The sequence below is a fragment of the Canis lupus genome, chromosome 12, assembly GCF_003254725.2.
Source record: "Canis lupus dingo isolate Sandy chromosome 12, ASM325472v2, whole genome shotgun sequence".
In the NCBI taxonomy this organism is placed as follows: Eukaryota; Metazoa; Chordata; class Mammalia; order Carnivora; family Canidae; genus Canis; species Canis lupus.
The window spans coordinates 3245319-3387413 of record NC_064254.1 but is presented as its reverse complement, the minus strand read 5'-3'; the positions used below and the strand labels follow the sequence as shown (position 1 = coordinate 3387413).

The 142095-nt window shown below is 52.8% G+C and overlaps 2 long non-coding RNA genes across 11 annotated transcripts; one reads left to right on the top strand and one right to left on the bottom strand.

The window, feature by feature from the left end:
* Positions 1-32788: 32788 nt before the first annotated feature.
* Positions 32789-66506, bottom strand: LOC112641435 (uncharacterized). Of its 9 annotated transcripts, none has more exons than XR_007401096.1 (6): positions 60240-66506; positions 56324-58333; positions 46682-50495; positions 35909-45981; positions 35367-35493; positions 32789-34807 (listed from the first exon to the last, which is right to left on the bottom strand). It is a non-coding gene; the product is annotated as an uncharacterized LOC112641435 (long non-coding RNA). The 9 variants fall into 9 exon arrangements; XR_007401097.1 differs by having other exon boundaries at positions 35909-45954; XR_007401094.1 differs by having other exon boundaries at positions 32793-34807; positions 35909-46895; positions 49860-50495; positions 60240-66501.
* Positions 66507-71776: 5270 nt separating this feature from the next.
* On the top strand, positions 71777-97594 carry LOC112641434 (uncharacterized). Of its 2 annotated transcripts, XR_003124636.3 has the most exons (3): positions 77975-86432; positions 88476-88587; positions 89973-97594. It is a non-coding gene; the product is annotated as an uncharacterized LOC112641434 (long non-coding RNA). The 2 variants fall into 2 exon arrangements; XR_007401091.1 differs by having other exon boundaries at positions 71777-86432; positions 88476-97594.
* Positions 97595-142095: the final 44501 nt, after the last annotated feature.

The following is a 142095-nucleotide window of genomic DNA, read 5'->3' as shown; positions in this document are numbered from 1 at the left end:
TAGGAGTGGAGGGGAGGGAGTACCTCCTCAGTCTCCCCCTCCTCCTGGTCTCTAGTTCTTCTCTCATCCTCCTCCCCACCAGGAGAAAGCGGTGCCTGGCTTTTGGCCCTGCCTCCCGTTCCTACTCTCTCCCCTTCCCCATACCCTGCACACTTGGGGAAAGAGCAGCTTTCTCTCCAATCCAGGACTCCCACCCGCTCCTCCGTCCCTCACAATGGCCTCTGCTCTCTATCTTATATTGACAATTTTCTCAAGAAGCCCACCGAAGAGCCAAATTTGTAAGTAAACCCTTGAGGAAACTGAGATAATGGTAACATTTCGCTTCCCCTGAAGCCTTGTATGCAGGAGGCTGCTGGCTACAAGTAGCCTCTTAATAGGATGGGAAGGTTTGTCCCGGTGCCTGTGACTTCCTTGACTTCCTAGAGGCGTCTAACACCATCTGACCCAGTCTAACACTGCTGGTGGCTTTCCATGACCCTGCTGCTATCACTGTGAGGTGACATCCCATTCCCTTCCTGTCTTCTCAGACCTCTCCTTGAGTTGCTTTCCCACCATCTGCCCCTTAAATGTCAGGGTTTGTCAGAGTTTATCCTGGGACCTCCTTCTTCCCTCAGCCTACAGCCTCCCATCCATCTCCCACTCCCCACCCCAAGGCTGGAATCCCCACCTCTGGGCCAGCACCTCCCAGTCTTCCCCCCTACACTCCAGACTCCAGTCTGCACCTGCCTACTGGTGACACCTCCATCTGAATGCCCCCCCAGGTCCTCAAGCCAGTGGGCCAACTCAAAATCTTTACCTTCCTCCCTATTCCTGCTCTTCCTTCCTTCTTCCCTATCTTGACCAGTGGCTTGCTCCGTCTTCTCCCAGCCATGCAGACTAGGATATTTAGGGTCATTTTTAATCGCCTCATCTACCACCAGGAGATCAGTGAGCCAAGTGGACTCTTCAGAATTGTCTTCCAAATCTATTGTCAAATCTGCAGCCTGTGCCACAGCCCTGGTTCAAGCTGTTAGCTATCTCTTGCCTAGACCACTCCCGAAGCCCCCCTGCTGGCTCCCCTATCTCGGGCCTTCAGGTGCTGACCCTGTCTTTGGAAGAGCTGGTGGGAATGACACCCACACTCACCGCAGAACTGGCCCAGGAGAGCGGCGCCTCTGCATGACGGGGCAGGTGGGGGATCCCAAGGCCAACATGAGAGCTGTTAGTTTAAGAACACATCCCGCATGCTGGAGCAGCTGTGGAGTTTGACCCATTACATTTTGGGTCGATTATGGCAGTTTAGTCCCACCCCCGACTAATGCAGTGGAGGCTATGGTCATTCCCACGTGAGTATCTGCTTTCTGGAAGTAGGGAAACTGAGGCACGGAGGCTTGGGGTCACACAGCTAGTAAGTGGAGTGCCAGGATGAATTCAGGCAGCTCGGTCTGCACACTCTGTGCCCTCAGTAGACTCTGAGGAAGGTGGGGCCAGAGAGGAGGCAGTAGGGACCTGGAGACGGCTAGCGGAGGGGCTGGACCAGGAGGCTGGGAGAAACCAGAGGACAGAAACAGAAGCAGAAGGGGGACATAGCTCTGGGGAACACGCACGGAGGGAGCATGGGCAGGGGATGGGTGGAGGGGAAAGAGGTGCAAGGGGTGTGGTTAGCAGCCCCCCCCCCCCCCCCCCCCGGCCTCTGAGGTGGGGCCGAGTGGACTGAGGCGGTCCTTGTGTGTGGAGATGGAGATATGCGGATCAATGCAGATCTGAGCAGCACAGACGGGACCCATGCGTTCAGGACTCCAGGGAGCCTTGGTGACCCCCTGGCCCACCTGCTACTGAAGAGACAGGCTGGGTGGGAAGGGCTTAAGTGGCTTGCTGCACATCCCAGTGTGTGTGTGTGTATGTGTGTGTGTGTGTGTGTGTGTTAACACCAGAAGATGGCTTGTGTGACACATGCTCAACTCCAGATTCACATCTGGGGCCCGGGGAACCCAGGGCGCCCCCCGCCAGCCCCCCAGGTCCTCCTGGCGTCACTGCGCTATTAACTGTTGCACTCACAGAGAAATACTGCCAGCACGTTAAAGACGCCGTTAATTAATTAACCAGGCACTTCATTGAGAGTCAGTGGCATAATTGTTGTTCGTGGTGGATAAATACTAATTGAATATTAAGAACATATTTGTGCAGAAGCAGTCGCTTTGGGAGCCAGCCGTGCCCTTTGTCAGCCAGATGTTTGGACTCGTTACGGAGGCTGAGTCATTAGCCAGGAGCACCCTGGCATTCAGGCTCTGCTACTCCGTGTCGGAGAAGGCAGCCGTGGAACGACGGGCTCTCAGGCAGTGCGTGCAGGGACTGGGGGGGTCCCCACAGACAGACCCGGGAAAAATGGTTGTATTAAGCAGATGGCAAATATGTATTGAGCTTTAACTTAGGCAATTCTCGGTGTGATTTTAGGCATGGAGGATACCTCCTTCCCTCTGAAATCCTTCAAACATCTGGCTTAATCCTAGCCAGCAAGACAGGCAGGATGGAACATCTAGACTCCATTTTACAGTGAGAAAATTGAGGCTGTGTGAGGTGAGGTGACTTGCTCAGGATCACAAAGCCACAGAAGTCCAGTCTCCTTGCTTTTCGCTATGGCCTCATCCCTCGTGGCAGGGAGCTCAGGCTCGGCCCCCAGAGCCCTGGTCAGCTGAGGGGAGAGGACTGTCTTTCCTTGGTTCTTTGGAGACCCCATGTCTCAGGACTGACTTGGCCCCCAAGAGTCAAACCCCTCCCCCCAACTTTCCAGCTGTCCTACTGGCTCAGCCTGCCAAGGCTGTGTGAAGTAGTATAGTAAGGAGTGAAGGCTCTGAAGTCAGAATTCCTGGAATTAGAGTTTTAGTTAACTAGGCCTCTTACATGCTGAGAATCTTGGGCAAATTACTTAAGGGCTCTGTGCCTCAGTTTCCAAATTATGAAAAGCTTTCCTCTTCTTCCCCTCACCACCCGAAGGGTCACAGATATGGGCCAGGTATGCTGCTTGATAGGAAGAGCATCTGCTCTCCTCTTGGCCAGATGCTCTTGTGCAGTGAACAACCTGCCCAACTGTATGTGGCAGCCTTGCTTCCGGGGTTGTCATGAGAGTAATAAGACATCACACCTAATGTATGTTAGTAATCCTCCAGTTTTCTGACTCTACCTCCTCAAGAACTGAGCATGACTTCGCTGCTACCGCATGCTGCTGGCAGCCTCCTTTACAAGGGCTGATAAAAGAATGTTGACATGTGAAGCGAGAACATGAGAGAAGATAGCTCTTGACGCAGCACCAAAGGCAGCAGGAATCTGCAGAGCCTGGTCACAAAGCATCTCCTTAAAGCCCCCCCCCCTCGGGCCCCTCAGAGCCCCTGAAGGAGGAGCTCTCTGTCCCAGTTCCAGCCTCTGAGTCACTTGGTTGTAGGGAGAGCTGGCTCACAACCATGTGAAACTCTTAGTTTGGGCTCCCCCAGAGGCAGACCCTGAGATAAGAATTCAAATCCAATTACGCTCAATTTTAGTTGAGAGGGGATCCCAGGAGAGGCTGGGAGGCTGGGAGGCTGGCAGGTGGTGCCGTGGGCCGTCAGGGCTTGAGCCCTCTAGGGGCCTCTGGGAGAGGTGCTGAGCAAGCCCGCAGTTGCCCCACCGGGGGCTTCTAGTCCTGGCTGGCCGGGCTGAGCAGGGCGGCCAAGTAGGAGGATGGCGCTGCCCTGTCAATAGTGCTCAGAGGTCCCTGGCTTGACACGGAGTGGGCAGGTGCAGAGTGGAAAGGGCCTGGGGGGTACGGTCAACCCATAGCAAAGCACCTTCTCGCTGCTTAGCAGGAGCACCCTACGAGGCCAGCGGGGCCTCTTCCAGCCCAAGAATCATCCAAAGAGGAGCCCCAGGGGCTTCTGCCTAGGGACAGTCCTTGCTGTATGATGTCATCCGCATGATGCAGGTCCTCTTATGAGTCCCCTCAGAGGAAGAGAGGCTCAGAGGGGTTAAGTGCCTTTTCCATCATCACAGAGCTAGTGAGTGCAAAGTCCAGTGGCTCCAGAGCCCAAGCTCTCTGTCCTACATGATCCACACTGTTCCACACCCACCGGGCACAGAGGGATCCTCAGCCTCTTGTCAGCTTGTCCCAAGACTTCCCGCCTCCTCCTCTGTGGATGTTTGAACCTATTTCCCCAGGGTGAGGGAGGGCCCCCGGTCACTGCCTGGCTGGTCTTCCCTTCACACCCGACTGACGCCAGTGGCTGGAAGTGGGGGTGGGGAACAGGCTCTGGCCTCCCAGTGCCTCTCTCCTAAGCAAAACCCTCCTAAGAACATTCTAGGCCTGAGGTCTCAGGGTCTGGGTGAACACCACCAGCCCCCAGAGCCCTCAAGGGCCCCCCAGAGCCTTTCTCTTCTTTTTCTTTTTTTCTTTCTTTCTTTCTTTCTTTCTTTCTTTCTTTCTTTCTTTCTTTCTTTCTCTCTTTCTTTCTTCTTCTTTTCTCTTCTTCTTCTTTCTTTCTTCTTTTTCTCTTCTTTTTTCTCTTCTTCTTCTTTTCTTTCTTTCTTTTTTCTTTCTTTCTTCTTTCTTTCTTCTTCTTTCTTTCTTTCTTTCTTCTTTCTTTCTTTCTTTCTTTCTTTCTTTCTTCTTTCTTTCTTTCTTTCTTTCTTTCTTTCTTTCTTTCTTTCTTTCTTTCTTTCTTTCTTTTTTATTTATTTATTCACGAGAGGCACCGAGAGAGAACGAGAGAGAGGCAGAGACACAGGCAGAGGGAGAAGCAGGCTCTCTGCTGGGAGCCCGATGTGAACTCGATCCCAGGACCCCAGGATCACTCCCTGAGCTGAAGGCAGACACTCAACCACTGAGCCATCCAGGCGTCCTGTCCCCTCCAAGCCCCGGACTCTCAAGGACAGATCAGGCTCTTGAGACAGAATCCCAAGGGACACCATCAGCGGGCCAGCAGGACCACCTTCTATGAAGGCAACTCCACTCTCAGGACAGAGGCAGGGAACCTCCACGAGCTTGATGGGAGGAGCAGTCCCTGTTCTCTGGGAGCTCCCAGGTGGTCTCCTTCCTCTGCCGTGTTGACAGGGTAGCAGGGTCTGACGAAGCCCGCACTGACACTCAGAAATAGTAGACAGGAAAAAAAAAAAAAAGAAATAGTAGACAGCAGCTTGGCAAAAGGGGGGTGGCGTGGCGTGGTATGCATGAGGGTCTTCCCCCCGCCCCCCGAGTGGACAGAGCCGGGTCCAGGCAGAGCCATGCCGAGGAGGGTGAGGCCAGCATGGCAAGAGCCAGGAGCCATCTGTGTCTCTCGCTAAAATTTTTTGTCATTTCTTGTGCCTGGCCCCAGCTCACAGAGAGGTGGGGATCTCCATGAGGCAGCAAGTGTCCTCAAAGTCCCCCAAGAGCAGCCTTCCTGAGCCCTGGGCTTGGTGAGATCAGGGGGGAGTAATTTGGGGGTGACATCAAGGAAGAGGGGCTCACGCCGTGACCCACGGGGCCTGTGGTGCTGGGTCTCTGACAACCAAGGGGATGCTTGAAAGAGGCCAGGACTGCCCAAGGCATTGGCCCCGAGGCACGTGGCCTGGGGTGGGGTGGGGTGGGGTGGGGGTGGGGGGTTGGGGTGGAGGGTTTCATCACAGGCCCCCTGCTCCACCGGTGGAGCTCTCCTGGGAAGCCCAGGACATCAGAAGTGTCCCAGAAAGTCGCCCGCCCCCAGGGAGACAGACGGGCCTATTTATGTGGATGAAATGCAGCCCTCTCCCCCTGCAGCTCCAAGATGTCTTCTGCTTCCCCCGCAGCGCCCCGGCTGCCACTGCCTAAATGCGGAGCTTGGCAGATGGAAGCAGCCGGGACCCTCCCCCACGCCCTGGGCTCCCTGCACGTGCCAGGAGGGCCCTGAGCCAGCCAGGGCCTGGCCCGCCCTCCCTCGGCTGCCTGCACCTGCCCAGGCCCCAGCAGGTAAGGACTCCAGGTCACGCTGATTCCCGGGGAGGGGGGCGGGGATGAGGGAGGGCAGGGGACAAACAAAAGAGACCCACGGAGAGAGGGTATGGAGAGAGGGTACGAGAGGTGGTGGGTAATGTCTGGAAGACGCAGAGCAAGGAGGGGGTGCAGGGAACCGAGTGGAGACATGGGGGTGGTGGGAAACCAAGGAGCAGGGAGGGAAGGGAAGACCAGAGAGGCAGGTGTAGAAGGGCTGGAGAGAAGGCCGAGGTCTCGGGGCACCCCCCAACCCACACCTGTACCGCGACTGTGTGCAAATTAGGAAAAGGCGCCCTCTGTGGGAGGATTGGATTAGGAGAGGGTGTAAGTCCAGCGCGTCTGCGTGTGAAGAGGAAGACGCCCTTCTTCCCAGAGGATCTGGTGCCAGGTGACCCAGCTCGGGGAGCGGGCCCTATCGCAGCCCCCCTGGTGACCCGGACAGCTGTGCCGGCAGCCTGCTCCAGGGCCAAAGAGAGAGTCAAGCCCGCCTTGGGGCCTGAGCTCAGGGCTGGAGGCGGCTCTGGGTGGGCCGCGACGCTCTGCTCCCTGCAGCCGGATTCAACCATCCAAGACATGATCTGTTGAACCGGGTTGGCAAGTAGACAAACGATTCTTACCATCTCCCAAAGGAGGGCTCCAGGCTCACCGGAGCCCGGCTCATTAGGAAACCACAAAGCATGTTGCCCCAGCCAGGCAGAGAGCCAGTGGACGACCCACAGCAAGCTCCAGCCTGGTCTACTATGGGGGCAGCAATCCAGACCTCCGGCCCCCCACTTCTGGCCTCGCCCTGAAGCCCTGGAGGCAGGATGAACATCTGGCTCAGCATCTCAAGCCCACCCAGGGCCCATCTTCTGTCCCCTGTTTCTTCCTAGATCCACCAAGTGGGGCCTCTCACCATCCCAGGTGATTGGGGGTCCTGCAGCTTTGATTCCTGAAAGTGTTCCGTGGCTTTGGCACTGGGAGGTGTGAGACTGAAGTGCAATTTGCATGTTAATACAGAAAGTTGTATTTCAGTCATTTGCATTTAAATAAGGTGCTGCTTCCTCCCTCTCTCCCTCCCTCCCCTGCTGATGGTGGCACCTTTGGGAGATGGCTTCCCAGGCCTCCCTTCCCCGCTCAGCCTCCTCAGCCAGCTTCAGTGGGGGATGATGGGAAAGCGGGGATCCTCTCCCCATTCCGTGAGTACTCTCTGCGGAGCTCTTTAGCACGGGCACACATGCGTGCGTACGCGTGCATTGACACAGCACACACGCCCACACCCCTCCTGCCACCGCGTGTACATGCACACTTGCACGACTGTCCACACTCAATACTTGCTCATGCGCATAGCACATGCACATGTACATGCAAACACAGGAGGGGGCCCGTGCACGAAGACATGCACAGAACCACACACTTGGTGCACACATACACACGCACACCCAGCCACCAAAAGTGACAAGGCACCCTCTTGCCTTGTGCTCTCCAGCTACCCAACATCAGGGAACCAACCCTCAGAGACTTACACCTACCTGTCTACCCTCACACCTACTCTAATGCATCCGATTATCCCTGGGTCTTAACTCTGGACTCAGGGGAGAATGGTGTGAGTCAGGATGGGCTGAGATCCCTGGCGGAGCAAGGATGGTGAGTAGTGGGGTTCATGACTCTGCATCTCCCCGGTGTCCCTAGGAGCCTCCTCCTCACTCCGGCTTTGAGTGCCTCTTGGGCTCTCCAGAGTGCAGATGTGCATGTGCTGGCAGTTACCTTCTTCCTCGGCCCAGCTGAGGCTTCCTGGGTTGCTCCGGAGTGGCTGCCAGCTTGCTTTTCCTGGCTAGAGCTCTGTCTCCCGAATCGGCACCCCAGTCTGCCTCCCCTCCGGTGTGCCCGACTCTCCAGACTTCAAGTTTCTTCAAGACGGCACTCTCTTTCCTCTTCACGCCCTCCTCTCTGTCCTCGCCTCCCCTTCTCTGCCAGGCGTGCTTCGTGCTTCGGGAGGGAGCACAGACTTCCACATCACGAACACCAGCCTTCACTCCTCCCGGCGCTGGCTTCCTCCTCTCTGCATGGGACAGCTGCGCCTATTCCTAGATGTGTGAGGATTAACAAGTCCAGAGTCAAACATGTGGCTCCACGTTGGAGCCTCTGCCCATGGTCATCGTTTCCTGTGTGTGTTATAATGGGCAGAAGGTCAGGAAGCAGGGCCTCGGGCAAGGGAGCTGAGAGACCAATCCAGGCTTCCCTGAGCAGGAAGGGCAAGGATTTTGTCCTCTCAGACAGCAGTTGTAGTGTAAAATGGAAACCCAGGCTGCAGGGCAGCAAGGAGGGAGCTCAGGAGCCCCTGTCCTACTGGTTTGCCCCAGATGCCTTCCTGGCTTGGCTGCTCTCATAATTGCCTCCAGACTCACCAGTTGGGGTTTTGGAGGATTTCCCCTTCTAGGGGCATGATTAGAATTCCACCCCACTCCCCCAGACAAGAGTACCCGTGTAGGCACGACCCCCAGCCCACCCTCAATGGACACCCTGCCCATGGCCCAGCCCTGGCCCGCTCTCAGACATCTGCAGGGTGGAGGGGAGAGCTCTGTGGAATGCCTTTGCCTTCCTGGCTGAGGAGCCAGACCCTCAGGCAAAAGCCTAGAACTAGGGAAGCCACAACATTGACTAAAATATGTTATAATTTACTGAGCATTTACCATGTGCCAGGCCATGTACCAAGCACACTATTTTATCTCCACAATGACCCTATGAAGCAGGTATGACTGTGCATCTTACAGATGAAGAAATCGAGGCTCTGGCCGGTTCATGACAAACCAAGTCTCTGTGCTGAGCATGCTAGTGAGCAGGGCTCACCCAGGGCACTTTGACTCAGGCCCTGCTCCTGCCCCTAAGCTATATTCACTTTCGTGCTGTATTCACTCCCTCCTTCCCTCTCACCCTTCCTCCTTCCCTCCCTTCTTCCTCCGCACTTTCTTCCTTCCATCCATATATCTTGCTTTGCGTTGGGCCCTCTCTGCACAGAGTTTACCTTCTAGAACGGTGGCCCTTCACTGTCACTACGCTGTGGACTCTCTGGCATCTGAAGAAGCCTAAGGACCTCTTTTCAGAATAACATTTATACGTCCACACAATAAAAGTTATAGGATTCAGAGGACACTGATTATATAAAATGCAGTTATCAAAATATTAAGAAATTGGGATGGAGTAATACATGAGCTTCTTTATTAATGCACTAAATAATACAATTGAGCAGTGGGCCTAATAAAACTACCATCACTTTGAAGTAGGGTTGAGCATAAATGGTATTTCAAAACTGGTTCTGCAATTATAATACGATTTGAAATTATCTGTGCTTTCTATGTGTGACAGAGCCACAGGGTTTCGTGACAACTGCTATGGTCTGTTGCTAACAGACACAATGGAAGCAAGTGTTAAATTTCAGCCCAAAATGAGTAAAATAAAGACGTGATTTTTTTTTCCCATTCACCTTCACTGACCCCCTGAATCCTCAGGGAGCCATGTTAATCCCTAGACCTGAGGCCCTCTCGAGTTGCTGGGGGCAAAGGGAGACTAGCCAGGGGGTGAAAAGCAGGGAAAATCAGTGAGGAAGAGGTCAGGGAGGGAGCCAGGGGGACCCCTGCTGGAAGTGAGGGGGGGTGCCTGGGGGCATCTGGGGGAAGAGGGATCAGAGGGAACAGGGAGGAGGCCAGTGAGGTTGGGGGTGCCTGAGTGTGTAGAGAGCAGCGGACATGAGGTTGTGGTATTTTGAGCCATGCTAAAAATGTGGATTCACCCTAGGAATGGCAGGGCTGTGAGACCATGGAGGCAGGCAGTCTGACCAATGCTCTCACAGGGGCGCTCTGGCTGCATGCAACCTATTGCATTCCTCCAGCCTCCAGTCCTGTGTGGCAGCCATAGGGTGGGAGGAGTGGTTGGATTTGGGGGCACACTTTTCAGGCAGAGCTGGCAGTTCTGAGGATTGCAGATCAGAGTGAGAGGAGAGGCACTTGGGTCTTACTCCCTGACCCCACCCGGAGGGCTGGCGGGACAGCCGAGGCTTGGGTTGTTTCACCCAGCTGCAAAGATGCGGTGTTGGAGCTCCGGTCCCACCACCTGTCCCCCTGCCCCTCAAAGCCTCCTGTGGAAGCTGAGGCAGGAGGCAGGGACAAGGGGGGAGCCCCTGCCAGGGGCCAGATTGCAAACTCACTTCGCTGTTCCAAAGCTAATGTTCTCCCTCTCCCATCAATCAGTATTGCCTTTTACAGAAGTCTTTGAGGACACCTTCCTGCTTCCTCTACCTAGTACTGGCTTTGCTAAATTACTTGCTTTGCCAACACCCAGGGATTTCTTCAAGAGATTACTTATCTGCTCTGTTGACACGGATGTCCTCTATTTACTCTTATTTTCCAGGCAGCTCAGAAACGTCCTCAAACACACACACACACACACACACACACACACACACACACACACACCCGCCAGGGTCATTTCCAAAGACAGCTGCAAGGCTTTGTCCCAAACTGAAAAACAAGGCACTCTTAGTAGATGCTCAGAACATGCTTGTTGATGGAATGAATGAGGTGAATGATGAGGAGAGAAAGCCACCTTCTCAGCCCCTTCTGAGTCTGTTCTCTCTCGTTTACCTTGAAGTCCCAGAACATCAGTGCTGAAGCTTGACCACCATTGTGGATTGTCCATGCCTTGCCCTGAAGTCAGCTGGATGGCAGAAGAACTGGTGGTACCACTCCTTGTCTGTCTCTCTACACTTACACCCCTTCCTCTGTCTGCCTCTGCATCACATCCTGCCTATCAGCCCGTCTCTGTCCCTCATTGTGGCCATGCTTGTGACCATGCATGTGGTTCTCTGGTGAAACAGGGTCTGGCACCTCATTTTTTGCCCTCCCAGCTCTCCGCCAATAAGACCGTATCGTGGGACTTCAAACTCCCTGCCCCAGGAGGGATCATATCCCAGGAACATGCCCTTTGGGATACTCAGGGAATCTGGAAGGTTCCTAAAGCCTAGATCAGGGGTTGGCCAACATGGCCTGTAGGCCCAGTCTGGCTCACCACCTGTTTTTGGACGGTCTGTGAGCTAAGAATGGTTTTTACATATTTAAATATGTGAAAAAGAATCAAAATAAAGAAAATATATTGTGGTGTGAAAATTACATGGAATTAAAATTTCACTGTCCATAAATAAAGTTTTGTTGGCACACAGCCATGTTCCTTTGTTTACATATTGTTTATGGCAGCTTTTGTACCACGTCTGCAGAGCTGGGTGGCTGTGACAGACGGTATGTGGTCTGTGAACCTGAAATATTTATATCTGGCCCTCTACAGAGCAAGTCTGCAGACCCCTGGCCTAGAGCCTGTGGCCTGTGGAGCCTGAACCTGGGGTCACGTCCAGGCCCCTGCCCCTGCCCCCCACCTGCTGGCTGACAGAGTGCTTGGGTCACGTAACCAAGCTCCCTCACCCTTGGAGGCATGTGTTTTCCCATGTAATCCATACCTCCAGCTAAGGTCTGTTTGAGGATTTCATGAGATGGGTTTGGGTGTCATCTGGCACTAAGGGGGCACAGAGCAGAAGCTCACAAAGCAACCCCTGAAAGTTGTCCTGAAGAGGCTAAGTGTGCAGGACGCCCAGGTGGCTCAGTGGATTAGGTGTCTGCCTACGGCTCAGGTCATGATCCTAGGGTTCTGGGATGGAGCCCCACATCAGGTTCCCTGGGGAGTCTTGCTTCTCCTTCTACCCCTCCCCTCCTTCTCTCCTTCAAATAAATAAATAAAATCTTTAAAAAAATAGAGCTAGGGGGGGCCCATTTTATACTAGAGAGTGGCTACCAGAGGCCATGGTGGGACCATGGCGGTGCCAGCCTGATAAGCAGGGGCAGTCAACTGGCTTCTCCTCAGAGGTTCAATAACTGGCCTTGGATAGGAAAGGAGACCCATCAGGGTGGGCCACCACCTGGCCAAGGGGGCAGGCAGGGGAAGAAGGGTGTGGTTTAAAGAGCACTGAGGGGTGGCTGGGATTTTGGGTGAGCCCCTGTCCTTTCTGGGACTGGGGTCTATTGGTATCACTGGGGTGAACTTGCAGCCTCCCCCCCTCCAGTTTTGAGACTGGGGAGACCCTGCCAGCAGCACCCGCCCTCGCATCCCCCTACCCTTCCCAGGTGTTTACCCCTAACCACCTACTCCCAGGGCAGAGCCCTCTGAGTGGTAGAGCCTGCGGGGAGAGAGGGTATTCGGGAATAGGTGGAGCTTGCCCAGGCTGGGGCATTGAATCCCTTCCTCTCGCCTCCCATGGTGGCTTTATTAATTGTTTATATTGAAGTCTGTTAATTGGCAATAAGCAGTGCGCTGAAGTGTCTTTTAATCACCCCCTCTCAGGGCCCTGAGGCTGTGAAGGATTGGTGGATTCAATAAAGTGAGAAGGAATTAGCACCCCCCCCATCCTCTTTATTATCACAGTTAGATAAACTGCCAACACCTGTCACACAAATGGAGTGGGAAAGAAAACCAGCCCCTCCTCCTGGCCCTGCCAGAAAGTTCTGTGGGTGAGGTGAGATGCAGACCTGGCCACATTGGGCACTGCACACCCGCGTGCACACCCACGTGCCCCCCCACGTGCCCCCCCACAGGTGTACACAGACCCACAGACACCTCCTGTGCTGTCCCAGAGCACATGCATTCAGTCACTGGGCATTTCTTGAGCACCTACTATATGCCAGGTGCTGCACTCCCTGAGATACCATAGTATTCTGTCATTGCCCTGGTGGAAATTGCAGACCAGATGAGATCAGACCAAAAAGTAACGTTAGGACAAGGACAGAGGTCGCTGTGGGGTGCTGTGGGAGGCCAGAGGGCCAGGGACTCTGTTCTTGGGGCACAAGGGCCGATAGTTCATATGGCCTCACACCCTCCTGCAGGCGCATACACAAGTGCACATGTGTGCTCTGCTCCACCTGCTAGAGCCTCTGGAGCTCCTATCTTTGTCCTTAGGGGAAGCTCTGTTACACCCACACTCCTGTGGTTACCAGGTCTCTACCACTGGGCTAGGGCAGCAAGGACAGCTTTGTAACAGGTGGGGGCTGGAGCAGGGGGTGCTGCCTGGGTGGGAGGGGCTGCAGTGGGAGGCTCTGGGCCAGTGTGAGGCCCACACACACTGTTCTGAATAGCAGGCAGTGGTTCCGCATTACCAGGGTCTTGGGCTCACATTTAAGCCCTGGCGATATCTGAGCAGGGTCTGCTCTCTGCCTGCCACCCCGCCCCCCCAGGGCCCGGCTCCTCCCGCAGCCTCCTCTAACGTACCCTGTGCTCCAGGCACAGGACCCTCAGTACCCCGGGGCCTTGCTTACAGATCAACTGCTCTGTGCTGCTCCCCTCTGCCCAAACGCCTCCCATACACCCCTCGAGGCTCTGTTTAGTCTCTTTTCATGGGGGAGGGAGGCAAGGGGGCAGTAGGGACCACAGTGGAAACAGGACAGGGCCTGCCCTTGTTCAGCCGTCGTGCCAGATAGTGAAGGAGCTGCTTCAGTGAGGGACATGAGAGTATCTGCATGTGGAAGAAGCCAGGTCAGAGAGGGACCGTTCTGCACCTTTACCCAGGGGACACGTGTGTCTTGTTGATGCCACTACAGTGTGCACATAGAAAACACGGTCCCAAGTTGCCAGGACTTGAGAAGATGCTGCCTGCAGCCTATATGGGCCAGCCCTGGGGTCTCCCTGGGGATGGGGCCTCCGTGAGACGCTGAGAGACTCACTGAGCTGATGGGGGGCCGGCAACAAGCAGAGGCCTAACAGTCGATGTGACCATTCTTGTACTAGGAAGTGCCTCCATCTGCAGTTGTCTACAGGTCCAGTTTCTCCTCTGGGCTGTGAGCTCCTGAGGACAGGGACAGGGCTTTACTTATCCCCATGTCCCTGGCCAGGATCTGGCACCACGGAGGAGCTGACAGGGACAGTTCTACAGCTCATGCCTGATACTCTGGTACCTGATCAGAGCAGGAGTCAACCCTGACCCTTGGGCCTAGGGGCCTGGACAGGCCCTTCTCCCGAATGGCACGGCTTCCACGAGGCCCAGTGGTCTTCCTCGCTGGCTCCAGCTCCTCAGGTAACCTGCTGTGGCCCAGCAAGGCAGGGGCAGCACTGTGTACCTGTCCCTGGGCCGGGCCGGGCAGGCAACTGGGAGTAAGGACAAAGGATGAAGCGAGCTGTATTCCTCCGATGCGCCTCTCTGCCTGAAAGCAGGGTGGGCTGGCCGATGGTGGGGGGCAGCTCTGCACATCTAGGGCTCATGTGTCCTGGGAACCTCTGATAAACACGTGACCGAACTTCAGGGCTGTCCATAGTTAGACAGCCCTCTCTTTAGAAACCTCTCTTTAGAAACCGTGCATCCGCCCCATCTTGGCACTCTGTGCCTGCCATCACCCCCCCGATACAGAACTTCCAGAGGAGCCATGCCATGTTGGCTATCTACCCCCAAGACCTACATGGAGTCGTGCACAGTACCTATTTGCCAAGGGGGTGAGGTGGCACAAGGTGCTCCCTGAGGTCTGCTCTGGCTATGGGATCCTGATGTGGGCATGTATATGTGGGAGGAGGTGAGAATCAGTAGTTAGGGGATGGTGAGGTGGGGAAGCTGTGTCTTTGAGGAATGACCTCAGGTCCTGGAGCTCAGTGTAGCCCCAGCACCCACTGCCCCCCAGGCTTTCATACTGGGCCCACTAGGAGAGTCATAGGACTGAAGCATGAATTCAATAGGATTAGGTTTGACAGGGAGTAATAGGGACAGAATATCAATAAATTATATAATATAAATGTGCATTTCTCTCTCATGGAAAAGTCTAAGGATGACATGGCAGTTCTGCTCTACAGTCCTTGGAGACCTGAGCTCTTTCTTATTGCTTTGCTATCTATGGTCTCCGCTCTAGGGTCACCTCATGACCCAACATAGTTGCCACAGCTCTAGCCATCTCATCTTCATTCCATCATCAGAAAAGAAGGGATGAAGAAGAAGAGGCAAAGTGTGTATATGCCAACTGTCTTTAAGCAAAATTCCTGGAAGCTCCACATATGTCCCATTGGCCAGAACTTAGTCAGATGACCCCTCCTAGCTGCAAGGAAAACATCCTGACACTCCATATGGCCAACTAGAAGACGGGGTAAAGAGATATTGGGGCATCAGTAGCAGATTTTTCCCCAGGGGTCAGCTCCTGCATTCAGTGCATTCTCTCTTTCCACTGTTCCTGAGTCCCCAGGGGGACACAGGCTGGGAGTGTGTCCTTGTCTAGCCTCTCTGTGGACATAACCCGAGAGAGAGGCAGTGCTAGTCTGTCTGCCATGGCATCCCCTGGTCCAGGGCAGCGGGGAGTGGGGATGGGACAGCCTGAGCCAGGAAGGCCTGCTGAGCCCAAGAGCCAACCGGCCAGAGGGAAGCCTCCAGGCTTCATGGGCTCTGTCTCCATATCTCTGTGTTCAGCTCCAGGGGGGCAACTTCTGGTGAGGACAGGGCCACCACCTGTCTTTCTTTTGAGTGGTCAGTATTTCCAAAGTACTCGGCACCCGGCAGGTGCTGGGGGTGCAAAGGAGCTTAAGGAGCCTCTTGGCGAGTTAGAGAAGGAGTCTACATGTCACTGCAGGGAACATAGAGGACTCAATGGGACTCTGATCCTGGGCCTGAAGGCCCTGGGCTAGTCACCCCCCTCCTACCTTGCCCACAGAGGCCCCACATCCCACCTTCTCCTCTCACGACCTGGCTGACCTCAAAGCTAAGCTTATCTTCAGTGGCTCCTCAACCCCCCAACAGGCCACATCTTTGCCTTCTTTATTCTTCACACTAAGTGCCCCACAGAGGCTGGCCTCAAGGAAAATCTGTTTTTTCCCAGGTTTCCAGACCAGGTTTCCAGACCTTGTCTGATAGCTTAGCTTGGTTGATTGATTGACTGACTGATTGATTGATTGATTGATTCATTCATTCATTCATTCATCCATCCAACAATGTGTTCTAGGCCAGGAAGACACAGCAGACACAAAGTTCCTGCCCTCTGAGAACTTATGTGCTAGGGTAAGGGCCTTGCTTCCAGCCTCAGCTCCAGCTGCCAATTTCTACCTTTTACTTGGGGATCTCCCTCCTTTTAGTCTGTGTGGATTGAATGGACCCCACTCCTGGCTCAGGCGGCCACATGACCCCAGCCTCACCAAACCCATCGATACCAGGGCTTTGAAGACATTTTCCCTTCCCGTGGGGGTTTTCCCTCTAGTAGAAGGAAAAGCTGGGCTGCCAGCCTTCCCTGCCTGCCCGCGAGTGAAGCCAGCTCACAGGAGTCAAGACAATCCTGATGACATTGCTTGAGCATCTGGATCCAGCTGTACCTGAAATTCCAGACTTTATATTGGTTTAAGGAAATAAATCCACCTCCTCCCTTTTTATTTTGCTTGAGCTAAAAGTTTTTGGGACACACCTGGGTGGTTCGGTGGTTTAGCGTCTGCCTTCGGCTCAGGTCGTGATCCCAGAGTCCTGGAATCCAGTCCTGCATCGGGCTCCCGGTCTCCCTCTGTCTGTGTCTCTGCCTCTCTATTTCTGTGTCTCTCATGAATAAATAAATAAAATAAAATCTTTTAAACAAAATGAATACAGTTTCTATGACTTACAGCTTGATTACTACAAGGGTTTAGGATGTCACCTCTCCATGGGTCTTTGGATTTAAATAGAAAGAGCTCTGGAGGTGGAGATGTATTTAAGCCCTAAAGGAATAAGCTAAGGAAAGGAATATATTAGAGTATTTAGAATGGGCCTGGCCTCTCCAGTGAGCCTGGGCAGCTGGCTCCATCCTCCATCCGATTCACTGCTGAACCCCAGATCCACTCTACCTCTGCCTGGACCTCCCTCGGGGCTCCAGAGCTGCACGCTCCCCCTAGCTTCCCGCCGGACGAGCCTGCTTAAACAGCCTCATACCCACCCCACCTGCTACACATCCCAAATTCAGTACATCCGCGCCTGCCTCCCCTGTAGCCCTCTGTCTCCTTGGCCACTCTGGGCACCCCCCAGCCCCTCCCAGCCCAGCACCCCCGCCCAGGAAGGCCCGCCCTTGTGCTCTGGCTTCCTCCACTTCCCGCTGCCACCTGCTCCCGAGCTAGCACCCGCTTGTTCTCTCTCCCAACCTAGGTCTGCCCTCTTCCCACCCATTCCTGGTACCTGCCAGCGCCTCGTTCTGAGCACAGGTGTGTTTGGGACAGACTCTTTGGTCTCTAATGTCCAGGTGGGGTGCTGGGGCTGGGCAGGACTGCTCCAAATGGCCCTGATGGGGGAGATGGGGAAACTCTGGGAAGATCCTGGTTCCCGGTGCCTGGGAGACAGGAAAGGCCGTGGGTAGAGCCTCTGGTGGAGGGAGATGGAAGGATCCCCTGAAAGGTGGAACTGTCCAGAACATCCCACTCTGCCCAGTGCTGGCTAGATTTGGCTGAACCTTGTTGGCCCACACCTACCTCCCTACTCCTGAGGCCGGGGAGTGCGGGGTCTGGGGTGGCGGTGGAGGGGTGAGGGGGAGACGAAGGTGGGGGACGACCAACACTCTGGTGACAGGAGGAGAAAATGTGGGGCCTGGAGGCCCACTGGGGACAGCCCCTGCCTCTCCAAGAGGCCTCGTAAGCATCAGTGGAGGTTTTTCTTTTTGGTCAGGAGAGAGGTGCAGGGAGGAGGCAAAGCTCCAGGGCAAACACACCTATCTCTCACTCGGTGACTTTAATTAATTTCTAAAAGCCCTGCCCCCGGCTGCAAAGCCATAAAGATGAAAAAATGTTTTCATTAATTTTAATGAAAAAATTACCTGTGTTCCATCCCATACCAAGACACTCAATTTCTCACAGACAGAAAAACACAGCGATTGTACATGGGGAGACATGTTTATGGAAGGAATAAACAGCGACCTGAAATTAAACACTGGTCTGTAACTAAAATGTACTGGGACGAAGGCTTCTCTTTCCCGCTGGGAGGGAAGGAAGGCAGCAGGGGCGGGACCCACCTCCAGGCAGTGCCTTTTGGGGCTCGTGGTTATCTTGCACTGAGAAGTAGTTAGAGGAAGTGAACTTCAGGCCAAAGTCAAGGCTTGCCCCAGAGCACCTGCAAACAAGTGGACAGGGCAGCGCGGGCAGCAGCCAGAGAAGCGGAGGAAGGCACCTCCCACCTCTGCTCTGCTCAGTGCACGCTCACAAAACGAACGGGTCCGGTCTGTGTAGACATGGCCGGTGACTCTGATGTATTATTCCATAGGATGACCTCTGCCTCGGGACTGCAGGGATGACTAAACAGATGGTGACAGTGTCTTTGTCTGAAAACAGCATGCAGAACTATCACTTTTTTTTTTTCTAACTATCACTTTCTTAGAGTTGATTTGATTATTGGGTTTGGGGGTGAAATGCTTTTATCACGACAAAAGGGAGGAGTTGTCTGAAAAGCTGTGTACCCTGTTTAAGAGCCATTAGGGCACAGTCTCCAAGTGTAGAACCTGAGGCAAAGGGCTATATCTTCCCAGGACTCGGCTCCCAGAGACCCCGCCTTATTGGTAGGTGGCTCCTACGCCCCCCAGGCACCCACCAGACTGGGGGGATTTGAGAGGAGAAGCCAGCCCTCGGGGTAGTGGAGGGGGTCCGTCTGGGAATTCAGGAGAAACAGAGCTAGGTCTGAAGCACGTGGGTTTTCCCTTCCGCCCTCCCCGGCCCGGGTGGGGGTGGGGGGAACCACAGCTCCATCCCCTCCAAGCAGCTAGCTGAGGACACATGAACACGGGTCCCCCCTCATGAACATGGCTGGAGTCTGAGCTTCTAAGATTCCAGCCAAAACACCGGGCTGTGATTCTATAATCATGTGGAGAGGGGCAAACCTGATTCCTCTCTTCACCCCACCCCCATGTTGAGGCCCAGCAACCATTCCCCCCACTTGATGGCAATAAGGGCCTCTTACTTCCTTTAGAGGACCACCCCCTCCTACCTTTGGTCATGCTGCTTGGATAGGATTGGCTCCCCTCAGACCACCTCCCCCTGGGTGGGCGGTGCAGTGGGGGTGGGCCTAGGTGTCTGCAACAAATCAGTGAAGCTCCCCAGCCACAGCAATTGGTCTACAAGGGATACATGACCCAATTTAAGCCAAGGTGACACAAGGATGCTGGGGGATTCCAGGAAAGGAGACTCTCTGCTTTCCTAAGAGTGGCCAGCAGGGCTGTGCTCTCTGCCAGCAGACTTGAAGGGAGTGTGCAAAATGCTGACAGCCATTCTGTGGGGGCCCGAGAGGGTAATGTTAGCATGAGGTCAATACCACAGGAGGCAGAAGAGGCATGGCAGAAATAAGGTCTTTAGTGATATCACTGGGCTGCTGGATCCAGCCTCACCTGAAGCAGCTAAGTACTTTGTATTTTTAAAAATTGTGTGAGTCCTACTTTTTAAGAGAGCATAGAGGGTCACTCCCATGTGGGACAAAAAGGAGAGGCCCTGACACAGGGTTACTCATGGGGTTACTGGAGATGGAGCTCTGCTGGGCACACCCCACATAGGGCTGGAGGCATCAATGCTATCTGCTTCAAGATGGAGAGTTCAGGCTGTCAACTGCTTAGTGACTCGGGGTTAGGTATTCTCATCTCTCTGGAGCCCGAGGCAAGAACCCATTTCCTCAAAGAAGAATAGTTTCTTATTCAGAAGCTCTACGGACTCCACTGGAGAAGTTTTGCCTGCCACAGGCTCCACGAGGCACCGTGCCCTGCCCCGGATACTCTGAGCGCTGCTGGGCAAGCTCCGAGGTCAGAGGCTTGTGCCACAGCCCAGGCCACCTGCAGAGGACCCCACTTGCTTGGGACCCCACTCAAAGCTGCTCGAGACCCCACTTGCTCCACTTGCTCGGGACCCCACTCAAAGCTGGATGCTTTCCAGCCTGCTTACAAGTTGTGTCAGCAGATTTGGCCTCAGGGCTGCTTCCAAGATCCAAAGAAGTCCACCAAGCATTGTGTCTCCTTTTCAGAGGTAGCGGGGTTCAAGTTGCAGCAAATTCTCCTTCACTTTGAAGAGAGTATTCCAGCATATTCCAGCATATCCCAGACCATGGACCTGCAGGATCCTCACTGTGGTGGCGTGCCCTGAATTATGCCCCCGTCTCTGTCACATGCATCTTACCGAGAGGTCTAGGGCACCTGTGACTTCCTTCGTGTTGGATGCCATCAGTGTGTTGCTCTCCATTCAGAGCACAAGGCCTTGGGCAGAGGGTGCCCCGCGGAAGGGGGAGGGCATCCAGGGAGGAGCTGGAAGGCCAGCATCCCTGGGGCAGGCCAGTGACATTCTCCTACTGCCCCGCTCAGGGGCAAGCAGACTGCTCTTGGGGGGGTCTCTGTTTCCGAGACAGAGTGTGTTCCATTTTCCAAATCAGCAGCTGAATACCAAGTGCTGGGGCCACATTAATTTGCTCTACCAAGGAGACCACATCTGGAACCAGCAGCTGCAAATGGAGTCACCACCCGAATAACTACCGTGAGCCGTTGCGGTTTGCCGTGATCTAGCTGTTTCCGCACTGGCTGGTGGTGGGTGGCCTCACTCTAGTGAGGGCGTGATCAGGATCATCACAGCTCTGTCTTTCCAGTGTTTGAGGGTGGCACTTAGCTCTGCTGTCTCCTCAGGGTCGTGGTGTTGCTTGGGTTCACTGTGTCTGTAGGTAATGGGAGTGCAGTGGCTTCCTCCTGGGCCCTCTTCCTATGAGATCCCAGTCTTCTGTGCAGGACACTGGTGTGGGTTTACTGTCACCCACAGGACCTTTATTTCCTCTCGGGAACTGGAGACATAACCCGTGAAGGGGGTTGAGGCCCCAATGACCTAGCATAGGGTGAATTCAGCAGGGAACACAGTGCCCCCTGAACTCCAAAAGGGCAGCTCTGATCTCCAGACCATGTGGTATTCCTGTCCCCAGAGGTGAGACTTAGCCAGATGTTCATCTTACTGCCCCTCATTCTGGGCTCAGCAGTGCAGGTAAAGGGCAGTAATTTCCTTTGGGGGGAAGCTGGATGCAAGATTCATCATGTTTTCTGCGTGCTCTCATAAGGTCCTTGCTCAGAGGCACTGCCCACCCCTACATTTGAGAGGTCCTGGGTCTGGCCCACTCCTGGATTGGGAACCCTACCCCCAAGGGAGCCCATTACTTGGCAAACCCAGAGGTGAAGAAGGCCCCAGTGGTCTCCTTGCTCATCCCTTCCCAAGGGACCCTCGAGCAAGTACCTCTGCCTCCCAGAGGCCCTCTGCCTCTTCGGGATGACCATGCCTACCACCTTCCCATGATTTGACTGGACTGGGCCACCAGAGCTCCTTCCTTCCACCCACTCTAAGATTAGAAACCCCCTTGCAAAAGCAGCCCCTCTGCCAGAATTCCTCAACTACAGAGAGGAGGTAGCTGAGCCCATTTTAGACTTGGAAGGTTAACAGTTGATAAGGAGTTTGATTGGTATCGGCCACGTTTCATGTGTGGCCATGAAAACGCCGCACAGGGCCTACTGCATGATTCATAATGACCCGTGGCCCTTGCTACTGCGCTGAGTCCTCCACTGGATTTGTGTTAAGGCCGCACATCCCCAGGCTGTACCCAGCCCAACTATGCCTGGCAGGGACACCCTGTCCTGTGCCACATGCAGGGCTCGCGCCTCTTGTGAGTGACTTTGGCTCCAGGACCTCCCACTGGCCTTGATGAACTATATCAGAACTGCGCTGCTGTCTGGGATTCTTCCCAGTGAGCCTCCCTCCCTCTGCACTGCCCTTCCCAGGCGTCCAGCTGTGCTGTGACCTGCTGGCCCTGCCGGCCCTGCCCACCCCTCCGTTGCCCTCCCCATTCTCCTTCACAGATGTTTCCAGGTCCCGTCCTCATGTCTACTTTCCTGGAGGACTCAAATTCACATGTTTCATGTGTTAGGTTGGATAAAGAGGTTTATGGATGTTTGTTACATTATTCTTTATACCTTTTGTCTGAAATATGTTACTGATTTTGATTAAAAAAGAAAGGTTATGATCCCCTCTCACTGGCAGTATCCTCCTGGGAAGCAGGAAGGGAGCATCCCGGCAGTGATGGGGATTGATAGATCTAGACAGCATTCTTGTCTTGTTTTGCCTCCATCCCTCTAATTATGCCGGGGATTTTTCAGATCTTTTTACCCAATTCATGAGGATCACCGTTTGGCCCAGGTTTGCACTAGTGACTTCTGCAAAATGTCAGAACTTGTGCCAATTGCCCGAGCGTCGTGAATGCGGAATTTCTGGTGACTACACCCATCTCCATAAATGTAGTCAAATCCACGCTTCCATCCTGCTCCGCTTGATGGAGGCACCCTCAAAGTTCATTCCCACATGTATCCCTCATACCTTAGAAACACAAACTAGTGACTTCCTGCAGATCATTTTGGATATAACTTTTCCAGCCCCCTGATTCTACTTTGTTTCATCTGGACCACAGGGAGCCCAGATCCCCAGTATTCTGGGAAAAACTGAAGGATGTCACGAGGGAAGTCACAGGTTGGACAGTGAGCCACCTGGGGGCTTAGGGTCCTCCAAGTCCTCATAATCCTTCCAGATATCACCATTCCAATAGGATTTGAGTGCTTCCTGACCGATGCCCGCCCTCCTGCAGAGGGGGACTGGTAAGGTTGGGAATTCAACTGTCACTCAGTGACTTCAGAATCAATCGGTAAGTTAGTCTTCTGCAATTTCAACTCCATGGCTATCCTCAATAAAAGATTCCTTCAGCACAGTTATCTTAATGGCCCTAAATTTTATTCTGTGCCTTGGGGCAAATGTTTTGATTTGAACCTGTCATTTTCTTGCTTTAAATTATCCAGTGTTAGGGACAAGCACCCAGCGTATGAGTTCAGCATTCCTCATCCTTTATGCACTGGCCATGGCAGCTGCCAGTTCTCTCACGTTCAGTTGGTACATGGTCCCGGGTGACTGGAGGGTAGAACATGATTAGCTGTTCACCACTGTGTCCCCTGGGTTAACCTCTTTTCTGTCCAATAATTTGAACCCGAGGCTTCCTGATTTGGGCCTTGGTGAGTTATGAAAACCAATTCTAAGTAGCTCATACATCCTCCAGGGGTTTTCATGAATCTCACTCCTGGTACTAATTTCTGAATCAGGATTATTTGGTTGCAAGCATCAAAAGTTGATTCTGAAAATGAGAAACAAGAGCAGGTGATTTATTGAAGAGGCAGCAAAGCAGGTCACAGAGCAGAAGGAAAAGCTAGACCACGGGTCTTGGGATGGATGGAAGCTGGGGCAGCTCTGGGGGTCTGAGGAGCATAGGTATTCTCTCTGGCGTACCGCCACGAGGTACCTCAGCTCATACCACCTTCCAACCTTGTGTCTCCATTAGAGATGCAGATTCTTGAGAGAGGTGCTGATTGGACTAGACTGGGTCATGGACCTAGCCCTATGGTGAGGGACACAGAGATGTGATTGGGCATCTCCCAGAAGCGACGCAGAGCCAGAGAAGCTGTGCCTCCACCTCCCCTGACCACCCAGAAGATGCTGAGCAGATAAAACCAGACTGATTCCAAAACTCCCTTTCAGTTCCGAGCCTTTGGCATTCTATCCCATCTTCTTATAGGGCTCCGCTCTTCTGCAGGCCTAGGCATAAATGTCACTACCCCCAGGAAGTTTCTGTGAGGTTCCACACCCAGGGTAAGTGACCCCCTAAGTGGTTCCATAGCATTTGTCATCCTGCATTGTCATTGTTTCTTTACTTGTCTTTTTCTCTCACGGGATTGTGAGTCAACAATAAAGGGGATTATGTTTGCCTTGCTTACAAATTATAACCGGAGAGGTGCCTGGGTGGCTCAGTTGGTTAAGCGTCTGCCTTTGGATTAAGTCATGATCCCAGGGTCCTGGGATGGAACTCCTAGTCAGGCTTCCAGCTCAGCGGTGTGTGTGTGTGTGTGTGTGTGTGTGTGTGTGTGTGTGTGTCTCCCTCTGCTTCCCCCCCCCCAGCTCTTGCTCCTCTCTCTCTCAAATAAATAAATAAAATCTTTAAAAAAACCCCAACAAGTTATAACCCTCAAATCGACAAAATTCATGGCACACAGTAGGACCTCAATAGCTATTCATTACATAAATAAATGGTGAAGAGCCAGCTCTTTCACTAACCAGCTGTGACCTCAGGGAAGGCCCCTTTGCTCTGGACTTGGGTTTCTTATTCATAAAACACGGAATAACAGCATGTCTTATTCCGGGACACTCTGATGGCAAGAAGTAGAAATCCACTCAAGCTAGCTCAACAAAGGGAGGGTGTATTATGCAGAACCGGGGGTGTCTCACAGAACCCGAGGGCTTCCTCAGGGGTTGGGCAATGTCAGGAATCAGCACAGACACAGACTTCATCTTACTGCTCATGGGCTGTGTGGTCTCACATCTGCCTCTCACTGTTCCAAGTTCTTGCTCCTCATCTCTGTTCATGGATGATGGGGCCTCTCCGGCCCACACGTCTCAGATCTTTCCAGCTCTCATGTCATGGGCTGGGTTCCCATGAGGCAGACTCTGAAATGGAGAAAGTGAGCTTGATGATAGCTTTTGGATGGCTCATTCACTATGTGGGCCGCAACCACTTGCTGCTGGTGAAACCTTGGGCAGGTCACTTAACTGTCCCAGCCTCAATGTCTCCATCAGTGAAATGGGGATAACTGTAATGCCCAAACCATTAGGTGAGTTCATAGCACCTGGTAGGTGGGAACCTCTCAACAAATGTCAGCCAGTATTATTACCCTGATGATCAATAGCTCTGATGGTGGCATCTGAAGCACTGTGGCACCATGTTGGGGGTGAGGCATCTATTACACTCTGTGCTCCCACATCCTGTGGGGTTCTGCCCCAGAAAGCACGGCTCACTGAGCTACAAGGGGTGTGACATGCTCCGCAGAGGCAGGTGGGGTCAGGATTTGGTTTCAATTTGAGATGTCTGAGGCCGGAGAGCCGAGCACCTGGGTGTGGGTGTGCCCCATCTTGGGAGCAGGGTGGCCAAAGTGGCCTCCAGCTTGGGAGATGGGGCAGCTCAGTGGGTGGGGTGGGAATGGCATGTGACAGGCTGGCTGCGCCCCCTAGGGCCAGCCGGAGTTCACTTCAATGAGTGAAATTTGGCCCTGGGGCCCCAACGCCTCATTTCTCTTCTTTACTGTTGGGGAATCAGCATAAGTTGATTGTGAGCAACTTCAATAAATTGATTCAATTTGGTGAACAAAAAAGGCAAAAGAGAGGGAAATATGTATTGCTTCTAGTCACAGGGCCAGTGGTTAATCTCAGCTTCCTAACCCCGTCCCGGTGGTGGCTTAAATAACCAAGCGGAGTGCCGGCGGGCTAAATGACCCCTCCTCTGAGCGATGGCTTTCCTGGGGAGCCAATGGCCAGTGTACCCTGATGCCCTTGGGGACCTGGGATGGTGTGTGGGCCAGGCCCCGAGATGGGCTCAGGGCATGCGCGCATCCCTCATGCCTGCAGACCCGTGCGCACACCCCTGCACACACACACACATACACACACAGAGGCATGTGTACCCTGCACACACACCCGCGCAGGTGCATACATTCTCACACACCTGTGAGCACACACACTGGATGATTCGGGAAGGAATACCTCCTACCCCAGCACTCTGCACATTCTCACATGCAGCTCCAGCCCAACGTGCCTAGGCCTGAGAGGTTGGCCTGGCCCCTCACCACTCCTAGCCTCAGTTTCCCCATCGGTAATGTGGGCACTGGAAGAGGTAACTGGTAACTTGGTCACTGCCCGGGCCTTTGATCAAGGCTTGCCTGGGATTTCTTTTGCACCCCTTGCCGTCTCCTGGTGACTTCTCTGGCCCCTGCCCTGAGTTGCATCTGGTCTCAGACAAGGACCTGGTCGCTGATGGCCTGGCTGCACATGGCCTTGTCTTGTCCCAAGAGACTCGCAGCTTGAGCCTCTCTCCTCACCTATGAGAGTGGCAAAGAGCTCAGCTCTGGAGCCCCACTGCCTGCATCTATGTGAACCCCTGTGTGCCTCAGTTTCTCCATCTATTAACTAGAGCATCGCAGTTGGGTCTTGGGGTTGTCATGAGGGTCCAATGAGTGTATAAAGCACAGAGAACCGTGCCTGGCCTCGGTGAGCCCACACATGGTTAGCATTCTTGATGGCAGCAGCTGGGTACTGGGGAGAGGTGGCAAGGACATATTGATATTGGTGACAAGGCCCTCTCCCAACCCCTTGCGTCAGGATTTCTGGGTAGGACATTAGGATCGCTAAAAACTGTCCAGGGGACTCTCCGGGTGATGGTACTGTGCAGCAGGGCTGAGAGCCACCGTGTCAGACAATTACTGGGAGGGCAGCAGGTGTGGGTGGCACGCATAGCATAGCCCAATGGGGCTTCCTGGGAGTCCCCACAGAGCAGGGAAGCTTTCTGGAGGGAGGGGCAGGAAAGCTGAGGGATGAGGTTAGGGAACCTCATCGGTGGTGGTGGTGGTGGTGGTGGTGGTGGTGGTGGTGGTGGTATGGCTGAGGTGGGAGGCCCCCCCCCCCCACCTACCTGCTGCCCCACGGGCTAGGATGCTGGCTCCTCCCAGCCGCCTCCACTCTTCCCCTCCTCTGTCTCCTGGGGCGCCTGCCCTCCAGCTGGCGCCCGCCTCGTTAATAAAGGCAGATTGCTGCTCAGCTCGTCCCCAGCACTCCTGACGGGGCCATTAATATTCCAGGGAAGATTAACTCCCCCTCTGTTCCCTCCTCTGCAGCCACTGGGCCCTGCCTGACAGATGAGGGCCTCTGGCTCAGGCAGAGATGACACCTGGAACCCAGCAGGGGGCTGCCTGAGATGACCTCTGGAGCCTGGGTGTTTTCCTGCCTCTCCCGGCCCTTCCAGGTTTCACCTGTGAAAGTGGGAGAGCATGAATGGGAGAGCCTGGAGAGGCTGCGTGGGGCTGTGTTCAGTCCTGGGACTCCGGATGGAATCTAAAGGGATCTTAATTCAGTCTTTTTTATTTGGCTCAAAGGATGCAAATGACCTACCTGCAGTCACATGGTAGGGGTGGAGTCCAGGACTCCTGATTTCAGTTCCGTTACCTTCATGTATCAGACCTTAGGGCCTGGGCAGGTGGGTGGCACCCCACACCTCCCTGGAGGCCTCCTGGCATGGGGCAGAGGTATGATAACGGTGCCCTCTGGGAGCTGCTGGCAAGGTAGGGACATCAGTAAGTCCTGCCCACCTCACCACGGGGCCTTCACCTGTACCTGCTGTACTCAGGGAGTGGGGGGTGGGTGGGAGCGTGGGCACGATGGGACCAGATGTGCTGCCCCAGGGGCCCTGGACCAGGCTCCTCCCTCAAAGTGATCTCTGGAAACTTCTTCCCTGCCTGGCAGTGGCCGGGGTGGGTCCGAAGGAGGCAGGAGCTTTGAAGGAGGAGAGTGGGAGGCAGCAGAAAAGGGAATCCAGTCCATAAAGACTCTAATTTAAGGACACACCCCTCCCCTGACTTCCATCTTTTCTCTGCCAGCCTCCAACTCCCAACCATGTGCAGGCACATACACCACCTCCTCACTACACCTACCACACAGCACATGCCACATTAACCCCCCCCACATATATACACACAACACACAACACACACACCCACACAGGCCACAGGCACACTCAAGTGCACACAGCACCCATCCATTCCTGGGCTTTGAATTAGCATGTAAATGCTGCTGATGCCGAAGTCTTGTGTCTGGTCTGGTGTCTCTCCAAGCTCCAGACCCTTAGCTGTGTGATAGAGTGGACTCCAGTGCACCACCTCCTGGTATTCACATCCTGTCTAGTCCCCTATTCTTGAACCTCGGTTGGTGGCAGAAGTGACTCTGCATGGCTTAGAAGGCTGGGGCATTGGAAGCCTCAGTGCCAGGACACTCCTTGGAATCCAGCCTCCACGCCACGAGGAACCCACAGCCCTTGCTGAGCTCCCAGCCCGCGCCACCTGCCAGCGTTCCAGCCTAGTCGAGCCTACAGATGACTCTTGCCCTAACCATCCCCTGATTGTAACCTCATGTGGGACCCTAAGCTAGAAATGCCTGGTGAGCCCAGAAAACCCATGAGACAGAAATCATGTAGGAAGCTACTGTTTGGAATAATTGGCAATCGATAATCAAACCCAAGATGAATTTGGATGAGACCTAAGGTAGAATAGCCTGGACTTTGAGGAATCCTGGCTGTTGGCATTTCTGTGGGTCATGTTGTAGGGCCACTGTTAGGGTAGGGCGAGCTCTCCTCCGAGGGGAGCCGACAGTCACTTGTCCTAGGCACAGTGGATCTGGGCAGAGGAAAGGAGGACATGGGATTAGGAGTAGATCCAACTGCAGATAACAGAAAATTCTCAAATGGCAGGTGGTCATGACGGAAGTATGTTTCTCTCTTACGTGATGTCCGGAGGTAGGTAGTTGTAATTTAGAATAAGAAATATATATTGTCTTTGTCCACTGTTCCTGGCATGAAGCTCCAAACAGTGTCTTTTGTTAGGTAATTGAGGTGACTTTTGGATCCCCCCAGCTTGGGCGCTGGTTGCCTGGAGAACCTACCATGTGATGGAACGGTTGAACTTTCTGTCCCATCCCCCACCCCCGAACCCTGGGGAGGAGGGAGCTGGATTTCAGTCACCAAATGGCCAAGGATTTAATCAACCCCAGCTAGGTCATGAAGCCTCTGTATAAAAACCCCAAAAGGGGGCAACCCCCGTGGCGCAGCGGTTTAGCGCCGCCTGCAGCCCAGGGCGTGATTCTGGAGTCCCAGGATCCAGTCCCGCATAGGGCTCCCTGCATGGGGCCTGCTTCTCCCTCTGCCTGTGTCTCTGCCTGCCTCTCTCTCTCTCTCTGAATGAATAAATAAATAAATCTTAAAACAAACAAACAAACAAACAAACAAAAGGATGGGGTCCAGAGAGCTTCCAGATTGCTGGCTATGCGGAGCTTCTGGGAGAACGGCGCACTTGGAGGGTATGGCAGCTTGAAGCCCCCTTCCCATACTTCGACATGTGTATCTCTTCCATCTGCCAGTTCCTGAGTTGTATCCTTTTAGAGTAAACTGGTGATCTAGTAAGTAAATGTTTCTCCGAGTTTCACGAGTTGCCGAAGCAACTTAATACAACCCAAGGAGGGGGTCATGTGAAGCTCTGATTTAATTGGTTGGAAGAACAGGTAATAGCCTGGACTTGTGATTGGCATCTGAAGTGGGAGAAATTTTGTGGGACTGAGCCCCTCACCTGTGGAATCTGATGATCTCTCCAGGTAGGCAGTTCTAGAATTAAGCTGGGTAGGCCACCCCGCTGGTGTTGGAGAATTGCTTGGCAATGTTGGGGAAAACACACACCCCATGTTGAAATTGGGTGCAGAATCCTTTAGCGGTTGAGGCTGATGTGGTGCTCCGGTATCAAGGGCCCAGGCTCCAAACTCCAGGGACGCCCTTCACATTATATTCTGTAATCTATTTGCCATAGAACACAATGTAAAGGGTGCCGCCACCTGGAGTTAAGCCATGCAGAGTATGCCAGACTGTTCCATTGCGTGCGGCTTCCATTCCCAGGGTCACCCCGCCTCGTGATCCAAGGTCACGGCTGGAGCCCCAGATATTACATCTGTATTCCAGCTGTTGAGAAGAATGATGAAGGCCACGTCTCCTCCCTGCTTGAAAATGACACTTTTCCTTATACCCCATTAGCCAGGCTTAATCACATGACCATATGCAACAGGAAGTAAGGCTATGCTGGATGGCAATGTGCCTAGCTCAATCAGGAGCTCAGGGAGGAGGAACGGTCGGCTCAGTCGGTTAAGTGTCTGCCTTCAGCTCAGGTCACGATCCGGGATCCTGGGACCCAGCCCTGCATCATCTGGGCTTCCTCTCACCAGGGGGTCTGCTTGTCTCTTTCCCTCTCCCTGGCTCTTGCTATCTCAAATAAAATCTTAAAAAAAAAAAAAAAAAAAGCTCATAGAGGAGAGTGGATATTGGAGACACTAGCAGACTCTGTGGTAAGAGGAATCCTTGCTTTCTGGGTACAAGAATCACTTTGTCCCAGACCCCAGGTTTGGAGAGGTAGGGGTGAGAGGCCTGTGGCCACTTGGAGGGAAACAGAGGGCAAGGCCAGGAGTACCGTGGGGAGCTGGCCTCGGAAGAGATCTTTTGCTGTGATCATGCGATAGAATTATTCCCCAAATCTTCAGGGACTTGTTGAAAGCCACACCTGGGACCCTCCAGAGAGGTGGGGAATCAGGGAAAACTTTTTCCCATGCTTGGAACAAGATGGATGAGGAAGGAGAGCAGCCCCTTCTTGGTCTGTGGCAGCAGGCATGTTGGTGCCAAGGCACCTGAGGGAGCACTCCCGAGGACACCCGAGTCCACGTCTCCCAGAAGCAGGATCCTCTCTTCTGGAAATCTGCCAGGAGGCCAGTTGGTGCTCTCCACAGGCCCCTCACACCCAAGTGTCCAGTAAAGCTCACTCCCCCTTGCTGTCTCCAGTCTTTGGTCTTCTGCTGTGTGTTCAGCCAGTCAGATGCCTGGAGACATGCTGGACTCCATCACACCCCTCCCAGTCCAGTTACCGGGCGGCCCCTCCACCCTCCTAACCTCTCCTCCCTCTGCCGCCACTGGGCTCTTGTCACCTTGCCAGGATCACTGCAGCCACCTCAGGATTTGTCCCTCCTCAGTCAGCCTGCTCTTACCTCGTTCTCTCCGACAGACTCCTTTCTGTACTTTTGCAGGTGAGTCAGTATACAAAATCTTCCCCAACGCCCCCAAGGGATCCAGCTCCTCTCTCCAGGTGGGCTTTCTCTTTCTCAGGCCCCAGGGCCTTCACAGGGGACACCAGTCCCATCTGCCATGCCAGGACGCTCCTCTACTCACTGCATGGCTGGCTCCTTGTCATCTGCTAGGTCTCAGCTTAAATGTCACTTTCCCACAGAATATAAGGTGGTGAGGCATTGGAAAACAGTGTGGCAGTTTTTTAAAAAGTGAAATTTACCACAGGACCCAGCAATTCCACTCCTAGGAATCTACCCAAGAGACACGAAGACATCCATCCACACAAGGCTTGCTGTGAAATGTTCGGAGCAGCTTTGTTCATAAAAGCCAAAAAATTGGAAGCAAATTACTTGTCCATCACCTGGTGAATGGAGGAACAAAATGTGATCTACTCATACAGTCCAGTACCGTTCAGTAGTAAAAAGTTTTGTGAATGTGGATCTTCAAGACATGCTTAGTTGAAAGAAGCCAGACGAGGGACATCACATACCGTATGATTCCACTTATATGAAATTTCCATGAAAGGCAAATCTACAGAAACAGAGAGTAGATTAGTGGTTGCCAGGGATTGGATTAACTGTATATGCATTTAAAGAATCTTACTGGGTGATGAAAATGATCTAAAACTGGATTATGGTGATGGATGCACAACACAATTTACTAAATATTGAATTGTCCCTTTCAAATGAATGAATTTTGGATATATAAAATGTAACTCATTAGAGTGGTACTGGCACAAAAACAGACACATAGATCAGTGGAACAGAATAGAGAATCCAGAAGTGGACCCTGAACTTTATGGGCAACTAATATTCGATAAAGGAGGAAAGACTATCCATTGGAAGAAAGACAGTCTCTTCAATAAATGGTGCTGGGAAAATTGGACATCCACATGCAGAAGAATGAAACTAGACCACTCTCTTGCACCAGACACAAAGATAAACTCAAAATGGATGAAAGATCTAAATGTGAGACAAGAGTCCATCAAAATCCTAGAGAAGAACACAGGCAACACCCTTTTTGAACTCGGCCATAGTAACTTCTTGCAAGATACATCCACGAAGGCAAAAGAAACAAAAGCAAAAATGAACTATTGGGACTTCATCAAGATAAGAAGCTTTTGCACAGCAAAGGATACAGTCAACAAAACTCAAAGACAAGCTACAGAATGGGAGAAGGTATTTGCAAATGACATATCAGATAAAGGGCTAGTTTCCAAGATCTATAAAGAACTTATCAAACTCAACACCAAAGAAACAAACAATCCAATCATGAAATGGGCAAAAGACATGCACAGAAAAAGATATTTTAAAGAGTTACTTTCTGGGACACCTGGGTGGCTCAGCGGTTGGGCGCCTGCCTTCAGCTCAGGTCTTGATCCTGGGATTCAGGATCGAGTCCTACGTCGGGCTCCCTGTGAGGAGCCTGCTTCTCCCTCTGCCTATGTCCCTGCCTCTCTCTCTGTCTGTGTCTCTCATGAATAAATAAATAAATTAAAAAAAAAAAAAGAGTTACTTTCCCAGAGTAGCTTTCCCGGATACCTGTTCCCTGCTAAATGCAGTGGTCCTCGCCATGTCTCATAGTCCTTTGTTTTGCCATGACAGCCCTTGTGTTGGGAGAAACTATACCTTTGTGAGGTGATTAGTTTCATGCCGACTTTCTCCTCTAGAATGGAGCCTCCATGGGGAAGGGCCTGGGTCTATTTTCTCTTAAGCAGCTAGAATTTACATACCAAATGTTCACCCAGTTAAAGTATACAATTCAGTAGTATAATTAATATATTCAGGGATAAGTACAATCATCATTGACTCAGGCAGCCCGGGTGGTTCAACGGTTTAGCGCAGCCTGCAGCCCAGGGCGTGATCCTGGAGACCTGGGATCGAGTCCCACGTTAGGCTCCCTGCGTGGAGCCTGCTTCTCCCTCTGCCTGTGTCTCTGCCTCTCTCTCTCCATGTTTCTCATTAGTAAATAAATAAAATCTTAAAAAAAAAAAAGACAATTATCATTGACTCCATTGACTGTGGAGTCAATCAATATTATTATTTTTAAGATTTTATTTATTTATTCATGAGAGACACAAAGAGGCAGAGACATAGAGGGAGAAGCAAGCCCCTCGCAGGGAGCCCAAGGAGGGGCTTGATCCTGGGACTGCGGGATCACGCCCTGAGCCAAAGGCAGACACTCAACCACTGAGCCACCCAGGCATCCCAACTGTAGAGTCAATTTTAGAACATTTTCATCATTTTGAAAAGAACCATACCCATTAGCTATCACTCACTCTTTCCACCCCACCATCCCTCTACCTAAGCAACCACTAATCTTCTTTGTCTTTACAGATTTGCCAATTCTGGACATAATATGCAGTCTTTAGTGGTTGAATTCCTTTGCTTATTAGCATAACATTTTCAAGGTTCATCCATGTTGTAACAGTATATAATAGCATTTCATTCCTTTTTATGGCTGAATAATATTCCATTGTATGGCTATATCACATTTTGCTTATCCGTTCATTCATCAGTTAAGACAGTTGGGTTGTTTCCACCTTTGGCCATTATGAATAATGCGGCTATAAATATTTATGCACACATTTTTGTGTGGATATAGGTTTTCATTTCTCTTAGGTATATACCTAGGAGTAGAACAGCTAGGTCATATGGCAACTCTATGTTTAACTTTTTATGCCAGACTACTTTCAATGTGGATGTACCATTTTACATGGCCACCAGAAGAGTTTGAGGGGTCAGTTATCCCCATGCCCTCCCCAAAGTTTTTATCTGATTCTTTGATCATGGCTGTCCTACTGTCAAGTGCTGTCTCACAGTTTTTGTTTTTGTTTTTTTTAAGATTTATTTGAGAGAAAGAGCACATACAGGTGTGTGTGGCACACCAAGGCGGGGAGGGGCGGAGGGAGAGAGAGAAACTCAAGCAGACTCTGAGCTGAGTGCAGAGCCTGACATGAGTCTCCATCTCATGACTGTGAAATCATGACCTGATGTCGCAACCGAAAGTCAGGTGCTTAACCAACTGTGCCACCCAGGCGCCCCCATCTCATGGTTTTTATTTCCATTCCCGTATGACTAAGGCTGTCAAGCATCTTCTCCTGTGCTTATTGACCATTTGTATATCTCCCTCAGGGAAATATCTATTCAGATCTTTTGCCCATTTAAAAATCAGGTTGTCTTTTTACTATTGAGTGGTAAGGGTTCTTCTAGGGACAAGTCCCTTATCAGATATCCGATTTGCAAATATTTTCCATTCTTTAGGTTGTCTTTTTGCTTCCTTGATAGTGTTCTCTGAAACACACAAGTTTTTCACTTTCAAGAAGTCCAATTTACTTTTTCCTTTTGTTGCTTATGCTTTTGGTGTCATATCTAAGAATGCATTGCCAAATCTGAGGGTATAAAGATTTATCCCTATGTTTTCTTTCAAGAATTTTATAATTTTTGTTCTTTTTTTAAAGATTTTATTTGAGATTGAGAGACAGCACAAACAGAGGGAGCAGCAGAGGGAGAGGGAGCAGACTCCTCGCTGAGCAGGGAGCTCAATGTGGGGCTCCATCCCAAGACCCTGAGATCAGGACCTGAGCCAAAGGTAGACGGCCAACCACTGAGCCACCCAGGCGTCCTGAATTCTTTTTTTTAATTGAAGAATAACTGGCATACAATATCCTCCTAGCTTTAGGTATAAGTCATAGTGATTCAATATTGTTATATATTATAAAATGATCTCCATGGTAAGTCTAGTTACCGGTAAGTCTATCACCACACACTGTTTTTTTGTTTGTTTGTTTGTTTGTTTTTTTAGACTTTATTTATTCATGAGAGACACACAGAGAGAGGCAGAGACATAGGCAGAGGGAGAAGTAGGCTCCATGCAGGGAGCCTGATACAGGACTCGATCCCGGGACTCCAGGATCACACCCTGGGCCAAAGGCACACGCTCAACCACTGAGCCACCCAGGCGTCCCCACCATACACTGTTGTGAATTCTGTTGCTTTTTGTCACCACCGCATTGCCTGAAACACTGCCTGTTGACATTATCTGTTGGATGTTCAGAGCCCAACCACCAAATGCCACCAGGAACACATCTGTAATCAAAAAAGTTAAGTTTAGTTGGCTTGCTGCAGGTAAAGGAGAACACACCCTACGGGATCTCCAGAGGATCTCAGAAGGAAGATTCTGAGAGTAAGTCCTCGTAAAGGGTTGAGGTTTGTGCTGAGTGATTTGAGGAGAGATTGGCAAAGCACAGGCAGGCTGGGATTGGGTGCCACAAGAAGTGGGGGCAACTCAGTGATGGGGATCTCTGTTTATATCTTAGAGGCATGAAGATTAAAGTAGGGCCAGAGCTGTCACTGGTGGAGAAGCACCTTCACTCAGAGTGGCTGGGGTGGAGTGGCCTTATCTGTGTGCTCTTCTGAGCATGGTCTTTATTCCTCGCGGAACTTCTTGGTCTGTCAGCAGGGCTGTTTTCTATTTTCTGGGAGTCAACAAGCAGTCCCCATGCAGAACTAGAGGGTCAACAGCCAACCAAGGCAGAGCCCATGTATCCTATGACATCAACTCTCAGGCTTGCTTTTGGGGCCAACACAAGGACAAGGGGCAGGCACGGAAGGTGTGTACTAGCCAGGGTCTGAACCACTGACTCACCGTGTGGCTTGGCCCAGTCACTCCTTCCCTGAGGCTTGATTTCCTCATCTGTCATGCAGGGAGATGGGATGGACAGTGCCTGGCTCTCCTTCCAGTTCCTTATCTAGGATATAGCAGTCTTCTTATGCTATTTCAGAGAGAGGGAAATCTTTGCTGATACACGTGCCTATTTCATCCCCCCCACCCCGAGACACACACACACACACACACACACACACACATTCCCCTTCCTTCACTCTCTCCCTGCCCCCAAAACAGCTGACTCATCTGGCCTCAAGTCTCAACTTCTTTGTGACCAGACATTTGGATTTTATACCTGGAAAAATTTTCTAAAACATTTCTTGGGATCCACATAGGATTGCCAACAATTTATTTTGTCAAATAGGACATTAAAAATCACAAGTACTACCACCTGTTGCAAGCACTGTGTAATAAAAGAAAGGATGATAGATCAAATAAAGGATAATGCTCTCAAACTGCCTTCACTCCCCTGGTTTCTTGGACAATGATGGGAAAGTCCTCTTGGAATGGACTGTTCTTACCTGGGCTTGGGCCTGGCTGCCTCATCTCACAGCTTTGACTCATTAAAATGCAGATTCGGTGAAAAAGTCAGGCTTGATTGTCCAAAAGGGAGTGATGGACTCCCAGAGGGGATGGTGGGAGGCAGATGTGGGGGTGGGAAGAACTCCGATCTGGGCTCTGAACATCAGGTTTCTGGCAACTGCACTGACCAAGAGGGAAGGACCCACGTGCCCAGACACTTCTCACCACCTCCCTAGTTGTGAGATTGGGAAACACAGGCCTGGGAGAAGGTTTTGAGAAGGCTGAACTAGATGATCAAACGTCCCTCTGGCCTTAACACGTCCCTAACTGGCCTCTTCTTCATCCAGTCATTTCTACCTCCAATGTTCCCCCAAAGCCTGTGAGAAATACTGCGGGTGTGTGTGTGTGTGTGTGCGCATGCGCGCGTGCACGTGCGCGACTCCAATAACCTCCATAGGTTTTGTGGAAGGGAGTAGGAAATGGAGAGTAAGTTGTCTACCCCAGGACCAATGTTGTGGGTCTATTTGTTTTTTAACTCTTTAGGGTCACAGAACAATATATGGCATCTGTGGGTTCCCTCAGGAAGGTGAAGAGCTACATTTAAAGATGGGACTCCTCCCACACCCCAGCCCATTCCCCAGGACCCAGAGGCACGCTCTGCTACTGTGCCTTTAAAAAGTGCTCCGAAAAAAAACAAACAAAAACAAAAACAAAAAAAACAAACAAACAAAAAAAGTGCTCCGGTGTCCCCAAAGGAAACCAATCAAGCAGATGGGGGAGGAGCCTGGCCAAGAGTCCTGCCTACAAAGAGCCTGGTCAAAGCCCCTGGAGTGACAGCCTCCTGAGGGACCCTGAACAGACTTGTTTAAAGAACAGTGTCCCAAGTGGGCCACTCACGTGGTGTAATAACCCAGAGCCCCGGAACTGACCAATCATCCTCAAAGTGGCTGCTGCCCCCATCTTCCCCCAAGATGATAATTTGCTGGGAAAGACGAATGATTTATCTGTCTAATTGGGCTTTTATTTGCATTTTAAATCACGCTCTTTTGCTAAACTAATAGACCCCCTATTTATAGATGACTCCAACACAAAGTGACTACTAATTACTACAATTAATATCACGTTAAGGGCTTGGCAGCCAACTTCACAGCAACTTGTATCGCCTACTCATTTTCAATTAAGGCACATTGACAGGGAGAATACGTGGTTATTAAGAGCGGGTCCTGGGGTGTAATTACTGCTCACAAGGTCATTAAGCAGCTCCCCTGCAGGGGCCTGGGGGCTGGGGGCCCGGATCTCTGTCCTACCCTGGGGTCCTAAAGCCCCAGTGCCCCAGGCTGCCAGGGCAGATGGGGGCCTGGCTCCGAGCTGCCTGGAGGTGGAGCAGATGATGCCGGGAGGCTTGGGGCTGGGATGGGGGTGCAGGCGGGGAGGCTGAGGGGGATGAGCCACCCTTTCTCCAAGACAGCAGTTTGTGGCAGCCACTGGAGAGCTGATAGAACCGCAGGCTTCCGGGCGCAGCAAGTGTCTGTGGAGGCCTCTCTGGGACAGGCAGGGGGTTGGCAGCGGGGCCTCAGACTGAGGGGATGGGCCGGGAGGGAGACAGCTGCGTGAGCACTGTGTGGGGGCGGGGCAAGCCTGGGTTAGGGAGCCGGCTTGGTGGGGGCGCTGGGGGAGACGCGGTCTCCAAATGCTGGGGAATAGTCCCTTCTGAGGAGGAGGAGGAGAGCTTGGAGGTGAGGCAAAGCCAGGAAAGAGAAAGAAAAGGCCTGGTGGGGGCGGGGGCAGATGTCAAGGAAGGTTGAGCACCTCAAGAGGGTGCTCCAGGGGCTGTCTCCTTGTTCTTCTCTACCCATTGACAGAGGCCCCCCCTGCAGCCCCCTGTCCCCCGGGGACAAGGTACAGACCGGTGGGGAGGCTCAGGGGCCCAGACACAGGAGTAGGGGATGGACGAGAAGCCCCTGGCTGTGGCATGTGAGCTCCACTCCTGAGGGCTGGTCCCCCGTTACCCCGCTCAGCCCTTTGGTGCTTCACGCTGAGAGCTCAGAAGTTGCCAGGCTGGAGGAGTCAGGCCACAGAGGTCTACAAAGGCTACAGAACAGGACGTGATTTCGTCAGAGGAGCGGCTGTTAATCGTGTAGCAGCACGCTTCCATCCTGGGCCGGCCTGTCAGGGCAGCGTGTGCTGGAGGCTGCGGGGCAGGGACCTCTGCGAGGGGATGTCCTCAGCACTTGGCCCCATGTACATGTAGTACACACGGTAGGACTCCTATATGTTTACTGAGCGGAGCTCCGCAGGGACCCAGAGGAAGCCCGCTCTGAGAGGCAAGCCACACGGACAGCATGGGGGGCTCAGGCATGAGGTGGGATCTCCGTGGTCAACTCTACACCTATTGTCTTGATTTGGGAAGAATGTGTAGGTCTGGGGATACCCTTCTCCTCTATTGCCGGCCCCAGGCCCTCACTAAACACCCTCTCACCCAACTGGCACCCCCACCTCCCCACCTACTGCCTCATCAGGAAGGGGCACTGGGTCTTCATGGGCCAGTGGGGAGGTGAGGCAGTGCACCGGCCCCCCCAGGGGAGAACTGGGGTAGGCATGGATGGGTAGGAAGTCCCTGTTGCCTTCCCCTGCTCTTCTGGAAGGTTTGTCTCACCACCCCTGCGGTGACGAATCCTCCCCAGGCTCTGTCCTCCTCTTCTGGCGCTACGTCCGTTGCCTTGTTTCTTGGAATCCGACCCTTTCTAAATCACCTCTAGCTGCTTCCATATTCCTCCTCTGCTCTCCCCGCAGTAGATGCTTCATCAGCGCCCATGGAGAGAAAGGGCAAGGCAGGGAGAAAAGGTGGGAGGAGCTACACTTTTGTCTATGGGGATCAGGCTTGCCTGCACAAAACAGGGGTGTCAAATAGGACAGATGTCTCTCCCTCACTTTAGCAGAGGCCATCCAGGGCTGGTTCTCAGGGGCGCCAGGGTTAGCCATTCCTCTTCCATCCTCACAACATGGCCTCTGTCTCCTGGTCCGTATGGCAGTCGTTGCTTGTATGCCTTCCAGCCAGGGGCAGCAGGCAAGTCCCCTTGAGGGGCTTCCCAAAACCCACATGTGGCGATTGTTGGTGTGTCTGTTCACAGGGCCACACCGGGCTGCCAAGGAGGGCCACGGGGTCATGCAACCACCTCACTTCCACGTCACAGGCAGGGCTCTATCAGAAAGGCAGGGCTGGATGTGGAGGGACAGTCCTCCGTCGCATGGGGACAGTCAGCACGGTCAGGTCTGTGAGGGTGGGGGGATCCCTGATCCTGGATGGACCGGAGCTGCCAGCTGCCACACCCCACAGCCCTCTGGAAAGGATCAGAGGGGTGTCACAACACACGAACCTGAACAAAAAGCAGGGGCCACAAAGGGGCCAGAGGCCATTTGGAGAGAGGTTGGCGGTTTGGTGGGGCCAGAAGCTGGGGCTGAGCACGGGGCTGGGCTGGAGAGCGCTTAGGGTCACGCATCCGTGTCACAGGTCTCCTGAATCCTACCGTGAGTGCTCAGTTTTTTCCCAAGCACTTGCTGTGGGTCAGACATCCTTTTGAGAATCAGAAATGCTCTATCATGTTTTTCTTTTCCTCCCAGAGATCCTATGAGAGACATGCTGCCCCATTTTACCTGGGGAGATTACCAAGGCTCAGCGAGGTTAGGTATTTGGGGAGGCCGTGAGCTATTCATTCAAGAGGCTGCTATTCATTCACTGCCGAGTCACCTGCTGGCATGTCCAGCTCAGGGGCTAAGGGACCTTGCCGTGAAACCCAAGGGGAAGTGCCATGGAGGGTAACCCCAGAAAGTAGGGTGTCATACAGCCCTGCAGAACCTGGGACCGTCTCCCCAAGGGCTATTTCTTATCTCCCCCTGCCCTACCCCCCACTCAGCCTCAATTCTCCTGGCTGTGCTCACCCTTCTGTCTTCTAGCATCGCTTCACCCAGGCTCCCTCCGGCTCCCGCTGACCTCCCCCCGCCGCCATCCTACCTCCTTGGCAAATGAAACTTTACCTTCTCCCACTACTCAGGGCTCAGAAGGTGGTCAGAAGGGGGAGGCTAGGCTGTCAGAAGGGGGGAGGTCCCCAGGGCTGTGCCTCCATTCCTGGCCCTAGCACAGGCAGGATATTCCTTTGGGCAAAGAGCATGTTCAGAGGCTCTCCCCTGAGCCCACTAAGCTGTCTCACTCGGGGTGGCAGGGAACTTGGTGGGCCGGGGGGGTGGGGGGCGGGGGTGGAAAGGGGCTGTTGCTGCCAACCAGGGAAGAGAGGGCATATAGTAGGCACTAAAGAAATGCTAAGCATCCTTCTTGTCTTCGCCATCATAACACCTAAGGCCTTCAGTGCAGGTGCTCTGCCGAGGCCCGTCATCTCACCCAGCCTCTCGAGGACCCCCGGCACCAAGAGACTGCTCCTCATGTGGCTCCCAGGCTGGGTCAGGGGGGTTGTACCACCCTTGGGTTTGTTTCCTGCCCCACCACCACAGCCCTCAGACTTCATTTGTTTGGCATTCTTTTTGTTCCTCCCACCCTTTCAGCTGGAACATTAGCTCCAGAAAGGTGGGGTACTTGTCTGTCTTGTTCATAGATGGATTCCTGAGGCCTTGGCCATGTGATTGTGGCCTGAAAATATTTGTTCAATGAATGAATGAATGAGTGACTGTTCTCATCCCAATTCTACAAATGGGGAACTTAAATCAGCTACTCCCCTCCTGGGGCCTCCCAAGTCTTCCAGCTTTGGCCCAGCACCCCATTTTCCATCCTGGGATCCTTTCCTACCTCTGTCTCTGCCTGGCTCATCTCAAGCCCCTTCTCTGTGGGGCCAGCTGGGGTTCTTCCTCCCCCCACTCCCGTTCTTGTGCGAGGTTCTTCACCAAAGCCCCTTGGGTTGGTTCAAGAGATGAGGGGATTTACTATGGATGCCCAGTAGCTCACATGCTCTCAGGCCAGGCCAGCAGAGTGTCTCAGGACAGGCCATGAGGTACTACTGAGCCAGAAGCAGCGCTCAGCCATACCTACGTCTGAGCTGGCTAACCACACCCTTCTCCCCACTTGGCAGCTGGGACACTAGAGCTGGATGCCAGAAGCCCTACTCAGTCTCCCAAAAGCTCAAAGGCTCCTCATTTTCTGGAAGATGGAACTTCCCAAGCAGCCTCACAGCAGCACATCTGGTGACAAAAGCCTATGTCACTGCCTCCACCACCTCTCCAGGAGCCCATGATGAGAAGTCTCTGGATTCATGATAGGGATCACTGAACTCCTAACAAGGGAAATAACCCCATTCTCATCCTAGAGGGGAAGGCGTCTGTGATAGGTCCCCGCATGGGAAAGTGTGGTGTGCACCAAAGTCCACTCTGATGGAGGCAGGGCTGTGCCCCTTTGGCATCCCTTGGGAACAGTCCAGAAAGCCCAAAGGTATGCCCCACTGCTACCCTCAAAACCTTGCAATATGAGTCTCCCTACATGGGGAGCTGGAGCCCTTGGGGTGCCAGGAGACAGGAGAGAGGCTGGGGTCTAGGGGATGCAATGAGATGGCATGGGATGGGGTGGGATGAGTGGGAGCAGGGGAGGGAGATCCCTGGGAACTCTCCCAGGTGCCCACCCAAGGCCAGCTGCCTATGTTGGATGGTGGCCCAAAGGAAAGCAAAGACCCATTTGTACATCCCTTGCCTTTGTTTCCCTGGTTGCCAGTAGCAGGAAAGTTTCATCCCTGGTGTTGGCCCCCGGCAGGTAGTATAACTGGATCCCAGGCCAGAACTCTGCTGAGCACCTAGACTAGATACCCACATCTTCCATCTCCTCCCCCATGTGCTTGAACCCAGCCTCTCCAACCGGACATGGTCCCTTCTGTCTACAGTGGCCCCTCCCTTGTGTCCCCTCCCCCTCACTGAAGGCCGCCTCCACACACCTGGTTTCTCACTCTCTCTCCAAACAGCCACGTCTACCCCTTTGTCGGTCTGTAAGCCTTGTATGGTCTGTCTCCGCACTCTTTCTCCATACCTCTGTCCCTCCCTGAGCATTGGCCCTGCCTGCCTAACTGCCATGGTCTCCTAACTGGCCCCCACCCCCCAGCCTGGCCTGTGCTGCTGGCTGGCTAAGACCTCTCTCCAGCCTGCACTGGGTGCCATCTCTGCTCACTCCTCTCGATGTGGCCCCATGTGCTCTGGCCTGGGCCTGCTGCTTCTCCTGCCGCAGCTCTTCCCGGGCCTCCAGCGGAATTCCTCCCTGTTCCTTAGCTGTGTCATCTTGCCACCCTCTCGCCTTCCTTCCCCTGGCTTGCTCCTTTCCATCCTTTAGGCTTTAGCCAGGACAACTCTACCTCCTGGACGCTCTCCGTGCCCGTTGTTCCCTCTAGACTGAGAGTCACACTTCTTCTGTATGCCTTCCAACCTGTTGTGCTGTCTCCAACCTACACTTCTCGCACCACTGCCCATTCTGTGGTGGCAGAGGCCATATCCATTCTTGTTTTTTGCCGAATTGCCATAAAATCCTAATCTATTCTTTAGGGGCCAGCAGGAAGGCTGGTGAAGCCAGGACTCTGCCCTCAATGTGAGGGACCTTGGCAGGATGGAGGAGGAGATAGGGAGGGAGCTATGCCAGAACACAGTTGACTGGGGTGCTGGTGTGCACCCCAAGGTCCTTCCTCCTCCGTGGCCATCATCAGTGACTGCACCTAGGGATGATGCGTGAGGTGGTTCCGGCTGATGAGATGTAAGTGAAGGTGATAGGCCCAAAAGGGCCCCATCTGCCCCATCAGGCCTCTGTCCCTTCCCTCTAGGCATGGTATCCGGAGAAGCTCTAGCATCTTGTGAGCACGAGGGTAGAGGGGACATGCTGCGGATGGCAAAAAGATGGACAAGGTCCTGATGGCCTGGGTCCCAGCCCCAGCTGGACAACTTCCACATTTCGTCTCATAGCATAGTGGGTGCTATGTGGGTGCTATGCCTGGGCCACTGACCAAGACCTGGGGAGACTCCTCCCGCCCTCCTCAGTTGTACTGGCTGCCCACTGGGGACTGAAGGCACCTTCTTTTCCTGCCACCATACCATCACCCATGGTCAAGAGACCCTGCTCCAGGCATATTCCTGGCCCATGAGCCCAGTGAGGATGTTCCCAGGCTTACAAGCTTTTATGATACTATGTTTTAATCCTCCATCTGAGCTGAGGTCTTAGTCCTCCTTGCCCCTGGAGGAAGGGCTAACATACAGCCTGGTCTCTAACTCTGGCCTCTCTGGCTCCCCCATCTACCGTAATTGTGGCTGCCAGAAACCCCTGGCCCTGCAGGCCTGTCCCCTTTTCCTGGAGGGTCTATTAGGGGACACTCAGGAGGCACTCCCCTGACCCAGCCTCCACGGATCATCAGGCAAAGCAGCCAGGCCCATGTCTCTGGGATCCAAGCACAGACTCTGGACACAGAATAATCTGTGGGACACAGGATGTTTAGCCCAAGGCCACACATGGGATCAGTCAGTATGAGCGCTTTGTTCTCTGGCTCTCCACACTAATGACCCAGTAAACACCTTGGGAAAGACCAGAGAATGCTGACAGCCAAGGAGTCCTCTTGAAGGCAGGAGGGCCACATCCCCTGACAAAAATGGGCTGATGGGGCAGCTGTGACATTTTTTTAAATTTATATTTTTATTGGAGTTCAGTTTGCCAACATATAGCATAACACCCAATGCTCATCCTGCCAAGTGCCTCCCTCAGTGCCCATCATCCAGTCACCCCAACTCCCCCCCCACCTCCCCGCAGCTGTGACATTTAACCAACATGACAATTGGGCAGAGAAAATGAAATCTCTTTATTTGGTCTATAGCTTAAGAAAAACAAAAAAATTAAAATACAAAAACAAAACAAAACAAAACAAAAAACCCTGCCCATATGTTCAATCTGGTTTAAAGTTCAGTCCCATTCAATAATGGAGAGTCTCTCTGAGGCCCCATGTGTGGCCTGCTCTGGTTTTCAGGGTGAGGCTCTCTGCCCACCCCTCTCCCCCAACCCCACCCCACCCCAGGAGCAGCGTCGTGGCTCCTTCTGTGGTCTGAGCAGTGCTCCTGCTGGCCCTCTGCACCGGCTGCAGCCTCCATGTGGTCTAGTGTGGTGTCAGCACTAGAGGTGCCACTATACCAGGCACCTCTGACTGAATAGCCAGCCTCTTCTGGGTCTTTCCTAAAGCACATGGGAACCAGGACAGCTCAAGAAAGCTCAGACTCTGTGACCCCTCAGTCTGCCCAGGGCCAGGTCCGTGGGACACTCGCCCTTTGTTTTGGCAGTACTCAGCTAAGAATGCTCTCTTCCAGATGCTCTGGGGCTGAACCCCAGAGAAGGCTTTCTCTTCTCTCTTCTCCTTCCCAGAATCTCCTGGGTAGGCAGGGTTGGCTTTGTCCCTTCCTTTTCTAGCTGAACCTCACTTAAGTAAAAATTCCATAGTCTGGCTCACTCACTCAGCCTGGCCCTCAACATACTACTGAAGGGGACTGGAGAGTTAGACACTCTTCTTTCAGAACTAAACCCTAGTTTGCTAACTCCCAGTATTGTAGCTAATGTATTGCTATAGAACCAGACACTGGTGGTTATTTCCACAGCCTCTTTTGTTCTTCCTAGAACCTATTGGAATGCTCCCATATGCCAGCTTTCACTGTAATGCTGGCCGCTTCTCTATCTGGGCTTTATTCCTGGCTCCCTTGCTCCTGGATGTTTTTTTGGGGCATGGAAACTGGCCAGTCCATCATGAGACTTGGTGTCACCCTAGTCCATCACGAGCCCAAAGCTTCATCCCCATCTCCAAACCACCCCCATCCCTGTTCTTGTATATATTCTCTTCCTGAAAAGTTGAGGCTGGTAGAATGCAAGTCCCCTGTAGAGGAAGAGTCTCTGGCTATCCAGACCAAGTTCAAGGCCAGGCCACCAGCCAGAGAGGCCTGGCCCCAAGGATAGTACTGACACAGGGCCCTGCCACCAGCACCTCTGCACTTCCAAGCCCTTCAACCAGGGACCTTGCTTAAGCACTAAAGCACTTCCTGGTCCCCACCCAGGCCCTTAGGAAGCAATCCTCCCACTCTCTCGGCTGCCCCTTCCTGCTAGTAACGGCACCTCAGAGCTTCCACAGCCACTCCTGCACCTTCTCTACTGGCAGGATCCCCAGTGCTACACACAGGTTTCTGCTTTGGTGGCTATTTGGGGCTAACCCTTAGCCCTTTGTCCCCTTAACTTTATTTATTCTAACCTCCTAAATCTGTGTTTCCCCTGAAATCAGAACAGCAGTGAGATCAAACCCCAGAAACTCTAATACCTGATCCTTACAAAAGTGACATTCCCAAAAACCTTTGCAACAAGCTGTCCCAACTTGGATTCCATTACCTTGGCTTATGAACCAGACTATCAGGCAGGGTCAGTCCCAAAGAGGACTACTTTCTTTGAAGTTCTTTAGTGTGGGTGTCCTGCCTAGAAATTCCTTCTTTCTGTGGCATAAGACCCTTTGCTTGGTCTTCTCTGACCAGCGGGAGTCCAGGTGCTGCCAGGAAGGCCTAGCGACCGGTGCAGGGATCTGTCATGGTCCCCATCGATCTCAGCCTGTCTCAGCTTACACCATCTGGCATGGTGGCCCTGCTTTCAATGGGATCTTCCTGTGCTGCTCCAGCTGGCTGTTTCTGGCCTCCCATCATTGCCCCTGACTTCCTATAGCCTGTGAATGCACATACAATATCCAGAACAAGCCCGGGTCACAGCTGACCTTTGGGAGACTCAAGAAAATCCAAAGAGGTATGAAAGTGAAGTGGGGACCACAAAGAACCAACCAGAGGATGAGCACCCGCTCCGCCAGCCACCAGCACTTCTGTTTGGTTAGGGACAAATGCTTCGTGTCATTTCTGAGATTTCTTGGACATCTTTATTTAAGCTGTTAACCTCACTATTCCTGGCAGAGAAGCATATAAAATGGACAGGACTCCGTGCCTGACCAGGAGGTGACTGGCCAGGCAGCTGGAGCACCGCTCCAAGGCCACTGCCGAGACCAGGAAGAAGAGCCTGCAAAGATAGGGCAGGTGGTTGCAGCTGTGAAGGAAAGAGGATACTGCCCTGAGACCCTGTGGCTCAAGCAACAGAGGGACCCACAGGGACGGACCCAAGACCAGGGAGCAGGACAGGGCTTTCACAGCAAGAGCCCTACTACAAACAGAGGATTGGGATAAGGAGTGGGAAGTGAGCAGGGTTGGGAGGTGAGGGTGACATGGGGGGAGCAGATGTGTGAGATGGTGGGTCCCTGCAGAGGAAATGCCAATGGGGCATGTTGCTCTGTGGGATCGGCAGCATGGGGAGGCTGCAGAGGCTCATCAGATTGGTCCCCAATGGGCAAGTGTGGAGAGTTCAAGGCCATGCCTCACTCGACGGCTCCTTGGCCCAGACACCGAGCCCTAGAGGGTCTCCAAGGCTCAGGCTTGAACACTCTTTGGGGAGGCTATAGGATGCTTCCAGACTTTCCATAGGGGTGAGGGACCTGGCCAAAGCCAAACAGGCCAAGAGGACATGGATGGGGTTAAGGGCAATATTCCCCCTGATTCTTGCTCTTTGAATAGTTTTGTCCAGCCCCAAATATACCCAACCCAAACTGGTGTCAGTTTGGGGTTCCTCTTTCCAAACCCAGATATTTTATCTCTTAAAAATAAAAGATTTGAATTCCCTCACAAGTATACAAAGAGGGAAGGAGCCCCTGAGAAGAGAGAAAAAGGCATCATCAACCTATTCTAGAACCCACCTTCAGTGAAGTTCAAAGTTTCTCTCTGAGCTTCCCTATCCCACTGTCAGACAGTCCCTGAACTCTGAGGTGGTCAGAACCTGCAGAGCAAGGGGAAATCTCAAGGTGCCTTCTGTTCCTTCTCCTTGCATTGTCCACGCTGGGGTCTCAGAGGCAGTGGTGACAGTGCAATTGGCTAGGAAGGAGAACAGGACTGGAACTGCCTATGTTAAAGCTGAGAAGAAGCCCAGTTTACAGTGTCCATCTAGAACTCCTGCATCTGGGGGTGGGGGGTGTTTCCCTGCCTCCACGGGATGAGCATCAAGGAGATTTGATAGGACTCCCACCCCAGAGACCTGGTGTTCGTCCATGTGTTGTCATCCACCCATTCATCCATTCAACAAATACTCATTGAGTGCCCATCTGTGGCAGGCCCCATTCTAGAAGCTGAAGGTATAGCTGCAGCCAAGAATGACCAGAACCCCACCTTCATGGAATTTACCCTCTAGGGAGGAACCAACAAGGAAACAGAGATGGACAAGATCAATCCAGAGAATGTCAAGAAAACAGGACCAACAGGGTGACAGGACAGTCTTAGGGGTGGGGTGGGCACTGGAGCTGAGAGGTATCAGAGAAGGCTTTTCTGAGAGGACATTAGCTGAGCTAGAGGGAGGAAGATGAGCCAGCTATGCACAGAAGAATAGAAAGTGTTTCAGGAGAAGTCAGGAGGTTTCAATTCCAGGAACCAGTCAGGGGATGGAGGAAAGCAAGATCTGCTCCCTGGAGAAAAGCCACTGGCTGTCCAGGCCTCCCCTGGGGGCCCCTCTGCTTAGCGTCTACTGTGCTTGTCTGGGATGTAAACCCTTTTCCCGGCACCCCACCAGGAGCCTCCCCTGCCCCCTCACTTCTAACCAGCTGTTACTGAAGAGAAAGGGCAACCACAGCCAAGAATGAAACCATATCAGAGTCCCTCTCTCCCACTCCCCACTCTGTTGGGCCCTCCCAAAAATGCAAGGACATCTGAAGCGTGGTTTATCGTTTCCACTGTTCAGTTCAGGTTGGCCTGCATTCGTGGCCCACCTGGGCTGTGCCCTGCTGCAGCCATCCTGGACCCTGGCTGGGGACCCCAGCTCTGCCCTGGGAAGGAACTCCTACTTTCCCTCCCCTGTGCCCCAAACCCTGCAGGTCCCCTCCACTACCCTCCCTCTGAGCTGCCCTGCCTGGGCCATGACTGATTATGGAGCCCTCTGGTCCCAGGGCCCAGCCTGTCCACTAGACAAAGGGCTGGCTCCTAAGGTCTGTCCCCTCAGCCCAGCGTCTGAGTCCACATCCTTCCTGAGCAGATCTTTCCTGCTCCCTCTCCTTACCCCCATGACCTCCCTTCTACTGCACCCACCTGAGCTTTTCCTACATTCCTTTGCTCCTGAGCATGTCCCCAGCACCAGGTTTAATTCTTCATTGTCCTTGAACTCCTCTCTTCCACCCTCACTGAAATGTCATCAGTTGTCAGAGCCAATGTCATTGCTGTCTATGGCCAGTGCCCAGGCGTACTCAATACCTTTTCATACTAGACCATCAGCCACCATTACTCGGGGCCACCCAGCTTCCCTGAAGCTCCTCATTTATTCCCAGGGAGTGGTGGTGGGTGGGGGAAGCTTTACAAAAAGTGCAGGGTCAGGCCTGTCTTCAATATTATCTAGCTAGACCTTGCTATAGTCTTAGAGATTAAAAGCAAGTTAAGCCATACATGGAGTATCATAAAATGCTAAATAAAATATGGGATGCAGACAATAAAATCTCTCTGTTATCAGAGGCCTGGGGCGATGGTGGTTGTCTAGAGTGGAGGGAAAGGGCCCCGGGCAGGCCTTGGAAAGCAGGCTGAGAGTGCTAGAAGCGAGGAGGGGGGTGGGAAGCTGCAGGTATTTAGATACGCTCCCCTCCAGCCCCCCTCCAAAAAGTCAGATACTCTTTAGTGACATTATAGAATGAATCCCCAGAATAGGAAGGAGGAGAAGCCCTTGGAGGCCTGCTTCCTGCTGCTTCCCTGTTGTTTCGATGAAGGCATGTGGGGCCCAGCGGGGAGGCCTGAGCGGCTGGTCTTGTCTTTCTTTGATGGGTCCCAGAGGACACATTGGCTGAGGGCTGGGTAGTTCTGGAGAGTTTGCTGGGGATGAAGAAGCAAAGAGGGAAAGGCCTTGGGGTGGGGGTGGGGGGTGCTTCAGTACTTTAGATTTGGGGGCATGCAGGAGGAGGAGACAGGCAGGATGCGGCCACCTCCATGCCCAGGAAAAAGGCCCTTTCAACCTGGCTGAAAGTGGACTGACAGCAGGCTCTGTTGTTGGTACAGGTGGAGGGTCCGAGGGGTTTGGGGGTAGGGGGCAGGCGCTGCGGCAACTGCCAGAGACAAGCCCTTCAAAGGAGGCGTGAGGCGGCCCACCAAGCAGCGCAAGTCTGGCTGCAGAAGAGAGGTTCCCATCACATTGCCAATCATTTGCTTAGATGTGGTCCAAAAGGGCCATCATTTATTTCCCCTCCTCCCTTCCCTGCTCCCAAGGCCCAGAATGCCTGTCCTCCCAGCCACTCAATTTCCACAGAGCATCCTGCCCCAGCATGAATCCTCGCACCTCTCCCTTTCACCTTATACCTTGGGGGTCTTCTTCACCCACCCTCTCTGCCTTATCCTCTTCATCTCCCCGGGCCTCATACTCCATGTATGGCTTAACTGGCCCTGGATTCTGGAACCTCTGATCTCCAGGTCAGTCTGCACATAGCGATTCCTTGCCGCCACCCTCTGTGGCCCGGCCTATTGCAGGCTGGTTCACCATTTCGTGCCAGCACTCCCACTCTGTCTGCTGGATTCATCTTCCGCTAATTCTCCTCTGAGGGTTTTGTTCCAATGCAGGAAACAAGTCAGGCAGGGCCTCTGAGACCAAAAGCATGGGCTGGATGGAGGGCTCTAAGTTGCTGGGAGTGGGGTTCAAATGGAATCAGGGTGGTTTCCCAACTAAGAAAAAGGACAACTGGCATCAGACTCTACTGGGATTCCAGTTGGTACCTACCCAGGGCCAGTCAGTAGGCACGAAGAAATGCTCAAGGGTTGGAAGAAAATAGTAAGGACATTTACCCACAGAATCCGACCACTGGTGGGCCCAGGGAGTGGCGGAAAAGCAAAGACAAACGTGTAACTGTATCTACATACGTATCACAAGTGGAGGAATCAGATGGGGTGCTTGGTGCAGGAGCCAGCGAAAGAGAATTAATTGGTGGAAGGCAGCTGGATGGATGGCAGCGGCTCTGACTGACGAGAAATTCTACAGGGAGGAAGAAGGTGGCAGGAGCTGCTCACTCGACTCCACTGTACATAGATAAGCAAACGATCGTCACGTTGCTGTATCGCACTGGGTTTCATAGCTAAACCTCATTTTGCTAATTGCCCTGAGATGTCCCCAAAGCTTTCTAGAACTTTCATCTTTTCCAGTTGCACCACTTTTCTGGATGATGAGTTCCATATGTGATTCCCATCAGTCAGTTGTCATTTCACTCCTCAGAATGAAACTCCCTTCTCCTGGCTCCAGCTGCTGACTGCCTCATCAGGACGAGGCGTGGAGGTGAGGCTCTTAGTGAAGATAAATGGCTGCTTCCTCAAATACAGAGTTTTCTCATCCATAAAGATAGGAAAAGGGCTGGGTTCATTCTCCAAATGGACACAGCCGGAGTGGGAGGCGTCCTCAGGGTGGCAGCGAGGCTCTTAATGCCCGTGTGATATTTCACGCTCTGGTGGCAGAGGGCCGGCCCTAGCTGTGCCCCCACAGGTACTCGATTTCCGGGAAAGGACCTAGGATGAAATGTGGCCATCAATAAGGGGGGAAAAAACATCAAAAAAACTATCTAAAGCGCAAAAACCCCCGTAGAAAGCCTTGGAGAATGCTTGAAAACAGGAGAAGAAAAAAAAAGGTGTCTCGCAGAGCAAAAATGTCTTGGGCTGTGACCAGATGCCACTGAATGCCTACTACAAAGCTGCCACGAGCAGAAGGCCCCCTGGGGGAGGGCGCTGGGAAGGGCAGCCCTGGGCTCTTCATGTACCCCCGACCCCAGCACACATCAAAAGTAAGAACTAGAGAACCATCGATCAGGTTGCAGGAGGATTCCATCAGCGATAGAATGACAGCAGGACACGGGGAACCCCAGACACATGTCTTACAAATGAAGGCCAGGCGTCCTCCCTGTCTGCACACAACACACAGAGGTTTAAGAAAGCCTGCCGTGCCCACTGTCCATGGCCACCCAGCCAGCTCCCAGGGAGCCAGAGCAACTGTGGCCGGGAGAGAAGCTCCAACCTTTCTTGCCAGGACTTGGGCAAACAAAGCCCTGGCCACAGGTAACGCCCCTTTGAGCGCTCTGAATAAAAGGTTCTATACTCCACCACTACTGTTGGTGTAATGCCACGGTTCAACCCTCACACTCCCTCCTTTCTGGCCCTGCCATTGTAAGACCTCGACAATGTTGGCCCAACAACTTCTAGCAGGGATACTGAGGATCTCTTGGGCACCTTTTGGACAAATTAGAAAAAGGCATCCCCTCTTCCCACCTCCCATCTCAGGTGAATCCAGGGCAGCTGGACCCTGTCCAGCCTGTTGGGGGAAGCTGGCACATGCCAGCAGGGGGAGAGGCCCCCCACCACAGCCCTCACAGCTCCTCAATTTCAGGCAAAGGAACTGTGATACGATGGTTGTAGGTCTTGCTGCAGGAGACACTGGACGCAAGGCAGGGAGGATTCCAGAGGGAAAATGGCCTTTAGTATTTATGATGTGTTTGGACGTCTGGAATGTGTCTCACCATAACTGACGAGGTCAGGGGGAGAAGACGAACAGGGTGGGCTCTTCACCCAGAGCACTGGAGAGGAAGAATCACTGCTACTTTAATAACTTTTGTTTCAGCTGGCCAGGAAGATGTCCAGCTTCTACAGGAGACCATCTCAGAAGCAGCCAGGCCTTGGAGCCCAAGGGAAATACTTCACATTAGATAGTCTCTTTTTAAAGTGAACTTTTTATTGAAGTAGAATAAACACACAGAAAAATGCCCAGGTCATCAATGTACAGGCAACGCATTTCACTGACTGAATGGACCCGTGGAGCTGGCCTTGAGATTGGTGAGTAGAACAGTAGCAGCCCCCAGGGAGCGACTGGTACCCCTTCCTAGGGACCTCTTTCCCCAAGAGTGATCACTATCCTGAAACCTAACATCACAGCTTACTTTTGCTGTTTGTCGAACTTTACAGAAAGGATTGCAAATAGCACCTGTCTTTTATGTCTCACCTCTTTTGCTCAACAGTTATATGTTTTTGGGGTGTATCTATGCTATCGCATGGAATTGTAATGTATTCCCCTGCAGAAATACACCACAATTTATTTATCCATTATACAGTTAATGGGCATTCAGGCAACATGGCTTTTTAAATTGACTTCTCTTTTTTTTTTTTTTTTTTGTTTTTTTGCTGATTACAAAGATAAACAAGGATTCATCTTAAAACATGTTTCTATTTTTCAATCTCATGGAGAACTCCAGGTCCCGGAGTCCCATTGTTGGGGGGGGGGTTCTCAGCATCCAGGATTCACTTTCTTCCTTCTGCTTAGACACTGCTTAGACCCTGTCTCACCAATACTCAGCCCCATGGGCTCTTGCCCGTTTGCCTCAGCCTCCTTGGAGACCTTGAACCCTGACCATCTCCCACTTGGCAGGCTTTCAACTTCCGGTGTGATCACTGGCAGCTCTGGCCTGGCTCCCAGGGTCTCTCAGATCCGGGCACCCTCCTCCGGGTCCGAGCCCCTCCCCAACCCACCAGGACTTGGCCCTCAGTCTTCTCCCTCCCCCACTCAGAGGGCATTGCCCCTTCAAGCTGCTAACAGGGCAGTCCCTTCTTCCTCTGCGGGGGACACATAGCCCCTCCACTCCACCACAGGAGCCAAGCTCACTACCAGCCTTACTAAGTCCACAGGATACAGCTGGCACCTTCAAAATGGAACCTCTAGGCCACGTTTGACATAGGTCACAGGCGGAGCTCTCTCTGTTGAAACGCTTCTCTTAAGTTCTGGGACAGCAATTTTTCCTAATCTCTTTCTCTCCACCTCCCCACCCCTTCAGAGTCCTCCTTGCCTGGGTCTCTTCCTGCAACTCCCCCTGAAGTGTCAACTTGACCCAGAGATCTGGGACAATCTCAGTTTTCAGCCTCCTCCTCTCAGCAACACCAACTATGGGGACCCCTCCACACTCTCCCCCCATCACCCCTGCTCCCACCCTCCCCACTACCCACCCAGAGTTCAGGCTTCCTACCCAGCCATTCCATCTGAAGGTCCCAGAAGCCTCAGAAAGATACCTTTCAAATAAAAGCACGTTCAGATTGGAAAACAAACCATCTAGTGTTTTTGCAGCACAAACCACACCACGTGAAGCCCAGCAAAATCTTGGCATGTGAGGTGCCGAGCAAACAGTCTGTCCCTCTTGAACATCCATGGTGCCTAATCGTGTGGGGTGGGGGCTTCCCACCCAAGAGGTGCATCAGAATGCCTGGTGGAGAGCCGGATGCGTGCTGCCGAAAGGAAACAGAAGCTGAGAAACCACTGGAGAGAAGGGCTGTCTCAGCCAGGGAGCCAGCAGGGACGAAGGCCCCGCCACCCCGGGTAGCTTAAGTAAAGCTCAGTGATCCAACTCTCTACAATGACAGGATTTAGAACATGCTTCGGTAAGACATAGAGGACCCTAGAGCAGGGGAATCACACCATTAGGAGACCCAGAGAGGGCAGCTGTGTGCAGAGGGCAGCCTGCTGGAGCTGTGGCCTCCCGCCAGGGACATCGCCAGTCTTCTCTCCAGCCTCATTCTCCTCCTCTCAGCTCTCCCTGGGAGACATCGCTGCAGTCCATTCAGGGAGCCTCGTGTGGTCCAGAGTAGAACAGAGGGGCCTCAGCAGGGGTTGGGGGGTTGGAGCGTGCGCTAGAGAAGAATGTGAGTGGGAGTAAAACTGGGAGGGGGCAGGCATTGACATCACCAGAGCCTCGCCCCCCCACCTTGTAGTCCTCCTTTTGTATTGCCTGGAACAGTTACCAACCAAACCCTTCACCAGCGTGGGAGGATGGGGAGGAAGGCAGGATCCTGCCTCTAGGATTTGGGTCTTTGGAAAGTGCTACCCAAGTTAGAAAGCTGGTGGAGGCAGGCAGTTGGTTAAAGATGAAACAGGCATGCCCCTAGGGACTGGATTTTAAGGACGAAGAAATCTGAGACACAGGATGTATCATCAAACATGTGTATAGAGAAGAGAAACGGATCACCAAAAGCAAAGCTCAAAAGCAGAACTGAACATATAGGTTTCTGAATTGAGAACCGTCAGCACCAGGGTGGTCTGAGGAGCCGAGCTGGGATCGATCGCTGGGACAGTTTGTTTCCTGGGGAAACAGGGCACTCCAAAGAGAATTTGGGCCACAGCGTGGAGGAGGGCAGAAGCCTCCATTGGGGGGGGGGGTGGCGGAGAATGGCAGACTTGAACTTCAGGGGAGACCATGACAGTGCCTGTGGGGGAAGTGTGGCTTCCAAGACTGCCTTGCAATAAGGACGAGGCTCATGTGAAGCCAGTGGAAGGGTGAGACCACCAGCAGAAAGCACAGTAGAAGCTCATCTGACCCTAACACAAGGGGCTTCCACACCTGGGACCCACTCGAAGTCCTGTTCACTCTACCTCAAGCAAGACAATACGAGGCTTCTTCTAGTCCCAAGGAGGGAGCCAGGAAGCTCCAGGGGTTCTATAAAGAAGAGGGCTGTCTACAAATCCTTAGGGTCTGTGCATAAGGATTTTGTCGGCAGAGATCATGAATCAGTTCATGAGACCATGCCTTACGCGGAGCAGGACCCGCCTTGGAGCTGTAAGGACCCATTTAACAAAGCAGGTAGCTTCGTGGTGCTCCCAGGAGAGTTTGTTAAGCTGAAAATACATTTAAAGTAGAGTCTAACACATGGAGAGCATGAGGGAGCCCCACAAAAGTTATGGGGGGAGCGCTCTGGGAGCCCTAACAGTGGTCCCAGCCCCCAGGTCCCAGGGGGCCCATGTTCTGCTCCTTGCCACAAGTCAGCCTGAAGCGCCTCTGCTCTGGACAGGGAGCCCAGGGCGGCATCTCTTAACATTCCCTGCCATTGTGGCAGTTGCATGCATTGGCATCTGTGAGCTCTTCCTGTGTATGGTGAAAGAAAGGCGGGGGGAAAAAGTTTGGTCTATAAGGACCAGAGTGGTTTCCAAGCAGTCATCAGCCTGACAGTCTCCACAGAGATGGGGGTGGGGTGGGGGGTGGCGAGGTAGGGACCCCAGGGCAGAAGCAGAGGAAATGTTGGCACTGGCTGGCAGGCCATTCTGGGAAGTGAAAGGGCAAAGGGACCCTGGTATGCTCCTGGGAGCCTCTGTGGGAAGGAGCCTGCCTTACATGCCCCGTCCTCCCCCACCCCTAGGAACAGGGCTTCACTGTGGGTGGAAGTGAGTGTGTACCCTCTTCCCCTCCCACCCCATCAGCCCCAGAAGGGGCTCTGTTTGTGGCACTTTGTTCGCCACACTTCTGCCTCGGCCCATCTTCTAAGCAGTTTCAAGTTGTTGTTGTTGTTTTTTAACCTCTCCTATTATTCTTCCCTAGAATTATCTGCTGCTACTCTCAGGTGGCCCCTGCGGATTGCAAGGGTGGATTCCCCACCACACTTCCTGCTGTCCCTTCCCCGAAATGCTTTTTTGTTTTCTTTCTCTAGAAGTAGCAGTTGCTGAGATGGGAGCCAGGAGCCCAAAGAGCAGCCTGACCCCCTGTGGGTGAGACTTCAGATTTCAATGGCAAAAGGAGGAAAAAGACCTCAGGAATTCAGCTCTCCCCCTCCCCTTTTTCCCCCTCCCCTCCCCTTTCCTCCCTCCCTCCCTCTAATGGCTTCTGCCTCCATCTCTTCCAGACAGACCCTTCCGGGCTCAGAATGGCCCTCCTCCTCCACAAAGCCTCCTTGGCCTTTAGGGGAAGCCGAAAGCCCTAAATCACCGTACCTCACAGCTTTATCTGGAATCTGAGAGAGCCCAACTCGATTGTCCATGCCCTGCCAATGGGCAGGCCCCGTTTCCCAAGAGGTGGGAATAAAGACCAGGATGCTCAAGTCAAATGACAAGGTCAGTAGTGTAGAGAATGGGACAGAATAAAAGCAGGCAACCCTAGGAAGTGGGGCTCCATCTGGAAGGTGGCGTAATGGCAGAGGGCCAGGTAGAAGGTAGAAGGGTGCAGATAGAAGGAAGGGCATCCTCCCTGAGGATGGGAGCGAACCCAGGCCTTTGGGGCATCCCCGTCCCCCTCTCTCCAGGCCTTTTCCTGCGCTCCTGGCCCTCACCACTGCCCCCCAGCCCTCTCCTTCTCCTGACTTCAAGGTGGCCTGAAGGACAGAAAAAAGCCACTGAAGGACGTTTGCTGGCTCCCGAGAACGCGGTAGAACCACATGTGCCTGGTGGTCATCCCATAACACCCTCTCTTCCTTTTGGTCCCATTTGGCTCTGTGCTTGACCGCCTCCCTCCAGGCCATTCCTACCACCTCTGTGTGGGAGGATCATCTGGCTCCTCCTCCATTTTCACCCTTGTCTCTCCTACCACTGCATCTGGCCTTACCATGCCTCACCCACCCTTCTTGTTTCTCTCCACCATTGCACAGTGGCTGAGGGCCGGAATCCAGAGCTGAAGTCACAGAAAAGTGTGTCACAGTCCCTGGGTGGAGCTTCGTGGTGCCTGAGGACTTGCCTCTCTCCTCTGCCACCAGCCCTGTGCCATTCTGAGACCCGGGGTGTGAGGTGCAAGGAAAGCAGGGCAGGCTGCCAGGAGGAAGCTGTAAAATGTGCTAGCTTCCTGCCTGCAGCCCATCTGAAGCCTGCCTTTCCCGGATGGCTCCTCTCCCGGCTCTTCTAGAGAAGCAGCTTCTCTTCCTATCCATCCCAGGCCAGCAGCGCCCTCCTGACTTCCTGCCTCATCTTTCTGACCATTCTATTCTAGCTCCTTCCTTAGTGACGCTTTCTCCTCTTGGAGCCCCCACAGCCCCACGCCATGTGAGCCTCTTCTTCCCATCTTCATCTATCAGCAGCCCAGGGGATCCACCCTCCCTGCCAGGGCTGGGAAGAGTGCCTGGCACATAGTAGGTGCTCAATAAATATTTGTCGAATGAATGAATTGAGAGCTCTGGCCTCAGGCTCCCAGGTTTCATCTTTTCCTCAATCCTGCTGCCACCTAGACGATTTTAACAACTCCCACGTGGAGACAACCTTGTCTACCTCTGCAACCCATGAGGACCATCCCCACAGCCAAACCTTGAACCTGGACATCACCTAAGAGGCTCCCACCTGGCTCTCCTCAAGCCCCTTCTCTCAAAATGCTTCTGTGGCGCTTGACCCAGCTTGCAGGTCCCCAGTTCCACATCATGTTCCTCTACCTCATGTTGCTTCTTTACATCTGCCTTTATGCTGGGCTGGCCCTGCCTGTCCCCAGCCTTGGAACAATATGACCTTTTTCTCTAGTCTTACGCTTGAGCCCTGCTAACAGAGAAATGCAGAACTGCCGACTTGTTCTATTACAAAGGTATGGCTAAGTTCAGCTGGCCCTCCTCTGCCGCCAACGAGCAGTCAGTTTACTAATAGCCCCTTTTTCCCTTTCCCAGAGTTTCCGGTTACTGACAGATGTCCTTCAGCCATCTCCATCCCTAGCCCTCTCCCTTCGGTGACTTATCCACTCTCAGTTCATAGGCCAAAACCAGGTCATCGACCTGAACTCTCTTCCTGGCCCTCTCACCCCCTGTTATCTTCCCATACCCTCCCCCAAACATGCTCCCCACTCTTTAAGGATAATTCCTCCACTCGGACTTTGGATCCCACTGACCGTTCTGCACACGCCAGGCTGGCTCTCCAGCCAAGTATCCCTCTCTCCTTAGCATCCTGTGAAATTACTTCCACTCTTGGCTTTCCTCCCCCTAGCCTACCAGTGTGTCAACACCTCCCAATAGATAGAAACCTTCCCTCCACCATGCCTCTTCCTTAAGCGACCATCCTTCAAAACGGCTCTTCCCCAGAAAACTTCTCTACCCAGTGCGATTGGCCTCTGCTTCCCTCAGTCTAATGAATCTGAGCTCTGAGGGGGCAGGATCCCCACCTCATTGCCACATCCTACAATCTTTTTCCACAGAAGAAACACACGTTCATTTCTGCACCATACCACAGGGAAAGTCAAATAGGGTGGGTCTCCCCAAATATCCTACTCTGAGTCCCATTCTCCAGAGGAAATTGGTGTTAAATGTGGAATATGTATGTATCCTTGGCAGATATTTTTCTATGCATGAACATATATAAAATTTTATGCACACAAATAGCCATAAAAACTTAAATGGAATCATAGTACACATATCGATCTGTTGCTTGCTTTATTTCAATTAATGCATCAATATGTTTCCATATCAGTGCCCACATCCCCATCGCATTTTCGGTGAGGCTGCATCATATCCCAGCAGATGTATTGGCCACTCCCCAATTAACGACAGCTTGGTTTGCTTCCAATTTGCTTAACATGGCGAGGTTACCACAACTATCCTTGCATGCATATCCTCACAGAGTTACTCAAGCATGTCTGTTGGAGAGACTGCTAAAGATAAAAATGCTTTTTATGTTAAAAAATGGTCTTCCAAAGAGGCTGTCCCAGCTCCCCTGCCTGCCCACAACACCAGAGGGTGCACCTGCCTGTTTCCTGGCTGGTGCCTGATAACCATTCCCTCAGGACATCTGTAGCACGGTTCTACCCCATGCTTCTGCTGTTGGATTTCTTCTTATGAGACATTTCCTCATACCTTCTTCCCCCACCCCTCTACACTGGCCATCCTCCCCGCCATCCCTCTTGAATGTTGTCTCCTGAGTTTCCTGTGTTTGCTTTTTGAATGGCCTCCTGTCTCATCTTTATGCTAGTGGGCCTCACATGGGTCTCTAACCAGCCCCTGCAGCTCCACACCTCTTCTTTCCCTGTGCCTCAAGGAGCTGGGAAGCCGAGTGATTCAAGTGAACTGCCCAATGAATGAGGGTTGCACAGGTGAGTGTGAGGAAAAGGAGAACTCATATCACCCCCTTTCATTCATGCATTCTACAAATATTTATTGAGAACCTATTAAATGCTGGGGCATTGTAAGAGAAGCTGGGGGAAATGGTGAGCTAAATCAGGCAAGGTCAGCCTTGTGGGATGGGGGAAGGACGTGAGTCAAATAATCACACAAATAAATGTATGAGTTCAAACTGTGCTAAACGCCACAAGGGAGTGATTCATAGGACAGCTGCCAGGTCCAAGGGGCCTGGGAAGGTGCTCCCCAGGGAATGACATTAGACCTGCGATCTGAATGATGAGCAGGCTTTGAGCAGATGAAACAGGTCGGGGAAAAGCTCTCCACACTGGAACAGAAGGCCTGGCCAGAGGGGAGTAAGGCACATTCCAGGGACCTCAAGAAATGAGGACGGAGTTGGATATATGGCTGGGGGCTTGGGAAGACTTAGGGCAGAGCAGCAGGCAGTGGGGTAAATAAGATGTGTGCTTTGTGAGATTCCTGCTCTTGACCTTGCCTGAATTTCTCAGGAAATAGGAAAAGAAGGAAGTAGCAGAAAACACTTGTTCCCCTTGCTTTGCCCCCTCCCAGACCACGGGACCTCAGATTTAGGATGGACTTATGGGAGAGAAGCAGGAAGCAGGAAGCAGAGATCTTCACCCTGTCTTTCACTGATTGTCTTTATTCTATCCCTATACTCTGCCTTTGCTGATATAATCCTTCCCCTTGGCTGGACACTCAAAAGCTTCCTACGAGTCATTGGAAAAAGCATGTTAGCATCTGAGCCACAGCAAGGGTGGTGGGGGGGTGGGGTGGGGGAAGAATGGGAGGTTGGCTTTGGCCGATCAATCTACTCTTCTGTGAAGACCACCTCTGGCTTCCAGAGGCATGCTTTTCGCAACTCTGGGGATCTGTGCCGGCCAATGCTTTCTCTTGGGGGCGGGGTGGGAAGGGGGGGCGGTGTTCTAGTTTTTCATTCACTCTTATTTTCTGCTTTTGCAATCTGGGCACCTCTGAGTTAAGACTAAGAAATGCTGATCCTTGTGGATAAAACAAAGCCACTTAACTTGGCCAGTGGCCCCATCATCCATCTAACTTAAATCCCTCCAGATGGTGGTCTGATCATTGGCTGCCCTATCTGACTACTCAGAGGCTTCCACGGGCACCATCCTAAATGAAAGGAAAGGTGACAGAGTCTCGAGCTCCACCCTTTAGCCTATCAGCCAAGAACCACCCACTCTTTGCCCAGAGAGGCCACACTGACCTCCAGCCAAAGGGACTCCCATTTGTCTCCCTAGTAGGGATGCCCTGCTTCCACCACTCAGGAGATTTACCCTCTGCTGCCCCACCTCCAATGAAGTTTGAAATGTTAGGTGGTGGTTCTTTTCACAGCACCTGGCCAATCCTGTACTTGATGCCTCAAACCCCCTCGGTTAACACAAGAAATGCTAAGGTCTGGCTTACTTTCCTGGCCACCCCAGCCTCTTCTCTGCAGCCTGCAGCCGATGGTGTGAGGACTTAAAAGTTCTCCAAGAAACTGGCCAGCCAGCTGCCACCCCCTTTCTACAACAGCCCTACAAACATGAGGCAGTCCCACTGTGACCTCACTTGAGTTCACCCTGGTGCCTGTCCACACTGATTACCAACCACTGAGCCTCACCCTCAGGAGTTGCCATGGCACCTGCCCAGGGCCGGGTCTCTGACTTTTTGGACTTGTAATGGAGTGGGGAGGGGTTCTCCATAGGGTGACACCTCCCTTTCTTTCTGGATTTTGGTTCTGAAAGTGTGGCTCTGTCCCTTCTCAACCCAGCTCTTTCCCTTCTCATCCTGAGACACCTCAGTGTAGTTGCATTCCATCTCAAATACCTCCTCCAATCAGAAGGAAAATGGTCATTGCAATAATAACACCAGGGGATTCTGGAACAAAGAATGAATGAAGCCAAGCCCTTTAGAAGAACAAAGCTTTCAGGAATTAAACACAGTTCATTCCTGGAGCAAAAGACATGTGGGTGACTTTGGGACTCCTTTCACCTGGGCAGATATGTGGCTCCCACCAGAGCTGTCCCACCTGCTGTTTGGTCCCTGTGCCAGGTGTGATGGCTTCCTGGCCCAGGGTACATGCTAGCTTAGGGGCTCAGTGGGCTACAGTGCTGGCAGAGACAGTACTCAGTGACCTCGGCTCTCCAACACAAATTGGGGAACCCTCTTCTGTGCAAATGAAGAGCCCCACAAGGGCAGCACTTGCTGGCAGGTGTAGGGCCCAGGCCACCTCTAGCAGCTTCTCAACTTCAGGCCTCAGACTCTTCAAATACTTGATAGAGAGTAGATGTCCGAGGGCATAAAGTACTTTTCCCCCATGCACCATCTCAATTCCCACCCAGGTGGTCTCAATGATTGGCACAAACTATTCATTCAGAGAAGACTGGATGAATATACTTCACCCCGGTGCCTCCCAGGAGCTGGTGGGGCCAGCTTCCCTCCTGCTCCGTGGAAATGAACTGGGTTATCCTGCCTAGAGAAGTCAGCCCCACCACCCACTCTGTCCAGGAGTGTAAATACAAGGCCCCTTGGTGGGGTCCCAGAAGCCCTCCTCCTCCCAAAGCTGAAAGCAATGATGATCTGCTAAAGAAGCCAAAACTCCCAAGGAAACTGCTGAGAAAAGGAGGCAAGGGGCTTGGAAGCCCCGCACCCCCACCCCCCCACCAAAACCCCAGGTAGGAGCTGCATCCTCTGGGATGGTTTAAGATCACTGGCCCCTGACTTCTGCTCCTTATCAGAGATGGGGGTCTCTGACGGCCCTGGTTTAATTAATCAGCAGAGCCTCCAGGCTGCCTTCAGGACATGATGCTTTCTCCCATCCTCAGTGGATGTCTGAGCAACCAGTCCTCTGCCTGCTGGTGCCAGAGGGGATGTGTGGAGGGGTGGGTCAGGAGAGCTGCCCTCCACGGCTTGTAGCTCTAGGAATCCAGGGCCACCCCTCTCATGGCTGTGGGCAGCAGCCAGCTGTGCTTGGACAGCTGTCTCCAGGGGCACTGTTGTCCTAGGGGTGGGAAGCAGCTGTGGCACTGCCTGCCTTCTGGGGGCAGGGGTAGAGTGATGTGCGTGGTCCAAAACAGGAAGAGGGAAGCGGGCCTCTCGCGGTGCTTTTTCCTCCACATCTGGCTGTGGGTTTTTGCCTTTCTTGGCAAAGAGGTATCTCAGTGTCCTTTTAAAGCTGCCATTCCCTCCTCCCGTGCCTTCTAATTAATATCTACTATGTGAATTATTTATTGGGAACAGATGTTGGTGTTTAAAGAGTGTTGAGTGGAGATCCTTTGCTAATCAATGTATTTTAACAGGTTTACATATTTACTACAAGCCAAATTGGAGATTTCTCGGCCACGGGAAGCCTATGCTCTGTGTCATGAATATTTCTAGCCTGCCCCAAGCCTGCTGATTGCTCTTTTGCTCTCCACCCCCATCCTGACCAAGGTATCTCCTCCTATTGGGATTTTGATTTGATCTGGAGAAAGAGTGTTATCCGTCCCTCAACTCTCCCTCCAACCAGAAAAGACAAGCATCAGTTTTTGCTTTGGACTGAATGGTGACTCAGTGAGATCTGGGCATGCCTCCCCCAGGCATCAAGCCAAATTTTCCCAGGTCATGCCATTCAACATACCCGGGATCAAGAAGTCAGCCCGGAATTCTAACGAAGAAGGGCTGCAGGACTCAATGACCCCATCTGTGCCCCCGCCCCGTGGCTCCTCTCACTGGGGCAGTCAGAGGAAGTTAAGGCAGACTTGCCTCTCAGCTCCGAAGTTTACAGCAAACTCCTTGGCGGGCCTGCTAAATGCTGGGGGTAACTTAAAATATTGGGGTGAGGGGCTCCCAACAGGCAAAGAAAGGCCCTGCTCTCTGAGAGAATTTATGGTCTTGTTTTTCTGCCCCATCAGAGTGAAGGGGGGAAAGCAAGCTCTGCCCCGAGTGACTCTTCTGTCTTCCCTTGCACCTGCCCCCCAGCTCAGAGCCACTCTGGGTTCTGGAACTGCCCCTGGCAGGGAGAAACTGAGGTGTTTCTGAAGTTCACGAGGATTCCCACGGCTACCATAACCCCCCACCCCCCGTTTGGTCCTCCAGCGGCTGCTCCCTGGGCGTGCAGGGGGGCTGCCACCCGAAGAGAGATGGTCTAAAGGGCAGACACAGGCCCAAGGGCAGGTAAGTCATGGCTGGTGAACTGCCTCTGCCCCACTACTCATCTTTCCAAGTCTCCAACCTTACTCCCATCCAGAGCCATGGTCCAGACTTCTCTGATGGTTCTGTAGCCTCAGGTTCTAGCGGCTTAGGGTGGGAGCCTCTCCTCCTGCCCATCTTTACTTAGGAGGCCTGGGGGAGGGGGAAGCCCAAGAGAAGGTTTGCTTTTGCTTCTGCCTGGACTCCCAGGGGGATCACTCTCTCAGGACTTTTTGGGTGGATTCCTCACTGTCTTGAATTTGTGGCTAAAGCTCATCTGAGGGCCCCACCATTAATATTAGAGATGTGTCCAGGGAGGGAGGGAAACTTTGCAATACTGGAGATGTGGGTGTACTAGCCATATGATGCAGCCAGTAAGGGCTCCATGCAGGGACTGGTGTCTTGGGAGCAGAGGACATACAAGGACCACACAGAGGAGTAAACCACTTCAAGTAGCGGATGCCTAGGTTCCATTTGATCCGATGCTTTACTGTGCCTCCCAAAAGGGGGGTTGGTGGTCCCAGAGCAGAGGAGAGAAGCCAAGCTTCCCTGCTTCACTCTAGGCAAAGTTTGGCAGGAACCAGGCTGGGCTGGGGGCTCTGCCTCTGGCTGAAGTAACCATGAATAGGACCTCAGACATGACCGTCCCCATTGGCCTTGTTCAATATTTGACAGTGGTCACTTGCCATTTGCAGACGTCCCTGTGAGATGAGCTCCTGCTCTCAGCTCCCAACACAGATCCTGACAGGAACCACTGTCCAGAATTCTGATAGCTCTCAAGCTGGTTTGTGTGTGTGTGTGTGTGTGTGTGTGTGTGTGTGTGTGTGTGTGAGTGTGTGTGTGTGTGTGGTTTTTCTTTGGAGTGTGGGGGTGGGGGGTGTTGAGGCCCAATCCTGCTGTTCTTATCTGCTCTTCTTGCCAGACAGCTCCAGCTCATCTTTTGGGGGATTTCTGTCTGAGCAAAGCAGGGAGCCTCAGTGCAAGGCCTGGGCCCTGTAGGCTGGGGGTACCCTAAGTCCAGAAAGCCTCCTGAGTCCTTGTGTCTCCGCAGTAAACTTTGCAGAGCAGGCAAGGGAGTTTGCCTCAGAAGACGGTCTGGAAAGCACTTGTGTTCACAGGGCCATTAGGTGTAACTTATGGTGACATCAGTGCCTGCAGCCATGATGCACATCTGAGAATTTCACACTCCATGGCCTTTCAAGCCCTCACACACAGAGGCGTCCCCATGTCCTGGAGCAGCTAGCTGACTCCTGTCCTCTCAGAGATGTTCATGTGGGGGCAGGGGGACTCAGCTTCCTGGGCTTTAGGGACCAAACACTCTGCCACAGCCAGTGAGAACAAGACCAAGCAAGACCAGTACAGCAGAGGATGTGACCTGGGAGGCCAATCGTGGCCCACCAGCCCTGGGGAGAGAGGGGCTCCAGAGAGCACTGATGCGGTGGTGGTCGCTCCTCAAAGTCAGAGCTCATATCACCAGCCAGGGTAATGGGCCTTTCCTTCCTTCCCAGCTCTGACTCGATGCACCGGCAGGACCAGAGTCCCACCCACCTCGAAGATGTTTCCCTTTCAACTCTAACCTTTTTGGGCCAGGCAGGTGGGTAGGCCTAGTGCTTCCTTGATCCCCTTTCCTTCAGGAAGTTAGCCCAGGGTGATCAGACAGGCTAGGATACGTAGTCTCCATACTTCTTTTTTTTAGGGAGCGGGAAGGTACCTTGGAGGTAGGGAAGTATTTACTGCCATGGCCCATAGACAACCCAGTGTGCACCCAGAAATCCTTCATGTTTCAGTGAGAATGGAACTTCCTAGTGGCTTTTCTGTTTCCAGAAGGCACGTCCAACTTACAGAGTGTGAGCAAGTGGGGCCTGCTCAGGTTCCATTCTCCGGTAGTTAAATTGATCTATTTCTTCAGATACTTTTACATGATTTTACTTGATTCTCCAGCTCCTCCCCCATCCCGCTGATGTGGATCTTCTAAATGTGCCTATGGTTTGGGCCTTCAAGATCCTGTATGTGCACCACTGATGCCAACTCTGTGCCAGTTCAAAACCCAGGCCATAGGGGCCCAGAGTGAATGAGGCACTCCCTGCCTACGAGTCTGCCTCAGGTTGGAAAATCAGATGAATGTAAGGGCATTGTGCCCCGGTGAACTTGCCTTCATCCACATATGCCACCTGGGCAAGTCTTGAACCATGGCTAACCTGAATCCTGACCTGACGCCTTGTGATCCTCCCAAAGACCCAAGGATGGAAGCCAACTCCGAGGCCATTGCCAAACCTCCTTCTCTCCCTCCCGGGAGGCTGTCATGAGAGTTTATCACCCCTGGGTTCTAGCTGGAGAAGAGAATATTGCGATGGAAAGAGCTCCTTTCCAGAGGCCCATAATGTTTTTAACAACTAAGTCATGAATAGTCGTGCCTGATGGATTCAAAGCCTGGATACCCAGAACCTTTGGAACTTTGGATCAGTCAAAAGATTTTCCTGGACTCCAGGTCTGTGAAAGAAAGATATTTCTCTGAGTATCTTAGTGGGGAGCCAGTTAAGGTCCCAAACTTCTCTTCCTCCATCCCTACTGCACTGACGGTACAGATTCCATCAGGAGATGTCTCCCAAAGGTAGCTGAGGACTGATAGCAAAAGGCTAATGCTGGGCAACCGGGAGCACCTCACCTACTTCCCCTCCGAGCCCTTTTAGGACACCCTAGTCCTCATTTAATAACCCTGGCTGGCACCTGCCCACCCCTGGAGTTCCCAGTCGTGTTCGCTGCCTGAAGTCCATTAATTTTCCACAGGTCCGGGGCAGCCCGGGTGGCGCAGCGGTTTAGCGCCGCCTTCGGCCCAGGGCGTGGTCCTGGAGACCGGGGGATCGAGTCCCACCTTGGGCTCTCTGCATGGAGCCTGCTTCTCCCTCTGCCTGTGTCTGTGTGTGTGTGTGTCTTTCATGACTAAATAAATCTTTTAAAAAAAAATTCTTTTCCACAGGTCCCAGCCCAGGGCCTATGTACAACGAGCTGTCACTGACTTCTGCTCCGTAAGAGCACGCTCCAGCCCACTCCCCGAATCACACCTGCTCCTTTGTGCACCCGCCCCCCAGACCCTCCAGGCCAGAATTTCTTCAAAGGGCCCACAGTGGCCCCCAAAGAGGCACTTCATGTGAAGCTCACTTCACAGGCACCAAGTTGTAGGCCATGCTATCTAGACTTGGAAGTGCAACTTGAAAAGGGAGATTTGGCAGATCCTAAAGTACCCAGACAATATTATGACCTGGGGCGGGGGTGGGGAACAGTTGCTTGCCTTCCATTTGGGGCCCAAATCCTGCACCCCTGGGCGGGGCGGCCTCCAGCCCAACATCCTCTATCCCACTTGAAGCCCCTGCAATGCCTCCCCTACACTCAGATGCGCGGCGGCCCCATCTTTTGTCCCAGCCTCCGCCTTCCGCCGGTCTGGGACCCGCAGCGACCCACTACGGGGGGCTCCAGGCTCAGGCGGGCTGAAGGCGCAGGAGCGCGTCTCCTCTCCCGCAGCTCCCCAGCCTCCAGGACGGCGCCCCCCCGCGCACCCGGCCTCGGACCCTTCTGGCGTCCCGCCCCGATCCCGCCCCGAGAGCGCACGAGGCTCTGCGCGCCGCCGGGACGCGCGCAGCAGTTGGGAACTGCCGTTTTCCGGGAGCCTCGGCGCTCGCGGGGGGCGGAGCCTCGGGGCGGGGCCTCGCCCAGCCAACGGCCAGCGGCGGAGAGAGAAGCTCGCCGGGGTGGGCGGAGCCGGCAGGGCCCCGCCCCGCCCCGCCCCGCCCCGCCCCGCCCCGCCCCGCCCCGCCGCGCGCTCCTCCCGCGGGCGGGGGCGCTGGCGCTGGCGCTGGCGCGGGGGTTCCTGGCGGTTCGCGCCTGTGGCCCTGCGCCCCTCCGAACTCAGACGCTCGACAGCCCGGTTTTCTGTTCCAACCTCCGTGGGGAGGGGGCGAGGACCAACTTAGAGGGTTTCCCGAGACATCCCTGATTTCAAATATCCTGTCCGGTTGTCAGACGGAGCCCCTTTCCGTGCGCTTTGGAGAATAGCCCATGCGTTCGCTTCCTAAAGGGTCTCAGATTGAACTGAATAGAAGTGATGGAGGGTTCCCATGTTCAGGCTTGATCCACCACATTGTCTCTGGGGTCCGGAATGTCTGTTTGCGGGGCGGGGGGCAGCAGACATCGCCTTCCCAAGTCTTTGGGCTTGGAGGACTGGGCAGTGCCGAGGCCAGAGGCCAAGGACTTTGAGGGAGCTGGAGAGAGCAGGACGGAGGTGGGGGTAGGGTGGGCTCATCTTACCCAGTGAGACTGAGGCCCTGCCCACAGGTTTGGGGTGCTGTCAAGTCCTACTTCCTCCCCATCCACCCTGAAATCAAAGGATCTTTTTTAGCTTCTTCAAGAAAAATTCAGGCCTCAGTTTCTACAAAGCACCTTCTTGCCAGAAGGAGCAGGCAGACTACATCTCTCTCCCTATTTTAGACAGAGTCCTGGATAATCAGGTCCTTCCTCCCCACTCCGTCTTTCCTCCCCACTGAGATTCCAACTCTAGTGAGGAGATAAAGCAGTGACTGAAAAGAGAGGGGGTGAAAAGTCATTTCCTTTCAGTCTAACAGGTCCTAAGAGAAACCTGGAGGAAGTAGAATTAATAAACTGAAAGTGGTTGCCACCAATCCCTTGCATGCTTCCACCTCATCACCCCCCCCCCATCATTGCTTTTAAATGCCTGAAGAACTTTTACAAAATGTAAAGTGAATTGGCTATTTCTTGAGGCAAACAAAAGGTGGCTCTAGAATTATACCATTTGTTAGTATATAAGTTCATTAAAATAAAAAGTTTATAATTGTTCTCATTGTCATTGATGACCCCAATCCAACTACTTTGCAGTAAACTCCTCCTGGCCCTCCCACCCAATCCATCTATGACTATTATTCTCAAAGAAAGTCATGGTAAATTGCAAGTCACTGTGCCCCCAAAGTGGGAGGGAAATCTGTTTTTAATTAGAGCTTGGACTTTATAAAGTAGCAAAAGCTTAGAGGGACTTAAAAATGCAGATGTGTGTTGTGATGGTCTGAAGGGGGGAGATACTGAAGAATCGAATCCATGGATATAAAGGAAGACAAGGTGGAGAATTCTTCCCTGTGGCCCATGACAACTAGGTTAAGGTGATCCCCAGCGGAAGCCAGAGCTGCTCTGCCCCACAGCAAAGAGGAGTCTCAGACTAGAGGGAAGTGCAGCTTGTCTCTGGTGGAAGTGGTAGTTATAGCAGTGCATCTAGAAGGGGCTCCCAGCTGTGCTGTGCTTTCACCTTCATTGGCTGTGTGTGTGTGTGTGTGTGTGTGTGTGTGTGTGTGTGTGAACCAAGCTTCATGGGGAGCTGGAGAGGGAGGCTGAGGTTTGATAAGGGGATATTCACACACTCAGATTCTTCTCTCAGAAAACCAATTTCAGATCACCTACCGATGGGCTCTGGGCTCGGTTATGTTAAATCCCAAATGAGAGTGTCCTTGAAAACCTTGGTAATTCTCGGAAAGGGACTGAAGCCTGGTGGGAGGGCTAACCAGGCATCAGCACTGGGTAAGCAAGCTTGGGATGGTGCAGAGGTGAGGCCGTAGAATGTGCAATGCCTCAGTCATACCGGGAGGACTTCAGAATGCCAGAAGCATTTGCAGTTGACTGTGATTCCCCTCTGAAGCCCTCTACCCAACCTCCTGGAGGAGCAGCATCTGCACAGGGACAGCTTTGTTTTTTGTTTTTGTTTTTTTATTAGCACACCCTTGGTATTAAAAGCAGAGAGCCAAACTCCAATGGTGCTTCCAGAAGGAAATCAGAAGCTATAAACTAGGAGCCAGGCCTCATGGAATCTTTTGAAGAGTCTGTATCTCGTCATTTCTGAATGTTTCTATTTTGGTCCACTTTCTTTCTCTGTAGTTAAACCCCTAAAACACAGCAAGAAAGTGAGGAGCAAGAAAACTGTGCTTCTTAAGCATTAGTCTTGAATAGAGCCAGATCCCTTTCAGAGAAATGAGAAAGATTGAACCCTTGGGGCTTGCTGTAGAAAGAAGTAGTGGCTTAGAGGGGTGTCGGCAGAAATGGGGTAGTCTGGGGGCTTTAAAGTACAGAAAGTCCCTGGGGATATCCCTGGGGGTAGACCTCATGGCCCAATAAGAAAAACCCAGGAACAGAGAATTTGCACAGACATCTGGCCAGTGCCAGGAGGGACAAAGGAAAGAAAGTGGGCCTGGCAAGTGAGAACCTGGATCACGGTGGAGCGTAGTTTAATCTCTCCTTTCTTTGATTTGTCCCATGAATTTGCGTATATACTGTCTGGCCACGCCAGCTAGACTGTTTGCCCCTCAGGAGCTGGGGCTCTGTCTTACTTTCTGTTCCTTATAGCACTTCGCTCAGGGCCTGGCACCCTAAGTTGAATTTTATTTAAAACCATTTGTCTTAGATGATATATTTGCAAACTCAAATCTTCCAAATCTCAGTTTATTTTTTTTTTCTAATTCTAATGGGATTCTCTTAGACCCTCTGTAGGCTAAAGGAACTGATCTCACAGTGCTTGAAGCTTCCTTCCAGAATTCTCAGGAAATGGAGCTTGTTGGCTTAGTGAGCTAGTTCATTCTATTTAGAATTAACGTTGTCTAATTAGATATGTGTATGAACTCAGAGTGGGTGAAATGCTCTACAAATGGAAGATGGTATCATTTTCTGTACATCTTTGATTAGAATAGATTATTCTCTGCCAAACTCAGAAGGCCTAAAGCAAGGCAGGTTGCTGAAAGGGGAGGAAGTCCGAACAACAGACCCAGAGTTTTAACTAGGCGTTTAGTACTGGGCGCTCAGCATGGCAACAGGAAACTCGCCTTCTGAGTTGGGGCTGACGGGACCAGGCTTTGCCAAGGAGCACCCATTTCGCTCCCAGTCCATGCTTCAGCCAAGGCATGCTGTCTCGAAGCTGAACACCTGAGTGGGTGCTGACCCTGGACTCAGCCAACATTGGAGCCACCCAGCCTGGTTTCACTGATTCAGATTGTTCTTTTAGCAATAGCTTTGCCTCAGGGGGTCCATTAAGAACGATGCTTCCTAATTTAAGAAGCTCTGAGTGCTTTGCAGGTTTCAAAACAGAGGGACCTGTGCGCTTACCTTGGTAAACTGGAAAATGTCTCCCCCGCATGTCCTTGTCCCCCACGGGCCCTCCTTCTTTCTGCCATTGTAACCTCTGGCATAGAAGTCTTTCAAAGAATAAAAAACAAAAACAAAAACAAAAGTGAAAAGCTGTTGCTTCTCAATGTTTCCTAATGTCACACATGCACACATGTCGCATGCACACGCGTGCTCACACACGCACACACACACAAGATGTGATTTTGTGGTCTGCACTTGAAATGGGATTATATATTTATTTGAACATTCTTAACACTGCGCAGCAAAAAATTGCTCTGGCATTCATCTGGCCAGTACCCCAGAATGTGGAGTGCAGGGTTCCCTCTAGTCTTGTGACTCAGCCTGGAAACTACATTTTTTTGGCAGTTACTTTTTATAAGCAAACCCAGACAGCAATGTTTCAACATTTATCAGTTTATCAGCAATGCTGGGTGCAGACTGTACCAAAATTTCGTTTGTGGGGGTCTCTTTCTGAGTTAGCAGGATGCAGCTGAGCCAGGAAAAGCCCGTTCCAATGCATCATTTCCTCTCCGCCTCCACTGGGCTGGGTGACAGGCAGATCAAGTACGCAGCCTGTCTGGTACAACCCCCTTATTTTACAGATGAGAAAACTGAGGCCCAGAGAGGGACCACTCTCACTCAGTCCTATAACCCCTACACCTTGTCCTCCTGCCTTCATTTCTGATGCTTTCTGGCATGAATGACACCAACCTTGCCTCTCCCTGGCCCCACGCCCTACATTACTCTTCAGAATATTTTTGAGTGGGTGGCCTGTCACCCTCTCATATTACTTATCTCTTCCCTCCCCCAACCCCCCCCACCGCCCCCCTCCCACTATGAGTATGTTACACTGGCCCCGTCTGTGCCCTCCCATTCATCACAAACTCAGCATAGTCAGCTCTATCTCTTATCATCTTGCATCCACAAAATGGGCTGAAACAGGGTCAGGCTATAGAAATAGATCAGGGAAAATAAATGACAATTTACGACAGAATTGTATTGAGCAAGATCCTCTTCTATTCGAGACAACTTGGCCACTGTTTGGCTTGCCCCTTAATCAGGATACAAAAAAACTCAGGAAAAATATATATCAAAGGCGCATGAGCATCATTCAAACCTTCCCTAATCCATCGCCTTCATTTGAAAAGCCAGCATTTCATTAAAAACAGAACTGTTATGGGTGACACTTGACAGTACATTAATTTGTCGTGTGAATCTGTCACTTTGCAAACAATGCCTGGGATGTTCCCTGAATCCCTGGTTATAGCATGGCAGTCTAGAAGGAGGTCAGGGCTTAACTTTACAAATGAGGAAGCGGACACCCAGCAAGGGGAAAGGACTTGCCAAGGGCCACCTAACTAGTACTAAAGTCAATCAGAGAAGGACAAACATTATATGGTCTCATTCATTTGGGGAATATAAAAATAGTGAAAGGGAATAAAGGGGAAAGGAGAGAAAATGAGTGAAAATATCAGTGAGGGTGACAAAACATGAGAGACACCTAACTCTGGGAAACGAACAAGGGGTGGTGGAAGGGGAGGTGGGCGGGGGGTTTGAGGTGACTGGGTGACGGGCACTGGGGGGGGGCACTTGGCGGGATGAGCACTGGGTGTTATGCTAAATGTTGGCAAACTGAACTCCAATAAAAAATAAAAAATAAAAATAAATTAAAAAAAAACTGGAATTAGAATGGAAGCCTCATGCCTCACCGTGGGGACCCTCTCCCACCTCCCCAAACCCACCCCCAACACGTCCTGATGGTAGAACTGGGATGTTGACAATGGAAAGGATCTTGGAAGTCTTCCTAACACTTCTAAATACAAAAAGGGTTGGACTGCCCACATGGAGAGAAAGCCAATTACCCTGAAGCATTTGTCATTACCTCCTGACAGCTGCCTGAATTAGAAGCCCAGGTCCCCAGACGTGAGACTCTCTTCCCCAGAAGCAGGCTCAACAAGCCTATGCACACCCATGGAATATGTGTTAACTTCCTTCCTGCTCATCAAGCTACTTGAGGGCAGGCACCAGGCATCCCAGCTTTGGTGTCACCCCCTCAGCCACCAGCTTTTATGCTTCGTCACCCAACAAGTGGTCACAGAAGCCCGCCAGTTGCTGGGTCAGTTGCCAGGACTCTTGAGATGTCGACAGAAAGATAAAGACCAGGAAACCGTTTCTAACACAGTTGGCCCAGAGCAAAGAGTAAATGCCAGAAATGGCCTGGAAGAGGCTATAAAAAGAGAATAAAACAGGATGATAATTTATGATGTACAGTAAAAAGATCTGGGGAAGCTGAGCAGCCAGTGAGATTTCATTTCCTTCTGCTTGGTGGCTCTTCAACCATGCTGAGCAGTGCCCCACCCACCCAGGCAGCCCCCTTGCATTTTGGAGAGCCACATCAAGGTAGGAAAGTCAGTGGCAGCCGTCTTTTGGGCCCCCTAGAGCCCTCACTGCACCAATGCTTCCCTCCAAAGGCATCTACCCTTCCAGGGCCCAGAGTCCCCAAACCCCTGACAATAAAAATCCGATTCCACTACAGACCCTCTTACACACGATAAAGCACTTTCCCACCCATTATCTCATTTGATCCTTACAGAAACTCTGTGAGGGTCTTCTCCAGAGATATGACTGGCTCAAGGTCACACAGCTAGTCAGTGGCAAATCCAAGACTTGGATGCAGGACTATCTATTTCAAGATCAAAGTCTTTCTCAAACCCAGACCCATTTCCGCTGCAGGGAGCAGAAGATTCTGAAATTCCAGGAATAAGTGAGGGCTCTAGGCCACTACCAGCCTCCTCCCCCACAGAAGGCCCCAAAGGCTGGAACCCAGGCCTAGGCCAGAGGAGACTCACTTTAACTGGGCCTTTGAGCTGCACGGTGGAAGGAGGCAGCTCCAGAGGGAAGCTGACAAATCTCCCAATGTCAGATATACCAGGCTTCACCCCACTCCCTTGATTGGGGTCATCTGCTGGTCCCTGGGTTTCTGGAGCTCGTGGGCTGCCCCTGCTCTGAGGGGCTCAGTTGGCTCGCTACCAGCACTTGTCAGGTACACCAAGAGACTAAGGCAGCCCCTTTCCCACTGAACTGCCAGGTGTGAATCATTCTTAGTGGTCTGCTGGGTGGGGAACACCTCCTGTCCTATGCCCCCTCCCACTCCCAATCTGCAAAGTTCAAAGACAAGGCAGGTAGCAATTAGTGAGAATGTCCCTATCACATCCTTCCAAGGGGGTTTGGAAAGCTGAATATGAGGAGGTTCCTGGAAGCCGAGAGAGCACCGCACATGCTCACATTCCAGGGATTATTTTCTTGGGGTGACTTGGGGACCCCCTTCCATCTTGATAGATGGGAAGGGGGCAAGAATACAAAGAGCCAGAGATGAGCACTCTGGGGCTGGAGTTGGTTCTACCACTGGTGTTGGTGTTGGTTCTACCACTAAGCCGCCACATACCCTCAGACAGGTCACCTCTCTGAAACTCAGTTGCCTCTGCTTTCCTACCTCAAAGTGGCTGTGGAAAGCTCCAGTGAGAGCCTGGATACCACAGGACTTTATAAATCCTCAAGATCCTTGAGTTGTGACAGGCTGTAACTATTGCCGGCTGAGCAAAGAGGTTGCCATCAGGCATCACTCTCGAGGCCATTTCTGGTCCTATCCCCAGGCCCATTGGTGCCACCATGTCCCCACCACACCAGGGTCCAAAACATTCTCATATACCTTCCCACCCAAGGCAAGCCTAAAATTAGGGAAAGCAAAGCAACTCCATATCGGGCCAAGGTGGAGAATCTGAGGGTCACTGATCCAGAATATCCCCCTACAATGACCCCATTCCCCACCAGCATCTTTTCTTTTCACTCATCCATCCTCCCATGATCCCACAGGGGAAGGCGGGGGCCATCCACTCAGAGCACTGGACTCCACCCAGCTTATCCACCTCGAGCTCAAACTGTCCTGATCACTCACTTTCGAGAACTGGTGTCTGCACCATCACCCAGCATCCTCCACAAGGGTCTCTGCTTGAGGCTGCTCAGCCCAGCAGCTGGCCTGAAGCCCATCCCTGAATCCTTGAAGACCGTCTGACTACCAGGCTTGGCAGCAGCTGCCCCAAATCTCTCTCCAGTGGGATAATTTTTCTGAACCACTTCAAGAACTCCAGATTCTCCTACATGACTAGTCCCCTTTAGCCCAGCGAACCCTTGAATCTGTTGATGTTCAAGAGGACAATTCTTTGTCACCCAGAGTGCAGAATCTCAAAAGTGACTTTTCAGGGATACGGCTGCCACTGCCAGGGTCTTGAGCAATAACTTGTCCTTGCTCTCCAGCCACCCCAGTCCCTTCCTGCTGCACTCTTAAACATCCAGCCCTACCCTACTAGTCTCCAAAAGTGCTCCTCTTTCTTCTCTCTCACTCCATAACACCCCTGTCTCCCACAAGGCTTCCATTCCATGAGTGCATTGACACGAGCTACATAACAGTACAAAGAAATCAAGTTTTAATTTACACAAGGAATCTGAGCACTGCAAGGACCTCCAGAGGGATTTAAAAAAAAAAAAACCTGGTGGTCTCTTTGGCTAAGCTCTGCCATGTTTAACCCAGCCTGCTAGCTTCTTCCTACTTCCTTTTCAAAAACATGATCAAGGACTCATGATGGAGAACCCACCCAGACCCACTTAGTCGCACCTCCGCAGAGGTGCCCTGTCCTAAACCATTTCTCATTGGTTTGGGTGTATTTTTCCAAACTCTCCCAAGGAAAAGGACAGACTGTGCCAGACTGCTGCCTGGCCCAGTTGCTCTAGCCAAGGCAGGTCCTCAGGTGTTTTCTGGGTACTTGTGGCACAGAGCATGCTTGGCTCAGGGGGCCCCCCGGTCCCGATTGCTGTCCTCATGGAGCTTACAATCTGGTGAGGGACATGAGACACTAAGACATCCCTAAGAAAGACCTGGCTAGAAATGGTGCAGGATGCCCCTGCAAGGCCCAGCTGCAAAGCCTGCCTGCAGGGATTGAGCTCAGCAGCAGGTTGTCCCTCCTGAAAACCCTTCTCATTGGACCTAGGATACAAATGGGCTTTGGTCTAGGCCGGAGGGGTGTCATGGTGGGTTCCTAATTAGTGGGGCCTGAATAAATGAGTCTTTTTCTTTTCATTGACAATGCAGATGAGGTGCTTAACTGAATGGAACTGTTCCCTAGACAAGGCTGTCTGGCTCTTTTCCTTCCAGAACCTACTTAGCCCCCTGCCCCTGCTTCTCTCAGCCTCCCTCTGTTTATGTTCAGCTTGACGTTTCTATCGACGTATTGATCTCTGCTAGCCGAGGAGCATTTCTGCTGAACATGCTCACTGCTCATTCTGGGGGCCAGAGGGCATAGCTGACTGAAGCTTCTCAAGTGCCAGGACTCCAGGGGCAGGCCTGATGGGGGTGCTGGGGAGAGTGACAGTGAGTTGGAGTGCGAGCCCGGGCACAGAGGAGCCTCTCTGGAGTTGGGATGGAGATCTTGATGGGAAGCGAGAAACAGCTATTTGGAGGGATGAAAGTGAGCAAATCTGTGGTCCCCCAAGGGGAAAGGAGTCACCATGTGGTACTGAGATACAGATTGACCTAGGAGTCTTTCTACCCCATTCCAGAACTGAAGGAACACATGTCTGCATTTGCCTAGGGAAGACTTTTTTGCTCCTTGCTCTTCTTTATCCATACTTAAGTGGAGGCTTAAAATAATATAAGAAAGTCCTTTAAAACCTGTTTAAAAAAAAAATGATGAAGGACTGAATGTAAGTTATGATTCCTTGTTGCCACCACCCAAGGCCCTGTGAAGTGAAGCTAGCCAAGCATGGCCTTGAGAGGGTAGTCTTCTCGCTGGCACCTGGCCAGTAAGTAGCTGCAGGCTCACAAAGTGGGCCCTTTGGGTGTCCAGACAAGGGACACTTGTCTCACTTCATGGTTCACAAAGCAGCTCCATAACAGTTCCCTCCTAACTGCCAGGATTCCCTCCTGGCCTCCATGTGGCAGACTTTGGAATCGTCCTGGCAGAGTTCTTGATTTTTGCACATACCCCAAACAGGCATTTAACCAAAGGCAACATTCTAGCTGATGGGTAGGGAGGAGGAGGGGGCGCAAAAGGTAGCTACTTCCTCATCTTTAACTTGTCTTTGGTCCCCTGAAATGTTTCCTCTCTCCTTTTTTTCCCACCTGCCCACATGGTCCTTGCCTCAACACCATCGTCTTTCCACTCAAGGGGGAATCAGCTGGCCCTGAGTGGGATGCTGTGAGCCACTCCTTGGTGATAAGAGTAACGTAATGAGACATTACATTAATTCTGGCATCCTGGAACATTCATGCACACAACCCGACAAGATATTGGCAGATTGCTTGTCAGGAAATGCATGTTCTCGTCTTAGTGGAGTGGGAAAAAGGCAAGGCCCAGGGCCCAGTTCCAGCTCTGCTGTGAGTGGGTGAGCAGTTACATGCTGCATCCAAGCTTTGGTTTCCTCTGGGTTCTGTTCTAGAACTTTCCCAGAGTCCTCTTTGGCTCAGATATTCTAAGCTTTAAGAACACTGGGGACACATTCATCATGTTTTGAGTAAATTCCATGAAGAATCATGTAGTCAGAATCACCCACAGAGGCCCCACCTGGCCCCCAAGTGGGGGGAGGGGACAGAAAGAAATCTGAGTCTGTCTAGCCTGCATTTCCTCTCCATTAGAGCCCTGCACCATCACCTGCACGCAGCTCTGATTGAGAGCCAGGTCTGAAGCCGGACGCATCTGATCACCCTCTGCTTCCTAGTGGTCTCCATCCCTGGCCTTGTAGAACGAGCCGGGCTTCCTCCACACACTGGCGTCCATTGGGCACATTGTAACACATGGTCCCCTTGTCCCTTCTCCATGTGAAACGTCCTCAGGATAACCTGATCCAACCACATGGAACATGGCACGTGTTGAAGCCACAAGATCCAGGTGTTTATTTTCTCTGAACACTCAAGTTCTTAGTGGGTAAAACTGCTCAAGAGCCCAAGGGCCTCTCATCAGCAAGGCGGCAGGAAAGCCAGCCATCCCATTCTTCATCCCACTGGCTGCCCCACCTGGACCCATGTGCCCCAGCCCTGACTCACCAACACCACCCCACATCCGTAAGACAAGCCCTTTTTGGACATGAACAATGTCAGCACAGAGGTGACCAGTACTAAGACTTCTGCGGAGGACAAACCTGTAAACAATTAAAAATGAGAGAATGTGGTAGGATTTCTCAGTGGGGAGCAGAGTGTTCTGTAGCCACACAGAGGCCGGTGGGTTCAGGGAAGAGCACGTGGGAAGATGATGCTTGAGCTGAGAGGAGCGGTGGGATGCCAAGTGTGGGCCTCATGGACGGGCTTCACAAAAGGTGGGGTCTGTCCAGAAGCCTCAGCAGAGAGCCCCAGCAGGGGCAGGAGCATCAGAAGAGGCTGGAAAGAGTGCATCCACTCTGGCCAGGGAGACGGGCCCAGGCCTTGAACTGAGCACGGGGTAGCAGACAAGCAGTGACCAGGTGGGAAGTCACGTGGTGGATCAGCTGGACAAGAGCCGATCCTGCCTGGGGAGGTGGCAGGGCTTCACGCGATGCCTCGTGGAGCTGTCCTCTGGCCCAAGAGTGGCCTGGATGGAGTATCAGCCACAAAGCCGGAGAGGCCAGAACACGCACTTTCGCACTTTCGTTGATGTTCAGAGGGCTGCCCCCCTCTCCCTGTGGGCCCTTCTTTCTTCCCAGCGACCCTGATGTCGCCATGGCAACAAAGCTCAGACTGGGGCTGCTGGGGACCAGCTTGTAAGGTAGGGTGGTGGGAGGGGCTGGTGAGCTCAGGTGGAAACCATTCCCCACCCGGAGGTGCTACGTGCACACCTGGGGAGGGATTACACATGACAAGGTGAATCTGCCTGGGGTGAGGGTGGGGGTGATGGCTAAAGGAGTGAGCTTCTGGTGGAGGGGTAGAAATGACAATCACCCACAAGAGTGAGTAGTTACATGGGGCTTCCTCCCCTGCTCTTCATCCTCAGTGACACCAGGTTTAAGAGCACTGATCACTCACCCCAAGGCCAGCTGAGCACACAGTCCCCAAGCCCCAGCCTGACCCCATGAGTGACACAAGTTGAGCTCCGCCTCTGCAAGGAGGACAGAGTTCCAAACCTTTTCCAGCAGTCCCCAGAGTGTCATGGACCATCCCTCTCAGCAGGGGTGATGAACATCATTCTGACCTCCCTAGCCGCATCCCCACCGCATCTGAGGTGCCCACGGCATACATGGGCAGCAAATAGTCAGGGTCTTCTTGAAGTTCTTCTGAGGAATGACTTGGGACAGATGCGGGAGGGCTGGGTACTCTGGGACCTGATGTGGCCCTGAGCTGCGGCCAGGGGTGCAGGCTCGGGAGAAGAGCTGCCCTGTACCACCAGTGCTGATCCATGAAGGTGGCCGGCAGCCATGTGGCAGCTTCCCCACCCTGGGGAGGAGTGTGATGGGGTAAGGGAGAGGGCTAGATGGGACTTGTGGGATACAGTGATGTATGCAGGTTTATCTGTGGCTGAAAGGCACCGAGAAGGCCTTGGGGCCTGGTCCCTGGCCCTGAGGTGGGATCAGCGGAAGAGCCCTCCTTCCTGTTCACAACCCCACTGTGATTTTTCCTCAGGCTCCCTAGCCATGCATTTGAAGAGTTCTTTGGTCACCCCCAGTCGGCCAGCCCAGGGCACGCTGTCTCCCCTCACCGCAGGACCACTGCTGACACCCGGCTCCCGCTCCCTCATCATCTCCCCCTTGTGTCAGCTGTCCATTACCCCACCTCTACCTCTTCCTTCTAATGATCCTTTTCAGTTTTGACTCCCATTGCTCAACCCCTCAGGCTTCCAGGTCAACCTTCTGAGAAGCCGAATCCATCAAACCCTATGTCATCTCTCCTCTTCAGGCTATTATCTCAAGCTGGCCGACCTCGATCGGCTGCCCATAGGCTGGGACCAGGCATGGTACAGAGAACTCTGGCTCTCCCTCTGGGGTAAGACGGTCATCTTTTGAAGGAATCATGAGCCTGGAGCAGCTGCAACTGGCATGTCTGTCAAAATTTCATGAACTGAGCACCTAACACATGCAGGGAATTATTCTAGGCCTCCAGGACACCATGAGGTCAGAGGCCCGGCCTGGCCACTACCATTTTTTCTGCCAGCACACCGCCCTCTGGAGCCCAGCAGACTCTTCTCTAAGAAATAGGAGATGGGGGTGTCTGTAGAACTCAGAATCGTGTGAGGGACCTAGCAGAGCCCCAAGAACTCTTCCTGCCCCTGCTGTTCATTGCAGACCAGGAAACGGACGTGCAGAGAAGTGGCATATCCAATGATTCCTGGTTGAGGTGCCGGCACGGCCTCTGTCTATCTTCATTTTGGGGAAATGTCCATCATGTTTCTCCCTTGACTCGGAGAAAGAGAAGTCCTGATTCCCTGGTTCTGCAATTCTTCTGCTCATGCACCTTCTCCCTTTCTCCCACACCAACCCCCTCCTGCCTCCTCAGACTGCACCCAGCTTCAACCAACATCTGTGGGCTTGGGGAGGAGGATGCACTGGAGATCTTACGGCTGAGGAGCCCAGGGCCGGCCCTTGGCCCTCTGAAAAGCCACATGGGCTACCTCCCTAATGCTTCAGACTCCTCTGCTGTCGGCTCTGTGGCCTTCTGTCACCACGTGTTGATAAGTGAGTTTGAACTCTAAGGGAAGTTTGCTAAAACAGGACACCGCTGCCCTGATGCCTACCATAGATGACCTGTGTGAGAGCCTGGGCTTCCTGGCCCTTGGGCCACATGGGATGCAAGCAGGTTCACATCCAGGGGAGTCCAATCACTCCTTTCTAACCCCCAAATCTGCCTTCAGCCTAGCAGATTCCCTCCACATTGCTGCCTTTTGGCTTCCATTCCAAGTCTTCTTACTTTTTGTGCTCTGCTCCTTAAAGTTGCCCCTGTCCTTACCCTGAGACAGAAGTGTGTGTCTCTTGCCCCCCATCCACCCTCCCACTGTAAGTACCTCCCATTCTCCTTGCTACCCTGATCCAGTCTCACTCACTCTCCCCAGGATGGACCAATAGGGTGAGACAAAGAAAGACCAAGACAGGTCCTGACTGCCCATCCAGCCAGCAGCAGGGAGGCCCAGGTCTGGATTTCCAGCCTGGACTGCAGATCAGCATCCTAGAGACCCTTCTTAGAAACTCCTGTGCCTGGGCCGCCCCCCAGGAAGCTTGGTCAGTAAGTCTGGGACGCGGCCACGTTGAGCTTGCCTGTCCAAGCAGGAAGCCCCCCTCTCATCCCACTGGCAGTCTCCAAAGGGCAAAATTGAGAGAGAGAGAGAGAGAGAGAGAGAGAGAGAGAGAAGCAGAGAGAAATTGCATTAGGGAACAGTTGCCTCTAATTGTTACCAAACTTTTGCAAACCAAGAAACAACAAAGAAGGGAAAGCAGTAGATAATTAAGTACATAATTGTACACACCACTCGTTAATTAAGCTTTTACTCCTGGAACCTGCCAGAATCTGCTTATAAGGTGATAGCGAGAGGGAATGTGGCATATGGCAAGCCATCTGCAATACGAATGCTTTGTCAATGGAAACTTCCCTGCCCCACAAAAAGAATGAGATGCTAAATGCAGTTTTCCAGAGCAAAGCCATTTATCTTCATTCTGTGCAGAAAACGGGTTGACAGTACTGAGTACAGATGAAAGAGCGCCACAACGAGCCGAGGGGCTCCATCTGTGATGGTGGTGGTGCCCCAGCCACACACACCAGGCCCCCGCTGCTGGGCGGCCCGGGGCCGGCAGTGTTCTGGGGACCCCTTGGGTGGCTTAGCTGCTGGGAGGCAGTTCCTTCAGGACACAGGAAGCGCAGAAGAGGGGTGGCACAGCCAGGGGCTATGATCAGCTCCTCTCTGAAATGCTCCCCTTCTGCGTGTGCAGGGAGTCAGACCTGTGGAAGGTCTTGAGAAAAGTGAGTGAAGACAGAGGGAGAGTTGACTGTCCCCTGTGTGTCGGCCAACAGCCCCCTGGTGGCCATCCCACTTTTGGAGCTTCTGGGACTTGAAGGTCCGTAACCTGTTCAAGCCCACTTCCTCAGCTGTAAAGTGGAGATAAATAATCTATCTTGGCTGCTGCCCTGGGCTGATGAAAGACCTGGTAGGATGATGCAGAAATGATACCCAACACTGGGAGGTTAACATCTGAATGGAACTATTATTGTTCCATTGTGAACTCACACCTCCGCTTTTGGCCAGCCTTGTCCTGCAACCGGGCTCACAGCAGGCAAGCCCAGAGGGAGGGACTCTGCCCCGGGTACCCCAGGCAGTGGTGCCTGCAGTTCCCTTCATCCTAAGGGCCTTTCCAGTTCTGTTCCCTGCATTCTAAGAATCTTTTCAGTTCTGCTCCCATGTTCTAAGAATCTTACAGCTGTTGGAAAGGGGGCTCCCTTTCCTCCAGAAATGAGAAAGGGGGTCAATGGGGACACAGCAGGTCTGGGAACGTGGACACAGGCATGGCCCTACCAGGCTCCCGGACTGCATCTCCATCTCTGCTGCTCCTCAAACTGGGTCACCACCCCAGGGGAGAGGGGGCTGCCTTGGCCCTGTCAGTGGAGTCACATAGTACAAAGCATGGTGACTAATGTGTGTGGAAGTTCCCCTTCCCCCCATGGACTTCCTAGTCTAGAACTGCCCTCTGCCTGGACTTTGGCCGGGACCCCAGCTGTTCACTTCTAGACTCTAAGGTGGGGGCACCTATTGCACTCATCAATGCCCTCTTTCTCTCCACAAGTATTCCAAGAAATCGCTTGTTGTACTGTGGAGACGTGGCTACCTGGCTTTGGGGCTCCTTATGTCCCCCAGTGACTTGCCTCTTCTGCAGATCCCACTGCTGTGTGCTCCGTGGTGGCTTGCTCTCCCTCACCCAAGCCTGACCAGGCCCTTCCACCAGGGCTTAACCCTTCTGCACAGGCAGCCCCTGGGAGGCCCCCTGTTCCTGTCACACAAGAAGGACTCTGAGTCTGCTCCCTGGCAAGCAGGGCCATGGCTGGTTGTCATAGCTGCTGCCGGTCCTCATGATTCAACAGAAGATAGTCTCTGAGTGTCTGCGTAAGCCTTTCCTGTGGACCAGCACCCAGACATAGAGCCTCCTATGGCTTCCTCCCAAAACCCCAAAGGGTGGGCAGCCGGGGGCGAGGGGCATGGGGAGCCCTGGGTGCCGGCTGGACTCTGCCCCATGCCCTGGCCAGGGCCCTCCTTCCTTTAATGCTAACCATGTTCGTTCCAGAAAAGACAGAGGGAGTACTCTTCACACTCAACACTTCACATCTCAATGGTTTTATTAGTCTCCACCTTTTATCAATCAGGCCACTGAGGCTATCCAATCCCCAGCATCATCACAGAGAGATTTCTTAGCTAGAAGGAACCACCGAGATGATGGGGTCCACTCCCCACTCATTTTACAGATGAGGAGAATCAGGCCTTCAGGGCAGGAGGGACTTGTGGTAGGTCACTCCCTGCCTCAGGACCTCAGCCCCAGCAATGCCTTGAGCCCAAGCAGGTGGAGCCATGACTCTGGGAGGGAGCTGGCAGGAGAGGAAGCACCACTTTCTGGCCATCCCTGGGAAGGTGGCTTACCAGGACAGAACTGATCCCCAGGGCTGGCCAAATGGCCACTGTATTTCTAAGAACAGACCCGTTTTTTTACATTGCTAAGGGCCAGAGCTCCCTTGGGACATACTGTTTCTGACCAGCTGGGATGTGGGAGAGAAAAGGGAGAAAAAAGGTGGAATCCGGGCTTGGTGTCAGGTGGGAGGTGGGAAGCGGAGACCAGAGAGAAGAGCCAAAAGCGAGGCTCCCCTTCGGGCCCAGCCCTTAAAAAGGAACCGAGGAGAAGGCCCCACAGGCCTGCGCTCTGCTCTGAGCTGGCTACACTCTGCAGCACAGCTTCCTTCTCCGGGGTCTGCCCAGCTGTGGGCTGGCACAGAATTAGCGCAGATCCTGGGCCTCGAAGCCCCCAGGTCTTCACAGGAGGACCACAGGGCTCCAGAGGCCCCTCCTAGGAAAGCACATTTGCCTCGGAACCTTGGCATCTCTGGGCTGGAGGGGTGGAGGAGAGGAGCACTCCTTTGCAGGCTTTAAAGCCAGTGGAGTGGTTGGAGAGGAAAAGGAAAAATGAGGTGGGGGGGGTGGGCAGGGGCGGCATTCTGGGACCCTCCTTCCTCCTGCCACCTCACCCCTGCAGACAGTTTTTGATGCCCTCCGCAGAGGAAGGGAGTGCCTGATAAGGGCTTGAGATGACAAACAGCACAGAATTGCCACTGGCCTGCCCAGCACTCCCACAATCCCCCCATTCTGCACACAGTTCCCCCAGAAACCTCTCTCCAGTCGGCTTGTGACCGGCCCTGGCACCCCCCAGGAGGCTCAGACAGCCTGCCAACAACCCATTTTGAGCTACCCCGCAGGTGCAGCTATGGGGCCACCTCTCAGAGAGCTGGCTCTCACCCAGATGCTCCAGGCAGCCAGGCACCTCTTCCCGGGGCCAGCACTCATGCTGGCAGGAGGGCATGACGTTGGTCTCTTTGGAGCACCTGCCCACTGCTCTGGGCCATGCATCAGGCCCTCAGCTACCCCCTACCCAGGCTTCTCCTTTTGGACGGTCTCTGAGGTCTCACAAGCCGGACCTGATGGGGTGAGGAGTTCTATCCCTGACAGGGCCCCCCCGGAAGTCCCCCACTTTTGCTTTTGCCCAGGAGTTAGGGTAGGCCAGGGAGGGGGGAGGGCCAGAACCTTCCCTTCAGGATCTCAATTATGTACCACCCACCTGGCCAGCCCTTCCTGGCTTCCTCCCACTCCTACCCTATGCCCATGGCTTCTCTCTCAAGCCTACACCAGAAAAAAAAGAAACTGGCAGTTCTGCGACCCCCTTGGGTCCCCAAACCCTGCAGACCTGATGCTGGCCACAGCCTGGAGTCCATCCCCTGGTTCTCTGTCCCTCCCACTGTGACCCGTTACCACTTGCTTCCTCCCTGTCTGCCTTCCCTCTGCTCAAGCTGCAGGGTACATGCCAGGCTGCCATGCTGTCTCGTTGCCCCTTCTCACTGGGGTGAGGCTCCCACACCCTCAGGAAGTCTGTTTGGGACCTCCCTCCTCCTTTGCGGCTGCTTATAATGGAAAATCTGGACAGGTAGGAGGGAGAAGAGAAGGAATGGGTAGAGGCAGAGGAGGTGACTCTTAAACGATGCTGCTGTTGGGAAGAAACTTCTCAGGTAAAGTTGGGAGATCACGTTCTCCAGGAGCAAACATGCTTGCCCAACCCCTGGACGAGGGAGATGAATGGCCTATGAGACGTCGAGTTAATCTCCGAGGATCTTGCTCAGGGATAATATGAATTGGTTGTCCTGGGTGTAGTAATCAAGTGGACGGCTCTCCAGTACAAATGCTTGCATTCTTTCTTTGTTAGGAGGAGCACGATTTAAAAGAAGAGCTCTCAGATGTCCCTTCTTTGTCTTCATGCATGAAGGGAATATAATTTGGTGTCTTTGGCAGATCCCTTAGAATGATGCACATGGGGATGACAGTCCCGTCACCTGCTCTCCTGTGGCTTTTTACCTGATCTGTACTCTTTGGGCATCTTTAGAAAAAATGTCCAGAAAGGGACCCCAGAAAGTTATCCCACGCATCCACTCACCTCTGGTTAGACCCCCAGGAGTCCCAGACAAAGAATAATCTTGTGCTCACATATTCTCCACAGCACAGACCCCTTTGCTCCTAACCCTCCCTCCCTGGCTGTCTTGGACTTGGAGGGTAGCTCTCCAGCCATTCGTCTGTCCCTCCCACAGTGCAGAACCCCTAGGTGCCCAGCGTTCAGCCCACTATCACTGAAGAGGGACAGGGTCTGGAAACTCCCAGAGAGTCCCACCCAGACAAATTTCATTTTTGAAAGTGAAGGTGATATTCCAATATATCCTTAAACGGGCTTGATCTTTTTAAAGCCTTGGTGTGAGTGATTTCACAGAGGCTGTAGTTTTCGTTTCTGCTCTCAAATGCATGGTGACTGATGGAGGGCACCGTCCTATGCTTGTGGGAATGGAAAGGTGCTGCTAGGTCAGGGTCATGGACAGGGCCAGCCACGGTCCAGATATTCCCCATGCTGTCACCAGGACCTGGGGCTAGGTCACCAGCCTTAGAAAAAGGGACCTTAAATGGCTGGTGGCTTGGAAGGGACAGGTTTGGGATACTGGTTCATAGGCTGTAACCTCATGAGCAATCAGGTTCTAAAAACCCGAAGGCCAATTCTTTCCTTACATGAGAACAATAACCATCATGAGGAATGCAGTCTCCCATTTGCCCATCAGTGCATTCTTCCTGTAGATGAGTTGACAACCTGGGACAGCGAATCCGAACCAGAGGCTTGGGGCAGAAATCAGATTGGAGAGGAGGCCGTGGGAGCTGCATTTGTGGGGTTCCCTACTGAGAAAATGCTGGCCCCAATGCTGCTGCAAAAGGGCTTCAACCACCAGGCAGAGGGAGGCCTGTGGCCAGCGTAGCATTGTTTGTCCAATCTGCCCATCATCTGAGCCTCCTCCTTATGCCTGGGGTCCCCTCGTAGGATAAGCAGAAAGGTTGCCTCACTTTAGCAGAAATGCCAACCAGTAGATACTCATTTTTCCATACTCCTCTGCAGCCTGGCTGCACAGAGCCCCAGGCCCCAGCATGTTTAAGCAGGAGGCTGCAGATGGGAAAGTTCTCCATCCGGGCAACAGTGGTGGCCCGGCCACAGCCAGTTTCCAACGCCAGCTATTCTTCCAAGAGCTTTCAGCATCTGCCCAGCATCCAGGCCTTTCTATCTGCTGTGCAAACTGCAAGGGCCAGGACCTCAGCGTGTCAGTGGTGTCCTCTGGACCAGCTCTGCATCCAAATTTCACACACTGCTCCTGGTGGATTGCCTCCAGGCAGAACTGTTTGGCCCTTGCAGAGTTTGAGCTTCCTGGTGTCTTTAATAAATTCCATTTCTGCTCATATCCACCAGCGTCATTCTCTGTGACCTGCAAATAGGAACCCTACCTCGTAGATGACCCCTTGGCACTGTCACCTGTCACCTGTCCAGAGTCACACAGCTGGTGGCGCACCGTGGACAAGTCCTGAGCTCTCACTGCTGTCCTGCTGTCCCCACTGTCTACCTGGGGAGCCGTGAATGGGAATGTCGCGCTAGTGTAAAAGAGGGACCCATCCCTGCCAGGCGTGGTGGCCAAAACAGGCTTCTTGGAGACACTGGGCTAGAAGGGTGAGTAAACTAATGGGTGGGGAGAAATGGGGGTGGTTTTCTGGGGAAGAGACGTCGTACGGAGCCTGGCCCTTTGGGCAGTAGAATTAGGAATGTTCTCAGGTTCCGGGGACACAGCCCCTGTGCCCCTGTGTCACCCCCCCCCCACTCCAGCCTCTGGCTCTGAGGTGACAGCAATAGAAAACAGAAAAATGAGCACTTGGCATCAATTAATTGCGAAGATGCAAAGAAAAATTGTTTTGAATATTAAAATTATAGATATAATGCTATTAGGAGCATGATTCAGAGTTTATGAAAACATTATTTATATTGATTTATTCCCAGAGCCATCAAGACTCCTTGAACATAATTAAAGTTGACATTTCCATTGCTGAAGCTAAATGTTGGTATCATATAATGAATATTCCATGCTTAGGATGGGCTGTGCGGCAGAAAGCATTAAACCCCAACATCTAGAGATTCCCACCCCACCCCCATCCCCCCATCACCCAGCCACCGTTGGACAGGCCTCTGAGGCCCTTTCTGGCCCCTGGCCCAGGGCTCCAGCCATCAGCCACCCCAGGAACTCTCAGAGCTCACAGGGACAGTGAGGACCAGCACCCCAAGACCTGGAGCAAGAAGGGGGCTCAGCCACAGACTGGGAGCCAGGGAGGAGCAGGGTCCAGACAGGAAGCCAGCTCAGCCAGGCTTTGGAGGAAGAAAGGAGGTTAGAGATGGAGAGATGGGAGGAGGAAGGAGGGGAGTAAGGAAGGCAGAGAGGATGGATGAAGGGGAGGGAGGGAGGTATGGAGGGAGGAAGGAAGGGAAGTTCTTCCTCCCTGCCTTAGGAAATCCTCCACACTTCTAGGACCACAAAGCTGTGGCCTCTGGGCTAGCAGCTGGATACCAGTCTCCTCTTTCCCCAGAGGCATCCCTGGGCCATCCGCCCTCCTTTGTTGATGGCTTTGTAAGAGCCCCTGTGTCCTCCCAGGAGCCCATGCCCTGTCTCATCACCTCATCCTCCAAAGGCTGGAGTCTGTTCTCTCTGACCCCCTTTCCCCACCAAGCACACAAGGCAGCTGGTCTCTCCTGCTTGCCTTTATAAAACCCGAGGTGGAGGGAGATGCTCTAAGACAGGTGAACTTCAAACAGTAAGATGGAGACCCACTGGCGAGCAGTGAGACCAATTTCATGGGCTATGACCAGTATTACCAAAATAAAAAAGAAGAGAATAAAAGAAAAAATTCAAGCAGAATATATCAGAGTACAAAGCAAGTAGAGTCCTGTGTACTATTTATTTTTCAAACTGCTTTGAAATCTGTTTATTGCTCCAGAGTTTCGTCCAGATTTTAGTGTTTCCATGTCAGTTTCTGAAGTGTGGGAGAAATGGGTCTGTTCAACCCTATTATCCCTGTTATTTTTTATGTTGATTCCAGAATGTGTTCCTTTGGGCCCGGATGGGCTGGGGAAGGGGGTGTAACCAGGTTACACTACACACACTGCCCCACAACACACACACACACACACATACTCTCTCTCTCTCTCTCTCTCTCTCTCTCTCTCTCACACACACACACACACACACACACACACACACACTAGCAGAGACTCAGAACTTATGCTCTCTACATGGTCTCTATATTGGCCCTCCATAACGCCTGCAGGAAAAATCAGTCAAGAGAACCATCTAGGAACCTGATTTTGTATTCATTAAAAGCTCACAAACAGGTAAAGCACCCACAATAGATTTGGTCACTCCCATAGACAGCATGTGCTAAGGCAGGAGCTCCACAGACAGACCTCCACTGCGCTGGAGGGCCACCTGGAGGGCTTTTGAGTAAGCCTGAGCCACACTGTGGGGTGTCAGGGCAGAGACGGGGCTGGTACTGGGGGCAAGCAGGGGGATGTGGCCACTCCCAGGAGCACATTGACCACCAGCCCCACTGCCCCAAGTAATTTTTTTCCGGCCTGTTTTCTTCCTTGGTAAGTAGGACCCTCCCACAAGTTCTTCTGACAATTCTGTAAATGAACTCTTGGTAATATATTCCTTTCTGCTTAAACTAGCTAAGGAGGAGACTGCTCTCTCCAGACAGGCGACACGGGGAGTGGTGAGTGCAGGTCGAGTGCTCTGGACTCCAGGCCAAGGTGGTGGGAAGAGCCCCAGGCCCTGGCATAGGTGAGGACCCTAGGCTTCCATGGCTCTGGTCTTTAGAAGGTTGGGGAGATGGCTGGGGAGACGGCTTACCCCTGGCAGGAGCCATGAGGAAGTTCCCACTGGAGGGATGAGCTGATGGAGCTGTGGCAGCTGTGGGGACCCCCAGGAGCAAAGGGAGGACCAAGGAAGGGCTGGACTCCATTGGGTAGGGTGGACTGGGCTCTTAGCTGCAGATGGCAGACTCCCACGATTCTTATTCCAGCAAAAATAATTTATTAAGGGGGCACAGATAGCTCACAAAGGCACCAGAAGATCCGAATAGACAACTCCTAGCAATGGACAGCTGTCAACACCACACCCCAGAACGAGGCTACCCAAGTGAGCTGCTGCCTCCAGAAAGTGCCAGAGCAGGAAACCACCCTCAAATGACTGACCCTGACATCAACTCTAGTAAAGTGGACACTCATGCCCTTCCTCCCTCTCCTCAAAACACAGCTCCTGAGTCAAAGCCTCCTGTGAGTGCACTGGATGGCAGGACCCAAGGGCACCTGGGAAGTGTAGCCTGTAGCTTCCCAGCCTTCCAGTGCAGAAGGGAAAGCACAGCAGGGTGTGGGGATAGAGGGTGAGTGAACCCACCCACCATGTCCACACACCTCTTCCACTGTCTTCTTCCTCAGTCCCAAGGGCTCAGGAGTGAGGAGCAAGGTGGTGAGATCTCCAGCTCCCTGCTGGGCTGTGAGCAGAGGCTGTGTGTGGGGCAGTCGGGTGATGAGGGCCGTGAGGACTGAACACATGAGCCCAGCCTCTTAGTCACCAACCACAAGCAGCTCCAAGTAGTTTAAGCAGAAACCAAGTTACCAGAGGATGTGCCGTAAGTCAGGGACCCTGGGAGGGCCCAAGAGCAGGTTTGGCAGCTGTCCAATAAGGAATATAGTATCGTCCAACATCTCACCGTAGAACAGCCAACACAGGCACCCCATCTCGCGCACCATCGCTGAGGATACAGCACTAACCTCTGCCACCACAGACCCTGGGATCAGGGGTGTCGGCAGCCACCCTCTCCATAACCATTTGCTTTCTGGGGTCATAGCTTCTGCTTGGTAGGATGTGGGTCATAGGCCTATGCCCTGGCTGTGAGGGAGTCTGGGAAACTAAGCATTGGGATTCCTTAGTGGGAGACAGGGACGTCTGGAGTAGGACTCCCCCCAACTTCTTAGGGTCTGGGTGGCCCAAAAGAATGACGAATGTCACCTCCAAACCTCCAAAGCCTAGGCCAGATGGGAGTTAAACCAAGAAACTGGGCCACTAGGGTGTGGGGCAGGGCCTGCCACAGCTCTCTCACTCAGGCCCCTTCAGATCCTCCTCTGCATCTCCCAGCTGAGGCACCTTTTTCTCCATCTTCCTAGCTCTGCCCTGCTCCTTGGTGCCAGACTACTGCCTGGCACATCATGGGTGTTGGCTAAATGTTTGTGAATTGAGCTGAACCGTCTGCGTTGTTAATCCGCCTGGCTCCTGTCAACACAACGCGGGTGTTTGCCTGGTGATGAGGCCCAGCCTGTTCTCCATCCAGAAACTCTGTGGGGAATGAGAAAATCTTGCTTTTGCAAGCGTCCTGTTAACTGTGACCGTGACCTTAAAGACTGGAGATGATTCTGGGACATGGTTAAAGACAAGGGGCACCAGGGCATCATGCGAGGGAGAAAGAGCTACATAATACAAATAGCAGGTGCCATTGATCAGATCCAGTAGAGAGGCCACGTGCTCCAGGTGGAGTCAGAGTACCGGAGTCTGCACCCACCTCCTGCTCAGCCCTGGGTAAGGTGCTTATCTAACCGGTGCCTCAATTTCCTCACACATAAAAATGGGGATAATAAAAGGATGGATTGGGCACCTTGGTGGCTCAGTAATTGAGTGTCTGCCTTCAGTTCAGGTCATGATCTCCTGGGGTCCTGGGATCAAGTTCCACATTGGGCTCCCCACAGGGAGCCTGCTTTTCCCTCTGCCTATGTCTCTGCCTCTCTCTGTCTGCAATAAATAAATAAATAAATAAATAAATAAATAAATAAATTCTTTCAAAACAATTTTTTTTGGTAAATGTACATATGTGTGTAACCATCACCCCAACCAAGATATGGAACACTTTCATCACCCCTAGAAAGTTCCTTCATGTCCCTTTGTAGTCCCTATTTCCCTACCTCCCCCTCACCCCCTGCCCCGGCAACCACTATGGCTGAGCTTTAAAAGGTGAGTAGAGGGGCATCTGGGCAGCTGAGTCAAGTGTCTGCCTTTAGCTCAGGTCACAATCCCCAGGTCTTGGGATCAAGCCCCCGGTTGGGCTCCCTACTCAGCAGGGAGCCTGGTTCTCCCTCTTCCCCACTCCTCACCTCCAACCCCCCGCTTGTGTTTTCTTTCTTGTTCCCGCTCTCTCAAATAAGTAAAAATCTTACAAAAAATAAAAGAGGGGGGGATGAGTAGAAGAATAAAAGGTGAATGGGACTCAGCTAAAAAGGGGAGGTGGCAAAGGCACAGAGAAATATAACATCAGTGTGGTTGTAGGAAGCTATAAGTGGTTCCTTATTATTGGAGTCCAAGGAGCAAGCCAGGAGAAGCCAGGGATAAAGCTGGAGTTGTATGAAGGAGCCTGACAGAAGACATCATACACTTGGAAGGAGCTGGAACTTCATTCATTGGACCAAGGATCACAAACCCAAGTGCCAAAAAGAAGCCAAATATGAGACCTCACTGAGGGAAGCAGGGTATGTGCACAAGAGGAGCAGAGAGCCCAGTGTCCTGAGGAGCAATAGGGGTGGTGAGGCCTGCCGCCAGCTAGAGAGTGTAGACTCAAATGGGAGCCTCCCCTACCCGGCCTCTTGGCACTGTTGCTTGCAGAGATTTGGGCCCAACAGGGCCAACATCTGGTTTCTCTTTTTCTTTTTCTTTTTTTTTAAAAAGATTTTATTTGACACAGAGAGCCCAAGCAGGGGGAGCAACTGGCAGAGGGAGAGGGAAAAGCACACTCCCCTCTGAGCAGCTCCAACTCACTTTGGAGCAACTGCAGGAAATGTATTCTAAGACTACTGAGGCCAGTCAAATGTATAGGTACTGTACTCCTCGCTTATGCCAGGCTCTGATCCAGGCCCTGGGAATAGAGCAAGGAAGACAACAAGGCCCCAGGCCAGCCCTTTCTGGGCCAGTCAAGAACATGTCGTCTCAGCCAGGTGAGTGACTTGGTGGCCTTGCCCTCCTGGATGGGTAGAGGAGAAAAGCCTCTGAGCAGACAATTTGTCAAACACTGAGAGTCAGTGCTGGGAGAGGCAAAGTAGAGTGAGGTGGAGGCAGAGATGGCATGATCAGCAATGCAGGGGGCACCTCCCCAAGAAGGTGCCCTGATGGCACCAAGCCATGGGGAAATCTGGGAAGAAGAATGTTCCAGACATTCTGAGGAGCAGACCCTCAGAGGCCCAGGGGCAGAGTGTGTTGGTGTGGTTGAGGGGTGAGGCGAGGCAGATCCTTAGGGCCCTGTGGCTTTGACTTGGAGTGGGGACAAGAGCCACTGTGGGGGTCAGAGCAGAGGAGTGGAATGGTCTGGCCCAGGTTTTAATAAGATCACTCTGGCTGCTGGGTTGAGGATGGGGCACAGGCAGTGGCAGTGACGCCAGGCTGCTGTACTCCTCCAGGAGAGACAAGAAACAGCCGAACCAGAGCGGAAGCAGTGAGGCGGTGAGAAGTGGTCAGACCTGGCTGACATCTTGAGGTGGAGCAGGCCGCCTAGCTGGTGGACTAGGTGGGATGAGGGAATAGCTCCAAGGACTGGGTCTGGCTGCAAGGATGAAGCTGCCATTTAACAAGATAAGGAAGCTTCGGGAAGAGCAGGGTAGGTTTTTTTCTGGGAGGCAGGCAGGGGTGTGTGTGGGTGCATGGACAGGGATGTGTGGACAGGACGGCAGCACAGTTATGAAAATAGCTGGCAGAAAGGCAGCACCACGCATGGGAAGTTGGTTCCTGAGGACTCTGAGGCCTGATGTGATTTATTATTTTTTAAAGGATTTTATTTACTTGACAGAACACAAGCAGGTGGAGCGACAAGCAGAGGGAGAAGCAGGCTCCCGGCTGAGCAGGGAGCCCGAAGCAGGGCTCGACCCCAGGGCCTGGGCAGAAGGCAGAGGCTTAAACGGAGCCCCCAGTCTGATGTAATTTAATCCTCCCGGCAGCCCAGGGAGGAAGGTGCTGTTTCTGTTCCCTGCGGCAGGACAACTGCTTAAGATATTACTCTGCATTCTTTCTGCCGGTCCTTGCCTCCTACCTTGTCACCTCCCCACCGCAAAACCAAAACAAAACCCAGGCAGCCAGGTCCCAGGTAGTGGAGGCAGAGAGCAGAGTGGCTTGAAGGCCCAGCTTTTCCTGCTTTGGGTCAGAGCCCAGGCTCAAAAATGAGCTAGTATCTGGGGGTTGGGGAGGGGAGACAGAGCCCCAGGTCAGGCCACAGAGGAGCTTCGAGGTGTCCACAGCTTCCTCTAGAGCCCAAAGCAGCAGAGCACAGCCCAACGAAACCACAGCTACCCCCATGGCGTAGTGAATGGGGAACACCACATACTTGCTCAGTCTTGATAGGAGCCCACACCCAACTGAGAAAGAGTTCCCTCCCAGCATAGTGGGACTGGGTATGGAGGTCAGATCATTCTAGTTATCAGTGACACAAAGCCCAGCCAGAGGGGCTTAACCCCAGCAGTGTGCTGGAGCTGGTCCTCATAGACTTGGAAGGGCCAACCGTGTGTACTTCTTCCCAACTCTGTTCAATGACAAGCAGTCGGTAGCTTGAGTCAGCCAAGGTAGGAGTGTGTACACTCCGGGAATTGGCAAACACACCACCTCAGGACTCTCTCTACCCCACCCCGCACCCCTGAGCCCATTGTTACACATCCTCAGGCAGGTGGCCCTGGGCCATCCAGGGGTAGGATTGATTGTGGGACACCCATGCATCCTCACCACAACTCAGACTTTCTCCCCATTATGTCCCCAGGTTCTTCCCAAGGTGGCACAATGGTGGCCAACAGCTTTAGACCTTAGAAGTCCCAGTGGAGGAGAGAACTTCTTTTTCCCCCATGTCCCAGCAGAAGGCCCTTAACGAAGCTTCACGGGTTCTACTGGGTCACAGGCTCAGCCTGAACCAATTGATAATCAGGAGGAAGAAAATGCTGATGGGCCAAGCCTGGATCGGGACCCATGGGGTGTGTGGTGTGTAGTGAGGACTCCTACACTAACCCACACATTGGGAGTGGAAGGAGGGGTAATGGACGTCGCGCAAGTAACACTGCAGGGTTCCACCACACTTATCTTTGTGGTACAAATTTATTTGGAGTGGCCCAGTGTCACTCAGCCAACTCAGGAGTCCTGTCACCAAGACCCAGGCTCCCTTCATTGTCCCGCTCCGTCCTCCTCAGGATCAGCCACGACTACTGAAGCTCTCCCACCGCACCACCCAGACGGCCAAGGGCAGATTGGGGGCCACAAGTCCTCTGCCCCCGGCAGCCTGTCAGGAGAAACCCTCCCCTCACATCTCACTGGTCAGGACTGGGTCACACGGCCTCCCCTCAACCGGTCGTGGTTTACCTGCGGGAGGACAGTGGTCAGCAGGGTCTGCTCAGGGGGTTGATTACATTGCTGAGAGCAGCATGGTCCCCACAGCGAGGCAGAGATTGAAGAGAGGCGTCTGCATGCCTCCTGAGGCCCAGGTAAGGAAGAGAGAGCCACGTGCCTGCTTCTGAGCCTTGGAAGGGGAGGAGGGCTGGGTGGGCCCCCACAGGGTCACCACTCATCCTGGTTTGTACAGATACCTGATTGATGCCCATCGTCCTAGTGCCCTTTCTAATCGCACCTCCTTTCCCTGTTGGAGGGGTCCAGAAGGTGAATGCTGGGGTCCCTGTAAGAACAGAGCGTAGGACACTGGGGAGATCTCTAGGTTGGGCCAGGGCAGGAAGCATCTCTGCTGGGGTTTTCCAGAGGCCTCTTCTGCAGGTTCCCAAACAGGCAGAAGCCTGGAGCAGGGGCTAGGAGCTGGGGTTCTGTTCCCCACCCTGCTCAGAGAGCCTGGAAGAGGTTGGCATACTCCCTACTGAGGCGTCAGACACAGCCTAGCCAACATCTCCCCCAGAGAGCTGAGGACCTGGCTGTGGCCTCCTCGAGCCTCATCCCTGATGCTGTCTTTGTTGGGGACGTCGGAAAAGTCTTTGAAGGGGGTAGTGCAGGAGCAATGAGCAGCAGAGAAGCTGGGGACCATCTTAGGCAGTATTTTCCAACTGGCCATCGGCACCTGTGAGTGGGAGAACCACTTCATGGATTGCAACCAGCCTTTGGGGCAGGAGTGGGGGAAGAGAACACAAAATAAAGAGTATGACACATGTAGTAAGGGAAACATCAGTTTGCAAAATTTGGTCTCAATTTAGGTTTTATAAATCAACATATGGGGATTGTATGGTGTCCGGATGTGAAATGCATTTCAAAAACCTATGGAAAACAATAGTGCAGCCCAAGCCCAGAGAGGCAAAGAGGCCTGTGCAAGGTCACGCAGCAAATGGGTGTGAGGGCCAGGCAGTGAGATGAGGTCCCCTGGCTGGCAGCCCACCCGCTGACTCAGCAGCTGATTTTGGAGCTTCTGATCTCAGCCTGCCTGTGCTAGGTGCTGGGACAGGGCTGCCTGGATGACTAAGGCACAGAAGCCATTTCAACATGAGGGGCGTATGAGGAGCCCAGGAGAGGGACATCTGGCCTAACCCCCAGGTGGGAGGTGGGAACTGGGAAGGGGGAAGGGGGGATCAAGAAAGGACTCCTGGAGGAGGGACCTGCGTGGTTAGATGCACATCTATTCACAGAGGAAGGAGCCATCTGAGTGCTCTCTTTCAGAGGGCGTGGCTCAGACAAAAGCAGGGGCACGAGGGTACAAGGTGCTGTCAGGGGACTGGAGAGGGTGCCAGTCCGTCTGAGGCTGGATACTCCCTATACTATCCTTCCAAGGCTCTGCCTTCTTCCTCCCCCTCTCCCATCTCTTTGGCTCCAGCTGGGGAGGAGGATCCCCCCCAAACAGCCAATGACCTCAGGCCTGTGTGAACCCTCAGCCCAGGCCCCTGTGCTCCCTCCACTTGCTCTGGGCCTCTGAGCTGCCCAGCCTACCCAGCCCCCATCTGCCCCCTCCGTGCACCAGAGGACAGGGTGGTACCAACGCAGCACCTGGGAGGTGAGTGGTACTCACTGAGCAAGTGGACCCATGTCTGGAGGGGCTTTCTGCCTCTCTGCAGGTCATCCCAAGCACCAAGGGGTGAGTGGCCCAGGGAAGGATGACCTGGTTCCCTCTAGTACCCATCCCTTCCTGGAGGGGAGTCTCTACTATCTCTCCACACCCCCATTGGAGACATTGCTGGGCTCAAGGTGAGGCGGAGGGTAGACAGAAAGCCTAATTAATACAAAGAGCACTGGACCGGAGCTCCCCTTTTGACCACCCACAAGCTATGAGATGACGAGCCAGCAATTTCCCTGTCTCTGTGCCCCCAGCTGCAAAAAGAAAAATATCTAAAGTCCCACCAGACAGAGGCTGAAGATGCTCTACTCTTCCCCTGGAAGTCCTTCTAAGAGCCTACCTGCAACCCCCAGCTCTCTGCAAAATCCATGAGCAACAGTTTGCTCCAGACTGAGGACCCAGGAGCTAGAGCCAAGACCTCACTCACCCTGGGCTCCCTGGGCAAACCACCCACCACTCATTCCCAGGAAGCCCCACCCAGACAGCGGTTTGATGGAGGTACTAGGGACAGGGTGCTAATGGGCTGTTGATGATGCTCCTCTGCCTGCATGAGAGTTAATTACTCTGGAGGCCAGGGAAGGGTGGATACTTCATAAAGTTGGAACCACTGGTTCATTCATCCTCCATGGTTGTAAGAGAGAGTGATGGGATGACTCAGAAGATGAGGGTGCCAAGATGCTCCAGGACTACCTGTCACTGCACACCCAGAAAGACCTGTTCCTCTCACTCCCGCCCTCACCCCTCGCCTACACCCAGAGGTGACTCAGCCAGGCTCATCGGGGGACCCTGGGCTCCTCCCCTCCCCTCTATAGCCCTGGCAACAGCTGCGGACCACATGGCATACTCTGCCATGCTCTGACATGGGGCATATTCACCTGAGTGGCATCTGCCAGGACCCAGGCCTGTGCCATGTTAACCCGGGGGCTTGGAGGGGAATGCTGCAGTTGAGACCTCCCTCTGCCACAGGAGACGCTCGCCTGGGAGAGAAAATAACCACAGGCACAAGAAACTCCCAGCCGGGCCACAGGCAGTCAACCTGGGAGCATCAGCCACAATGGGCTGGAGACGTGGGCACGGGCACTGTGGGGTGACATTTCCCCATCACACACACACACATACGCTCACACACACAGCTGCAGGGGTGGGTGGCAGATGCCCTAGGGATCCCCCCGACCCTAACCCAGTACTTGTCCATGGCAGCTTCAGGGTCCCCTGAGGTCTTGGTCGGAGCACAGGAAAGAAGGGACTGGCCTTGTCCCTAAAACAAGTCAGTCCTACAACATCAGCTTCTTGGACTGCCTCCTGAGCCTGCAGAACCTCCCAAGGTTCCAGAACTCCCTGGTCAGCCATGGGGCCAGTTCATGCACCACAGCAAGCATCACCTTCCTGGAGCTTTCTGATAGGAAGCAAGGTAGGGCCCGGCAGGGAGGGCAGCTCACCGCACACTGGCCCGGGGCCCCGTGCCCACTCTAGCTGCTCCTGTGCATTCTGACCTGCTTGGGAAGCTGGGGGCAGGGGCACCTGGGCGGCTCACTCAGTGAGGCACCCGATCTCAGTTTCAGCTCAGGTCATGATCTCAGGATCCTGGGATCAGGCCCCACATCCAACTCCACACTCAGAGAGGAGTCGGCTGAGGATACTCTCTCCCCTTCTCTGCCTCTCCTCCTACTCACATGCGCCCTCTCTCTCAAATAAATAAATCTTTTTTTTTTTTTTTTTTTTTTTTTTTTTTTTTTTTTTTAAGAGAGAGAGAGGCAGAGACACAGGCAAAGGGAGAAGTAGGCTCCCTGCAGGGAGCCCAATGCAGGACTCAATCTCAGATCCCCAGGATCATGCCCTGGGCTGAGGGCAGCGCTAAACCATTGAGCCACCCAGCCTGCCCCTAAATAAATCTTTTTTTAAAAATGGCAATATTGGGATGCCTGGGTGGCTCAGCAGTTGAGTGCCTGCCTTCAGCCTGGGGCATGATCCTGGAGTCCCTGGATCGAGTCCTGCGTCGGACTCTCTGTGTAGAGCCTGCTTCTCCTTCTGCTTGTGTCTCTGCCATTCTCTCTCTCTCTTTCTCTCTCTCTCTCTGTGTCTCATGAATAAATAAATAAATTTTTTTTAAATGGCAATATTAAAAAGAAAGAAAGCTAGGGGCAGGAGGCACTCCTGGGGACACCCCCCACCCCCACCCAAACAGCCCTGATGCCCTGAAGCAGACCTGTGTCTCTGTGGGTCCACGGTCAGGCAGGGTGTCAGCCCAGGCCTCTCCTGCTCCTTCCCACCCATGGAGCTGAACCCCAGCCCTAGAGGAATCTGTTCTCCCATGGGACAGAGTGATGCCTCACCTTGGCCTGGCCCTGCACCCCAGGGCTGCATCAGACAGATGCAGGATCAGGGACCAGGAAGGAGGTGTGAACTCAGGGTACAGCATGGGGGACCAGGGAGGGCGGGGAGGCTCTCAGAGGGGCCTCCCACTCCCACTGCCTTCCTACCTGGACCACTGCCACTTCAATTTTCATAGCCCCCTGAGACTCTAACACAGCCTTCATTCACAGGAAACAGTCCCCTTGGGAGGACACTTGTTGAGGGGCAGACATGCACCCTCTGGCCTTCTCCCTGAGGCTTCATCCCCATCTCTGCCACTATCCTTCCCTCGGGTCCACTTCTTCCCGTCTTAGGCCCTGTCTCCTCATCTTTAAAATGGATGCTTTGGACCTGTGACTTCCGGGTCCCCTCCTGATCCTCCGTCCCACACCCGAGGCTTCTTCCCTCTGGTGCATCCTCCTGGATTCCATTTGGCCTGTGGCCAGCTGTGCTGCCTCAGGCAGGATTCCAGCCTCTCTGAGCCTGTCCCTCCTTCGTACACCAGGGTGGCATCCCTCGCCTGGCTTGGAACCTGTGTGAGGATCAAACTTTACCAAGGATGGGAGTGTGCCTTGAAGCCCTAGAGCTGCCTGCAGATGTGCAATAGAGGGATTACATACTTCTGGGGTCCCGAGAGTGACAGCCCAGCTCTGTTTCCTTTGGCTCCCCTGGGCAGTTTCATATTGGAAGGCCACTAGATAGGGCATGCACTGCCTGTGTCCAGCGCTGAGCTCGGGGGTATCAGAGTCCTCACTCCCAATCAAAGGCTTCTGGGGTTCTCTGGGTGCCTCCCAACAGAGGACCACACAGCTGGCAGGGGGCCCAGCAGGCTGCCTCTGCCTCCTGCCCACCTCCTGCTGTCTCCACACCCTCCAATCCCTAGGTGCCCCCGGCCTCCTGGGTCTCTGGGTACAAAGGGCCCCCAGGTGCCACCTCTAGCCACGGCTTAGGACAAATCGTCCTCATGGCTCTGAGGCGGCTGCAGAGCTTTCCTTTCTTCCATTCAGAAACTTGCCAAGTTGCCCCCAGCCTCCGTCCCCAGTCTATACCCTGCCTGTGCTCCTCAGACCTTAAAGAATATTTAACTACCTGTTAAATGATTTATCCCATTGAGGCTCCAGAGCTCAGGGCATCTCACGGGCCTCCTCAAGAATTAACTAGAGCCATAAATCAAAGCGACATTTGAGAAATTTCCAGCCGCCCCAGACAGCAGGCAGTGGCTCGGGCCCAGAGAGGGGAAATGGCATTTAGATGGGGGGAAATGGCATTTAGGATGGAGAAGCAAGAGCGCTGGCTGGAAGCAGACTCCAGGCTGGCTCAGGAGGAGGTGGTGGGCCAAGGACGTCCTGCTTCTAGAGGGTTCTGTTGGGACCACTCTCAGCTCTCTGTGTCACTTGCAGGCAGCGCTTTAACCCTTCACATGTACAGAACCTTCTATGGTTGGCAAAGAGCTCTGCCACCTGTTGTCTCAACTGATTTCAAACAGCCCGTGAGACTGACATCTGTCCCCCGGGGTAGGGGCAGCCTGGACTTGTGGCAGCCCAAGAATAACAAGTGTGGTGGGACACAGGGGCCAGATGGCTACTCGAGTCAAGGCACGGCAGCAGAAGAGGACTGGGTGAGGCTGTGTACAGAGTCTGGTGGGGATGCAGGCCAGGCGGGAAGAAGAGTAGGAAAAGTTAATTGATAATGAGCCTCAGCCATGTGCTAAACCCAGAGCCAAGCTGCAGATGGACCCTTCAGCCCTCACAGGAACCTAGGGAGGTAAGTGGATCATAGTTTTTTAAAAGATTTCATTTACTCATTCATGAGAGACACAGGGAGAGAGGCAGAGACACAGGCAGAGGGAGAAGCAGGCTCCATGCAGGGAGCCCGATGTGGGACTCGATCCCAGGATCCCAGGATCCCGAACGGAGCCGAAGGTAAACGCTCAATCACTGAGCCACCCAGGTGCCCCAGTAGGTCATTATTTAAACCTCATTTTACAAATGAACAAACTGAGCTTAACTGGCTGGGCCAATGTTACACAGCCAGCAAGTGTGAGAGCCAGGAATTGAACCCAGATTTGCCTGACTTTGCATCCTGTTCTTTTCAGGTCTGCTAAAAATGAAACCTAAAATCTAAAATCTAAAATCTAAACTGTGCTGGGCACTTGGCTCTACCTGGCACTTCCCTAAGAGCTTTACCTGCCTTATTCCCTGGAGTCCTTACAGCAGTCCTGGGAGATTGGTTCTCTTGTCCTACCCATTTTACAGGTGAAGAAACTGAGGCTCATAAACCCTCTGAGGAGCAGCGCAAGGGCTCACGTGCAGGCAGTCCAAACCCAGAGCCTCTCTGGTCTGTACCCACCACACAGTATAGTCTTCTGTGTTTGGAGGCTCCGAATAGGAGGCTGGACGGCAGTACCTTTCAGCCTGGAGTGAGGCAGTTGGACCATCAGACCCTATCTTAGAGGGAGAAGAGGATTCTATATGAAGAGGGACTCAAGCCAGGTGCTCAAACACTAGGCTAGGGCTGCAGACAGAAGACTTAACAAGAAGGCTTCAAGGAAGGGCACCTGGGTGCTCGATAGGTTGAGTGTTTGCCTCCGGCTCAGGTCATGATCCCAGAGGCTTGGGATGGAGCCCCATGTCAGGCTCTCAGCAGGGAGTCTGCTTCTCCCTCTGCCTCTGCCCACCCCCACTCCTGCTCATGCTCTCATTTTTTTTTCTCTCTCGATAAATAAAATCTAAAAAAAAAAAAAAAGAAGGCTTCAAGGGGTCTCTGGGGTTCCAGGGGCAGTTACCCCCCGCCATGTCAGAGCTGTTGGCAGCAGGCCTCAGTGGGCTCCCGGCACCTAACCAGTATCGGCTTTATAGGAGAGGAGTAGGGCCACGACTTGGGCTCATCTCCAGCCAGGAGGGCACCCTCAAGAAGGTGTCTGCTCCCTGATGTCCATAGGCAGCGCTGAGGGGCCATCCTGAGCCTCCCTCTTTTCCGTGCCCTAAGAGGAAAGGCTGTGGCCCCAGCCACGAAAGCCTCCCGTCCAGGCTGGGAGCCAGAGTCCTGCTGACAAGTTGCCACCTCCTCAAGTAGAATCATGTCCTCAATCTCCCATCCCTTGTCCCTAGGAGTCTTGAAATGTCTTAGAAATGCCAACATGGGGCACCCAGGCTTTGTCCCCACACTACTTCACCCCAAGAACAGAAAAAAAATCTCTCTTTTTTAAACGTTTTATTTCTTTATTTGAGGGAGAGAGGGCACGAGCAGGGGCAGGAACAGAGGGAAAAGCACACTGCCCATGGGAAGCCCAATGTGGGGCTCATTCCCAAGACCCCAAGATCACGCCCTAAGCTGAAGCCGGATGCTTAACAACGGAGCCACCCAAGTGCTCCCCCAAATCCCTTTTTGATTTACGACTCCCAGCTGGCAATTTGAAAACTTCCAAGTTTGGGAGGGGAGGTATCAAAGTCGTGCTGGCATCAGCTTGGCCTCACGGTGGGAGGTGGACAGAAAAGTGACATGAAAGTGTTCAAACCCCAGCAGCAAGGTGGGGCAAGACACACCCGCTGGCCAGGGAGGCGGCGGTGTCCCCCATATCTCCCCTGCCCCTGTCTGAACCCCTTTGAGCCTCAGGATCCTTCCCCCCACTAAGGATGGCCAGAGGCTGGTGCCTCCAGGAAGCTGGGATGAGGCAAGGCCCTTCCCGTGGGGACAGGCCCTGGTGAAAGGACCCTGCTGCTGGTCACCTCCTTAGCAGCCTGGCTGGTCAGCCCAGGCCCAACCCACCCTGGAAAGCAGGGCTCGAATATGCCCCTCCCCATTGACCCCTTCCCAGAGTGTAAATTCCACCAAGTTCACAAGGAGACCACGGCCCCCTAGCCTCTGCTCCCGGCACAACCTGGGCTCCCCAGGCCTGAGGCCACTCCTTTCCAGGAATAAGGAGAGACACCCCAAGAGTCCCAAACACAGGAGTGGAGCAAGACAGGATAGGTTCCTGACCCCACCTGCCCACCACGTGGACCTCATGCTGCCCTTAACAACCCCACTGCCTCTGGGCCCCAAACCTTCCACCGAACCACTCTCCCCCAGTTAGACCCTCCTATTCTGTGCATCAGTTTCTCAGGTGGGATCCCAGCTGGTCTTGACTCAGAAAATCAGAGCCAGAGGGGCGCAGGGACCCAATGTGTTTGTAGACATGAAAACCAAGGCAACGGGAGCATGTGGCACCAATGTCTGCGTCCTGGGCACACAGTGAATGCTCATTAGGCCAAGGAGCCAGCGCCGGCTTTGCAGAGGCCCAATGCTGCTGCCGTTGGAGTAGTTCTGCAACTGACCCCCATACTGACCCCAGCCCCACCTCCCCGGCCACCTATCCTTTCACCAAGCTACAGGCCCTGCTGGGGCTGCCTGCATTTACGGAGGCCCGCTTCTGCCCCTGGGTCCCCTGAGAGCCGACCTAGGAACAGATGCGTGGAGTGAAGCATTCCAAGCAGATGGAGCCGAGAGTGCCAAGACCCTGCAACAGGTGGGTGAGGGCACGTTCTGGGGACGCAGCGAGGCCTCTGGGCTGGAGCAGGGGGAGTGTGCTAGGTCCCTGAGAGTGGTGTCTTAGGGCTGCTACTCTGACAATGTCAAAATACACCTCGTCGATGGAAATGATTCAGGGGCTTCCAGACAAGGGAAGAGGAAGACCACTCCCACATGAACCAGTTCCTGTCCCTGCCAGGAGAGGGGAGAGGTCCAGAGCCTCGTACAGGGCGGGGCTAGGGATGAGCATGGTGACCGCCCGTCTTGGACTCAAGAAGGAGAGGCCCTGCCCCTCTCACGGTTTCTGTCGATGGAGCCCCGGGGTCTCCTGCCCCCGAGAGTGACTTTAAGGCTCTGACAGCTCAGCACGTCTCCAAGCAACAAGTGTGTGTTCTTAGCAGGCCGGGTGCTGGGAGAGAGAGCACCCAGCTCTCCTCCCTCACTGCAGGGGCCCAGGCCCTGGGCGGGAAGCTGCTCCAACGGAGGTGGTGGAGGGTCCCAACTCGGGCCGGAGCCAGACGCCCTGGGCTCGAGACCCCGGGAGAAACCAGGGAACAGGGAGGTCGTGGTGATGGTTGGGAGTCCTCCCCGAGGCCCTTCCGGAGGCTCAGAGGCAGGCCCAGGGCTCAGGGGAACAGGCGAGATGCGTAGCCAGAATCCTGTGAGGACAAGCTGTTATTTGGGGCATAGCTGGAGGGGGCTGGTCTATAGAAAGCAAGACACCCAGAGCCTGGCATGAACATAACCCTCACGTATTTCCTAGCTCACGGGGGCCTGTAGCCTGTCATGGCGATTTGCCATCTCTTCTCTCCTTTGCTTGTCATAATTAAAGAAGATGTACAAAGAACACTAGCAGCGAGCCTAACGCAGGAGCCACTCATGGGGTGGTGGCTGGTGTTGTTCTGTGACAGCTGCAAGGACACACGACACAGTGACGATCCCTTGTTTGCAGACCAGGAAGGAGGCTGAGGCCAAAGGGTGCAAAGGGAAATGATGAGCCCCGGGCCCAGCAGTGGGTCAGCACAAAGGCAGGCCCAGAGTTCCCAGTCCCAACTCCCACTTCCCATCCCTCCCCAGGCTTCCACAACTCCAGTCTTGGCCTCAGAGGCAGATCCCAACCCAGTCCCAACCGTGACCCCAGTCCTTAACCAAGCAGCATTCAGAACGCCAATCCCAAATCTGGTCTGAGGCTTTGTTCCTAACCTGGAAGTGACAAGAATCCAGATTCTACCCCAATTCCAAATAAGTTTCAGTTCCTCAAGCAACCCTACCCCAGTCCTCCCTTGCCCTTGCCAGTTCCAGCTCTGGCTCTGGGACAGGGGCTGGGGCCCACTCTACTCCTGCCTTGGGGTGTGAGGTTCTGACAGATTAGGTAACTTGTCCTAGCAAAGCGGGAGAGCCAGGTTCTCATCTCACGGAGTCAAAGTGAGAAGCTCTGGGGGCCATGGAGAAGCCAGCCCTGGAGACGCCCTGTACCACCAGCGGGATATGAATCAAATGAGCTACCTCGCTGTGCCCCCAAATTCCCTTGCGTACAGTGGCACCTTATAGCTATGTAAGTGGGGCGCCCGGATGGCTCAGTTGGTTAAGGGTCTGACTCTTGATTTCAGCTCAGGTCATGATCTCTGGGTCCTAGAATCAAGCACTGTGGCAGGCTCCACACCAGCGGGGCATCTGCCTGAGGATTCTCCCTCTTTTTCTCAAATAAAGAAATAAATCTTAAAAAAAAAAAAAAAAAAAGATGTTGCTGAATCTTAGAATCCGATGAGGGATGCCTGGCTCGTTGTAGGAGCTCCCTGACCTAAGATCCCCCCTCTGTATCCCCCCCATCTCTGGGGAGTGTCCTCTGGGCATCCCTTCTCTCCCCCACCTGCCTCTGTAGCGAGCAAATCTCCCGGGACCAGGCACTCAGTTCTTGAATCCTGCCAAGGGAGTGCATTGTTCACACAAACAGTGGTGGGGTGTGAAGACCCATACCCCAACTCCTCTGGAACCACTGGAAGGCCAGCTGACAGTATTCAGCCCTGCCCACCTCTGGAACATTCTGACGGACCACTCAGGTGTAGCTGGCGAGTCTCCAGGGCCTATGTGGAAATGCCCAAAATTTGAAGTAAGCCTGAAGGTGGAAGAATGAGGAGTGATTGGAACATAGCACCCAGCCAAAGGGCTGAGGGGCTGAGGAGCCAAGGAAGGAGCCCCTAGGGTGGAGATCCAGGCTGGGAGCCCACCGTGCTCGGCAGCCCAGACGGAGGAGCAGTTGGCATCCTGGACAGGCAGAGGGTAATCCCACCAGGAGAAGACAAATGGCCAGATGGCAGAGAGAAGGCACCGGCTGCAGCCTCCACTGGGAAAATTCATTAAGCCTTCAATTAGCGCAGGCCTGCCCCTGTCGGCTCCAAGGGGCGCCCGGGGCCCCAGGCTGCCCTGCCCCGGCCAGGAGTTAATAATTCACCCTTTAATGAACTCAGCAGAGGGACAGCCAGAACCACCCAACTGCCCACCTGCCCACCTGCCCGCCTGCCTGGGCTCTGGGCCGGAGGGAGAGGTGGGGGCGCCTCTCTGGTTCCTCTTATCCCCCAAGAGTCCAGTCTTATCACAGGCCAGCCGGAGGGGGGCTGGCACTGCAGACCCCCTTGCACCTGGGACTTGCGTGTGGTTATAGTATTCCTAGAAAGGAAGAAACCAGAACCCCAGAATGTCAGAGCAGAGAGGCCTCAGAGCTTTCCAGATTTGCCATGCCTGACACTGCCTGACACTGCTAGGGACAGAGGGATTAGAGCCCAGCCCTGCTGACGGGGCAGGAAGTGAGGAGGAAATAGACCTGTAACGGACCCTCGGACCTATCAGAGCATCCATAGCCTGTGCTGTCAACAGCAGCACCCTCTAAAGAGGTCTGAGGGATGGTCCCAGCTCACAGCTGAGGGAGAGCTGTCCCAAGGTTGGCCACGTGAACAGAGAGGTTGGGGTCGGAGAGTCCCATCCTGTCTTATGGGTACAAACCTAAGGCCCAGAGAGGGCAGGTGACTGACCCAAGGTCACACAGCTATTGCAGGGCAGGACCAGACCTGGAACTCAGGCTAGAACCCACCTCTAAGGCTATCAAGGGTGTCCATCCTCACGTCGAACAAAACAAACGGAGATCCAGAGAGTCACTTAATTGTGACATCGAATGGAGCCCTCCCGATGTCCACACCTAACCTGAGAATGACTGGCCCTCTGAGCATCACCTCACACATCTCACGCTCTGGAAACTCTTGTCCAAGAGTCCACACTTCCTTTTCCATTGAGAGTTCTCCAGCAAGCCGGGGCTCCCTTGGGTGCACAGGCTCTACCAGTCAGTTCCTCTCACCTCCCCATCTCCTGCGCAGCACCCTGAGCCCTTCTGCTAGCGCCTCGGGCCGACTGGGCAGGCCACCAAGAACGGCCCAGCTCCACTTGACGCTCTCCAGCACTGGCCAGGACCAGGTTAAAGCCTGCTGCTCAGACACAAACCCTCACCAGGATCACCTGGGGAGCTGGTTCAAATGCAGACTCCCAGGTCCCACCCCAGACCCAAGGAACCAGAGTTTCTGCCAGCGAGTCATAGGAACCTGCACTTAAAATCAACTCTCCAGGGGCATCCCCAGTGGCGCAGCGGTTTGGTGCCGCCTGCAGCCTGGGATGTGATCCTGGAGACCCAGGATCAAGTCCCACATCGGGCTTCCCTGCATGGAGCCTGCTTCTCCCTCTGTCTGTGTCTCTGCCCCTCTCTCTCTGTGTCTATGAATAAATAAATAAAATCTTTAAAAAAAAATAAAAAATAAAAAATAAAATCAACTCTCCAGGGCTTTTCCTAAATGCTATTAGTGGATACATGAATACAGAAGACTGACCAGCTGCAAGAGGATGGCTCAATGCATTCTCACAAATTGCATCTGTTTAATCTACACCAGATCAAAACATAGAACATAAACAAGCCCTCGGAAACTGCCCCCCCCATGCCTTCTTCCCGTCACTAACTTCCCCAGAGGGTTCCACTATCTTGGCTTCTAACAGCTTAGCTCCTTCTTGCTTGCTTTTGAACTTCTCATGCATAGAATTACACAGCTGTTTGTGTCTGGCCTTTTCTGCTTGACACTGTATGTGAGGCTCCCTCATACCGTTATGCCCCGTTGTGGTTTATATACGCTCACCACTGAGGAGCACTCCAGCCTGCCTGTCCTACAACCTACAACCTGTCTGCCTCCTACGGGGTGGAGGGGGGCTGGGCATTGAGGTGTTTCCAGCTTTAGGACAGGGTTGCTATGAACATTGTGGTACGCATACCTCTGTGGACACTTGTGTGCATTTCCGAAGGGTATCCATCTACTACAAGCAGAATTGTTGTGTCCTAGGGTTTAAGGGATACTGCTGAGTGATTTTCCAAAGTGGCTACACCAATGCAGGCTTTCGCCAGTGCTGTCTCAGAGTTCCACTCGATCTTCATCCTCACAAAAGATTGAGGACATTTCTCCTTGCATTTGAGCCATTCCGGTGGGGTGGTATCATTTTATGCTTCAACGTGCATTTCCCTGGTGACTACTGATGTTAAGCACATCTTCCTATGTTTATTGGCCATTTGGGCCTCCTCTTTTATGAAGTGCCTGTTCGGTCTTTTGCCAATTTGGAATCCTACTGTCTGTCTTTTTCCTATCGATTTATAGAAGTTCTGTACATATTCTGGATTCCAGTCCTTCCTTGGGCACATGCATTGCAAATATCTTCTTCAACTTAGTGTCTTGCCTTTTTGCTCTTACTGATGTCTTTTGATGGACTGAATTTTTTATCCAAATGTGGTCTGAATTACCTTTTTTTTTTCCTTTGTGGGTAACATGTGTCCAAGTGATTTTATGCACATGGAAGTTTCTGGGATGGGAGTGGAGCCCCTCAAGACAGACAACAGTCCTTGTTGCTAAATGCCACTTCCTTCTCAGAGACAGACTTCGCTTACTCGTATGAGCTACACTTACCAAGTACTTATCCCGGCTTTCAGGCACTTTATGTGTTATAGCAGACAGCCTTGTGGGCATCTGCTCAGTCTGTGTCCCTTGGACCACATATGCTGAGAACCGCTCCTGACCCAGATGAGCTAAGGTACAGTGGCCCAGTCGGCACATGCCCCCAGCACCCTGGCAGCAGGTGGTTGGACAGGAGCAGACATTTACCATGTTGAGCCAATCAGGTACTCTCTTCTGGGGACAAACTCCAATTTGTCCTGAGGGGCACTACTGCCAGTCCAGATGGAGACTGAGGGAGGAAGAAGTGCCCGGAGCTGAGGAGCTGAGGCTGTCATGGGACTTGGGGGTAGCACAGCTGGCCCCACCCCCCTGGGAGCCAAAAACATAGTCTGCAGAGGAAGCAGATATGTAGAGAGGAAAGCTGAAGGATGGGTTCTGGACACTGCCAAGGTTACCACACTCCTGGTTTGGGGCCTTCATGCTACACTTCTGCCCTGAAGACACCCAGCATCTTTCCAATACATTCCTTTTTTTCGTTTAACACGAATCCTGTTCTTGCAACCAAGAGAGTCTTCACTAAGATATGATTATCATCTTGAATCCTCAGAGCCGTGGATTCTTCCCTTTTGAGAGAAAATGAAGAAATTTAGACTTGAAAGATTGTGAGTACTTCCCTCCTACCCCCGCGCCCAAACCTAGCTGCCCCTAAGAACCAGAGCTGGGAGGGACTCCAGCCTCATCTGCCTAGCCCAAAGCCTGCTCTCATTTCTCTACTCCACAGAGCTGTACACTCTGAGCCTGTGATCAAGGTTTCCCAAAGTGTGTCCTCTAGAACACTTGGGCTCAGCAAATGAGTCTTTGGGGGGAAAAAGGGTATTTTGGTTCCTTGGTCCAGCTTTGGGAACACTGAGCCAAACACATAGTAAGCAGGATATTCTTTACCACAGAGCATTTCAGAGTCTTCGATAGAGGGAACACATTGGGAGTCTACAAAATGCAGAATTTCTCTAACTTATTTGGCCACAAAAACCCCTTTGGTAAAGAGCATTTGATGAGATTTATGTTTTATGGCAAATGCCTCAAGGAACCAAATTTCTTCTCCCCACCCTGAGGTGGTGGCCCTGGAAGGGGGCGTCCTCAACAAATAACTGGAAGTGTCATTCCCATTGGGTATGGGACCCCTTGTTAGATACACAGAAGAAAGGGATCTATTTTATAAACCTGCTTTCTGGGTTTGACTAATCTGGAGCATCTCCCTTGGGCCTGTGCACCCCTGGATGAATCAACTAGAACTCAACTTCAGAACCTTCCAAGTTGTTGATGGGCCTCACCACGCCTAGGACTCCAGGCCCTACCAGGCCACCATCACCCCTGTTGAGCCTGGCTCTGGTTTCCCTGGGGAGCCCTTCCCAGCAGGAATGAGCCTCAGGAGGGACAAAAGGAAAAAGATTAGAGAGAAAAGGACCAGGACACAAAACGGGCCAGGAGGAGTGGAAGGCAAGGCAGAAAGCAGATGGCCCCTCAAACGGGCACTCTGGAAAAACAGCGGGAGTGGTGCATGCCTAGGGGCAGACAGTGTGGGGACTCACAACCACGCCGAAACCTGCAGGGGCAAAGGAGGGAGTGGGCCCGGAGAGGGCAGGCATGGAGGAGCTGCCACACAGGAACTGCCACAGCTTTGGTATTAAAAAAATTATTTTTTAAATTTTTATTTATGTGAGTAATCTCTACCCCCATGGTAGGGCTCAAACTCACCACTCCCCAGAATAAGGGTCCTATGCTGGGCACTTCTGAGGGAGCCAGCAGGGAGCTTCAGGGCTTTGGTACTAGCCACCCATAAACACCCATCCTATTATCCTCCAATTCTTTGATCATCTGTGTGGAGCCTCCCTTCAGGCCAATCAGAGGACCCCAAAGACAGGGAGCCTCCTGTGCAAATGACACTGGGGCCCCTGGGGCCCCAGGCAGGGGCCGGGGAGTGAGAGGCAAGTGGGAAAAGCCTGTGGGAAGAGGAAGAGGAGAGAGGAGAGATGGAACGCAGGGCCCAGGGCGCACCAAAAGGGAGAGGAGGGGGGAGAGGAGCCTCAGGAGTGGAAGCGGCTTTGTTCTGCTCCTCCTGGAAGCATGCAATAGTTGCCAAGTTTAAACCCCCAGATCTCTGGGTACCAGAACAGCACACCCTGGGGGGCAGACATGTGAGTAGGGCCTGCGAGGGGTGACCGCGGCCTCCCCCCTCTCCTGCCGGCTCCCACATATCTAGTGGGCTGAAGGCTCTCTGCTGAGATCAGCTCGGCAGACCTGCCTCTGATGTGCGGAGTCCTCCCTCTATACAAGCCACGAGTGCCCAAAAGGTTGGGAGGATAAATCAATGCCAGGCAAAAGAATACTCGTTGAAATCCACCAGGAAAACACATCAGTGAGGACCCCACGGTGAGTTCCTCTCCGCAGAGGACAGTTGTCCTCCCCATTTGGTTTTTGCCTAAAAGCAGGTGTTCACACGCTGAGGTGGCTGAAAGTGGGCTGGTCCTCTTTGTAAGATTTCATCATGGGGACGTTCTGGAGGACTGTGATGGGTGATGGGCAGCCCCTGCCTCCCAGACCCCAGTCTTAGAGGACGCTTGCCAGCCTGCACCCCTCTCCAGCCTCCAGTCAGTCTGAAGAGGGAAAGTGTGTATGTCTCTACTCATTCTGCAGAGAGGCAAACTGATGGATGGGCACTGGGGCCTGCCAGTTGTCCGGCCCTGCCATCACTTCCTCAACCACCAGCTGCTCCCAGATCCTGGCCCAGCAGGGACATAGGGAGAGTCGCCCTCCCAGTGCATTCTGAGCACAGCAGCACCAGCTCCTTCCGTGAGATGAATCTGGGAACACTGGAACACTGTAACGGGGCTGATGAAAGTGATATCTGAGGCCCAGAAATCCATCAAGGAGGGAGGCAGCTGCTGTAGATCAAAGCCTGCTCTGTCTGCCTCTACATCATCATTAGCTGAGGGCAGAGGTAGGGGGAGGCCAGGGGGTAGCAGTGGAACTGGAGGAGGGATGTTTGGGTCTTAAAGTAAAGCTGGATGCCCCAGAGGTACCTGGTGGAGGTACGGGGTGGGGGGTGGGGGGCAGCTTCAATGCCCTCTGAGCCCAGGATGTGCTGGGAGCCAAAGGAGGTGCTCCAGGCCCAAGACACATGGCAGGAATGGAGGAAGCATCTGAGCATCTGAGCTGAGCCCTAGGGAGGTGCTGGTGGTATCCAAACCATGCTTGGGGAGGCAGACCCTTATGTTAACTCTTGGGGGCTTAACAGAAAGAAAAAACACCACCAGAAGTCTTAATTCAGAGACCCATCACAAGGTGCCCGTTAATGGCCGGGCAATCAGGAAAGGCTTCCCAGAGGAGGTGAGCCTAAGCAGTGCTTTGAAGTAATGAGGTGGAGAGAGACTGCAGACCTGGTGGGCTCCCCAGCAGCATGCCCTCAACGGTCCCACGATCTTTCCTCCTCCCTCAGCTGTGGTCTCAGTTTGAAGTTTGTACACTTCCCTAACTGTCTGCCACCTGGACTGTGGGCTCACAGTTTTGCTCACGTTTTTTTTTTTTTTTTTTTTTTTTGAAGATTTTATTTATTTTCTCATGAAACACAGAGAGAAAGGCAGAGACATGGGCAGAGGGAGAAGCAGGCTCCCCGCCCCAGGGAGCCCGATGCAGGACTCGATCCTGGGACCCCGGGATCACAACCTGAGCTGAAGGCAGACACTCAACCACTGAGCCACTCCTGTGCCCCTTTTGCTCACCATTGTGACATAGTGAATGCTCAATGTTTTCAGAGTGAATGAATGAATGAATGATCGATAGCCCTAATTCCGGTAAGGCCTGGAGATGGAGTGGATCAGTCCCACTGAGGCACAGAAAGGCAGCAGAAGGCCTGGGGATTTCTGAGCACAAATGGAGCAAGACTGTTGAGCTGGACAGTTTGGGGGAATACGACAATAAACATAGGGTATGTGGGACTTTTTTCCGGGGGACTGGGAAGAGGGTGGGGCTTAGGAGTGGATATGGAGCCTGCCATCTGGAACTATGGGGATGGCTGGAGTGGGCAGGTGTGGAAGACAAGAGGTCCCAGGACAGGGGTCCCAGCCAAACCTCACAGCCTCAGCACCCCCACATCATGGCCCCTATCCCCAGCCTGGGCTCCTCTGGGAACCAATGCACCTCCCACTCCCTGCCTCCTTGGTCTGATGGCGCAGAGTGATTTGTGGCCATGACAAGTTGAATTGTGGGTAGAGCGGCTGTCCAAATGGGGAGCAAATTGGAAGTGCAGCTCCAGCCAGCGGGCCATCCATCATGGGGAGAAGGGCTCTGTCGGCGCCTCACTGCCCCTAGCCTGGCTGCGCCCCACCCCTCCCCATGCCTGCCCAGGGGTGAAGAAGGCTCCTCCTTTCTCTGCCTTGGTTCTGAGGGGGCCATGGAGGGCAGCCTGGGCTGGGGGCCCAGTATGGGGAGAGACAGAGAAACAGAGGCCTGAGTTCACCATTCCCCACAGGGTTTATATTTACAGGGTCTGCTTTGGGCTTCTCCATAGCATGTATGCTGATGAATGTCCTGGAAGCCTCCCAAGAAGTGTATATATTTACAAAGTAGGAAACTGAGGCACAGTGCACTCAGGTGACAGACCCAGGTTGTCAAGAGGGAAAGGTGCATGGACTTTGCTGCTGGGATACCTGAAATTCTTAACAAAGCAGTTCCCTGCAGTCCGGTCCAGTCAGAAGCAGATGAACACTCCACTCCATCTGGCAAAACTCCTGGTTCCCAGAGGTGACAACTCTGTGGCTCCATTATGAACCAGTGAGGTAAAGGAACTACAAAAGCCTAGAACCCCTAGGCCGGGCCTTGAAGGACTGGCCATCTCCAGTACTAGGTGTGTCAGCTGTGCCCTCACCGGCAGCTCCCTCTAAGCCTCCTATGCGTGACACCCCACACTGCCATCCATGTGGCCCACTTCCTGACCACTGCTGCTTAGACCAGGGTTGGTCAGCAGAGCCACAGGCCATCTCCTCACAGGCTGCTCAGTGGCCTTGACTTGGGGCCTGGCTAAAAATGATGAGGTAAGCCAATGAAATTGGAAGAATTTGGAATTGGAACTCAGCAATCCAATCAGGGAGCTGTGTGAGCCAAGCTCAAAGGTCACATATGACCTCAGGCCTCCTGTTTCTCAGGCCCAAGCTATCTCTGCCCTGCTTACTTTCCCTCTCTCTCTCCCCGCAAGTCTTCCTCCAGAAAACTCTGTGTGTATAGAGGGGAGAAGTGCAGGAAGCTTGTTCTGTGTCATCCCACCTACTCCCGTCACCCACGTAAGTCATTTCCATTTCCCTTTGAGGGATGTGATTTTTTGTAAACTCAAAACCCAGGCCATGACTACTTATTTCTTTCTTTATGCTGACTCATCCCTTCCCTGAGACAACAGCTGTCCTGCTGGCTACTGAACAGGAACAGCCAAGGTCAGGGATGGGGGCATACCACAGTATATATGAACTAACATGTCAACAAGACATCCTATAACACAAGGCTATGTGTGGCTAACGACCCCAAACACTGGAGCACCGGGGAGGGAGAAAGTACACACGTCCTTCCAGTGTGTGTGTGTGTGTGTGTGTGTGTGTGCATGGCAGGCGGTTGGATGGGCCCTTCTCTGCAGACACTGTACTCCTGATTTCACTTCTGTGTGGTCCTTCAAGGCTACCCTGGTCCTAGGGCCCCTCATGATCTATTGGCTTCATGCTAAAAGTCCAAACTGTTGGCACAAAGTACATTTGTGTCTGTTTCAATCAGGGTCCAGTGCAGGAAACAGAAGCAGCAAGGGATTTTAAGCAGAGAGGGAATTAGTGCAGGGAATCAGGTGTTTACCGAGTCATGGGAAGTGCTATAGGCACCAGCTCTAGGCTAGGCCTCCAGAAACGTCTCAGAGCAACGCTGACACGGTCCCTCTGGGGAGGTGTTATCGCCATCCGGAAGGTGCTGAATCCAGAGCCACCAATGGGACACAGGGCCACAAGCAACTGTCACCACCATACCTGTATCTGGGCTCCCACAAGGCTGGTGACTAGAGGGGGGAATGCAGCTAAAAGAAAGCCCAAGTGCCATCAGCACACAGCCAAAGGAGCAGGGAGTGGCTCTGTTTCGCTTCTGCCCTTCCCGATCCCAGACAGGTGCATCTATTCAGCGGAACCTAATGTGAACTAAAACCCTGCATGCAAGGGAGTCTGGGAAATGTCGTCTTTAGCTTTGCAGCCCCTGCAGCCCCAGAAGGAATAGAATAGATGCTGACTCCGAGCACGTATCTCAGAGCCCAATACCAGATTGCCCAGAGACCCCCACGGGCTGACTTGGCCCAGCTTTTACAGCCAGTGTAGGCTGACTGCTTTTGGTGGAGGCCCTGCGGTGGGGAAGATGTGTAAATACAGTAGGGTTTGTTTGGCTGATGGTCATGGCCAGAGACTGAAGAGCTAGGTACACATTCGTGAGTGTGAGTGTGTGCAAAGGCCTGCCAGGGGAAGAGGAGCAGAGGGCATCTTAGGGGCTGATCCACCCCAGTTCTGTCCATATTCTCACTGGGGTTCTGATGACAGGAGCAGCCAAGGCAGTTAAAATCCAGTGTGGAAGTCCGAGGTAGGGGGCGGGGCTCCCCAGTCCTGAGTCATTACAGTCATCTCAGAAGCCCAGAGTCTTTGTCTTGCCTGGAGCTACATTTGTTGGAGGTCCCAGCATCTTGAATTAAAAAGCCAGACTACCCGAGGGTACCCCTCTTCAAAATACAATTGTGAAGCAAGCACTCTGGCTGCAGATCCCTGAGGGAAATTTTGCTGGGGTGAGGTTCATGGCACTAAGGACACCTCATCCCATACTCCCCCGTTCCCTACCTATGACAATGGACAGCTCTCTGGGGGTCACTGGCCTGGGGCAGGACTGAGAGGACCAGAGATGTCAGATCCAGGAGCCATGTGGCCCTGAGGCTGGGGCCTCCTCTGCTGGAGCTTTCATTGGGACCCCCTCCTTTCCCTGCACTTATTCCATAGTTCACCTGCCACCCGCACTGTTTGCTGGAAAGATGAAACCCGCCTCCCTCCCACTCCTGAGGAGGGAGGGCACATGCAGGCTGAGCTCAGGTTGCTGGTGTTGGGCTGGGACCTCAAAACGGCCGACCCCAGGCCGGCAACCTCCCAATAAGGCCGTCTTGCCGCCCTACCCTACCATAGCAAAAGCCCCGTGACCCTTGCCTTAACTGGAATGCCGCCCTACCCCCATCTTCCAGCCAACACCATCTAACCTCCCTACCCTACCATAGCAAAAGACCTGTAACCCTTGCCCTAATTGGAATGCCGCCCTGCCCCCATCTTCCCACCAAAAACTCTTTATAGACCCCCCTGCGGTTTGCCTGGGCGAGACTTCCCTGACTCAAGGCCCGGGAGCACTCCCCATTAAAGCACTCTTGAACCTACTGCCGTTTTTGTTTTTTTTTTTTAATTTCTCCCTCCCCCCCTCCCCCGTTCATTTGGGAAAAAACTAACAGCTGGACGATAGGGACAAGCCACCTAGGAATGTAACCTGCTGCAGGCAGGCAGGACACCCTCTCTCCATCCTCCCTCTCCCCCCCTTCAAGAGGTGCTGCAGCCCCTGGGGTAAAACAAGCCTGTGAGCAGTCTGCGGCCTCCTCCTTTGTGTCTCCCATAGGGATACACTTAGTCCACATAATTAGGTGGGGCTGGCCCCACTCTCGGACCTGCGAGGTTAGGGGTGTACTGGGCCTAACCAATCAGAGGCCTTCTCTGCTCTGGCCCCAGGGATTGGCTTAGGGATGGGCATGTGACTCGAGCTGGCCAATTAGAACCCTCCCCTGGGATTTTTGCCTCAGCCCCTTCTCTGGGATTCTGAGCTGTAAGGATGGTAGGGACATGCCTCCCTCCCCAAGATGTATTCACTTCTAACACTCAGAACCTATGAAGGTTACCTCATATGCCAACGATATGATTGAGTTGTAGACCTTAAGAGGAGAGGCTTATCCTGGATCATCCAGGCAGGCCCTAAGTGCCACACACAGAGGAGAAGGTGACATGAAAGCCAAACAGATGAGGTGACCACAAGGCGAGAAATGCTGACAGTCACCTGAAGCTGAGGAGGCAGGAACAGATTTTTCCCCTGGAACCTCCAGAGGGAGGGAGCACAGCCTTGCTGGCACTTTGATTTTAGACTTCTGGCCTCCAGAACTGTGAACAAATAGATTTCTACTGGGGCGCCTGGGTGGCTCAGTCAGTTAAGTGTCTGCCTTCGGCCCACGTTGTGATCCTGGGGTCTTGGAATCGAGCCCTGCTTTGAGCTCCCTGCTCAGCGAGAAGCCTGCTTCTCCCTCTCCCTCTCCCCGCACCCGCTCATTTTCTCTCTCTCTCTCTCTCAAATAAATAAAGTTTGGGTTTTTTTGTTTTGTTTTGTTTTGTTTTTTGTTTTTAAGAAGGAATACTGGGTTTGTCGTAATTTGTTTCGGCAGCCCTAGGAAACTAATACAGCCAGTGGGCACCTAGAGTGGCAGAAACACCTGTGCCTTGTGGAGGCGCCTACCTGTGAAGAAGCTGATTCTGAGGAAGGCAGAGGTGAGGGTGGAGAAAGAGGGACTAGTGGGTGGCAGAGGCCTCAGAAATCAGCCCCTGAGGACAACCTTCTTCCCTGGTCTTTTCAGCAACATAAACCAGCATGTGTTCCCTCCTTACTTAAGCCAGTTTGCATTGGTTTTCTGTCACTTGCAACTGAAGGAGTTCTGACAAACCCTGTGACCCCCAATAATTACCAAGAGCCTTAAAAAGAGCTTAAATCTTTGACACAGCTTTGTGCCCTAAGAAAATAATTTGTATAAGGACAGGCACTATGATGAGGAAAAATAGGAGAAAAAAAAACACCAGTATATGTAACAATAGGACATGGGCACATCCCTTTTAAGGGATACTATGCAGACATTAATAATCATGTTTCCAGGGAACCCTGGGTGGTGCAGCGGTTTAGCGCCTGCCTTTGGCTCAGGGCACGACCCTGGAGACCAGGGATCGAATCCCACGTCGGGCTCCCGGTGCATGAGCCTGCTTCTCCCTCTGCCTGTGTCTCTGCCTCTCTCTCTCTCTCTCTCTGTGTGTGACTATCATAAATAAATAAAAATTTTAAAAAAATCATGTTTCCATGTTCATTATAAAATGTTCAGTGAATAGCAGGACATCACAGATATGCACACAAACACACACACACACACAGAATGAGCCCCTTTTTAAATTTTGTTTTAGATCATTTTTTAAGAAATAAAGCATTACACATACAATTGAAATCCTTTGTATATTTCTCCCAGTTCCTTACATAGCCTCTTCCCTCTCCAAAAGTAGCCACCCTAAGTTGGTGTCATTCCCATGCATGATTTTAAACATACATACCACTCGTGTGTATCTATAAGTAATATATAATATTTGTTCAGTTTTACAGCTTCTTAAATAGAACAAGACTTTCTGGGAGTTGCTTTTTTCAATCAACAATGTTTATGCACTTAATCCGTCTTGGTAACATGAAACATTAATTTTAATTCTTGTCAAGAACACCATTTATGTATCCCACACGTTATTTATCCTTTCTCTGGTTAATAAATGCTGAGACTATGGACAACATTTTTCCCCAAAAAATGCTGCAGCTCTGGGGTCCATGGGTGGCTCAATGGATTAAGTGTCGGAGTCTTGGTTTTGGCTCAGGTGGTGATCCTCAGTTGTGAGATGGAGCCCTGGGTAGGAGTTTACAGAGAGTAGAATCTCACCTGTTGGAGATTCTCTCTCTCCCTCTGCCCTCCCCCACAGTCACTCTCTCTCTCTCTCTCTCCAAACCACACACACACACACACACACACACACACAGAACAGACTGTAGCTCTTAGGTTTCCTTGTGCACACGAGTGAGACTGGCTCTGGGATTTACACCCCAAAGTGCAGTTGGGGTGCAGGGCATGCCCACCTTCCCCTTCCCAGGGCGCTGCTACCTTGTGCTCCCAAGCAGTGATACCAAGAGTGGAGTGTTTCTGTTTCCCATATCCTGGATGTAGAGACATTTCATTAAAAAAAAAAAAAGATCTTATTTATTTATTCATGAGAGACACACACAGAGACAGGCAGAGACACAGGCAGAGGGAGCAGCAGGCTCCGTGCAGGGAGCCCGACGTGGGACTGGATCCCAGGACCCCGGGATCACGACCTGAGCCAAAAGCGAACGCTCAACCGCTGAGTCACCCAGTGTCCCCAGAGATTTCATTTTGTCAGTCGGTGGGTAGGAGCCGTGTCCCAGGGGCTCTGGAGCGCACGCCCTGGTTGCGGTGCCCGGCATCTTGCCACACGTGGGTCCTACTCGGTTTCCTCTTCCATTACACGCCTTCTCTTCTACGGGGCGTTTGCCTTGAGAAGGGAAACTTGGTAGGAACCGCATCCAAATGTGACAGTGGTTTGACAGGGAAGCTGGACTCCCTCGCCCCCAGGAACAGGACGCCTAACTCGGGAGCCTGCTCCGCTGGAGGAAGCAGGAGGGCAGTGGGAGCTGATCCCGCCCACAGGCCACGGCGATTGGCCCGGGGTGAGCATGTGCCCCAAGCTGGGCCAATCAGAGCTCCCGCGAGGTCCCCGGGCCTGGAGCGGTCTTTCCTGCCGCAGCCTCGGGGGGATGGAGCCGCCCGACCCGGGACAGGGCTGAGGGCGGGGACGGGTCCCGCGCCGGCCCGCCCTTGGGGTCGCCAAGTAACGGCTTCCCTCCCGCCTGCCTGGGCTCCAGGCGGCGGCCCCTCACGTGCCACCAAAAGGGCTCTGATAACGGAACCCTCGTCCTCGTGCTTCAGGCCCGTAGGTTACCACCTAGAAACAGAAATTAAACAGCACGTGTATTGCCGACTCGTACTGTCCCTCTTCCGTGAGGGCTTCTCCGATCGCGCGGCCCAAGCCCTGACCAGCGGCTGTCAGAGCTGGGGCCTGGCCCCGGGCAGCCCTGGGCTCCTGTCCAGGGGAAGGGCCCAATGGAGACGGGCAGCGGGGGGACACGCGCGTGGGCTCCGGCCGCCACTGACCTGCGCAGCCGTGGGGGTGAGGCCCGCCTGGCCGGAAACCAGCCCCGCCGGGGCACCCCCCTCCCCCGCCCGGCCTGCCCAGCGTCACCTGATGCCCAGCCTCTGGCCTCTTAGACCGAAGGCTGTGAGTTGCCTGCTCTGGATGCTGAGGCAGCAACGCCACCAAGCTGCCACCAGGCTTCTGCACTGGTCCAGGACCCACTGCCCCCGGGGAGGTGTTTGCCAAGGGCAGACCCTTCGCGCCCACTCCAGTTCCCACATATCTTGCACTTCCCCTCCTTGCTCAGTCCAGAGGCTTAAAATGAGAAGCATGTTCCAAAAGATGAAGCTTATGGGAAAACCTCAGCCAAATCAATTAATGATAAAACCCATGAGCAAACACAGCTACTTCTATCATTTTAGAATGTTGTGATTTGAGCAGCAAAAGAAATTAAATTAAAAACGCAGAGACTCTGGGTCAGAACCCCAGCTGCTCTCATTGGTTTTTAATCTCCTATTAAATGATTTATCTTCTGATGGCTTTTGTCAGCTTACTCAATGTAATAACACAGGACGTGTGGCCCACAGTGACCCTCTCCATACCCTCTGCATGGCTGAGGGGGCTGGCACTGCTGGCCGCCAGGTCAATTGACCAGCTTAAAGTGAGGACAGAGAGGTGGACTGGGGTCAGGGGGAGGAACAAGGGGCTGCACGGGTCTGTAGGACACCAGAGCTGTGTTGGCAGAGGGCAGGGCCATGAGGTGCCCTGGGACCACCTGTCTAACCACCTACGTTACAAATGAGGCACTCAGGACCCAGAAAACAGACGTTTTTCCCAAGTCACACTGAGTCAAGATGAGAACACAACTGTCCCAATGCCTAGCCTGTAGCTCCTTCTGCTGAACTACCCACATAGGTCATCCAGAAAGGAGACTGGGCTTGGTGCGAGGGAGTGAGGTCCCCAGCCCTCCACTTCTCTCAGGGCCTTAGCAGTGGGGCTTATGAAGCACAGTCTGGAAGGCAGTTAGGATTCCAGTTCCCATCTTTGGGGAGATCCTGGCCATTGGGGAAAGGCTGTTCCCAGGCTTGGAAACCTCCCAGTCTGATGGTGGGATACAGACAAATACATGGAGCTGAATCCACAGGTAAATTGTTCCGGTGAGAAAAAACACAAGAAAGGATGGCTCGGCAATTGTGTCATCTTCACCAAGGTAGTCTTCCTGGAGGAGGCGAAGACTTAGGAAGGAAGAGCTGGTCTTAAGACAGCTTAGGCAGAGGATCTGAGGCAAGACAGGAAGGCTGAAGCTGGTAAGGGAGATGAAACAGAGGATGAGTCGCCTCCATGAGTTGTCTGTACCCACACATAGGCACATCGATAAACACACGGGCCTGTTTGCATACACTCATGCCTACGGGCACATACTCAGCCGTGCGCACTCATAACCACATGCTTACATGCCAGGTGTAAGCACACACACACTTTCTCATACCTCCACATGCACACACACATTTTTGTGCCCACTCTCCTACACATGCAATCATATGTAGTCTTGTACTGGCCAACCCAGCTTTGTATACAGCTCAAATATGCTCTGCTCTGTACTCAGATAGGGGGGGTCCACTGCCCACAGCCTCACTTGGGGCCCTCAGAGCCTGTATCACCTGCCAAATATCCCCTAGCCACCCCCTCACCCCCGCACCCCCTCTTGGGCTCTATCTGCATCCCCTGCCCCTGCCATGGTCCAGACACATGGTTCCCAGATCTGTTGCCTCTCCTCTGGCCTTGTGGGTGGGCAGGGACCATGGGCTGATGTGGAGAACTCCCAGGGGAGCCACTGAGAGCTCCCTCCTACCCAGAGGACCCATAGGCTTGGGAGGAGTCTCCAGGGGTTGTCTGGGGCACCTGCCAGCTTCAGAGTGGGACTCCCTGCAACCACTCACTGCTCCATCTTGTTTACTCCAAATGCGACAGGTCAGGTTCCTGGGAAACAGACTCTGAGCTGGAGGGTCATGTGTGGGTTTCCTGGAGACAGGACCCATGGGGGAGCGAAGGAGGTAAGATGGGGCAGGGTACAGAACTGGGCCCTGAGGCAGGCACAGCAAAAGCCTTGGCTTCCCCCACCCCGACCCCCATCCCCAGGAGCTGCCAGTAGGGGATGGTCCTGCAGGCAGCCGCCCAGGAGGCCTGGAGGACCTTCCCTTATGCTGTGCATTTACCAGTCACTGGATGCAAGCTGCCTCGGGAAAATGGGGTAACCTTGGGGAAGGAGGGTCCCTTCAGCCGGCAAAGGATCCCTTTCCTCCTGCAGGTCAAACTCCAGTCCCTCCCACTGCAGCCAGATGTTCCCCTCGTGTTTCTGGGCCCTGCTCCCTCGTCTGTCCTTCCCACATCACCCCATCTCCCTGGACTGGTGATGATGACTCCCCATTGCAGACTTAGGTTTCCCTCCCAGAAATCCAAGGAGGAGGCTCCCTCCAGCACCCCTTCTCCTTCCTTCCCCCAGGCAGAGAGCATCTCTGAGCAGCAGGGAGCTGAGTAACCCGGGGGAGGGGTTAGGACAGTCACTGCGCCTGCTACTCCTCCATGACTCAGATGGGGGGACAGGGGCTGAGGCCATCTGTTTTGCTCTGGGCTGACAAGACGGTGGCTGGGCTTGTGACTTTATTATTCAACAGGCTCTGTAGGTGGTAGATTCATTTCCACTCTCTACTGCCAGGATCCCCTTCTCAGCTTCCCACACCCCCCCCCAGCCCTCTGTTGATATCACCCCCATCTCTGGTTCTTCTCACAGACACCCCTGGCAAGGGTGGGAGCCAAAGCCTTTGGATCAGAGGCAACCCTTCCATTCCTTCCTTTCCAGGGAAGGTGTGAGCCAGAGAGCGCCTAGCTTAGAGAGGAAGGGGCCGTTCCACCTCCATCACAACCGTATTTTATCAAAGATGCACATTTGCTCTCACATTTTAATATCGCTGAAACTAAGGTCCGTCTAGTTATTGATGGCGCCTCCTGGTTTAATCAGCAGCATTTCCCCCCTTTCATGGTACCTACGACAGCCGCCACTCTTTAAATGAATGGAATCTTGGATTTGACGTGACCAAGTGGTGCCGCCTCCTCAGCACCTAAAGGTGGGACTCTGTCCCCCTCCCTCAGGTTTTCACAGCACAGCTTCGGGCTCGAGGCTCTCCCAAGGCCTCCTGCAGGCAGACGAAGAGCAGAACCAGGTTCCAGAGCCAAATAGAAAATACTTTTTGAGACTCAGGGCTAAGGTTCTCTTCCTGTGCCCTGCAGACTTCATCTCTGAGATAGAAGTAGCTGCAAGCAGGTCCTCCAGCCGCCGTATGTGGCTGAAAGGATGTCAGACATGTTAATGTGGGTGCAGACATTCTGGGGGAGAGCTGGGAGCTGCAGTGCCAAGTGAGGCCTCTTAACGTGGCACGGGGCCTGGCGCTGTCTCCAGGTGAGAGGAGCGGCCCCACGGGTGCCAGCTGTACCAAGCCTGGGACTTGCGGAAGAAAATGCTGCATGGGAGGAGAGGCAAGGCTGGGGGAGCCAGGGATGCTGAGCTGAGCAGGGAGGAAAATCATCTGGGCCTGATCTGGCTACAGACAGCGCAGAGAGTTCTGGGGTGGGCTCCCCCCAAAACAGCCTCACTTTGCAGCCAGGCACTTAACTCGCTCTGTTTTCCAGAAGCCTTCATGAAATCCCAGGTGGCCAGCTGAGCCAGGTGAGATTTCAACAAGCAGCAGAGACTGGAGGAAGCCATTCAAGGGGCAGGGGCAAGTGTGAGGGAGGCCCAAAGGGAGACACTGGGTGCTGAGGAGGTGGGAGGACCTGAGGGGGAGGGGTGCAGCGTGTGGCCTGGGAGCCCCCTGTGCTTCCTCCAGAACCAGAAGCCCACAGCAAGGGCCCCTGGGAAGCGAAGTTTGCAGGAGAAAGGCAGGAGCCCTGCCAGCACCCCAGGACCCTCAGGGCCCCCAGGCTCCCCAGGTCAGCTCTCATGCATTCCTCCACCCACAAATATGTTCTGAGCACCCACGGCAGGCCATAAGCTGAGCTGGGTGCTGGGGATTCAGCAGTGACGCAGACAGACAACCCCCTCCCCTCCACAAGGAGACTGTGTTCCAGTCGGGAAAGAGGGGTAATAAAATAAACATGTAGATCGCCAGTGCTATGTGCTATGGAGAAAGATAAGGATAAGGGAGCAGGGGAAGGATAGGGATGCTGCTTGATGTAGTGTGATCAGGAAAGTCCCTCTGGAAAATTTGACTAGAGATCTAAATGAAATGAGGGAGTGGGCTAGCAGGGTATCTGCAAGCGATGGGATGCAGGCTCAAGAAAAGCAGTAGATGCAAAGATCCTGGGGCCAGAGTGAACTTTGAATGGTCAAAAACTAACAAGCCCAGTGGCTGCAATAGAGGGAGTCCAGGAGACAGGAGGAGGCGAGGACAGGGACGTAAGTGGCATCTGATCCTGCAGGGATTGCTGGATGTGGAAAGTACTTCACCTCTCACTCTGAGTGGACTGTGGAGCCTGGGGAGGGTTCAAGCAGAAGGGCCTGATCTGACTTCTGTTTTAGCAGAACAGATTGTAGGGGGCCAGGGACCAGAGGCAGGAAGACCCATCCATCAGGAGACTATTGTAATCTTCCAAGTAAGAGATTATGGAGGTTGGATTCTAGATATATTTAGAAGGCAAAGCTGACAGATTGATTCAGGGTGCATTCCAGTTGTCTATTTCCACATAACAAACCACCCCCAATACTTGGTGGCTTAAAACAACCACACTAATTTATTTTGCTCATGAGTCTGCAATTTGGCAGGGTTCAATGAGGAAGGCTCATGTGTTCCATGTGACACCGGCCGGGGCAGCCTGACAGGAGCTACCAGAGCCACCTCCAAGACAGCTCAGGCACAGCCAGTGTGTGTGACAGCGGCTGGGAGCTTGTCCCAGGCAGGTGGCCCAAGGTCTATTCCTCTTCCCACAGGCCTCTCCCAGGTGCTCCAGGCTTCTTTCTCATAACGAGCAGCTGGTGACAAGAGCAAGTGTTCCGACAAACCAAGGTGGAAGCCTCTTGTGATCAAGCATCTAGTCCTAGAATCTCATTCCACCACCTTCTATTGGTCACATGACACCGTGCCGGCCCTGACTCAAGAGGAAGGTGATTAGCTACCGCCTTCACCTTTCAGTGGGAGGAGAAGTGGAGAATTTTTGGCCATCACTAATCTGCTACAGGGCGTGTGAGGGAAGGAGGTGAGTCAAAGGATGACTCCAGGATTTGGGAGCTGAATCACTTCTGTCCTGACTGGGGTTGCTATTTATGTCCAAGGACAAGCTGTGTGACCTTAACCGAGTCCCTTCCCTGCACTGGACCTGTTTCTTCCTGTCAAATGAGGGGCTTCGATTGGGAGAGACAGCCATGTTTCGAGCCCGGACACTAGCCACGGGGGCTGGGAGCACCCTGCCCCATGGGCTTCCCAGAAACCAATGACCTCTCTTCCCAGGGCAGCTCTCAGAACCTCGTGGGGAGGCCTGAGGCTCGGGCCAGAGCAGCTGACTTGGGAGGCTCACCACACAGCAGGATCCCAGCTCCTTCACATCCTGCCTCTGCTAGGCTCCCACGGCCCTCCCCACCACAGTGGGCTTGGCCCAGGCCACAGCTGCCCACCGAGGCCTACCTCAGTGGAAGGAAAGAGGTGGAAGGGCCCAGCCGCTAATGCCAGGTTATGGTTTCCAGCTGTCTCCAAGCCATTATTTATCAAGACCTAACTAAGCAACAAGAGAACCAGGGCAGTTGGCCAAGCCGTGCCCACTGCGGCCCCACTCTGGGCTGGGCAGCCTGGTGGGGACCCTGACGTGCTTCCTTGGTGCAGAAGAGGGGTGGACGGGGGTTGCTGCAGTGGCTGTGGCCACACCTGCAGCCCCTGAGGGGTATACAGTGCCCCTGGAGGAAGGACTGGGGGGATCTAGACCCTCCCCTGAAAATGCTCAGTGCAAACTCTGATGTGCCTATGAATCTCAGGGGGAATAGCATTAAAGTGCTGAATCTGCATGGGGGGTTCTGCATCTCTCACCAGCTCCCAGCTGGCGATGCTGCTCAGCCACAGAGCAAGGGCCTGCGCTAGCCAGACCTGCGGCTTCCCAGGTGAACACTACAGCACAGACAACCCAGCTGGGGGGACGATCATCCAGCCTCCCCATGCTACAGATGACACGACCAGCAGCCTTGGTGCCCTGACCACCCAGGGGATAAGCTAGGTGCTCCTTGGCTTTGAGTCTCCATTTGCTCATCTGCAAAATGGGGAGGGAGCTGGAAAGTGGGAGAGAGGAGGAAGGGTTGAGGAAGGAGGTGGGGAGGGAATGGGGAAGCACTCCCAGAGGAGACAAAGGGGAAGGATGGAAGGGGAGGGCGAGGGGAAGGCAGAGAGAAAGAGACACAGGCCAGAAGCCCTGAGCAGGAGTCAGCAGGGAGACCACCAAGAAAGCATGCTGAGGTGGAGATGAGGGGCCGGGACTGGGAGGGAGGGCAGGCCCAAGGGGTGGCAGTGTCTCTCATCTCCTCCTGAGCTGCAAGGCACTAAGGAGAAATGAGATTCTAGCTACAACTCTTCTGGGAAACATCTGCCTTTTCATTTATGAGGAAAAAGCAGAAAAATGACCGGGAGAGGTACCACTCTGTTTTTTTAAGCAATCAAAGCAAAAATGTCACCACTGGGAGTGTAAAGCCCATCAGGATGGTTAAGTAATGGCCTAGTGGCCTTCATCAAGCTCCGCCACCCACAGACTCCCCTTTCCTGAGCCATATTTCACCCCAGGGCTCCGCAGCCCAGACTTGCCTTCGATCCTGTAATGAGCCACAGGACAGATGTAAAATGCTCACTATTGGTCAGCTCGCTGGCAAGCCAGGCCCTTCTAGTGCAAGATTCAGAACTTGCTAGGCCTTGACTGTCCCACCCCAGTTCCATAACACAACTGTACAGAAACTGAGGCACAGATCTTCCCGACCCCTTTCTGGACCACCAGACTTACTCATTGTACTGGCTTCCCCTTCCCAGTGGGGCCTGCATGGGACTAGAGTTATCCCTGGGTTCATGGAAAAACTGTTTGGGAAACTCCTTAAAAAATAGAAAAATGGAGGGACACCTGGGTGGCTCAGTTGGTTAAGTGTCTCCTTCAGCTTAGATCATGATCCCGGAGTCCTGGGACCGAGCCCTGCATCAAGCTCCCCACTGAGTGGGGAGTCTGCTTCTCCTTCCCCTTTGATTTTCCCCTTGCTTGTGCTCTTTCTCTCTCTCTCTCTCTCTCTCTGATAAATAAATAAAATCTTTAAAAAAAAATAGAGAATGGATATCTGTGCCTTTCTGTAGCCCACCCTCCACACAAAAATTTTCTCTTTAGATTTTTGCCCAGAAACAGTTCTTGGTTAGGTAAGGCTGGTGTGGGAAAGGAAGGGGAGGCCTTGGAAAAAAACAAAAGAATCCCATCAATGCACTGCCCAGGGTGGAGGCTTACATCGCAGGTCCCTGAAAGGTGCCAGGGCCATGAGGGCTCAGCATCTGTCCAGGGTATAATTAGTGAGCACTGTGTGCTGACAGCACCTGCCAAGTTCAGGCAGGGGCTGGGCTTTGAGTAGAAGGAGGGGGTCTGGGGCAGCCCATCCCCTCCTGCACAGGGTGGGGGCAGGGGGAGGGCTGAGCAGCCCTTGGCTCTGACTGTACCTTGGCCCTCTTACTCCCCTTCCCTTTCCCACACCAGCCTTACCTAACCAAGAACTGTTTCTGGGCAAAAATCTAAAGAGAAAGTTTTTGTGTGGGGGGTGGGCTACAGAAAGGCACAGATACCCATTCTCTATTTTTTTTTAAAGATTTTATTTATTTATTAGAGAGAGAGAGAGAGAAAGAGCACAAGCAAGGGGAAAAGCAAAGGGGAAGGAGAAGCAGACTCCCCACTCAGTGGGGAGCTTGATGCAGGGCTCGGTCCCAGGACTCCGGGATCATGATCTAAGCTGAAGGAGACACTTAACCAACTGAGCCACCCAGGTGTCCCTCCATTTTTCTATTTTTTAAGGAGTTTCCCAAACAGTTTTTCCATGAACCCAGGGATAACTCTCCCTCCCGTGCAGCTGGGAGTTTTCTCATCCTTCATGGCCCAGCCAGGGTGCCGCCTCCTGGGAGCAGCCCACTCTGAATCCTCCAACCTCCTGACCAGCCTTCCCTGACGGGCCAAGCCAGCTCATAAATGGAATCCTGTCCAAGGAAGAATCATATGTGACCCTGAGGCCAGTCTTGTCTCTCTCTGTAAACACACCAGAGCCCCTTAAAGACAGAGCCTGACACCAGCCCCTGGCTCATGTGAAGAACGATTGGAAATTCCCTTTCTCCTGCTGTGCAGAAGAGGCCCGATCATGCCCTGGCCTGTTGGCTCTGCACTCTGAGCTGCTGCCACTCTGGATCCCGCTAAGTTCACGGCACCTGCTGTAGCCCATGGCCCTTCTCCCACACTGTCTCTGAGTTCTTTCTTGATTGCCTAATTCTCCGGACTAGAATGTAAACTCCATCCCGGCAGGCTGGTTTTGCCTGTTTTCCTCACTGCTGGATCCCTGGCATCTGGAATAGCGCCTGGCATATGGGAGGGGATGATGTTTGTTATATCCCGTTCTTTACGAAGATTGAATGTATGCAATGGGTCTTTTCTTCTAATTGATCCATAAACAGAGGCCACACAGGCAACTGGTGGGCAGTGGTTTGTACTTCATTGGGAAAGCAGAAAAGCACAGGAGAGAAATGAGTCCTTTAATACTATTTGGGCGTCTTGCCTCTTCCCTTTGGAAATGCCCATAAAATTCCCTTATCTAGGACACCTGGGCTCAGTGATTGAGCATCTGTCTTTGGCTCAGGGCATGATCCTGGGGTCCCGGGATCGAGTCCCGCATCGGGCTTCCTGCGAGGAGCCTGCTCTCCCCCTGCCTGTGTCTCTGCCTCTCTCTGTGTGTCTCTCATGAATAAATGAATAAAATCTAAATAAATAAATAAATAAATAAATAAATAAATAAATAAATAAATAAAATCTTAAAGAAATAATAAATCTTAAAAAAAAATCTCTTATCTGAACTTCAAGCTCTCTGAGAGCTCAAAACACAGATTTTTGTTTGTTAATGTACGGGAGAATATCTAGAGAACCAGTGCCTTTTTGAGACAAGAGCAGTACAGCAACTTGCCAAATATCACATAGCACGTTAGTGTCCGAGCCAGAGCCTCACCCTGCCACAGTGATGCACTTCCACCACCCCTTCCGCACCAGGGAAGGGGACCGGCCATCAGCCCACACTGGCTCTCTTTTGCCACCCACTGAGACTAAAGGAGACCAAAGGCAAGGAAATTAGCTGACTTTGGGGTTTTGCTCCAAAATAAAATGCAAGGGTCTGTGATAGGGGCTGCACCTGCTGTACCTCCCTCCTGTCTGGGCCAGAGGGGTTCGGGGTGGCTCTGGCTCCCGGAGCTTCAGCCCTAACTAAGCTGGTTCTCAGTGGCTCTCACCTGGAGAGAGTGCTAGGCCTGGTCCTCAAGTGGCTGTGGCTCCCGCAGGCCTGCATTTCTAACGCAGGTTGATGCTGTTGCAGGGCTGGGGGGTGGGGCGCCAGCTTTCAGGACCACTGGCCTAGAGAAACTACTCCCTGTGATTGACAGGCCCACTCTGGGGAATTAAACTGGGAGACAAGTATGAGGGACTCTTGCTTTTTATTTATCTACTTCCACAGGGTTATGAATGTGTAAAAGCCCTGGGGATGATTTTTGTAATGATTTTCAAAGTTTTATTTTATTTTTTTATAATAAATTTATTTTGTATTGGTGTTCAATTTGCCAACATACAGAATAACACCCAGTGCTCATCCCGTCAAGTGCCCCCCTCAGTGCCCGTCACCCATTCACCCCCACCCCCCGCCCTCCTCCCCTTCCACCACCCCTAGTTCCTTTCCCAGAGTTAGGAGTCTTTACGTTCTGTCTCCCTTTCTGATATTTCCCACACATTTCTTCTCCCTTCCCTTATATTCCCTTTCACTATTATTTATAGATTTTCAAAGTTTTAAAAGAAAACAAGCAATTCATGTATGATGTGAATGGCAATTATCTCTCCAAAGTAACAAGCATTTATTATGTGTCTACTGTGTCCAGGGCAGATTTTTCAGTGAATAAGACACAGTCCCCATTGTCCGGACACTGAAGAGTCAAATGGGGGATGAGAGTGAAGCGGAAGTAACAGAGAGAAGGCGGGACTGCACCAGAGGTGTTTACAGGTATGATGGGAGCACAGGTGGCCATCTATTCCACCTGAGGAGTCAGGGAAAGCGGCCAGAGAGAAGGGAACATTTTCGCTCAGCCTTGAAGGACCCCAGACAAGGGGAACAGTGTGCCCAACCTGCAGGAGTGCAGTATCTGCGTGTTTAAGGAACCTGACCAAGCCTGGGGTGCAGGGAGGACTCTGGGATGGGGGATGGAGGAATGGAAGGCAGAGCAAAGCAGGTGGCCTGCAGGTGATGGCCTCTATCTATGGAGCTAAGTAGCTGTGTCTCCATGGAGAGCCCTCCAAGTTGTGAAGCAGGAAGATGAGTTCCCCAGCCCCCAACCCTGCTGCAGTTTCAGAAGGACATCTTTGTGGCCATGGGAGTGGATTGAATGGGATGAAGCAAAGAGAAGCTGGAGACCAGGCAGGTGATGGAGTCGGGTTGGGGGGCAGTCAGGAAGTAAGCACAGAGAATGCCCCATGGTGACAACAGGCCTCAGGAAGCGAGAGGGAGAGGGACGAGCAGATCTGCTCTGAAGTTCCCGGCTTGACCCTAGGACTGGCTTGGCCCTAGGACTGTGGTGGTAGTCCTATGATCTGCATCATGTGACCCCACCTCATTTCCCTAGCCACCGCTGACAGCAAACAACTCTGTCCCTGTACTCCCAGTGCACCAAAAGCTGTTCTCCACCCAGGGGCACTCTCTACCATCTGTCTCACACCAGCCCTGCCTCCCCACCCCATCCCCCACCTCCCCCTTCCACCTCCTCTCCCTGTCCCTCCCCCACCCTGGAGGTTATGGGGGGGGGCTAAATCTTGCCCTCCTCCTGTGTCCTGTTTTGTCCATTTTTCATTTATCAAAAGATCCTATTGTGACTAATAGAATGCAAATTCATCCAAAGCCTCCTTGAACCAGGGTGGATTTTTGCCACTGTGATTTCCCCACACAGTGATGCACTTCTACCACAAGTACAGTTGAAAGTCTTTGTTTTCAAAGGATTGCTGGATTTTGTTTTGTTTTAACTCTTCATTCTGGAGAATTTCAAGACTACCCGAAAGTGCAGAGCAAGTTCCTTGTGGCCACACCCCAGCTACGCCCCTCCCTGTTCTTGGGAAGCACACATCCTAGCGCCCTATGTCCTATGGGTCCATCTGTCCATACTACACTATGCATCTCCACTTCGCTTTAAAGTGGAGTCAAAATACCGTTGTCACACTTAATACTTAATGGTAACTCGGTCATATCCAGTTGGTGTTCAAAGCTGTTGAAAGTTTTTTTATATCAAACAGGGATCCTGATACTTGAAAAGTCGGGGAGCCTAGCTTGTCTCAGCCTTCATGTCTCCCTTTCCTTTAATCGCAACCTTCCTCTTAGTCCCCACCCCAAGTCACCCTCCAACACAACAGATTGGAGCAATCTCAGGCCAGAAACTGGGTCAAAATCTTCTTCTCATCTCCAGGGGACAAACGGGTCAGGACCACCAATTGTGGGGTCCATGGTGGATGCTCCAGAAACATTCATTCAGTTGCATTGAGCTGCACTCTTATGCTGAACACAGCTGTAAATCTAAGACCTCAAAGCTCCAACAACAGTAACAAACAGTGGGCACCCCACCCTGCAGCAGGAGCAGACCCACTAGGAGAGGGTGGGGGGGCAGGGGACACAGTCAGCTTCCTCTCTAGGTGCCCAAAACAGGGTCCCCATTCCCAGACACTTTGCTGACAGGCCTCATTCTCAGCTCATCAGGCCCTGAGAGAACCTGTCCTTGAGCACCCTGCTCCCACCCTGCATCTAAATGTGCCTCCTCCAGGGAGTCCACCTACCACAGGAGGCCCACCAACTTTGTCCTCTCTGTCCACCAGACTTTGCCCAGCCCACCCTTCACTGTGGATCATTTGCTGTGAGCTTCTGAAGGGCAGGGGCTGTGCCTTGTCCATCTCCCTCTCCCCCATGTAGGTAACTTTACAGCTAAGGACTAGCAGACCATCTTTCTACCTGAGAGTTTCTTTCTCCCTATTCCCCCTCACTAATTTTCTCTAACCTTTAATCATTTTCTTTTTTAAAGATTTTATTTATTTGTTTGAGAGAGAGAGAAAGAAAGAGAGCATGAGTGGGAGAGAGGCAGAGGCAGAGGGAGAAACAGACTGCCTGCAAGTAGGGAGCCCAAGTCGGAGCTCATCCCAGGACCCCAGGATCATGACCTGGGCTGAAGGCAGACACTTAACCAACTAACCCACCCAGGTGCCCCTCATCTTCTCATTTTTTAAACCATGACTTCTCACCCATAAACCCATTTATTCAGCGAACTCTAATTAAGCCACATGGTGTGTAGGGAGAGGAGAAAGTGAGGTCACTCCTTCCAAGAGGAGGTCAGCAGGGACACAGTGCCCAAGATGATGTTACACATCTGTACACATAACCACGGGCAGCTTCTCCAAACCCTCCATGCACAGATCAGGGCCCACGGCCCTCGGTTCACACAACCCCATAGGCCTGGCTCTGCCCCACAAGCAGAGGTTGGCAACTCAAACCTGAATCAGATACGCAGGCCCAGGGACATGTGGGCAGCTCAGCGGTTGGACATCTGCCTTCGGCTCAGGTCATGATCCCGGTGTCCTAGGATCGAGTCCCACATCAGGCTCCCTGTAGGGGGTCTGCTTCTCCCTCTGCCTGTGTCTCTGTGTCTCTCACAGAGAGACATTTATTTATAAATAAATAAATAAAATCTTAAAAAAAAAAAAGATACACAGGCCCATCTACAGCAGCAATGGCAGTTAATATGAGACACAGAGACGTTGTGCCTTGCCCAAGGGACACACAGCAAGGCAGGGAGAGAGAGAAGCTGGGCATGAACCCGGCTCTTTACGTGCCTCTCAGTGGTCCACACAGCTGACCGCCAGGGACCACAGTAAGTAGAGACCTGAACCCACATCCACCATGCTTGGTCTGGCCCCTTCCAAGGCCAGCCATCACCTAGAAAAATCCTCCCTCTCCCAGTCTCTGGTATTCAGAGAGTTGAGAGGGACAACTCAAACCCTCCAGTACAGCCTTCTTTTCCCCAGCTCCTTGTAATGCTGTTGAAGTACCTGAGCCAAGATGGAGAGAACACCTCAGCATGTATTGAACACCTACCATATTTCCCGGACTCTTTGTATCCAATATGTATTTAATACTCAGAATGTCCCAGCCAGGCAGACCTGATGATCCCCATTATTCACATGAAAAGGGGCTCTAACCAGGCCAAACCCCAGTATTTCTGCAGCCTCGATGGCCAGAAGTGGGAACAAGCTTCTACAATCAAAGCCGTCAGCAATTCTCTGATCCATAGTGTAGAAAGAGCTCGTTTGTTCTGGGCAAAATAATTCGGTAGAGTCTTTTTGTATCAAAGTGCAGCCAAACTCTTATTCTTGACTAGACAAGATGGATTTGATGAGAAGTGCATGGTTTCAGAAGCAAGGTGACCTCTCTCTCTGAGCCCAGCAGAGGTTGGGGTCCTCGGCTCTGGGTCACAGGCTGTGGCCGATGGCATTCTCATTGAGGGTATGAGCAGGTCTGTAGCATCAGATCCAAGCTAAGACGAGAATCACCCTGAGGGAGAGGGAGAGGGGCTGGCTAAGCCCCAAGTAAAGCTTGTTTAGATCCCAGAGCCTACTCATAGCCAGGCTTTGGGAATTATGAGAATTAGAACTGTATCCCAGCTGGAGGGAAGGAGTTTGAGAAGGAAGGAATTGGCCTGAAAATGCCCACATGAGGCAGAGACAGCAGACCCCAGGAAGAGCTGTCATCTGGAGTGAGATGCTGGAGCATTTGGAGGGGAACCTGGGCAAGACTGGGCTTCCTGCACACAACGGGAGGGCTCCGAGCCTGTGGTCTGGGCGTTGCAGGAAGTCCAGTCTCTGTAGACCAGAGAAGCAGGGGACATCTGGTTAACAAGGCGGAGAAAACTGAAGGCCCAAAGGGAGAGGTGTGGCAGCTTGCACAAGGCTGTCCCAAAGCCCCACTCTCCTGCTGCAGCCAGAATGCTGCTCTAGGCCTTCCGCCCCACCTCCACGCCACCCGTGCTCCTCGGTGGAACCAGAGGTCGAGAGTGAGTGGCTCAGGTGCCTTCGGTCACCAGCAACTCATTTGTCCACCTTTGTGAAGGGATCCAGTGTTCTTAGCAGGAGGCAGCCTGCCCTGACTCGCCTGTTTGCCCTCCACCTTGGCTGATGGACTTCTTACTTCCCTGCTTGTCCAAGCAATAATTAGGATCCCCTTTCCATATTAAGCAGCAGCTGTCATCACCATTTGATGACTTTCCTAGTCACATTTCTCCTCCTTCTCTTTATCCTGGAGGCAGGTTTCTGACAAGTCGGCTGTTTCCTTGTCCCTGCAGAAAAGCAGAAGGATGTTGGACACGGAGGCTGGGAGCAGCCGGCGAGCAGAAGCGCTTTCTTAGAATGTGAGCAAGGCTGGTTCTGACTTCCAAGGTGGATCCATCCCAGATGGGATAGGTCACATTCAGTCTCTCTGTGGGGAAACTAGGAGAGATTCTTGGGTCCCCCAGCTCACCTGTCCTGTGGGCTTGAATCCCCTCCCCAGTGATTTATTCCTTTGAGAAAGGCACGTTAGAAATACAGATAATTTCTGGGAGAAGACTAGTTAACCTGTCACTGTGATTTCTGGCAGACATCTGTCTGACCTCTGCCTGCTTCGCCTGCACTCCTGCTCCTCTCTGGATCACAGCAGCTGCCCCCAGAAAGCGACATTTCCAAGGCTCCTGGCCAGCTGGCTTCCAATCAGATTCAGCCAATGGTTAGAGACCCGTAGGAGGGAGAAGAGGAGAAGCCAGGGTATTTCTTTCCTCTCTCTGATTTGTGGTGTCTCTGCCAGAGGCTGCTTATTTGGCAGTGGCCACATCTCTGCCGTGGCCTCAGCCTCCCCAGCCTGGGAGACCCTTTGGGCAGCCTCTTGCCCACATCCTAGCTCCCACCAGGCAGCCTCAGGTCCTGGGCTCATACCCCAGGACCTCTATCCTGGGGGCGGGGCTGTGGGAGGAGTGGGGGAGAAGGAGCAGATCCCCGTTTCCCACTTCCTGTTTTAGCTCATTCTGCATATTGTGTTCCCTCCATTGAACTACCTGGCAAAAGTTCTGTTTTCCTGCTTAGACTGTCACTGACCATAGCTGCTCACACTTAAAATGTGCAACATGAAACTGTTGATTCCACCTGCCCCAACACGAATCTCCTCTGTCCTCAGTCCTCTTCAGGACTGCCCACACAGTATCCAAGTCAGAAACCTCAGCACAATCCTTTTATTTAAAAAAAGATTTTATTTATCTGAGAAAGAGAATGAGTGGGGGAGGGGCAGAAGGAGAAGCAGACGCCCCACTGAGCAGGAAGCCAGGCATGATCCCAGGACTCCAGGACCATGATGGGAGTCGAAGGTAGACACTTAACCTACTGAGCCACCCAGGCATCTAAGCAGCATCCTTGATTCCTTTTAGCATCTATCCATCATCATTGAAGCCATCTCCAAGTATATAGATCTTGAGTTCTTGGTTTCCCTGCTGCCATCATCTCCCATCTGGCCTATAGCTTCCAAGATGGTATCCCTGCTTCTTTTCCTGCCTCCCCATAACCCACTCTCCATGCAGCATCCAGAAGGATCTTTTAAAAGTTCCCTGTCGGGGTGCCTCAGTGGCTCAGTCAGTTGGGTGTCTGCCTTTGTCTTGGTTCATGATCCTGGGGTCCTGGGATCAGGCCCCACATAGGTATCCCTGCTCAGGGGGGAATCTGCTTCTCTCTTTCCTTCTGCCCTCCCCCTGCTCATGCTCTCTCTCAAGTGTGCACTCTCTCTCTCAAATAAATAAATTAAAAATCTTTTTAAAAATGAATAAATAAATAAAATCCCTACTTGGAGTGACTGGGTTGCCCAGTTGGTTGAGCATCTGACTCTTGATTTCGGCTCAGGTCATGGTCTCAGGATTGTGAGATAGAAGACCCATGCCAGGCACCATGTTGTGCAAAGGGCCTGCTTAAAGTTCTCTCTCTCTCTCTCCCCCTCTGCCCCTCCCTCCCTCATGTGCACGTACACACTCTCTTTTTGTCTTAAAAAAGAAAGAAAGAAAGAATAAAGATCCCTGCCTAAAACCCCTCAAAGGCATGCCATTTGAATCCAGACTCCCATCCAGGATCAGTCAAGTTGTACTCATCCATATGTAATACCACCTTTTCTGTCTAGTATGAGAAAAGAAGGCTCTTCTGGGGAATATCAGGCCTCAGAATTGATGACGGAAGACTCTAGGTGTGGAAAACAGGCAAGAAACATTTTTGGCATCAATGGCCAGGACAGAACACACTCAAGGCTGCTAGGCCCCACATTCCCCATCACTACCCCAGAGAGAGACTGACTTTCTTCCCATCTTTGGCTACTTGAGACTCAAAGTCCAGGGCAGGAGGGAGAAATTGGCCAAGCAAATTCAGCCAAGAGAGAATCTGACCAGATTCCTCTCACTGCCCCAACAGGGAGGAAGGGGTGGATGCTGGACAGCCAAATCACGATAAATATCCCCAGGTGGCCTTCAAGCACTGCATGATCCAGCTCTTGCCTTCTCCTCACCCCCAGTTTATCCACTTCCCACCAGCTACCTCCTGGGTTCACTCCACACATGCTGACCTACTCAGTTTCTAGAACATTAGAACATGGTCAAGCTCTTTCCTGTCATAGGAGAGATGTCTCATGATCCCTGCTACCCACAGTCCTTACTCAATTCACTTTCGATGCTGGAGGGAAGGATGGGGTAAGAGAGTTAATCTTGTGTCTAGTAGGTGCCCAGGTCATGCTCTAGTCAACTGAGATAGGTGACCCTAAATCCAGCCTTCAGGGTCAGCACAGTCTCAGAGCTACAGTGTTGTCAAGGTAGCTTATGGAACAGGCCTGCTTTCCCCAAGGGTGCACCCTCCAAAGCCAGTCATACCCCACCCAGACTTAGCATCTTCCAGGGGGTGCTTCTTCTAGAAGCAGGGCTCACCCTCACTGGGCACAGGAATCTGGTCCCTCTGTATCCCTTCACCCAAATGCACCTTCTCTATCACCACCCACCCCCTTCACCAACAGCAGCAATATTTCAGCAAAAGCATAAAAGAGGTGCTTATCTTTGGCTTTATTCTTTTAAGAAGAAAAACAATGAAGAGACAAACCCTAGGAAATCAAGTGGGGGAAATAATCAACCCTATGTTCTGGGGGAAATGTTACATCAGCTAATTAAAATGCTGGGGATGATGGAATGCCTAGGTGGCTCAGTGGTTGAGCATCTGCCTTCAGCTCAAGGTGTGATCCCAGTCCAGGGATCCAGTACCACACGGACTCCCCACAGGGAGCCTGCTTCTCCCTCTGCCTGTGTCTCTGCCTCTCTCTGTGTCTCTCATGAATAAATAAACAAAATCTTTTTAAAAAATGATGACAATGAAAGTGGGACTGCCAGGTGGAGCCTGTCACACCCACACTCTGACAATGACAGTGTAGTGATGGTAGGGGGGACACAGGCAGTGTCAGGTTGTGAGGCTTAATGTCAGTACTCCCATTCTGCTGGCTCCTGAGTTCCCTCTTGCTGTGGCTTCCCTCCAGTCTCTAGGCCTCCTCATCTTCCTCTCCAGCTTAGATAGTCTGGGTTGGAGGGAGCTCTTGTCTCTGCCCCTCCACACCACCAAATTGTCCTTAGGAGAGTGCTCCCTAATGGTGGAGTGATAATGGAATTTATAATAAGAAATACATAGTTGGTCTTCCTCTTTCCTGGCTTAGAGCTCCTAAATCCTTGGAATTTCCCAAGTGAGGAGAGCAACTGGGGCATCTTTTGTTAATGTTTGTTTTCTGGTTCCTGAAATAGCTCCTGAGCAATGAAAATAAAAGGAGTGTCTTGTTATTGACAACAAGCCCCTTTCTAATGCACCTGGGTTTACGTTAATAAGGTGACTTTTGAAAAGCACCTAAGGGTGGTGGCTTGTTGCCAAAGTGAACCAATCACTTGACTAAGATGATTGGAATATTCAGCCCCCTTCCTCCACCTCCAAGGAAAGGGAGAGGTTGCTGGAGATTGAGTTCAGTCCCTACTGGCCAATGATTTAATCAATGGTGCCACTGAAACTCCTATAAAAAATGCAGAAGGACGGGGTTCAGAGAGCTTCTGAGTTGGGAACACATCCACATGCCAAAAGGGTGATGTACCCCCAGGTCCTTGGAAAGAGAAGGTTCTGTGCTTGGGACCCTTCCAGATCCCATCCTGCACATCTCTTTATTTGGCTGTTTATCTGTATCCTTCATAATAAACTGGTAAACATAAGCTTACCAGTCACAGAAGCTGACTTCTATGAACAACGTAAACAAACCTTAGGAGAGGCTCATGGGGAATCTACAATTTATTGCCAGCCAGTCAGAAGCACAAGTCACAACCTGGACTTCTGATTAGTATCTGAAATGAAGGCAGTCTTGTGGGACTGAGCCCTCTAGGTAGATAGTGTCAGAATTGAGTTAAATTGAAGGACACCAGCTGGTGTCACAGAATTTCTTGGTGCAGTTAGAGAAGACACACATTAGAGATGGCCTCCACAAGCTTGGTGAAGAGATAGTGGCCTCCTTGGCTCTCTAGAAACAGCCTCTCCTGCCCCCCACCCCCGGCCTGGACCTGGTCCTCCTGCCCACCTCTGTCCCAGAGAGAGTTGAGCCCCCAAGGAGATGGACTACATTCCTGTTCCTTATGGACACTCAGTCCCTTCGTCATTGACTGTGACCATGGATCAAATGACTACAGAAGGATTTCAAGTGGATTAAGTTGGTGGGGAGAGGGGGCTGAAAAGAGGAGAAAGAAGTGGCTGACAACTGTGGACAGGGGTTCATCAGACGTAGCTACTCAATGAGAAGCTGTACAACAGAAGAGAGAGGAAGTGAAGAACATTTGGAGACAAGACAGAAACCCAGAGAGTCAGCCAGCAGGATAGAACAGGGGCCAAGTGGAGGTGGGGCATGGGCACCCCTCCGGGAACCTAAGCTTATAACTGAATCAAGTAAGAATTTGTCCACCCAGTGCACAGTAAGTCAATAAAACTGATACTCCACTGCAGTGAAGAAATACAGGCTATTTATTGGTGTGGTGCCACTCAGAGGAACGGGAAACTAGTGCTCAAAAGTCCCAAACTCCTCCAGGGGCTTGTCAGTGAGGGTTTTTAAGGGAAAAATAGGGGCCTGGGGTCTCCTGAGAAGGGAGATGCCATTGATTGGAGCCCCATGAGGCCATGCTAGCAGGTGCTCTAGTGGAGCTTCATCTTGTTCCCCAGAGGTCTTCTCCATCTCAAGAAACTTGGAATCTGAAACATATCTTTATTCTTTATGTTAGAGATTTCATCGAGTACATCTGATTCATCAGGAACATAAAGGTTTTACCTTTAGGGTGTGCTAATTAACTACTTGTGAACTAGTGGGGTTGCCCTTCTACAGGTTTTTTGGCTGGTCCAGCCCTGACTGGGAGTGATATTACCCCTAGTGTTCATTCTTTCATCTCAATTGACAAGTTGGACTACAGCTTCAAGCTGGACTCAGGCCTGAAGGGGTCCTACAGGACCTTGGAGACAGCAGCTTGTGAGTTGGAGGGTGAAGGAAAGGTCTGCTGCCCACCAGCATAGTTAGCACCACACCCAGATTGTTTCATCCTTTAATGAGCCCTCTCATCCCCACGCAGCATCTGCCTGCGTGGGTCTGTGTGGTGCTGCTCTCTGTGACAGCCTGGCCTCGCTAAGCAGCTGTGTTTTAGGACAAAGTAAGATCTTCTTCTTGGCACAGTGCTGGGCCTGTCATCAATGATAGGGGACAAATTGGACCTACTGTCTCCCAAAGAGCTTGACAAAGCCAGAGGCTGGGGGAAAGAGGGCTGAGCATGACCACCAGAGCTGGCTCTTCTTCTCGGGGCTCCTCTCTCTTGTGTACTAATGGCAGGCCCCACCCACAGTGGGAACACCACAGCAGAGGCTGCCCACACTCCTCTCTTGCTCTCCTAGCTCCCAGCAGGGTTGCTGAGTACACTGAATGAGGGGTAATTGTTCCAGAGATGCAGCAGGGAATGTTTTGCTGCCCATAAGGGAAAGGGAAATATATCCATTTGTTTAAATTATTAGGTCCTCCAGGGCTGTCTGGGTGGCTCAGTTGGTTAAGCATCCAGTTCTTTATTTTGGTTCAGGTAATGGTCTCAGGGTCGTGGCATCCATTGCCATGTCAGATTGGGCACTGAGCTTGGAGCCTGCCTGGGATTCTCTCCCTCCCTGTCCCTCTGCCCCAACCCCTGCCTCCTTTTCTCTCTCTCAAAAAAAAAAAAAAAAAAAAAAACTTTTTTAATAAAAAAAAATTATTCAGCCCTCCAAGTTCCAAAGCTGGAGCAAAGAGTGCCGTGGGGTGGCGGGGGAGCCTGATTAAGTGGGGCAGCCTGGGATCCTTAGCACCACGGACAGAGCCCTGGGCCCGAGCTGCCACAGGCTGGAGGCTGGAGGATGCTGAGGGCGAGGCCAAAGAAAAGTCCACACTTGAGGCCCTGGAGGATGTCCCTTTCACTGCAGCTTGAAGGAACATCAGATAAAGAATGTCACCGCCAGGCCCAGTTGCCTGGTAATCAACCATCCTCAGTGCCCTGCATGGAAAGGCAATTAAAGCAAGAATTAAAAAGCCATAGCATCATTTAAATCCAATAACACGGCTGGCCTGAAATGTGTCTTCAGTCTCTGGAGAGGGTGGAGGTGGGGTGTGGGGAGGTGCTGAGGCCAGAAGGATGCAGCAACAAGGGGAGAGAAAAAAGGGAAAGGGAGAGATGGTGACACGGCAGTGGAGGTTTCTGAGGCTTGGATGCTTTCCCACCACGCCGCTCGCCCATCCCAATGGCATTGGAAGGGCTCTCTGATGACTCTGGCCTTAAGGAAGTTCTCCCCTCTGGAGTCTTCCAGAGCTTACTGCCATCTCAGGGTGCTCAGCATTGATTGGTTCCTTGCTGTCAGCTTTCCTTTTCAACCAGAATATATGCTCCTGCAGGGATAGGCTGTGCTTGTGTCATCCGTGTCCACTGCCCCACCCCACCCAGTGCCTAGCACAGAGCTGAACCCTGCATGGGTGATCAGTTACTGTTATTCATTCATTGGTTCAAAGGCTGAGGCTTTTAACATAGTCTCAACCCCTCACCCCCCATTACTTACTCACAGCCCTACAAGGCCATCCTTAAAATGAGAATCAAAAAACTCATGATCTTCATGCACAAAGCAAGCCCGGCCACTCCCCCCTTTTGTTTCTAGTGTCTAAAAAGGGGTTTAGGCACATTCCTTCATGTAAAAGCTTTGAATTTGCTTTTCATTCCTAAAAGACCCAGAGAATTTCTAATCTGCTAAAATGACGTTAACCCTTTTCACATCAAATAAAGCCCTCCTGCAGGTAATCTTTCTGTCACAAGCTGACTGCCTTGATGTGACTTGGAAGTGAGTGGGGATACTCGGTTCTCTTTCATATTCCATCCCCCTCAGTAAAATTCTAAACCAGGAGGATTCAAGTTTGATTGGAGCTGTTCTTGCAATTTATGCCTCCTGTCCCTTGGGAGTTTACACGTGCCTATTTTAAATAAATTCTCCCTTTTTTCTGTCCTTTTTACAAAGAACAACTGCAAATCTTCTCTGAGCATAGCTTTTCTTTGGGGTGGAATTCAGATCTGACAGTCAAACACTCAAGAGATGAGCCCTGGGTGAATAATAATTAGATGAATTATCACCATGATTGGGTCTTGCCTGGGACCTGGGGGCATTCTCTCAAAGTCCCGCAGTGTTGTTTGGCTGCAGTTTCTCAGTAACTTGGTTGTTTTTCCAAGAGAAATATTATTCTAGGAAGCAGAAAATGAAAAAAGGAGGACCAGGTGCTGCCAAGGGGTTGAAGATGAGCTCTATCATCCCTGTCTTCAGAGCTGCCCAGGGCTGTTATTGTGTAGGACCCTGGTCGGAGTAGCCAAGACTTGCACTGTCTACATCACTCTCTCCAAGCCCATGTTGCCCTGGCCTGGCTCCCATGGTGCCTCTGGCTTGCCCTACCAACCCATTCGAGAATTTAGGACCTGCTCATTTGGCCCATACCTCACTTAGAGGTGCCGCACAAGAGATCACAAGGGTTCAGGACCTCGGAAGCATGCTCGCTGTGGTGACAGATCAGGTCTCTGCTCAGCCAGACATCTACGAAGGTGGCTGGAGCTGGGAATGGCTCCTGAGCACCAGACCTGAGCATCAAACAATTTCTGCTCAATTCCTGGGTAAACTCGCCCTCCTCCACTGTCTTCCACACTTGCCCAGACCCTCCCTGGCCACCCAGCCCCAGCCATGGACCACAGAGGAAACAGAATCTTGTCTTTGCCCTGCCACTTGCCTCCAGAGTGGGCTGGTGGGAAGGAGGTCTGTGTGACTGCCACAGTTGTCAATGGCAGAAGCTGCGTGTGGCCCACTGTTCCATTAGCAGCGCCTGACAGCCTCCCAGTTCCAAAACCTGTCAGCCCAGTGGGCATGGGGAAGTCAACAGATGCGGTTCATTGATGCAATGGAAGAGAAAAAGTTTGGACAGCTAGCTCCTTTTACCTGAATCTACCCTGGATTGGGCTGACATTCGAAATGATTTTGCCTTCCCATCCACATGGTGTAAAACCTCCACCAAGACTTCTTTCCTCCTTAAACATGAAAGCACAAACTTTTCCCAACCACAGACTCCCTTAATAATTTATGAAAATGTGTCAGCTGTCTCTGCCTCCTTGTTCTAATGCCTCATGCCCTCGGATCAGGGCGCTGGGAGCCACCAGCCCTGAAGCGTTGAGGAGAAAGGAGAGGCTTTGGCTTCCCTCATAATTAATTCGTCACTTCCAAAGCCATCTGCTTTCTCTTCACACACATCCATCATCTCTATAAAACTATAAATACATATATTTAAAATTCAACTAAAAGGAGACTTGGTGTCACCAGCTCAATTAACAGTAAGAATAGAAAAAACAGATCCCACCAG